The 144,179-nt window shown below is 35.0% G+C and overlaps 1 protein-coding gene across 1 annotated transcript; it reads right to left on the reverse strand.

Moving 5' to 3' along the window:
• Nucleotides 1-50,388: 50,388 nt before the first annotated feature.
• Nucleotides 50,389-113,654, reverse strand: LOC149545483 (disease resistance protein RML1A-like). The gene is made up of 7 exons (XM_089793776.1): nt 113,520-113,654; nt 109,901-110,173; nt 53,492-53,940; nt 52,287-53,349; nt 51,901-52,161; nt 51,088-51,789; nt 50,389-50,949 (listed from the first exon to the last, which is right to left on the reverse strand). The coding sequence occupies exons 1-7, from the start codon at nt 113,652-113,654 to the stop codon at nt 50,422-50,424; spliced, it is 3,411 nt and encodes a 1,136-aa protein (XP_089649902.1). The 3' UTR covers nt 50,389-50,421.
• Nucleotides 113,655-144,179: the final 30,525 nt, after the last annotated feature.

Here is a 144,179-nt window from a genome sequence, read left to right on the forward strand (position 1 = left end):
ATGTTAAGGAAGTGGGCTCTTCTTGTACACATATGTATATGATCTACCAACTCCTAATAGGGTTGAAGCCACTCCTAATAGGGTTGAGGCTTCTAACAAGGCCTAGTCTCCTAAAAGGGACTTGAGACACTATACATTCTTCATTGACTCCTAATAGGGTCAATATCCTTAACCATATTCTTTATATAGTAAATCATCTTGTGGGTTCCATCCCCACCAGGGTTTTCCCTTGGCTAGGGTTGCCCTAGTTAACAAAATATGGTGTTATGAGTTTTCTTCTTGTATGGTTGTTTATTTCTTTTAGCACTGTTGGTTCACTTTCTTATGCATGTGAAAAAGTAATTAATAAAATTCAGTTTTGTTTAAAAAGATCAAAAATATTGATTCACACCCCCCCCTTGCCCCTCTTAGTATTATCTATCTCTAACAATTGGTATCAGAGCCTACTTATTCAAAAGAGGCTTAACAGGTTGAATAATATCCCTATGGATATGGAACACTTGAAGAAGAACCTTGAAGAATCTCTTGAACAAATTTATCTCCTTACCAATGAAAGAGATGGGCTTAAAGACAGATACAAAGATGCAAAAGCTTACATTGGTGAACTAAAGGACAAGATAGATGATTTGAAGCAAAATTGACCTTGTGAGAAAACCAGTGATGATGATATTGAAGATCTAGAGAAAGAAAATGAGATCCTAAAACATGAGTTAAAGATAGTTGAACTCAAGTTAAGTCTTAAGAAAAATGGAGGAAAGAATGACTCTGACATAAAAGCTAAAAATGTAGATCTAAGATCCCAGTTAAGCAAGGTAACATCTAAATTGGAATCTATCAAGTTGGAAGATGTAGAATTAGAAAAATAAAACACTATTATGAAAGGTAAGTTGGTGCAAATGAAATAGAAACTTGAGAAATTATATACCAATAGTGAAAAAATTGAAGAACAAATATTTGTATAGAGATCTAGTTATGACAAGACTAGACTTGAATTCTTCCTTGGACAATCCACCAAGAAATCTAGTGAGAGAAAAGAACCTAATACCCTTAAAGTCAAAAAGGATCTAAGCATAAGCAAAACATATGATACATCTAAAGACAAAGAAAATTTTACTCACTTTGAGAAATCTAACAAATTTGATTAAAATAAGGATAACAGAAGAAAGGAATCTCAAGCCTAGTGTGATGAACTTGAACATACTGGAGACAATTGCAAAGATAAGTCTTTTAAACCTATTTCAAAGTTTTATTGTCATAATTGTCATAGATATGGACATTATGTAGTAGATTGTAAGAAACCTAAAATTGATAGTGATAATGCAAATAGTAGAATGTCTAGGAACACTAATTGTGTAGGCAATAAAAGAAGATCTCACAACAATGAGAGTGGAGAAAGAAAACAAATTGTTTGTTATAGATGCAACAATCTTGGACACATTACAAGAAATTGCAAAGCACCTAACGACCAACAAAATGAGCAAAGAAGAAATGTACCTATATGTCAATTATGTAATAACTTTGGACATGCTACAAGGTTCTATAGAATGGATAAGAGAAACCTAAATAGGAATCAGAATTATAGAAGGACCACCAGAAGAAATGATGAGAGTTTGAAGGAAGAAAAGAAAGAGCTAATAGAAGAATTTAAGGAAATATTTGTAAAAGAAAGAGAAGCTGGAAGCTCTCACATAGTTCAGGAGGAAGCTCATCATAATGTATCTAGAAAGATAGTTAAATCACTTATTGTTTATGACTACTCATACTAGAATTAAGCATTCTCAATGAAGCAAAGCATCAATTATTGATAACTAATGTTAGAAAGAATATCATAGGTTGTGCAATTAATAATATGTACTCAACATTGAGAAAAGTCTATAGCTAAGAGCATAATATGATTAGGATAAGGATATATAAAAATAATAAACTCTTTGTTATATAGAGATAGTATATAGAACTAGTGGTAGGTATGTATTTAATGCAAAGTATAGATTGCAAAAGATTTAAAGTACACGAATTCATTTGAAAACATCATTTGTGTGTGCAAAATCTTGAATGTGAGATCAAGCCAAGATTTGAAGTGCTAAAGAGGTCTACAAACATGCATATTTGCTAGAAACCCTAATACATGAAGTTAAGGTATTTTCCAAACTTTTTGAGTATATATTTTTAAAATGGCAAGACAAGAAGTTTATAATGTCAACAATAGACCTAGATACAATTTCAAGAAACACCCATTTGTCTCTTTGCTTGATGACACCATTGGAGCATTTTTACAAGTTCCAAAAAAGGTTCTTCATGTCGAAGATATAAGAGGTTATATTCATTGAAAAATTGAAAGCATAGGTGATACAAAAATTGATAAGGAATTGGAGAAAATGTGAAAAAATGATTTTTCACTAAAACTAGAACATGGATACCTAGAACAACTTATCCTAGTTAAGCATATGTTCTACACAAACTTCAATAATCATGAATGGACAAGGATAATTCTGAGCAGAGTACATGATGATTTTCTATGGCTAGGAGATTCTATCATATGTATTTATAATGACCTAATTCACAAGGTCAAATGATTAAACAATGAAGGGTGAAATCCAATGAACATTTTCTTCATGCAACTTACCTAGTAGTAAAAGGTGAAGAGGTTAATCTATGTGAAATTATCCAAACATAGTTGTTGGATAATATATCAAGAATCAAGAAGTCTAGGAACATAGTCTTTAGTTTTGAATCCCTATTGATTCACATATTCTTTTACACAACTAAGAAGTTTCCTAGTATCATACATTGGGATGGAAGTGAGTGTGCAATGCAAACAATCACTCATGCATATAGAGCTAGACCTGAAACAGTCAGAGATAGTTATATTAATAGTGTAATGAAATCTTTCCAAGCTGAAATGAAGCAAAGGTATAGGATACCTCTTGTTCTAGTAGAAAATAATAAGGATGAATTATGCTTCATTTTAGAAATAGATTTCACTTGTATGGAGGCTATAGTTCCTTGAGTTAAGTTTATAGAGCCTATGGGTTATGGGTTGAGTGAGGAATTAATTGAAGGATATGTGTAGATAATCCTAAACTTAGAAGTTAATTTTGAATGTCCTAGATGGGGGACATATATTGAAAAGATGAGAGAAGTTAAGACAAGTCAGATAATAAAGGACTCCAAGAAGAAGGTGGAAAAAGTGATTGATTCTATTTTGAAGGAATTAGGATTGACAAAAAAAGAATTTGATGAGGTGAAAGGGATAGCCATGGAAATGAAGGCCAATGGTCAATCTAAGATATTGATCCCTACACCTATTGCAATGGCCAGACCTACTAAAGAGGGTACAATTGCCCAATTAAGTGTGCAAGAAACTACTATGCCATATGCAGCAGTTGCAAAGCAGCAACTTCCAAAGAATCCAACAAAGATTGAGGAAGCACCAGAACCAAGGAAATCCACAAGGCCTGAAAAGACCAAAACCCCTCCTAAGAAGAGATTCAAGTAGACTACAAGTGGTCCAAGCAAGAAGAGAAGAACCTTGCAGATTAGCTCTTTTAAATCTAAAGAAGAAACTAGTGAAAGACCAATAGAGCCAGTTGATCAGGAAGTAAAGACATCAGTAGGAAGAAAGGCATGAAATACCAATATAGAGAATCTTAACATGCAAATCATTGATGACAAGAATTTTGTGCAATTAAATAAATTATATGATTTGTACAATAATATGGATAGAAGACAGCTAGAGAATGTTGTAGTTAGGAATATGATTCTTAAAGATAAAAGGTTTGATAGTATAAGAGGTTAGACACCTAAAGACTTGTACAATAAACAAAGAAATAAAAAAAGAAGAGTGATAGAGGAAGACAAGAAAATAAGAATTACTATGGTGAAAAAGTTATCTACTATAAATAATGAGGAAGAGTTTACAAATTTTTTGAAAGGAATAACACCACTATTAAGGAATAAAAAGAGATCCATTCCCCTCATGGGAGGAAATTATGAAGAAGTAAATGAAGAAACTCAAAAGGCTATAGTCACATACATGTCTACTATGCCAAAGAAGAGTGTGCAGCTAGTAAAGGTAAGCCCTATGTCAAAAAAGAGTGTGCAGCCAAAGAAGGGAAGCCCTATAAAGTCTGAGTGTGTCCAAACAAAGGAAGCAAGTCCTACTACATGTAGTCCACCTCATAGTTTTGAGCAACCAAATGGAACACCAATTTTAGTGATTCACTAGATATCACCATTGGTAGTGAACCTATGCAAGTGGATAACACCAATGTGATAGTTGATAGAACTAAAGACCCATTTAAGGATTTTGGTTCCAACATTTTTGGCAATATTATGGATTATAGTAGCTCATCTAATGAAGAAGAAGTTCAGGAGTGAAAGGAAGAAGATGCACCCTCTACGAAGAAAATTGAATCTACCATTGAAGTAGCTACTTTAAGTGTACCCTTAGCAACTGCAATAAAAACACCCTCTACACCACCTACTCAAGCAGCAGTGGTCACAACATCAGCAGTTTAGTTAGATGAAGAAGACAAAGCACAAAATCTCATATCTTTCTTGAGTAAATTTCTTGAGAAGAAGAAATCAGTTAAGCCCATTGAAAATACTTCAAATTTAGTTCTTAAAAAAATGTTAAAGACAGTAAGCCCTATTAACACACCTATAGATATTCAATAGTGCACAACAATTTTGTGTAAAGATTTTTATAATGAGTTTACAACACTTACTAATGTGGCTACAATTCAAGCACAAATAGAGCATGATGGTAAACTCCTTAATACCATGTGATCAAATATAAGGAATGATATAAAAACTTTGCATATATGCATTAAGGCATTAAGGTAGAGTATAGGAGAAGGAAATAGGCTTATGCTAAGTGCAACTTGGCATACATCCATCTTCAAAGTTTTGATGATCAAATCAAAGAAAAGGTAACTGAGCTTCAGATGCTCACTAAAAACTTTTTGAAATAGAATCAGAAGTTAGATACTATTGAGCATACAATGTAGACACTTCATGATAGCATAAGGGAAACTCAAGTAGAGAAAGAGAAAGTTCTAAAGAGATTCACTCTTTTGAGAGATCACTTATCCCCAAAGGTAACACTGCTAGAAAATTAGTTGGAAGAATGCTTGGCAAAAAAGTCCTCATATGACAAATTCATGGCTACAAATTTGAACACAATAGAGTTAGCCGCATATACCTTATGTGCACTAATCAGTGTATCTAATGCACTAAAAGATAGTTGGAAGAAACATCTTGCTCAGTTGAGAAATGATTTTAGTGATTTTTTTTCCAAGTTTTGATGTAGCTACTAGATTTTGATAGATTTTCCTTTTCTCTTTTTTTTCTTGGCACCTTTGTCATTGATTTCAAATGGGGAGAAATGTGGCAAATTGTAATTGTAAGGGGGAGGAATAAGGAAAATTGTAATTGATAGTTATATTTTGAAGTATATTAGTAAGTTTTGCTTCAAGCTAACTTTTTAATTAGAGTTATAAGGGATGTAATCCTTTCTATACATGAATACAATGTATTTACTATGTTACAGTTATTTATTTTGATTGGTATGACAACATGTTTGGGACTTAGCCAACTTTCCCAAAATGTTTACATCAATTCCAAAGAGGGATATTTTGGAAATATGACCAATCAATCAGATAATGTAAGTTATATGCTTGTCATTTATGGCAACATATTTGTTTTGCAGACTAGTCATGATTATTTGTGAAGGAAAATTGTATAAGTATTAGATAATGTTATAGCAACATGACAAGATTTGATGATAGCAAAATATTCCCTTGGAATATTCTCTTGTAAAATAAACTAGATATGCATGACATCATCCTAATGATGCATACCAGTGTGCATGTCTATACGATCAACTGAGTTCAAGTTATTAACGAATTAGTGTTGTTGTGATGTTACAATGTAGAACAGAGCATGTCAGCAAGATGAGCTAAACAACTTGAATAATCATTTTAATTACTAATTCTTAATGAGCTAACTCTAAGGATGATATGTGAGCCAACTAAGGAATAATTATTGATATGTTTGGTAGAACTAAACAACTTCATTTGTGACGTTAGTGTGTAACAAGAATGATGAAAAAATACCATGAGAAGTAATGATATGTGATGCGAGATATGATGCTATTTGATATATGCGCAGTTACCCTTTGCCTAAAGAATTGACAATCAAAAGAATTTAAAATTATAGCAAATAATCTAGTTATGCATAGTTATTGACATTCAAAAGATTTGTGAAGTACAAGTGATCTAGTTTGTATGTATATCTATTCTCTTGAAGAACTTATTTGTATAGTTGTGTGTTAAGGAAGTGGGCTCTTCTTGCACACATTTGTATATGATCTACCAACTCCTAATAGGGTTGAGGCTTCTAACAAGACCTAGTCTCCTAATAGGGACTCGAGACACTATACATTCTTCATAGACTCCTAACAGGGTCAATATCCTTAATCAGATTCTTTATATAGTGAATCATCTTGTGGATTCCATTCCCACCAAGGTTTTCCATTGGCTAGGGTTTCCCTAGTTAACAAAATATGGTGTTATGAATTCTCTTCTTGTATGTTTGTTTATTTTGTTTAGCACTATTGGTTCTCTTTCTTATGCATGTGGAAAAGTAATTAATAGAATTCTGTTGTGGGTAAAAATATTGAAAATATAGATTCACCACCACACCCCCCCCAAGTATTATCTATTTCTAATAGTTTAAGATGATGGAAAGTTAAAGATGGAGAACATAGATACAAATGGCATTCCAAAAAATATGTTTACAAAGGTAGTGATAAGGGAGAAGCTAAATTCCTCTTCAGCTTCAATTGGTCTTCTTGACTAAATAGAATAAACAAATAATAGAGTCCAAGGTTTAGTAGTGATATTATCAGTCTCCAAGTGGGAGGTTATTGTTGTGGAGCCTGATTAGTCTCTAAGTGGGAGATTGTTGTGATGTGGAGCCTAATCAGACTCAGACATTTATTCAGTGTGGTTTTTTCCTCATATTATTTCTATGGAGGTTTGGGGGTAGTGCCCCTGCAGGATCCTGGAGTAGTGCCCCAACTACACTCCCTATTGTAGTACAGGGTGGGTTTGAGGGGCAATGCCCCTGTGGAGGTTTTCAAAGGCAGAGCCCCCAAAACCAAAAAATGCCCTTATATTGTAAAAGGTGTTGACTACTATTTTTCCTATTGGATGACTTATTCTAGCCTAATTTTGTAAGTGAAAAAGTCTTGTATAAAAAAGGCTTAGGGTTAGGGATTTTCATGATGTGTGATGCAAAAATTAGTTCTTGTGGTGGTATTGATTTGTAAGGGATTATAGATTGTAATCAGGTTATAATCACTAAATCATAATAATATTGGACTTTCTATTGGTGGACATAGCCCAGGTATTGGGTAGACCACATTAAATCTTAGTGTTCTATGTTCTCTTTTATGTGATCTACTATTTTTTGGTATTGGTTATATTTGCATGTAACTATTATTTCTGTCTAAAGTTAATCCTAACACTCTATAGGAGTTGGACAATCCCATCATTAAGATGTTTGCCCATCAACTCCATATACAAGATGTGATACAAATTGGCAATCTTAGCAAATGAGCATTCCTCCTGCCTTGTTGAATTTGACTTGCACCTCTTTATACATCTTCGTGGATGTTGAAAGGTGTCTTTATCCAAATATTAATTAGAAATTGAATGAACAATTTAGAATTAAAGATCCATATTATTTATTTAGAGACAAGAATTAATTAAAATATATGACTTAATATAATATGCCAATTTGATTCTAATCATTTACCTTCTCATTGCAAGGTTTCTAGGTAACCAAATTATTTGTGTAATGTGTTGACTTAATTGATGGTATGAATGTGATGTATGGTTACTTATTTCAGTTTACATGTTCAGTTATGAGCTAGATGTATGGTGAATTATTTTAGAGGTAAGAGTTTTAAGTGTTGATTCACCCCCTCATAGAACTTAATTTCCCATTTATATTTCCAACAGTTTCACCCTCTAATAGTAGCTATGGTGGGTCCACTCTTTGAGTTGGTTCATGGTGGATATCATGTGACTTACTACATAATGTTGTGATTATGTTATGAAAGGTGATGATATTTCATGAATGTATATATATTTAGAGGGGATGTATTGAAAGGTGAAAATCTTGTCAATAGCTAGACCTGTTATCATAATAGACTACATTAAATTATTGTCCTGGAGTGCTAGAAGTAATGATACCAAATAGAAGGTAATTATTATAAAGTGATGATCTTATCAATAGTTGACATATCTCCTAACACCAAAATGTGTTGGAGCAAGTGTTATATTGGTTCTTCGAGATGGATTTTGTTGGATACCTTTATAACCAACTTATCATGGTTCTTCACGAAGGATTTTTCTAGGCACCTTTATAATCATCTCATCACAGTTCTTCGAGCCAAATTTTTTTGGACACCATGAAAACCAATTTGTTATGGTTAACACCATAACTTAAATCTATCATAGACCATACTTAATGTAGTATTCAAATCTTGTATTATAGTTGTTGAAATCTTCCCTAGCTAAGAGGGAGTGTTAAAGCTGTAGCTTCAATCAGATATATTCAATCAGAGATATATTTTTATTATTGGTAAATCATTCTATATATGTGTATTCAAGTAATAATAATATATTATTATATAAAGTATATAATATACATATTATAATATATCGTATATATATATATATATATATATATATATATATATATATAGTATTACATATGTATATACATAGTATTACATATGTATATACATAGATATATATTATACTAATTATTATTATGAAATATATGTATTAATTAAATGATGATTAAACCTTGGAGACATGTCCCTTCAAGAGACATGTTTCCTCCTCTAGTATTTATATGAGATCCAAATCCGCATTTGGAACATATCTATAACAATGGCAATATAATTACATTTGTAGAAATGATCCATGTTATTCAAAATTCTATATCAACTACCAAAAGTACTTAATGACTTTGGTCATCATAGATCTCCCTCATATAGGAAGCATCAACATTTAGTCCAAATAAACATTAGTTCTTTGTACCACTATAATAAGGCATTCTCTACATCATCTATTTAGAAGTAGGATGGTGCATAACCCCAAGCATTCATCACGAATAATCAAATGTATCTTTAGGCAAAGAATTCATAAAGATATCTACAATCTACAGTTTGGTAGTTACATATTCTAATCTAATTTCTTTGTTTTGAAACTTTCTCTCTCAAGATACTTAATGGATATATGCTTAGTCTTAGAATGCAATAAATAATTCTTAGATATATTATTGTACTTCTATTATCATAATGTATGAAAACAAGTTTTCAAAACTCTATCCCAATGTCCTTCAACATCTACTTCATCCACATGATCTAATTACAATTGTTTGCTGCCACTACACACTCTTCTCTTATTTTGCTCTGTGATATACAGTCTTGTTTCTTGCTTAGCCAAGAACTTGATCTATTGGTCTCAAATTGGTTTTGACAATCGAGTGTCAACACACTTAAGAAATTTCTAAGTTGATGCCAAGTATAATATAGATTCTGAGCTATAGTATGTGGCACACCATAAATTCAATAGGCGTTGAGTTATTCAAGTGCCGAGCAAGTTTCAAGTGTCAAGTGACAACTGATGATGAGCCAGTATATGTGTTGAGTAAAGTATAGGAGCCAAGAAAGATAGAGTTACTATAGGAGCTGAGAAAGAAAAATTCATATATGTGCCAAGCATTAGCAATCAATAAGTGTTGTGTAACACAAAATCAACATAAGTGTTTGTGCCTTCACAAACTCATATGTAAACCATTTTCGAGCTGACTCAAGATGAATCTCGAAGGATCTAAAAGATAAGATCGAATCTATTACATTACCTATGCAATCAACATGTAACCAATCAAAAAAATGGAGAAAGCATGCAACCAATCAAGAAAAATGCAAAGAATTGAGCAAGAAAGATGGATGAGTCTCGATTGTAGATTCAAACTTAACCCCAAATGTCAAAACTTTTTTAAAGGAGGTCAAAACCCAATAATTCAATGTCATGTGGATTGTATGGAATGCATGAGAGAATGCTAGTGAAGTTTTGAAGGAAGTAAAAGGGGTGAGAAGACTTAGAGGAAGAACAACATTGTAGAATTAGGTTATTAGAACAGAGTATCAACACTACAAATAGAGTTATATCAGATCAAGAAGGATCAAATCAGATTGGATAGAACAAGGATTTGGAATCAAAAATTGAAGATTGTAATTCATCAAATCAATACATTCTAGCCATTGTATTAGGAGAATGAAAATCCTATGATGATAGATTGGTATAACAACCATTTTGTAGAACGTTTAACAAGGTGTTAAATCCTTTAACAGGGTGACATTCCAAGTGAGTGTTTGTAAATCCTTCAAATAGGTCACTTTCAACAAGGTGTAAAGCCTGTAGTAGGGTAGGCCTTTCACAAGGTAGACTATTGATGATGGTCAAAATTTGTAACCTTAACCAGTTACACATTGTTGCAATGATAAGTTGTGGGTGTCATCCCCACCCCAGTTTTACCTTCTCATTTCTAAGGGTTTATGGGTGATCAAATCTTGTGTTATCTATTTTCATGCATGTCTTTACTTTTATGTTAAATAGATGTGTTAGATGCATGTGATTCATTTTAATTTTAGAGGTTAAAGTTTGTTACTTCTGATTCACCCCCCCCCCCCCCCCCCCCCCCCAGAAGTAAATCTTCTCACCTATAAATTACAACAATTGGTATCAAAGCGTAGTTCTCACAAGAAGAAGCCTTACATCTTGGAGAAAAAGATCTAGAAATGGAAGTTACAAATTTGGGAAGATCATAGAGAACTAGGAGATTCAGAAACATCTCATTCTACACTCTTTGGAAGAAGCTAGGGAAGAATTGAGGAAATCCTTAAAGAGAAGAAGAGAGATTGCCATAGCTAAGAATGATACACAGTACAAGGAGATTGACACCTCAAAAGAATTTGCAAATGGAGATTCCAAGGAGTTTGATGCAAAATAGAAAATTTGATGGATAAGAATAGAGATCAAGCAAAAGAAATCATAACTCTCAAGATTGAACAAGAATCTCAAGCCATGATGCTTTGTGAAATGACAGAAAAAAAGAAAAGAGTCATTGAAGATAAAGCTATGATAGAAGATGACAAGAGAAACCTTGCCAATAGATTGGGGGGAAAGTCAATTGAGGTTGCAAGAATTTCCAACGTGCAGCTAGACACCTTAAGCCAGATGATGAATACACATCATGAGTTGAATGTCAAAGACATTAAGATTTCCACACTAAATATCCAAAATGAACAATTGCAAAATGACTTGAAAAGAGAGAAGGAGATTGTAGAAAGATTCAACAAACCTAATGAAGCCATCAAGTACTTTGAGTAGCTACTGAAATCACCAAGGTCTAGTAATGACACTTCAGGATTAGGATACACCAGTACTAGAAAACAAGAGTCATCTAAGACTGTAGAAGAAAGAAATTAAAAAGGTAAGAACACAAAACCTACTTATCAGTTTTGTAGTAAAAAGGGAAATACATCTAAGCTATGTAGGAGAAAGAATGCCAATCTGCATGACAAACCTAAAAACATGGGTCACTATCACAAGTACAACAAGCAAGGACATCATGCACATGACTGTAGGACAAGAACCATCAAGACACCCAAATTTTAAGGTCACTGCTACTATTGCAAAAAGTATGGACACAAAGATTTTGAATGCAAATCAAAGCCTATGTGGACATCTAATCAACTAGAAAAGACCAAAAGTCATGGACATCACTACAATTAGGAATACAAGACTAGGCAGAGCTATCACTATTGTCTAGATTATGGACTCATCCTTGAAAATTGCATAAGAACACATTTTAGTGGAAACTACAATAGATGGTTGAGCAAAACCACATGCTTTACTTGTTTGAAGACTAGACACATCAGCAGAAATTGCCCAACAAGGTCACAGGCACCCAACTTAGAGTTCAACAAAGGAAAAGGATGTTGAACACATCAGAGGAGAAATGAATAAAACATGGAAGAAGAAAGATGGAAGTAGCACATCCAATGAAGGGATCACTTCACCCAACAGGTCAAGTGGTCACACTTCATCCAACTAAGAAAAAGAAGGTATGTGGGAGACATTATGACAAATGGGAGACAATTTTGAGAATATTATGACCAATTATTTTTAAGATTTCAAGAAACTAATGAAACATAGACGTAGGATTCCAGTCTCACTTGTGAAGTAACATATAAATGATATTTGTTTTCTTGTTGATATTGATTATACCTACATCCAAGTAGCCATACCAGGGGTAAGATGGCTTAGGCCACTTGGTTATGAAATAAATATTGATGAGGCATCTGTAGCAATTACAACATTGTTAGTAGAAGAAGTGGATAAAAGTGCCCAATACTTTGGCACTTATGATGTAGTAAGATCTAAAGTGGATATAGAATTAAAGACTACTTTTACACTGAAGAAAAAGGAAAAATTAGTGAAGAAGCTCAAGGCTAAATTTGGTGAGGGCTCAATTGAAACAAAAGAGGAAGAAGAAGATGATGAAGAGGAATAGGGGCAAGGGCCACTTGCACTAACCCAAGGAATGGGTGAAGATGCTAAAGAGCAAGAAGGTGTTGAGCAAGGAGAGGAAGCACCTAAGGCAGAGCTCAAGAAGAGGAAAGCATAGAAACAATATGCTGATCAACCTAAAGGAAAAAAATAAAGCAAAGCCAAGCCCTACAAAACCTACCACTAGAGTAGATACAAGGGCTAAAACAAAGGTGGCCAAAGAACAACAAAAGAAGAAAGCCACAAAGTAGGGAGGACTACCAGAAAAGAAGCAAAAGAGAAAGTATGTGGCACCTCTAGAGTTAGATGAGGAGAGGACAAAGTCTGATGAAAATGGACAGTTTAGAGTGGCAAGTCACACCACTAAATCTGATTTGGAAAACATTTGTGACAACATTAGGAACAATGTAGACTTGTCAGGGCTTAAAGGCATTAATTTCAATAAATTGACAAGAGAGGAGAAAACCATGGTGGAAGAATCAATATATAGCATGATGGCAAAGTTCAATAATACTCCACTTGAACTAGATAATACTATGCCTAAGGAGTTATACTTTATTGTAGAAAATAAATGGCATTATTGCCTAAATATGGAGAAGGAAATAAGAGAATTAACATTGGCTCATGTGATGCCTAAACTCACAAAAGGCCAAATAAGAAAGGCTAATAAGAAGCATGGAAGAATATTTACACCCAAGTATAGAGCATTTAGTATTTTGCAAAATAAAATTGAAGATGTTGTGAAGAAGTCCACTCTAATGTAGAAAGTAATCTATGGCCTCACAATAGTAAAGGAAAGATGAGAGGATCCCTTTGAGGGAAGGAACAATGATGAAGACGAAGAAGACAATGATAAGGAGGAGGAAATAGAAAAAGACAAAGAAGATGTTACAATTGAGAAGGAAACACAAAGGGGTGATATGACAACTGCTAAGGAGCAGCAATCGGAATAGAGTGTGCAAGACACACAAATGCCACCACTGAGTCCTCCACATGTAACACCCACACCTATAGAGACAATAATTATGAAGGACATTCTTGACACCTCTGGTTAGAACATCAGCCCATTGACTATAGAGGATCTTAGAAAGATCCTTCACCAGACTACTTTACAATCATAGCTTTATACTAATATAGTCTTAGTGAGTGTGGAGGAACTTCAAAAGGTAGTAGTAGATGCATCTGCTAGGGTTGACACCACAATCATAGTGCCTTCAACTGACGAGGAGCCAAAAAAGGAGTAAACAAGATAGAAGGATACCTCTATCATCACAACATAAGGATATGGTGCACCTCCTCAAATCATAATCATTGATCAAGGTAGAACTAAAGAAGACAAGGAAGAGACCCTAAGGAAAAGGAACAAGAGGCAATTCAAACATTGAAAAATTTTCCTACTATAGGGACTCCCACTAGAACAACATAGCAGCTGAGCATTGATTTATTACTACTACAAAAATCAGCACCAAGCTTGAGCTCTACCAAGGTAGCAAGGGTACTTCACTATGGAGACCTTGCACTTGATGAGGAGATAGTCATTCCAACATATGACTACAAAAATATGAATATTGATTAGATTAATGAAGTGCAAGAGGCACTAGAGAAAAACAAGAAATAAGAGATACTCAGGAATGAGTTTAAGCAAAGGTAAGCATTGATAGAAATTAAGGACATCTTTCTAGATGCATTCAACTTGCAAGTACCTAATGAGACAAAGCCTATAATGGAGCAATTATCCAACATAGTAGACTATGTATAGAATGAAGACCTAGACACCAATGCAAAATTGCTTGAATGGTCTGAAAAGAAATTCCAGATGAAGGTAAATGAGAAAATATCTGGTGAGATAGTACTTTCTCAAGTAGAGCTGGCAAAGAAGATAGAGAAGGTAAAAATAGTACTTGAGAATATATTCTCACTATACCCCAAACTATGTGATTCCTCATACTTCACACAAGAGACTAGCCAGAGGATATTGAGCTTGGAGAGGAAGCTTAAAAGTATCTAGCATGCAACTACCTGAGGATCCAACTCAAAGTGAGAAGCATTTTTCTACAATACTTCACACACAAAAGGAATTAGTTGTACTCACACCAGATGAGGCAAACACCAAGAACAAGCCAATTAAAATTTAGTCTATTATAACCCCTCACATGGAAGTTTTGCACAAAGAAATGGTCCATGCAAAGAATGTCTTGAAGAAAGGTCCCAATCTTTCTACATTGGAAGGCCTAGTACACCTTGCAGCAGAGATAGCCATCCAGCTTAAAGCACTGGAAATTGTATTAAACAATTGGGATGTTTCTCTAAGGATCATAATCGAGGTAAAAAAATCCTTTTTGGCTAAGTATTCAATTAATCAATAGAAACTTTTGACATAAGTGTCAAAAAGGGGGAGATAATAAAGGAGATACCCAATAGGGGAAAATAGCCAAAGGGGGAGATAATGAAATTTTGATTTTTTGAGAAGATAGAACTAAGGGAGAAATAAGGAGATAAAGCCAAAAGGATACAAAAAATACAAGGGAAGATGTGTGAAAGGGGGAGCAAAAACATAATAGATAGAAATAGGGCAAACACGAGAAGCAATAACAAGACAGAGATAAAGAGTATCAAAATAATTAGCATGAAATAAATCCAGCATAAGGATTTTTGGATATGGAAAATGGCACATCGACTTAGGGGGAGTTGCAAGTTTTGAGGTATATAGTCTTCTAAAAAATTTTGAACAAGTTTTTTGAAGTTTTGTACATATGCCAAACAAGATGCATATTATACTCATAGAGATCAGATTCATAACTTAAGTATTTTTGACACTTTTGTCAAAGGGGGAGATTGTTGGTCTCAGATTGGTTTTGACAATCGAGTGTCAACACACTTAAGAAATTTCTAAGTTGATGTCGAGTATAATATAGATGTTGAGCTACAATATGTGTTGAGCTAGAAATTCAACAAGTGTTGAGTTATTCAAATGCTAAGAAAGTTTCAAGTGCCAAGTGAAAATTGATGTCGAGCCAATATTGTGCTAAGTAAAGTATAGGAGCCAAGCAAGATAGAGTTACAATAGGAGTTGAGCAAGATAGAGTTACTGTAGGAGTTGAGCAAGATAGAATACCTATGTGTCGAGCATCAGTAATCAATAAGTGTCGAGTAACACAGAATCAACATAAGTGTTTGTACCTTCAAAAACTTAGATGTATACTTTTTTTGAGCCGACTCAAGATGAATCTTGAAGGATCTAAAAGATAAGATCATATCTATTACATTCCCTATGCAATCAGCATGCAACCAATTAGAAAAAAGGAGAAAGCATGCAACTAATCAAGAAAAATGTAAAGAATTGAGTGGGAAAGATGGATGAATCTCAATCGTAGATTCATACCTAACCCTAAGTCTTGAAACATTTTTAACGGAGGTCAAAACCCCATGATTCAATGCCATGTGGATTGTATGGAATGCATGAGAGAATGCTAGCAAAGTTTTGAAGGAAGTAAAAGGGGTGAGAAGACTTAGAGGAAGAACAACATTGCAGAATCAGGTTATCAGATTAGAGTATCAGCACTATGAATATAGTTATATCAGATCAAGAAGGATCTGATCAGATTGAATAGAACAAGGAGCTGGAATCAACAATTGAAGATTATAAGTCATCAGATCAATACATTCTATAATACTTTCTAGTCATTGTATTAGGAGAATGAAAATCCTATGATGATAGGTTAGTTCAGCAACCATTTTGTAGAACCTTCAACAAGGTGTTGAATCCTTTAATAGGGTGACATTCCAAGTGAATGTTTGTAAATCCTTTAAACAAATCACTTTTAACAGGGTGTAAAGCCTTCAAAAGGGCAGGCCTTTCATAGGGAAAACTATTGATGATGGTCAAACTTTGTAACCTTATCTAGTTACATATTGCTATAGTGATAAGTTGTGGGTGTCATCCCCACCTTAGTTTTACCTTCTCATTTTTTAGGGTTTCTGGGTGATCAAATCTTGTGTTATATATTTTCATGCACATCTTTACTTTTATGTTAATTAGATGTGTTAGATGCATGTGATTGATTTCAGTTTTAGAGGTTAAAGTTTGTTACTTCTAATTCACCTCCCTCCCCCAAGAAGTAAATCTTCCCACCTATAAATTACGACATGACCTTCCTCCAAGAAAAAATGCTCCATTACTGGTGCTCATTTTACCGTCTATATTGCTTTCTCAATCCACATTAGTATATGCACATAAACAAAAATCACTTGATCTATCATATCACAAACCAAAATCAAGTGTTCTGTTCAAATATCTAAATATTCTCTTTATTGCTACATAATGTTCTTCTGTAGGAGCTACTTGAAACCTTGCTACTATGTTAATTTCATTTTCTATATCTAGTCTAGTGTTAGCCAGACATTACAAACCTTCAATCCTATATATGTACTTTTTCTTCTCAAATGTAGGTGTCTCATCTTTGCTGGACAACTTGTGACTAGATATCATGTGTGTACCAATATGCTTACAACTTTCCAAGACAAATATTTTTTAACAATTTGTTTAGATACTTAGTCTATGATAAGAGAATACCGTCACTATTTTGCACATTCTATATACATAATAAGTATATTATCTAATCAATCATACTCATGTTAGATTCATTCTTCATTTCATTAGAATTTTTTTTCACTTGCTTCATCATTACCTTCAAAGATTATGCCATACACAAATATTACAATAAATGACAATTCATTCTCAATTTCTTTGAAATACAAATTGATATCTATTGTACCTTTAGTGAATTCCAACTTTTCCAAATATTTGTCCAACCTTTCATACTAGGTTCTAGGTGCTTTCTTTAGACCATACAATTTTTCTTCAACTTACATGTACAATATCATTTTCTTTTTTCAAAGGAAATCCTTTTGTCTACTTAATGTAGACTTCTTCTTCAAGTTATCCATTCAAAAATGCTAATTTTATATCCATCTAATATGCTTTGTGTTTCTTACTTACTACATAAGCTAAGAACATCCTTACTACTTCAATTCTTGCAATAAGGGAAATGTCTCTTCATAGTCTATACCTTCTTGCTATGAATATCCTTTTCACACCAATATTTCTTTATCCCTTACAACCTCACCTTATTCATTCATCTTATTTTTGAAAACCCATTTAGTTCCTATAACATTTTTGTCTTTAGGTCTAGGAACCAATTCCCATGTCTCGTTCTTTATAATTTTATCTATTTCTTCCTTCATTTCTTCAATCTAATGATAATTTGTGCATGCCTCATCTGAACTCTTTGGTTCAACTTGAGAAGTCAAACATAATTCTTCATCTACTCTGTTTATTCTCATAATTCCTTTTCTTCCAATAATCTAATTAGCAGGGTGATTCTTTGTCAAATTTTTGTTGGGTGCAAACATTACTATTTCAACTCTTACTTCTTCCATAGGTTCATATCTTGGTTCTTCTCTTTTTTCAACAATTTGAACATCATTCTACAAATCATTGTTAGTCTCAAAGAAAACTTCAACATTTTCTAGAACCAGTTTGGGATTATCTTCTTCTTCATTAGAATTATAATCCAACATTCTTTTCTTAACTCCAAACTTTTCCTCCACTTTTACATTTGTGCACTAAAAAATAGTCTTAGTTTTGTGGTCAAAACATCTATTAGATTTTTTTTTCAATGAGTAACCAAGGAACATACCTTCATCACTTCTTGCATCAAACTTACCAATACCATCATCTCTCTTTATGTAACATTTACTTCTAAAAATTTTGAAATACTTTACTAAGGGTGCAAATACAAACTATAATTCATGGAGAGTCTTGTGTGTCCCTTTCCTTATATACACTATGTTCATTGTCTATATTATTGTATTGAGTAGCTCTTTCTCCAAATTTTCTTGGATACATCATTCTCAAACATCATGGCTCTTGTTGGTTCTATTACAGGCATGTTTCTTCTTTTAGCAATCCCATTTTTTTAAGGAGGTGTTGATAGTTGTCTCTTGATGCCATTTACTTCAAGAAAGGTGTTAAAATCATTTTAGGTAAACTCTCCACCTCTCTCTAATCTTAAACATTTTATCTTTACTCTAGATTCATTCTCAACTCTATTCCTAAAAAACTTAAAATTTTCAAAGGCCTCGGACTTTTATTTAAGAATGATGTCCACTTCATTCTAGTGAAATAATCAACAAAAATCATGAAGTACCTTTCACCAAAGAATCCTCTTTTTCATATAGGACCACTCAAATCTATATCAACAATATCCAAATTTTTTGTGGTAGTGAACTTATTGCTAGAAAAAGAAAATTTCTTCCGCTTGGCCATAATATATTATTTGCACACACCATTAGTAGGATTCACAATTCTAGGTAAATCTCTGACAAAAAAAGTACTACTAGCCTTCACAATATTAGAAAAGTTTACATGAAAAAATATTCTATGATATTTCAAACTATTATCCACTTTGAAACCAAACATGCCATATGTATAGGGTTTAATTGAAAACAATTACCTCTAGAGATCTTGTACCAATTCCAATCAACTTACCATCTTTATCCTTGATAATGCATGTGTTCTTTGTGAATTGCAAGTGATAACCTTTACCAATCAACTTTCCAACACTCAATAGGTTATACTTTAGTCCATCAAAAAAATTGACATCATCAATGTTAGTCTTTCCATCATGAGTAATAGATCCTATTCTCTTGATATGACACGTTACAGTGTTACCAACTTTAAACTACCTCCATCATGATTACTAAACTTAAAAATATTATTTATGTCTCCAATCATATGATGTGAACATCCACTATCTATAATCTAATTCATTTTCTTTTCACTTCTAAAACTAGAGCTTTCTCTTCTTTAGCTTCTTTTTTAGGATTTTCTTCTTTTATAGATACAAAATCTAACTCATCATCACTTTCATTCAAGAATCTTTCCATACTTATTTTAAATTATTCATTATCATACAAAATAAAATTATTTATAGTCTTACTCTATTAGGAAATTTGAATGAAAAATGAGTTCCAATTCTTTACATTTCTAACAAACAAAAATTTTCATACCATGCAGCTCTCTTATCATAAGTAGAGCAATTCCTTCTTCAATCTTTTTGTCTTCTTTAGATCTGGATCTATCTACATTTGCACTTCTATTCTTTTGTATGAAAAAAAAATATTCTAGATTTGGAAACTCAATCTTTTGTTCTATACATAATTTTGATATCTCACCAAGGAACTCAATCTTTTGAATATCAAAATTAACTCCATCAGACTTGAGACTTTCTTTTCTGAAGTGACCTACCATTGATCTTCTTAATATGTTAAGTTTCTCCTTTAAGGACCTGATTCTCTAATGCCAATTGTTACAAAGTAAACTCGACCAAGATAACCAATAAGGGGTGGGGGGTGATACAATTAATCAATCATTAAAACATTTATTAACCTTATTAATCCTCAAACATGTGGACAATATAATCAACAACCATAATAAGATACACATACACAATAACACCATATATGCTAACTAGGGAAACCCTTTATTAGAGGTAAAACCTTGGTCAAGATGGTACCTACAAAATGATGTACTAATATCAAAGTTCCTTGTAAGAGGATAGACTTTGTTCTGATCCAATGAAATACATTCAGTACATATCACATCCTATTAGGAGATTCTAAATATGTTAGGAGTTGTGGAAGGTAGAAGAACCCACTATCCAAACAACTTTAGGGGTAAGATCACCAAACTCACTATCTAACTAACCTTTGTATTATTCCTTGCATAATAATAGAAGTGAATGATCTCAAACTCCTTGATCCTCTTGACTAGACCAATCCTCTTCTAATCTCAATATCAGATCACCAACTTTGTATCCAATAATCCCTTAGATTGCTTACTCATATTTACCAAGTACTTCACATATAATACTCTTACATACACATTTCACCAAAAGGAAAGTAACCTTCCTTTATATCATATACTTAAAATAATTCCTTGAGTTATCCTTGATGCTTTCCTAGTTATTTATAACAGGACCTCATTAAGATAATAAAATTATTTTATAATTACACAACACTCTCAAATCACACTCCTTACAACTTCTCACATGTTTGACCTCTAACCTTGCACATTTACTGATGTCATCATCAAGCTATCTATAATCACTATCTAACTTTTATCATGTTGCAAGAATATCCTATGCTTTCTTACAATCCTGCATGGTTGGTGGTATTTTGGCTAAGTATTGTGGAATTGGTCATTGAAGAGTTTGTTTTATGCCTAGGAGCTTGATATACACTAGGAGGTCAGCATACACTATGTTTCTTAGCATTCTCTATTGCTCAGTATATATTGGTTACTTGACATGTATTGGGTTCTCAAGATGTGTTGGTTGCTCGACGATGCTTGGGAGTTTGCTAACACTTGGTAGTATGTTGGTTCCAACTGAAGTTCTTGGAGAATTTAATGTATGTAGTGTATGATGTGACATGGATCAATATAGGAGTTTGTGTGGACCTATTTGGGACTTGGGTAATTAATTTTGAATGTATTTAATAAGTATTGTAAGACTGTAAAGGTATTTGGTATTTGATTTCTCTTGGGAGCTGACCTATGGCTCTTCAAGCAATTAATATAAGGGATATTTAATTTGTAGCTTACTGGACTGACTTGTGGCTTAGTTTGATATAAGTAGGGGTTTTGGTAAAGTATTTAGTCATTATTCATCCATCTTGGAGAAGAGGATGTGGATAAGGAGTGAATTTTGAGATGGGCTAGTAGCCAAGGGTTGGGAAACAAGGAGATTGCTTGGTGGGCTTGTGAGCACAATTTTAGATCTTCCTAGGATGTTTCTACTAGAGTGTCGATCTAGACTAGCTAGGGTTTAGATTAGATCTTAAGGGATCTTGGAGAACTATTACTTCCTTTATATTTGGTCATAACTAGGAATGCCTTATAGCCTAACACATTTCATGTAATCAATTATTTAATGAGAAAACAATTGCACTTGGTATCAGATTGTGTATCTTTTGTTGTGTTTCCACTATGTGGTTATTTTTTGGGGGCTAGGATAGCTTCTTTGGGGATTCTTCGGCCTTGCACTACATCATATCATCATTATTTTATCCTTGTTCAGAGATACAATTAAAAAATTAGAAACCACACTAACATTTGAAATCTTTGAATAACTCTCCCTTGTCTTTGGCTCTCTGCTCAAGCACTTCATCAGGAAACAATGTAGTATATGTTCTCAATTGCACATGACCAAATCATCAATATACAATCTGTACGACCTTGTTCTCTATCTTCTACTCTAGTAGTCTTCATAGAAACAATATTATGTGGACATCAATGATAAACACAATCATGAATGAAACATGTCAATCATGCAAGCAATCTCCCCAAGTGTTCTATAAATTCTTAGTATACTCATCCAAAGGAATACCATTATAATTCATGCTAACAATAGCCTTGTATGGCATAACCAAACATCTTCACATTGTTCAAATAGAAAAGTATCTTTGGGTAGTTCTAGATAGAACAAGTTATGTCTTACATTCTCTCCTCTTCCAACTAGTTCACCATCATCATCATAGATGTTTGCCTACTTGTTTTGGAAATCAAATTTGTAGCCTAAACTTATCAACTATGCTACACTCAACAAGTTCTATTTTAAACCATCAACCCAATATGCAGTGTCACACTTGATCTTTTCATTCGATATAATTAATCCTTTTCTTTTCACAAAACATGGTGCATCATTACCAAACTTAAGACTCCTTCCATTATAATGTTCTATCTTATCAAACTTACTTATCAATAATCATATGATGTGAGAAACCACTATCAATTATCAATCTACAATTCTTACTCACATGTGAGATCAATTTAATTTTCTCATCTCCATCACAATCATCTTTTATTGCAATAGAAATAGATTCTTCATCATGATCATTAGAATTACTATCATAACCATCTTCTTTGGCAATATAGAAAGATTTGTTAGCTTTCTCTTTGTAGTCTCTTTTATCTCTATTGCTTCTATCATCTCTTCTTCCTTTCTACTTGGAATCTTTCCTTTCCTATTCAACATCTCTTTTAGGGCATCTAGCTATAATATGAGCCACTTTTTTATATGTAAAACAAATTTTAGGAAGTTTTCCTTTGTATTTTCCTTCTTCCCTAGGAAGTCTTGTTGCCAACAATGCTTCAAGTTCATCAAGGTCATCATTAGATCCACTGCCACTTTCTACATGCTTTCTTTTCTTCTTTTTCTTAGATCAATCAATGGTTAATTAGGATTTGAATATAGATTCAACACTAGTAGGGGATTAATTATGAAAATTTGATAATTCAAATGCAATAAGTCTACTAAGAAAACTATCTCTCATTTGTCGAATTATAGATATTTTGATTGCATAGATAGGAAGTGAAGTCCTTAATGCCTTACTTATCATAGTTCATCAATTATATGTATCCCAACTCCTTTGATAAAATTCACCACTTCTTTGGTTTCACTATAATACTATGTAATATTTTCACCTTCCTACATCCTCATATCATCAAACATTCCTGTAGACACCAAAAATTGTCCAAAACCTATTCCTAGCAAATTAAATAAATATTCATTATTTATTTAATTCCCCTACCTTAATTAAATAAATTTTACATTTATTTAATTATGTTTGCCTTACCCTAATTTAAATAAACTAAGGTTTATTTAAATCCTTTGCCATTTTCTTGATTTAAACAAACTAAGGTTTATTTAAATCCTAACCCATCCCCTTTAATTAAGTACTTTGTTTACTTAATTAATCCTTGCCTAATCCCTCTTGGAATTAAATATTAAATTTAATCCTATTTGAGCACATGGCTCCTAACTTTAACCCTCACCTAACCTCACTTCCCTAACCTAACCCATCCTTCTAACCTAGGTCAATCCACTTTCTCATTAATTAAGCCTAGTTTCCCTCCTAATTACATCCTTAATCATTTGCACAATCCTAATCAAAGGATTAGCAAACCCTAGTCACATGTGACATGTGACATTTACATATCTTACAACCTTGTCCCCCTTCACATGTGAACCAAGGTGTCTCACACATGTGTGAGAAACCTTGAGCCTCCAACCCTCTTACACATGTCATTGACCCATCACTTTCAAAGGTGTCTCACACATGTGTGAGAAAACATGATCTTACACACCTCTTACACTTGTCATTGACATGTCACATCAAAGGTTGTTCACACATGTGTGAGCATATTTCCCCCTTTGAATGGTCAAAACCCTAATCCACATGGAGTCTACTTGGTCTCCACCTCATGGACACCTCATTGATCCTAAGAGATCCTAGCTATCCATCTTGCATTTAATCTTAGCCTTCCATTGCATCCATTTTCCTATAAAAGGAGAGCCCTCTCCTCATTTTAAGAAGCACCTTCTACCTCATTGTTATGCTATTGGATTTGTGAGCAACCACACCCCATGAGCAATGAAATTATCTACACTTGATGGTTTCATGAGATTTGCATAGTGCTATTTTGTTATTCATTTCCATGTCTTCTTTTATATGTTGAGGTTTTGCATGATAATGTAGGAAGATGCATTAGTTGCTTAGTGTTATTTCCTTAGTTACATTTTTATGCAACACATTTTGGCACGCCTGGTGGGACCCACTTCATGGGTTGAAACTAACCATCTAATGCGTTTTTGAGTGTTTTGTGAGTGTTCAAGCTTGTAGGTTGAAGAATTGCATTTGGAGGTCAAGTTTCATAAGGAGCATCTAATCAAGTCAAAGAGCCCATCAGTGCATTTGGAGGACCTAAGGGAAGTTTTTTGACATAAAACACTTTATATTTTGCTTAATTCTTTGTTTTCAAGTTTTAGGGGACATATGCATTAAATATTCATTATTAGGAAAAATTTAGAAAAAAAAAAAAAAAATATATATATATATATATATATATATATTCCTTCTTTGTTCGTAGATAAATAGTTTAAAAAGCAAAAAAAAGAAAAAAAAAAAAAGGTGAAGAGGCTTATTTAGTTTTATCTATATCTTTTTCTTTTATACATTTTAAACATATATATAAATTGTTTATATTTTTTTTAATTTTTTTTTTAAATTTAAAAGTCAAAATTCTAAAGAAAAAAAATAATAATAATATTAAAAAAAAAAAAACTATTTTTTTTTAACAACTGTTATTTTTATTTTACCGCGGCGGCCCCCGCTTCCCTTCCCTTTTCCCCCTTCTCCCGGCTGCTCAACCTCCTCCTACTCTGTCATCGCCCACCGCCTGTGAGTGTCACCGACCATTCCTGCCCCTGCTGCCTGCAGTTCCCGCCTCATGTGCCACAACTTTTCATCCATTGCAGCTGACACCATAACCCGCCACCATCCTCCACTTCATTGCTCTGTTTCCCAACAACCTCCGCTTCCGTCGCTCCTCCACTTTTCGCAGCCCGCTGTAACCCTTCACCACTCCCTCCTTCATCGCTCCTCCCCTTTCCGCCGCCCAGCAAACCCCTCCTTCTCTACCCGTCGGCGGTGCAAAAACCCCACCGCGGCACCTCTGCTCTCCCCCGCCGTTGTTCCTCGTGCGCTGCTACCTTCTCTCCTCCCCGCACGTGGCTGCTTCACCACCGTTGTCTTCAGCCGCCTCCACCGGCCTGCAACCCTAACTCCCTGCTCCTCCACCACCCACTCAAAACCCTTCCCTTCCCACGTTTCAATTTTAAAATATTTTAATACTATTATTTTTATTTTATTTTTCATTTTAACAACACAAACATTGCATTGTCATTTTACCTTTTCAACATAAAATTTATCTTTTTAATGAGCAATATTTCATTTTTTTTAATTTTATTTCGCAAAAATGTTCAAAAAGAAAAGAAAAAATTTGCTTGACTTTCTCCTAACTGTCAAATTTAACCTCGCAGGTCGCTAACATATGCAGTGCATCAGCAGTCCACATGCCTTTCTAAGCCATAAGGAGTAGTCTTTCATTTTTTGCTCATAACTTGAGCATACAAACTCCGTTTTTGCAAAACAAAATATCGGCGAAAAGCTGATTCTGAGCCTGTCATGATGATATTGGTTTTGATGAAATTTTGATGCAGTTTAGACCTCTATTTTTTCTATCAAAGTCCAAACTTTGTGCTAACCTTTTCATTACAGGGTTGTTTCACGTTTGCTCTACATTTTTGATGCACTAACTTATGTTTTTGTAGGGATATCTTATCACTAATCATATTTCTTGTAGATTTTTCCTTAATTTTATTTTGGGAATGAACTTGTATGCCTAAACACTCGTCTTTGAATGCATGGTTAAATGCTCAAACAATCAAATTAAATCTTGAATGCCTTAAGGGAATGGACATGTATGCTTAGGTTAGAAAACATTTGGAATTGGTGCTTAAAATGAAATCACACAATCTTGAATGCCTTAAGGGAAATTAATTTTAGTTTCAGCAATTTTGCTTATGCACAGGCTTGATTTACTTTCTTGTTGACGAATCTGCATTTCATTTACGTTGATGACAATTTCAAGTTGGAAAGAACATTGTATGTTATAAACACGTGTGTCTTCAAGTAGATTACAAAACCTAAAGTTTCATTGGGAACGAACGAGTGTCTTTTTGAACCCCAAGGCCACTTACATATTCTCTCCCCTCACACCTTCGGGTGATCTTGGGTGCACAAGAAATAAGTGGTCTTGTTTTTCTTTTTTAGGAGGCCTGCTTGGGGATTTCATCACCCCTTGGAATGACCTCAACTCCAGTGTTCTACCAAAGTATAAAAATTGGGAGGTGAATCGAAAGACACCTCTCTTGGAAGTAAAATATTGTCACTCTTGGCTAAGCCCCAAAGAACTTTATACCTTTAAGAAGTGAAGGAGGAGATTTGGGTTACCATCTCCCCTCGGCTATGTGGTAGTATTTTCTTTCATCTACAGATTTGGGCCTCACGTACCTTGCATATATCAAGGACACCCCCTAGTTGATCCTTGTACATCCTAGTCAAAACTTTATAGGATTGTTGGTGTGGTTGACGTTCTTGAGTGTTTGAAACACACTTGCCTTGTACATAATTCATTGTATATATTTTGCATCTTAAACCTAAAAACCCAAAAACAATCATAAAACATAAAAAACCCATAAAAATCATAAAACTTCAAAAAATTCCAAAAAAATCAAAACAATTTCAAAAACAACAAAAACAAGTCTTGGTTTAGGTCCTCTTAGTCAAGTTGTCCACATCCCTTCCACGTCACATCTTCTTCATCAAACTCATACATCTCTTGTCTTCATCATTCATAGAATTCCTCCATGTCTTCATCATCTCTATTCGTCCACATCATTCCTTATCATTCAATCTCATTCCTCATCTTCATCCTAGTCATGCTTCATCATCATCCAAATCCAATTTCCTCTGCCAATCTCATAATGCATTCTTAATTCATTCCTCCACATCATCATTCTTCTAATCCAATCCCTTGTCAAATTCAGTCATTTCTAATCAATTTCTAATTTAATCCATTTACATATTCCTCCACATCATCATCCTTCTAATCCAATCCCTTTTAAAATTCATTTTTCTCTAATCAATTCTCAATTCAATCCGTCTACATATTCCTCCATAATCAATCTTTCTAATCTCATTTCATTCAAGTCTGCATCACATCTTCTACTTTGGTCATAGGAACATTTTCACAAACATTGGACTTTAATTCAAATCCAACATTCACTTGTTTGCAATATCATAGGGTTTTTATCACATCAAATCAAACTCTAATCAAATCAAATCATATCCAACCAACATGAAATCAAAATCAAATCGAATCAATCTCAAGTCAAATCTATTCAAATCAAATCAACGCAAAGTCCAAAGCTCCTAGCCCTAAGTTTGTATCCCATCCATCCTCAAATCTTTCATCACTCTTCTTCCAACATCTATGGATTTGAATTTGCTTAATCAAATGGTTGACAATCTTCAACGACAATATGGAGTTATACCTCTCGTTCAACCTACATATCAAATCCATCCTTCACACTTCATATCCAAATCTAATCCATCTCATGTTCATTATTCTTCTACCGTTGACAAGGGAAATCCACCTCATTATCCGTCATCCACATATGTTTCCATTCATAGCCCACACACTTCCTCCAACACAAATGACCTTGCCATGGAAATGGAACAGTTAAAGAATTATCTCTTGGCAAGCCAACAGCAAGAGGCCACCTTCCATGCCATGTGTCCTCTTCCCCCATGTTTCGAAGATCCTAGTCCTCATGTCCCATCCAACCCCAACCCTCCATGCAATCCCCTCCCCATAGTTCCACCTTCACACGATCCTAATCCTCCAAAATCCACATCCTCCCCACCTCATAAGGGATTTTTCACATCACTCTTGGCTAAGTGTAAAGAACAAGATAAAGCGATCCAATCACCCAAAGTGATACCCCTAATTCCATCTCATGACCTTTCTCCAAAGCATGATATTATAGATGCTTCTTCTCCTCTAGATCCGAGCATTTTTCCATCCCATCCTTCCCCTATCCCTCAAGATCCATTTATCCCCCCTAGCCCATCTCATGATTCCATTCTTAACCAAGATCAAGACATTCCATGTACCACGCACATTATCGATTCCACTCCATCTCAAGAGTTAGCCTCCATAGCTCCTCTGCTTCATGTAGATTCTCCTTCCACAACATCCACTCATATTCCTCCATGTCAAGATCAAATCAATCCATCTCATGGTTTCGTTCCCTCCCCTCCATTATTTGATCCTATTCCATCTCATGATCCACTCATTCTGCTTCATGATCCCCTTCTAAGTCAAGATCAAAGCACCCCTTCATTTCCCTTTCATGATCCCACCCCATCTCAAGATACCATTAGCCCTCATAATCCTCCACATAATCCTATCACACATATCCCATCCACTCATGAACCCCATACACCTGGACTCACATCTTGTGTTGAAAATGCTAAGTATCCCATTAATAAAACAAATTTTCAAGATGTTGGTATGCCTTCCACTCCTTCCAAATCCAAAATTCCTCCATCCAAACCTAAAGCTTCCCATCATTCATCTTCCAAGTCCATTTTAGGACCTTATATCCATATCCCTATTCCTTCCTCACTTCCATCCATTCTAGGTCCTTATATTCCCCCACCAAACCCTTCATCCCTTCCTTCCATTTTCGGCCCTTACATACATCCATCCACCATATCCATGTTTTCCCCTTCATCCACTCTTGCTCCTAAAGATCAAAAAAGGCACACATCCTTGACTTCCTTCCAATGTTCACCATCCATACGCTCTCCATCCCACTTGCCTTCATGCACCCATACCATAGCCAATGGAAGCAAATTGGATGCTAAAGAAAAAGTGAATGATGCCAAAAATCCACAAAAATCCAAGGATCAACATGTCCTCTCTAAACGACATGTTCAAGAAAATACAAATATGATCCAAAGCAAAATAAAAAAGCCACAAAGGCTGAAAATCAAAAACACAAAAATTTTGTGGATACCAAAGCTACTTAATGTAGCAAGGAATCTCCAAGAAAGATTCACATTGACATCCAATTCTGCTAATCCAAAGGCTTCCCACATTCATAACCCATCCAATTTGGCTAATCCAAAGGCTTCCACATCCATTCTAGGTCCTTATGCCCCAAAATCCACCATCCCCAATCCATTGTCGCCTTCTTCCATTTTGGGTCCTACTATCCCAAAATCCAAACTTTCTCCTACATATCCTCCACAATTTCCTCCTTTCCATCACCCTTCAAGGTGTGTGCCAATGATGATCTTTCCACCTCCTTCATCCCTTCCTTCAAAAGTCTTCCAACCTAGCATCCATCAACCATGTCTTCCTCCCACCCATTCATAAGTCATTTTCCTCCATTCACTACCCTCCCAACAACTAGGAGAAAATTGTAAAAATTCCTTGAAAATTAAAAAATATATATATCAAGGGATACCATCCATATATCATATATGCTTGAGTCCTCCCTTCATTCTCCTATCATGTATCCATTGTCTTCCAATTCCACTTATCCATCCATTCAATTTTCCTCTTCCACTTGCACTCTACACTGGGGGCAAGTTCCATCCATACCACTCTTCCTTACATATCTTCCATACTTCCATCTACCATTAATCATCCTGTTTCCATCTTTGATCTTGACTTTCACTTTCCATTCATCCATCCATATGTGCTTTCCATGTCCCTTTCTCCTTATCCATACATTATCCTACATATTTCCATCCACTTTCACATCTTTGATCTTGACATGTTATCCATATCTTGCATCCCATCATCCTTGTCATTTTTCTATTTTCCATCCATATCCCTAAGTATTTCCATCCCCCTTCCATATGTCCTTGATCTTGGTTATCCCCTCCATTTCATCCACTTCATATCGCACATTTCATCCATACCCTTCATATCATTATCCCTTTTTCACTCCCTCCCTCACATTTTCCTTATTCATTGCGCTTTCATATCCATGCTCATGCTCAATACTAGAGGCACAATATCAAAATGTTCATACATGCTTTGGAAGAGCACATGCCTTCTCTTCCTCCATACACTAGCCTTTGTACCATCTTTCCATTTTCATGCATCCTTTCCCACCGCATTTTCTTCCATTGTCCCATCTTTCGTATGGGGCATTTGGACTCCTTCGAAACATGATCCTTGCCCCACATTTTTTTTTTCACCACCATATCATTTGTCCCCTCATATCCTTTCACTATTCCCTGCATCCACCAACATCATGTTTCTTTTTCCTCCATTTACCATACCTTGACCCTCCCTTGTCATTGGTTCCATTCTATTCATTCTATCTCACATTCATTCAATCCATTCATTTTATCCATTCTCTACAACATTCCTCTAATAAATTCATTTCTATCCATTCTATTCGTTCATATCACATTCAATCCAATTCTTCCGATCACTTCAATCAAATTCATTCATTCTTCAATCAATTTTCAATTCTTCTAATTCTTTCACATCAAATCTATTCTACTTTCATCACTCTTCATCCTATCAACATCATTCTTCCAATCTAATCCACGTTCATTCTTCTATCCATCATAAAATCAAAAAATCAAAAAAATCTCAATCACTATGCAATCAATACTAATCCAATCAATCTAATCTTGCAATCTTGTACATCAATCCTTAATCAATTCATCCATTTGATCCAATCAGCTGATAATCCATTAACCATATTCAAACATCATTATCATGGGATGAATCCTTCCCAATCCTTGGATGTGCATTACGCTTAGCATTAGCTTTGCCATCCTTAATCAATCATCATCAATCAATCCATTAATGCATTTTCAGCTTCAGTAGGGACAAAATGGTGGTTTGCTTTTGGTCTTTTTGCATGGTTGCTTGATTACTTGTATGCATTAGCATTTTTTTCATGTATCATGGTCTTTGCATCCTATTGTCCCAGTAATCATGATCTTCCATATCATGGTTTCATAAGGCATATGGTTGTATTAGACCCCTGTTTTCACGTACTTAACACATTGTTATCTTGGTTCCTTATACCTTGGTGCATAGTGTTGACTACAATATCAAACTTAGGTTGTTCAAACCATTGCAGCATAGCTTTATCACTCTTTTCATTTTCCCCTCCATTCCATTTCGAGAGAACATCTGTGTTCTCCTAACCTACATGTCCTCTCGAGGGGGCATACCCTTCCATCCTCGTCATCCTTCCATGATTGGGGCATCATGCTACTAGTCTTATCCTCCTAGCCACTATATTTTATTCTTCTTTGATATAACATTACTAATGCTATATCAAAGAGGGGCAAAATGTAGACACCAAAAATTGTCCAAAACCCATTCCTAGCCAATTAAATAAATATTCATTATTTATTTAATTCCCCTACCTTAATTAAATAAATTTTACATTTATTTAATTATGTTTGCCTTACCCTAATTTAAATAAACTAAGGTTTATTTAAATCCTTTTCCATTTTCTTGATTTAAACAAACTAAGGTTTATTTAAATCCTAACCCATCCCCTTTAATTAAGTACTTTGTTTACTTAATTAATCCTTGCCTAATCTCTCTTGGAATTAAATATTAAATTTAATCCTATTTGAGCACATGGCTCCTAACTTTAACCCTCACCTAACCTCACTTCCCTAACCTAACCCATCCTTCTAACCTAGGTCAATCCACTTTCTCATTAATTAATCGTAGTTTCCCTCCTAATCACATCCTTAATCATTTGCACAATCCTAATCAAAGGATTAGCAAACCCTAGTCACATGTGACATGTGACTTTTACATCTCTTACAACCTTGTCCCCCTTCACATGTGAACCAAGGTGTCTCACACATGTGTGAGAAACCTTGAGCCTCCAACCCTCTTACACATGTCATTGACCCATCACTTTCAAAGGTGTCTCACACATGTGTGAGGAAACATGATCTTACACACCTCTTACACCTATCATTGACATGTCACATCAAAGGTTGCTCACACATGTGTGAGCATCTTTCCCCCTTTGAATGGTCAAAACCCTAATCCACATGGAGTCTACTTGGTCTCCACCTCATGGACACCTCATTGATCCTAAGAGATCCTAGCTATCCATCTTGCATTTAATCTTAGCCTTCCATTGCATCCATTTTCCTATAAAAGGAGAGCCCTCTCCTCATTTTAAGAAGCACCTTCTACCTCATTGTTATGCTATTGGATTTGTGAGCAACCACACCCCATGAGCAATGAAATCATCTACACTTGATGGTTTCATGAGGTTTGCATAGTGCTATTTTGTTGTTCATTTCCATGTCTTCTTTCATATTTTGAGGTTTTGCATGATAATGTAGGAAGATGCATTAGTTGCTTAGTGTTATTTCCTTAGTTACATTTTTATGCAACACAATTCCTCTTAAGATTTATGCATTATCTATTAACACATTCTAGTTTGCACCATGGATTCTTTCTAGTTTGTCACACATTTTCTTAGCAATAGTGCATTCTTTCACATAATCAATATGTGCATAACCGAGGGTTGCTAAAATTTTAATCATCATTTAGTTCTGATATTGCTTATCTTTCATTTTTTCAACAATTATAGGTCTAGCCACATAAATGTAGTCATTGTCTAATTAGTAAGATGTAGAATCTCCAATTCCATATAAGTGCAATCTCATCAACCTTTTTCATGTTGGTAAATTCTCTTTTTTCATCTTAGGTAGCTCTCTCTTGTACATCTTGATCGTTGGCTTGAGTCCCTTCAAATTTTCCTAAGAAGTGCCAAAGCTCTAATACCAATTATTATAATAATTTAGAATAACTAAGAGAGGGGTGAACTAGTTATCCTTAGGTCTAGATGCACCAATTCAACTTTTAAACACTTCAAAAAAATTAATCAATTACTAATACCCATTTAGAATCTGTAGAATATCATCAGCAATAAAACATTCCATGCATTTTCTTAGCTCATTGTCTATATATATGTTGACTACCAGTAAATAAACTACTATAAAATATAGCATTCAAAAAAATTACATCCACACATGAAAATAAAACTATTGGCATTAGGATCTAACATGGAAACCCAATTTGGAAAAAACTACCAAGTAACATGCTACCAATATTTCACTTTTCTAAAGTGAGCTGAGTTAAGATCCAACCCCATTAAAGTATATACAACACAATGTTGAATGTGACCTTGTTAAAGGATTTAATCACCCTCTTAGGATTAGACTTGTTAGATGAGTTTAGAACATTTCATTAGAATGTCACCTTGATTAAAGGATTTACAAAATGACTATTAGCTCAACCTTGATTAAAGGATTTTGGTCTGATGCAATGATTAGAATGTAATAGTAGACTTGATCTATAAAGTGCAACTCACTTTGTGAATTCATATCTCCATTCACTCATATGTTGGTCCATTAACTTTCCTCCATTAAAATATCTATCACTAGTCTACTTGGCATATCCTCAAGAAATCACACTTCACCTCTATCATTTCCCTCTTCATAACTTCTCCTTAAGATCACCAATAAAAAATGAATCAACCTAAAAATTATTGCTTATGCCTACTTAAATAAGTAATTTCGATCTTTTTTCCCTTCAACATCATTATTATTGTTAGGGTTAGTTCAAATTCATGAAATCCTTCCATGTTTTGGGTAGCCTTCTTCTTACAAAAACTTATAACCTAATCCTTATGTTTGATCATGTAAAAAAATATCCTCGTGTATTACAAATTCAAACTCATCAATCCTTATCTTTCACTTGCTTTGACTAATTCAAAATTCCAACTGTGTCAGGCTTAGAATAAAATCTTTCTCAAACTATAACTTTTTTCATCACTAAATAATCATTATATTCTTCAATTCAATCAACAATATGTAGCTCAAAAATTACTATACTTTTCTCACTTGGCATCAACATGTTCACTTGACCATTACTATGCTCGGTCACTACTATACTTCTTCATATATTTTCTCTTGATAATAACTATCACTCAGCTTGAACCATTTCATTCGATTTCTACTTAAATTCCTTAATCTTCTACTTCAACTCCTTCATTGACCATGTAATATTGATACTCAGTCAAGCTTATCCTCATGATGTATTTCAACTCTTAGCTTTATCCAACTATCTTCTACACTTCATGTATTGATTGAACAACACATTATCTTGTCAAGGACTAACTTATCAAGTGCATGTTGTATTTTCATGATACTTAACACATCTCTACTCTCAACCTTTCACTAGATCATCTCATGGTCTCCTCTTTTTAAATCATCTTCATCAATCAAATGATATGGAACTCTATATTATTTTTGAATGTCTCTCTAGTAGGTTTGGCACTCTATATTATCAATAGGTTTGACATCAATGACAACATAAGAATTGTTTCAATTGTAGTTTCTAATAGGGGAATTGTATTGGAGTAATAAGGACATAGTTACCAAGCTATAGGCATGGAGAACACCATTAGAGGAAACTAATATATTTTTTATTTATGATATTTTGTCATGATAAGTGTTTTTTTCCACTAATACCAAAGGGGGGGATTATTGTAACTCAAGGAAATCTTGGTATTTTCTATTACTGCAAAAAAAAAAAAATTATACAAGGCATAGTCGATCAATAAACATTGCATTTGAGCCACACTGAAGGACAAGATACATAGAGAAATAATGCATAGGTTCAATATGTGTCAAGTATATAGCAGCTACCAAGCATATAACAATTGTTGAGATATCCAGAGGGTAACACATGATGTAATCCAAGCATAGTATATGTCGAGGATTAGAACGAAGAACCAAATGTGATGGAGCATTAGAAGTTATATGTGTCAAGTTATGTAGTTTGTGTATATGAGTTTGGAATGGAACAAAACCTTATGATAATACATTTCATCAAGAATGTAACATGTTTCTATGATCAGGGAGGAGGTCAAGGAGGTGATTACACACATGTAATCTAGCATCACTAATTCCTATGAAGTATAATGAACTAATCAAAAAATAGGGAAGCTTAAGCAACAAAAATGATGAAAGATAACCATTGATTATGATCTAGAATATTCTTAAGATGGCTATATAAGAATGAATTCAAGATTAAATATGTGAATTGTGACTTGAAGGAACACATGTATATGAAGCTAAAGGAGAATCAATGAGTATCAAGTTTTGAAGGACTAAAGGTTACTGAGTAGTGAAGTGAGCACATATTGCAAAATAATTACATTAAGGTGATCAGATATTGGAAAGAGAAGATTAGTTATATAAAAATTAGTGTAGACCAAAGGTACATGGTATTGTTACATTCTAATCAGTGTATCAGGTGTATCTCTTAAAAGAGTATTCCTAACATACCTATTGTAAATATCCTAAAAAATTACTGACTTAGCTATGAAGTTAAATCCTTTTGTAAAGATAAACTTAATAGTCTTACATGCTTTTAACAAAGAAGACCCCTCATAGGGTAGACCATCAAAAGTGATCAAATTGTAGCCTTCATAGGTACTTTATAACTACAATAATGAAGAGTTTGTGTGTGTCATCCCCAACATAGTTTTACCTTCACCTTGGAGGGTTTCTATGAGACCAAATCCTGTGTGATGCACTGCTTACTTACTTATGCATTTTGTTCATTTTAGTAGATGTTAAATTTGTTATTACAAACTATTGCATGATTGATTACATACAAGGTTAATATTAATGAGGTGTATGGTTAATTATGGTTAATGTGTGAAGTGGTAAAAGTTTTTGAGAGATTCTAAATCACCCCAATGTCCCCCCTTAGCATTTCACTTTCCCACTAGAACTCCAACATAAAATATGGTCTTTACTATATGACTATTATTCTAATATTTGAATTTTTTCCTTTCATTTTTTAAGTATTAACTTTATGATTAATGTAATTATTAAAGTACCTCCTTTAAATAAAAAAAATTTGAACATAATTTTTATTTTTATTTCTTAATACCAAAGTCACATTTCTAACATCTATTCTTTGAACAAACCTACCTACCAATTATGCAGCCTTGTTAAAAATAAAGACAAAACATTTGGAAAACTATATAAAATTTAATTCAAAATATATTATAAATTAAATGTTATATTTATATATAATATAATAAATTTCTGAAATAAATATAAAAAGAAATTTTAAATTATTTCTCAAATTTTTAAGAGTCCTATGAGAGGACTTTAATTGCCATGCAACTTGTTATTATAGGAATGTTCTTGAACATATGTATTTGGTAATGTACATAGATTTTTTTCCCAAAGAAAAGTGGAATAGTCATTTACCTCTATGTTTCCTCATAGTAACAATGATTGAAATAATTTTTTATTATCAATTTTAAAAAATTATACAAGAATTAAACCCAAGATTACCAAACAAAATTAATATAATAATGAATAATAATTTGATACATACTTTCTAATATAAAATTATAAATTTAAATTATTTAAAAATAAAAATAAAAATCAGTAATAGGCCAAAGCCAAGAATAATTATTATGTATTATTATTAATTATTATTTTATTAAACTCAGGTAGATTCGAACCCAAGACCTCTTCAATAAGAGGCTCACAATTTACCATTGTGTTGTAGGCTCTTGCCTAAAAAAAAAATTGATATAGAAACTTAGACACAATTATTTTTATGGTTATAATCTTTAAAATATAAAAATACTTGCCACCAATTTTAAAGATTTCATGCAAGAATGATTAATTAAGAAAACCTTACAAACAAGGACTCTGCAGAGCTTGAATCCCTTCCTTGTGTTAGGAAGAGAAATAAAAAGCATTAAAAGAAAATATACAAACAATTTATTATAAAAGAAAAAAAATTTAATGATAAATAAATTGTTATAGAAACTTAGACACAAATATTTTTATGGTTATAATCTTTAAAATATAAAAATACTTGCCAACAATTTTAAAGATTTCGTGCAAGAATGATTAATTAAGAATACCTTACAAACAAGGACTTTGTAGAGCTTGAATCCCTTCCTTGTGTTAGAAAGAGAAATAAAAAGCATTGAAAGAAAATATACAAACAATTTATGATAAAAGAAACAAAATTTAATGATAAATAAATTGTCCAAATATACAATGATCCATAAGAAAAAGTTCTCAAGATTTAAAATAAATCCAATTAGTAATGCCTAAATTTGAAGTAATATGTATCAATGACATTTGTTAAAAACATAAGACAAAACATTTGGAAAACTATATAAAATTTAATTCAAAATATATTATAAATTAAATTTTATATTTATATATAATATGATAAATTTCTGAAATAAATATAAAAAATAAATTTTAAATTATTTCTCAAATTTTTAAGAGTCCTATGAGAGGACTTTAATTGCCATGCAACTTGTTATTATAGGAATGTTCTTGAACATATGTATTTGGTAATGTACATAGATTTTTTTCCCAAAGAAAAGTGGAATAGTCATTTACCTTTACGTTTCCTCATAGTAACAATGATTGAAATAATTTTTTATTATCAATTTTAAAAAATTATACAAGAATTAAACCCAAGATTACCAAACAAAATTAATATAATAATGAATAATAATTTGATACATACTTTATAATATAAAATTATAAATTTAAAAAAAAAAAAAAAAAAAATCAGTAATAGGCCAAAGCCAAAAATAATTATTATGTATTATTATTAATTATTATTTTATTAAACTCAGGTAGATTCGAACCCAAGACCTCTTCGATAAGAGGCTCACGATTTACCATTGTGTTGTAGGCTCTTGCCTAAAAAAAAAATTTGATATAGAAACTTAGACACAATTATTTTTATGGTTATAATCTTTAAAATATAAAAATACTTGCCACCAATTTTAAAGATTTCGTGCAAGAATGATTAATTAAGAAAACCTTACAAACAAGGACTCTGCAGAGCTTGAATCCCTTCCTTGTGTTAGGAAGAGAAATAAAAAGCATTGAAAGAAAATATACAAACAATTTAGTATAAAAGAAACAAAATTTAATGATAAATAAATTTTTATAGAAACTTAGACACAATTATTTTTATGGTTATAATCTTTAAAATATAAAAATACTTGCCAACAATTTTAAAGATTTTGTGCAAGAATGATTAATTAAGAATACCTTACAAATAAGGACTTTGCAGAGCTTGAATCCCTTCCTTGTGTTAGAAAGAGAAATAAAAAGCATTGAAAGAAAATATACAAACAATTTATTATAAAAGAAACAAAATTTTAATAATAAATAAATTGTCCAAATATACAATGATCCATAAGAAAATGTTCTCAAGATTTAAAATAAATCCTATTAGTAATTCCTAAATTTTAAGTAATATGTATCAATGACATTTGTTAAAAACATACAACTTATTAAAAGTATAACATGTATTTTTATGATAAAATATTAATATTGAATTATAGTTTATTTTTTAACAAATTCAAAATCAATATTACTACTTATATTTATATTATTAGTAACTTATGAACATAAAAGTTATATAAACATGTATTTGTGATAGAAATGCCTACCTAAAATCGTTTATCATCCAATGTTATCCCTAATTGTATAAAGCTAACTATTTTTTAAATAATTAAATTTTAAATATAATAATTTTTATTCAATACCAAATATATTTTATGTTAACTCTTTGATTGATAAATTAATATATAAAATTTATAAATGATATTAAATATCTCATTATTAATAAACTGTTTCAATTTAATAGAGATATGTCTAATTTTAAAATCACAACCATTATAATTTATAAATACTACAATATTTAATGAAAGATCCTTAAATTAACAAGCCTAATAATAACATTCTATTATTATGAACTGCAGTCATAATTACTCAGTAGGTTTATTGTGTGGATAACTATGTTACAAGACATAAGTAGGACATCACAAGACATGATTTGATGTCAATAAAAAGGGCTTGTATATTTTGGGGGCATTAGATTGGATACATGTGCTAGTGAAAGAGATAAAGGACTAAAGATAGAAAGTAGGGAAAGTGAATGTATATTTGGCTAGAAAGTTTCTTGACAAACCCATTTTGTTGGTGCACTATAATCATTGAAGTCCACAAAACCAAGTACATTTTAGACACTTGATCAAATAATGTGATGTAGTGCAAGGTAGGAGAATCCCCAAACGAGATGTCGTAGCCTCCAGCAAATAACCACACAATGGATAGTTATAGCCAAATACAAAGCAAGTAATAGCTCTACAAGATCCCTCAAGATAAAATCCAAACACTAGCTAGTCCAGATCCATACTCTAGTAGAAACCTCCAAGGAAGATCCAACTAGTACTCGCAAGCCCACCAAGCAATCTCCTTGTTTCCCAAGCCTCAGCTACTAGCTTTTCTCAAAATTCACTCCTCTACCACCTCCTCTTCTCCAAGATGGATGAATAATGCCTAGAGACTCCACCACAACCCCTAATTATACAAATGTAAACCATAAGTTGGCCTAGAATGCTAAAAACTAAATAAACCTAACATTAAATACTTGAAGAGCCACAAGTTAGCCTCCAATAGAAATTAAATGTCAAATGCTTTTAAAGGCTTACAATACATTAAATACATAAAAATTAATTACCCAAGACACAAATAGGTCCACTCAACCCTGATAAAATATAGCCAAATACCCCAAGATGCTCCTACATTAGACTCCCTAGGTGCAAAAAAGATGTTCTCAGTAACTGGAAGAACATCTTCTGGGATCCAACACATAAATCTCAAACTGGTTCTTCACATACATGTCCTCAAAGTCTTCAACTTGTACACTCGTTCCCTTGCTCTTCTTCTACTTCTTCAACTCCATTCTCAGTGTTCCACAGGCTTTCTGTCCACATTAATTGCTAACCCTTTTAGAATCTACCAAATCAACTCAACTATCAATACTTAGCTTCCTTCTACCGATCTCTTCATTCTGCAAAGGAATAAGGGAATGCTTCCTGCCTCCTTTCTCAATTGTAAATACATTCTTGACACAATCATGCACAACCTTACAATCGTACTACTAATGTCTACCAAGCAACACATGACAACTATTCATGTCAACAATATCACACATCACTTGATCCTTATACTACCCAATCTGGAAATCAACAAGACATTGCTCCCTCACTTCTAAATTATGCTCACCTTGCAACTAACCAATCCTATAAGGATAAGGATGTCTCACTCTCTTCAAACCAAGTTTCTCAACCATCTCCTCAACAACAAGGTTATCAGTACTACCACTATCCATGATCACATTTTAGACTCACCTATACCTCTCCTTCTCTTGTGATCAATAGGTTTTGGTTCATCTTCTACACTTAGTTTAGCCTTTGGCAAGTAGTCCTACTTCTCCTTCCCTCGAGACCTACCTTGATTCATCCTTTTTAGCTTCTCCTATACTGATAAGTATCCCCGATCGAAGAAATATTCAGCATACCAACCTCATCTTGAATATTGAATCTCAAACCATTAATGTACCACGCTACCTTCTTCTTTGACAATTCTCTATGCCCAAATTGAATAGTCAACTTATAAAACTCCTTAATGTAATCTTTCACAATCATATCCTTTTGCTTTAGATTCTGTAACATGTTAAATAACTCAAGTTTATGATCAATAGGATGAACTTAGCCTTTAACTTAGTCACCATCAATTTCCGTCTAGTGATCTTCACTTCACCTTCCTCTTCTTTGTCCCTTTGCAGTTCCTTCCACCAAAGAGTAGCATGTCCCTTTAGCTTAGTTTCTACCAACCTTACTCTGAGTGGATCCTCAATATCCTCAAGCTCAAATTAGTCTTCCATTTCACCAATCCAATCAATCAAATCTTTAGGATTTAAAGTACCTGAGAAATTAGAAACCTCCATCTTATGCATCAACTTCAACTAAGATCTAAGTCTGGCAAATTAGCCAACCCTATTTCTCATAGGTCTCTCCACATGATCATCTTTAGCATCACCACTTGATCCAATGACTTCAAAGTCTTCAACAACTTCCTCATAGCTTAGATTTTAATATCCACATATCGAGGTACACCACCTAAAGCACTCGCAACTTCAACAATCATTTCACTCTTCATCAATGCCATCTGAGATCTGAAACTAGCTTTAACCTCCTCTATTTTAGATCTAAAATCTTCTTTAACCTTCTCTAAGATCCTTTTTTCCACAACATCATTAAGATCATCAATCACCCTAGGGTGCAATCTTCTCAGAGGCATCTTTGAAGACTTTTGCAAACCCTAATGAATCCACTTCACAAAACCTTGGTGCAAATTGCCTCAACTTTGACACTTGATCTACACACTCATGAACAACCTTTTCTTTGACACCACTTGATGTAGTGCAAGGTAGGAGAATCCCCAAAGGATATTTCCTTGGTTCCAACAAATAAGCACACAATGGAAGATAAACAACAATGCAAGATTTGAAGCCAAGTCACAATAATTTATTCATAGATATAACTGATTACATGCAATGTGTTAGGTTGTAAGGCCTTCTTAGTTATGACGAAATTAAAAGTAAGTAATAGTTCTGCAAGATCCCTCAAGATCCAATCCAAACCCCAGCTAGTGTAGATCCAAACTCTAGTAGAAACCTCCAAGGAAGATCCAACTAGTACTTGCAAGCCCACCAAGAAATCTCCTTGTTTCCCAATCCTCAACTACTAGCCTTTCTCAAAATTCAATCCTCTACCACCCCTCTTCTCCAAGATGGATGAATAATACCTAAAAACTCCACCACAACCCCTACTTATACAAATCTAAGCCACAAGTTGGCCCATAATGCTAAAAAATAGATAAACCTAACATTAAATACTTGAAGAGCCACAAGTCAGCCTCTAATAGAAATTAAATATCAAATGCCTTTAAAGGCTTACAATACTTATTAAATACATTAAAATTAATTACCCAAGAGCCAAATAGGTCCATTCAACCCTACTAAAATCCCTTAATCATGTAGGCTAGCCAACTACCCCAGGATGCTCCTGTATCATAATGTATTTGCCTCTTCTATGCTTCTACGTTCTTCATGTACATATCTAACAAATCACTTGCAACTACAATGAATGAAAAGTTGCATTCAGTTATGGTTGGATGGATTATGCTCTTCTAAATATTATTTTACACAAATTGGGATGAAATTGCCAAACATTGTATAGTTCAAATTTGCACCTTCAAATTGCATAGGTTTTAAAACTCTTGAAGCCTTTTAAAAAATCACATTTTTTTGTATATGCAACCATAACACTCTGTGGCATTGTATCATACTGAGGAAATTTGACAAAGAGATTGCATGCCTTTGTTTCAACATTCATGTCTGATATTTTGGTTTTTTTTATGTCATTATTAATAATTTTATATCATATATTTGTTCTTAAAATATATGTTAATCTTTTTTTGATGAATAGTCCTTTTCTATTTGTAAATTTAATATATGTTACAATTCACAAAAAATGGTCGGGGGATACAAGATCACCCCATGAGAGTTCACATGGTCATAGCCAAAATCAATAACTATTCATCAAAAAAAAATAGTAAACAACCCCTTAAGCTACCAAAGTAGTGCCAATAGAGGGGGGAGGATCATCATGATCATGAAAACCCCAGTCATCCCTAGGATTGGCAAACAAGCCAAAAATAGTCCATCCATCAACAATATCTTAAGGGGCCTGGTCAACATCTTTAGTGTTAGCGCAAGGGGTTGTAATAGCAAACTCCAAGCAAAAAGGCCATTTACCAAAAATAATAGGAGGAGCACCAGGAGGGGGAGCCACTGGGGCTAGGGACTAGTCTGAGCCACGACAAGGTGGAGTAGATGACCAATGTCACCAACCACCACTAGCACTGCTAGGAGAGTGGTGATAGTGGCAAGAAGCCTATGAGCAAGGCATGTGTGAGTGGCAGGTAGAAGAGTTGTGCCCTGTACAGTGGCCCCTTGGTAGCATGTGGTCAACCAAGGCATTAAGAGACATTCTGGAAACCATACAAGGAGCATTCCCCTAATGATTGAGTAGCTCCTGAAGGTGTGCCACCTCCAGGGATACCTTATTTTCTTGGACTTGAATCTGCATCATTACGTTGTTACAAATGCAAGCTTTAGTGTACATAGCAACATTTATGTCAAGAAAATTGTGAGTGAAAAGAAAAACATTCTTATCTTTCCAAAAAGTAAACAAAATCTCCATCCTGAAGGTATGCTAGATCTGGGTAAACTGCCTAGGAATGTTGGGGGAGTCATCCAATAGAACCATATGCTAGGAAAAGGATTCTAGCTGAAAAGGCTTAAAGAAATCATGAATCTAATGCCAATAGTTTTAGGCACATCTACAAAAATAAAAAATATGTAGAAAAAAGACTCTAGCTACCCACAAAAAGGACACCAAGGATCTAGAACCCCAATATGCTTGAGTCGAGGCCCAAGGGGAAGACCTTGAAACACTATGCACCAAAAAAAATGGGAAATCTTAGGCTCAGTAATTGCACTCCAAATAGTGTCGAAATGCTTTCTCCAATGAGAAAGGGAAGACTATAGATGCCAATGCTAGTTGAGGGTATCTAGCATCAATAGATGGGGAGAAAGCCAGTGATACCGTAGACATGGTTTGTAGTTGGTGAAGGGAGTGGTACAATACCACTTGCGGTCTATCCACCAAGGTCAATCAGACTAGATACTCACCTTGTGAATTAAGTGGTCTAGAATTGTAGAAAGCAATAGATCAAAAGTTTGCCTATCTAAGAAGGAAAGCTAGAACTAGCCTTGCATGTCTTCCCAAGATATAAGAATCATAGAGACCCAGGAAAAGAGGTCCTTAGGTGTTCAAATCCCACATTTGAAGAAACATAGAGCACTAGCACTTTGTGTCTTGGTTAGAGGAACCCCCTAGATGGTAAATAGTGGAGATCGCCAAATGTTATGTTCATTGAAAGAGAGCCCATAACAAAACTCGTCACCATACCAATGAAGCCAAGGCTTGATGGCTTCCTAAGCTTTCCATATGCTCTTGATAACAAAAGAGCCTCGAATGTGCATAGGTTCCCACATGATGAGAAAGGTTTGAAAGCCAATCCCCTTCTACAAAGGCCTATTAATAGGAAATCTAGAAGCAATGTAGTGGAAAACCAAAACTTTTCAAGCTTCATCTCCAATAATGAAATGAATAACCCACTTGGCACAAAGTGCAAGGCTTTGCTTCTATGTGGAAAGAAGGCCAAGGCTACCAAATTCTTTGGGAAGACAAAAAAAATCCTAGGCCACTCTGTGAAAACCATGATGATCCAAACTACAAGCCCAAATATTGTCACTGAGAAAATAGTCTAGTTTCAAATAAGAAGCTTTGGAAGAAGCCCAACAAGAAGAATAATACACACGTGTAGCCGCTAGGGCCTTTGAACAAATCTAGAATTTTCTTGCAAGAGAAAGGGGTTTAGTAAGCTAATAGTCAGGCTTCTTTTCAATTTTTACAAGCACAATATTCCACAAGTCCATTGGAAAATCTTGAAAGGAAAAAGGAATGCCTAAAACAGTGCAAAATCTCCCCATGCGTGACCCATTTCCATTTGAATTGGTCAAGCCATGGTGGAGCTAGAGGAAAGGATTTCATGTAATAGAGCATTTTTTGTCGTTGAATACTTGAGCCAAAGGCTTGACAAAAGGTATCCAGACATTGCAAGGCATTATTGAGAGTCACCTCATCCTCCAAAAGAGTGAGAAAGGAATCATCAGAAAAATGCCCATTGACCAACTAAGATGAAGAATTTGGCAAGGAGATGCCTCAAACCAAACCAAAGAAAACAATGTGGGATAGTAAATAACCAAACCCTTTAGCAACAAGAACATATAAAGGTAGAGCTTGATGGCAACCCTGTCGGATAGAGCAAAAGAGCCTAAAGGCTTTAGATTCAGAGCTATTGATAGTAATACAAGCATTAGCATCTCAATACATGAAAGAAAATTGGGACCAAAATCCAAAGCTTGAAGCATAGCCAAAATTAAGGGCCATTCAATTTGATCATAAGCTTTAGCAAACTCAATTTTCAAAAACATAGCCTACTAGTTGGATTTGTGAACCCATTCCATGCCTTCCTTGTCAACAATGATGTTATCAAGAATATACCTAGACTTAATAAGCCAATTTTCTTTGGCCTGACAATTAAAGGCAGGAGATGGCAAATTTTAAGAGATATTACCATAGCAATAATCTTATAGGACACATTAAGCAAGGTGATGGGCTATCATTTACTAATATCTTGAGGATTGTCAGCTTTAGGTATGAATTTGATGTTTCCTTTGTTGATAATAGCTCCTAGACTCATAGCATAATAGGCTTCAAGATCAACTTTGTGCAAGTCGGGACCAATAGACTCCTAGAGCTACTTGTAAATTCATAGGGAAACTCATCACACCTAGGAGATTTGTCATCAGCCATGGAGAAGACAGCCTCCTTGAGGTGTCAGATGGTGAGAAGTTGCTCACAGAAAGAATGTTGCTCGATCAATAGGCAATTTGGAGTAACAAAAATACATTTTTAGGGAGCTTCCTCGTGAGAAATCAAATTTCCCTACAAAGCAAAAACATTTTCATAGTAATGAAAAAAAGCTTGCAAAATGTCAAGGAGACTAGAAAGAATAGAATTTCCCTATTTAATTTTTTTAATCCCAAAATTGATATGACGAGCTCTAAGAATATGGAAGAACTCTTTAGAAGCCTTATCGCTAATTTCCAACCAATGTAGGCAAGCTTGGATTTGGCCCCCTCGAGTAGCATAATTATCTGTAATCTACTTCTCATGAAAGAGTTTGGAAGGCTGGATTTTTAAATCAACATCAAAAGGGTTAAGAGGGAGAGCTTCAGAAGCCTTCTTGAGAGCCCTGGTGGTGGAGTCATAAGATTGTTGTTTGAAAACTGCCAACTGTTGTCCATAGATGTGCAAATACTAGTAGTTTCAGTAACAACATTGTTTCACCATTGAATCCAACCTATCTAAGAATGTAGATGTTGTTCCAAATTCTAAAAATGTAGGATGTGAGCAATAGTGGAAGCATGTGACAACACTAACATATTTAGGAAAATTTGTGTCTAGACAACTCGTTGGATAGCTGTATGATAATAAATGGTAAAATAAATGGGATAGTGGCTAGATAACATCACATCTAGCAAAGGAATGCCAAGTAAATCTCGATCCTCAAAAAAGGAGAAAAAAATTGCACAGTAATCATGACACAATTGAGACATTTTAAAATGTGGTCAGAGCTAGCTCAAAAATTAGAACAAATGTGCTAGGCTCCACTATGCTGGTGGTGGTTAGTATTGGGATCATAAAGGCCCAATTTATAATGCATGTAGTACCAGGCTTCCCTCTCCCTAGCTATCTAGTGAAAAGGCATAATTTTAGCTTTGTTAGAGGCCAACTCAACCATATTCAAATCACAACACATAGCCCAAGTAACTGGAGGCTAGTTGTCAGCCATCCAACACTACAATTGAGATCTTTCCCCAACATTATTAGAAGCATAAACATTAACTATGGAAAAAGAAGGATTTTTGATAGAAAGAAAAATCCAAATTATTTTGTGCATGGGGTCAAAACCATGCGAAATAATAATAGAATGAAGATAAGGTGACAGAAGAATAACTACACCACCTCTACCAGTTTTGTGCTGAGACGAAAACATAACACCATCTGGCCAAATGATGCGACATGCAGAAGAAAGCATGAAACCATAAATTTTAACCTCTTGCATGCAAAGGATATCTAAAGTACCAAGTCTATGATGGGTATCCCAGACATAGTACTTTCTAGAAAGATCTGTAAGACCTCACACATTCCATGATGAAAAATTCATGAAAATTCTTCCATATCTTCTTCATCCTCGAGAGAGGATTAAGTATTTTTCAAGAAAGTAGAAACTTGATTGAAGCCAGAAGGAAAATCCTTTGGACTAATAGCCTGTCATTTCTCCTCGAGTTTCTCAGCATGTCGGGGAGGACTATGAGAATGTCGCACATTTTGAGTCACAATGGATGATGCAACAAACGGAGTGTGTATCACAATAGAAGTGATAGCCCTTGTGGCATCCTTGATCCCTTGTGAACTACCAAGGTTTGAAACCTGAGAAATAATAGAATTTGACTCTAGAAAAAGTATCGTCAACCCTACAATGGTTGAGGTTTGCACTCCTATTGGAATAGGAGGATTTGAAATGGCAACAACATAAGATTGTTTAGGAGTTGAGGAAGCCTTTTCCTTGTGCCCAACAATAGTTCATTCCTCCTTTAGTTTTCCTTCTGTTGGCTTTAAAGGGTCCCCCATAGGCAAGGATTTAACCATGGGCACTACCAAAGGGAAATCTTGAATCTTTTATTCTATTGACTGTCACTTATAACAAGTGTTGGGCAGGTTCAAATAGAGAACCTTCTAAGCGAAGGTTTGGGAATGAATTTGTATCTCTTAAGAATCCTTGAGATCTTTGGAAAGATCAACCTCAATGCAAACACGTTTCTGAGGATGAACATTAAAAAAAAAATTATGCTCCTTAGTAACAACTTTTTGAAAAGTATTGGCAATGGACTCAATAAAAGGCCAACACGACAAGTGTAAACCTGGGAACTCAACCCACACAAGAACACTAAGCTTTTTGTCATTAGAGATAGTAAAGTCTCGTGATCATCTTTGATACACTAGCAAGGAGGAACACACTGACCAAAGGCCATTGTTAAAAATCATATCTGTGTGAGACGGGTTGGAAAAATGGGAAAAAAAAAAAAAAAAAAAAAACCTTTGGTAAAGTTTTTCACAGTGTCAAAGACTTTGTGAGGAGTCCAACTCTTGTTAACCCATTCTCAGAGCATAGCTTCAAGAGGAGTCCTACCCACAAAATATCCTATCAAGGTATGTTTTCTAACCATTCACAAGCAACATCAAATTCTTGCAAAGGAAGGATAATATCAGGATTACCTCATGGAAGACCTTCGGGATGAATTTCTGAGGAAGTTTGTTCAGAGGAACTGCCATGGATTTTTGAAGTAGCAGCGTGAACACTAGTATCAACAACTGGTTCACCATTGGCTAGGGTCATTATAAACTAGTCCTAAGAACTCTTGCACTAAATTTGGTTTGATAGGTGGTGATCATAGAAGGAAAGCTCAAACAGAGATTCGTACACAAGGAAAGTGAAAAACACATAAAACCCTAGTAGAGTGAAAACCCCCAATTAGAATGGACAATTTTTGAGAGAGAACATCATCTATGTTAATTATGAAAATATAAGTTAAAATGAATAATAATCGGACAATACACACTACATTCTCTCAACAAAACAAGTCACAAAGATTCATATATGAATGGTTGGTTGCATTCTATGCTAATAATAACTATATATTGACATTTCTTAGTCTAAAACAGACTATTGTAACGCCTCTTGGCCTATCATGGCAATATCATATGATAGTTGTAGAAGGTGTGTTACCCATGGCTGGTTGTACATAGTCACCTGCCAACATGGCTAGCTACCCTTTCCTGCACTACCATATACGATTTGCTCATCGGCTCAAATCCAACTTTGTTTTAATAGCTAACACAAGGTGGATCAGTTGATGTTTAAAATTTTGACATGTTTGTATCCAAAAGCATTAAATAAATAATTGGGTGATACTGCATAGTTGTTCCATGCTAAAATAAAATATAAAAGAATAGTTTGGGGGACTGTGGTGTGGGTAGTGATGGGGAGTGCAGCTACTAGTCCAACAGTCAAATGCTCAGTTCAAGTGCTCTTCCATTTATTGGGATGGCTCATGTTTCTTATTTCATATATAACTGGGAAAATGATACTATATTTGGGCACAAGAGAAGCCTACCAAACACTGTCTCAGAAATTGCATTTTTTAAGTATGGGGATTTCGTGAATGCTGACTTTTCCCATGGGTATTGTTATCTAGAACAAATGTCTACTCTCTTCAATCCAAGAAATGATTTTTGGAGTTCTATTGCTTACCTCAAAATTCAGCCGACATGCAAAGGAAAAAATAAATGCTTAATTGTAATACTCCTCCTGGCATGGCCATGTAGCAAAGAAAATCAAAATGAAAAAGACTTTCTATAGATAGAGGGCACTTCATCAAATATTTTTGCAAACTGCTATGGATAATTTTAAAACAAAGTTGGGAAATGAAGGATTAGGCTCTATGTACAAAGGGGTTTTATCTAAGGGCACAAATATAGCAATAAAATGGCTTGATGAATTAGGGTACCGAACAAGTGAATTCTCGACAAAATTAGAAAAATGCAAGCATAGAGCAGTCTAATAAATTCACAAACTCTAGTCCGCCTTTTCAACTATTGTACCTTCCTAAGGAATTCCTCTTGCTGGGTGGGAGGGTTCTGTGAACAATTTGCAGGAAGCACAACATTATAAACAAAACTTTAGAAAGTCTTTAATTTTTTTAAATTTTTACAGAAGATAGACATTTTACCTATTGTGCTTCTCCATTTTTATTGAAGCATTTCAAAACTATGTGTGGCTAATGAATACCTCACTTGAGTTCATAAAATGAGAAGTTATGTTGAGCATGTTGGTAGGTATGTGTCAGTGGAGCAATCTTCCACAACAGAGAAATAGACAACAAAGACATCCAGTTGTCAAAGCATACCGTACACTAGGTGGAGTGTTTGAGATTTTTTTTTAATATTGAATGGAAAATGAAAAAGACCACCTTGAAAAATGTCACTAGCCAATAGGAAAAAAGTAACACCAACTTTAACATCAATTTAATTCATATATTTGTAGAAGACTATAGAAGTTGGTAAGGTTTTTGTGTGTGACATGAATTCCCAAGAGAAAACTAATAGTTGGAAAGCTATTGAAAGCGTTACTCTCTTGCCTTAAGGTAGGGACTTACAAAGAGGTAAATTATATACTTAGAAATATTGGAAATCCTTGACTGCAATAAGACAAAGATGATGGATTTTATGACAACAAATGGTCAAAACAAGTTGACCATACTTCTCAATACTTTTGGGACACCGCTATTCTCCCTACAAACTGTAAGTTGATCAATTTTCAAATAATCGAAAACATTATGGCTTTTTCTGAAAATTTTGGCATTTGCCCTTCATGATCTGCATAGTTTGTAGTCGAAATTTGAAAAAAATTTGAAAAAAAATCACTACATTTTCGTGAATCTGAAAAAAAACAAAAATTGACTTTATTGTCTTTAGTACATTTTGTTAGAAATTAGACTTTCCCATACCTTCTGCCTCTTCTTCTGCTTTACCACATCATTTCCCACCGAATTTGGTACCGTACGTTGTGGGTACAGTCGGTCAGCAATTCTCTGTAATACAGTTAAAGCTTTCCCTTCTTCTCCAACTTTCAATGTGATCTGAACTCCCTTCTCTATTCTCACATTGCTTAGGCTACCTTCAATATCATGTTGGGTGAGTACAACTGTGATTAAGCTATTCCTTTCAGGTTCAAGCATATAGCCGCCATCAGATTGAAATGTTAGAAGACCCCAATCATTAGAATTAGGCGATGATGTTGTTAAGAGCAAAGCATATATAGTGATTGCACTCGATGTGCTGCTCATCTGCAATATATCAAACTCTTCTATCTCAACCTCACTGACTTCGTGGGCATCAACTACCTCAGAAAACATATTTTCATTCAATTTGGATGATACTTCACCCATTTCGTCCTCCTGTTCGAAAACAATTTGCATGATTTTCTTTACCGGAAGCTTCTGAAACATTTTAAATATTAGTGTAAAAGGAGCGAATAATAAAACATTATTCTGAAAATATTAAAGATAAAACACATCTTTAAAAGACCGAATAAACTTGTTTTCCACTCAAAATAAATTGATGGAAAGCAGTACTACCTTCAATCCACAAATGTAATTCCGTATGCACGATGCACATCCACCATCAGGAATTCCAATAACAAGACTTGTCAATCCTGGCAACTCTTCTGCCCCTTCTACGCTCTCTAGCTCACGACATCGTACAATACTGATTTTCTCCAGACGACGTAGATGAGCAAGGGTAGGCACCCATTTCAACCCATCGCAGTTTTCTAGTCTCAACGTTTGAAGCCCTATTAGAGTAGACAAATCTGACATTGCTTCCAACTGAGGACAGTCATACACATGAAGAGTGCTCAGTCTCTCTAGCTTCTTTAACTCCATTTCTTGTAGATTACCCATATACCTAACTGTCAGTAATCGAAGTCTGGGGCACATCTCTTCACTAATTACCAATTTGGATATATTTTTAAGATGGACAAATTGTATAGCTTCAAGGTTATCCATGCGGCTGCTTGTAGAAGAATCTGAATTGTTTGAACCTCTACCTTTGCTCAGATCAAAATTCCCTCTGAAGAAGCCACCCTTCGTACTCCTAAAGTCTAATGATCTAAGATTACTAAGTTGTTTAATTGATTGCGCCAAGGACGTTGCGTCTGTCTTCTCTAGTGAATCATTTATATATAGTTCTTCCAAATGACTGAACATTTTTATTAGATCTGGAAGCTTTTGCAAAGAGGGAGAGTTCAAAATCCTCAGCTTTCTCAACTCGAAGCTGGCCTGGCATTGACGGTTGCATTAACAAATGAATTGCTTCTCAGTAGTTAACGATCTTCTTGAAACAAATATGATGAAAGGAGACTTAATTTCCATGAAAGGATAACGAAATACCTGAGGATTGATCTGCAACTGTTGCTGAAAAGTGCTCCACAATTCTTCCATTCTCGAAATTACCAAAATGTGCAATATATGTAGAGGAATCCATGAAAGAATGCTCGTTGATAATTTTTCATTCTCACTATAAATTTCAAGCCACAGTAGGCCAGTCTCAGATATAAAATAAACAATTCTGCTTCCGATAGTCAAATCCTTCAAACGACGGAAACACCTGCCGTTTGCTTCTGCCAATATTTGCTTAAATCCTTTTGCTTCCTTCAGATAAAGATAAGGGTTAAGTGTTATTGGCGAGAAAAACTTTTCAAAGACGCATAAATTAAAAGATTTTGACAAAATCTTTTTATAGTTTTTAATTTAAAAAATATAAAGAAGAAACACACCATAGATCGCAGGAGTTCTGATCGCCATAGCCGAGGAGGGCCAAACTCATCTGCCATTTGTCTTCCCAGATCGCGAAGGTGATCGTGCATTTCAAATGCTTCATTAACCACTTCAACCAGGCACTTATCTTGCAGCGTTTGAAGGGCATACTCAGCACTCCAACCAGACGCATTCCAGATTGTTATAGCATTACTTATCAAATCAATGGAACGGTTTTCATTGAACAGGCAAGCTATATCTATAAATATCTGTTTCTCCTCTCTGTCTAGACCGTCAAAACTAATTCTGAGCCTCTGCATTATATCTTTAGGCTGGATTTTCTTCACTTTTTCCAATACCTGCTCCCAATATTTCTCATCCCCACGATAAACATGTGCGCCCAAAACTATGAGTGAAAGCGGAAGACCTCCGCAGTAATCGACGAAGCTTTCAACCAATTTCTCATATGCAGCGGGTGTATCACCTCCATGGAAAGCATGGCTACAGAAGAGCTCCTTAGCACGATACTCATCCATACCCTTCATCTTATACCGCAAATCTGCACCCCTTAGCACACTCTGGTCACGGTTTGTAACAATTAGCAGGTCACCAGAGCCCAGCATGCCTTGAGGTAATAGGGCGTCTAACTGGTTCTCATGGTCGATATCATCTAAGATTATAAGGAAATGCAAATGTCTTGCCCGTCCCAGATGACCCATCAGCTTTCCAATTCCATGGTCTACACTCCTCGCCTCTTGATTTCCACCTAAAAGATCTTGTAAGAGCTGCCTTTGTAAGCAGTGCAATTTACCTCTGGCATGTGATTCTCTCACATCAGAGAGAAAGCACGATGCATTGTAGCCTGAACGCTTCCTGTTAAACAACTCCTTTGCCAGGGTAGTCTTTCCAGAGCCCCCAAGTCCGAAGATTCCCACCATCCCCGCTATCTTTGAAAAACATTTCTCAAAATCTTTGACGACCTCGTCAAGTCCAACTGGATATTTGGCAACATGCAAGTGTGTACTCTTTCTCTTTTCTTGAATTACTTGTACCACACGAGATACAATCTTTTCACACAAATTGCTGAAACCCGAAACCCAAAACCCAGAATGTCATTAGAAGCGGAATCTATTAAGCTAAAAATGAATGTCGTGTACTGGAGGAAAACTTAAAGTAAAGCATGATGAATCGTAGTCAAATACAAAGCGTATGATTGCTATCTTACTCTTGATGATGGCTGAGTTCGTAACCAGATATATTTGAAGCAGATACGAGGGCCCCTTTCCATTCATCCAACTTTTCAAGATTTCTGCCTTTCTGTTGATACCCAGAAAATGCCGCCGCATACTGAGACTTGTTGTCGATGTGGCGCAGCTCCCAGGGCTGGACATCGTAAAAGACAGGAATAAAGAGGTCGTCGGTTTGTTTTAACATAAGAAGCAGCTCATCCAAACACCAAGAGGACTGTGCATATCCTTTGGAAAAGATGGCTATCTGGACTCGAGATGAAAGTATGCCATTTGCAATAGCAAAAGGAATAGAGTCTCCCCCTTCAATTTCTTCACGATCTAGAAAGGCTTTGCATTCTCTTGCCTTGAGAAGGTCATAGAGTTGTCTGGCAAGGGTATCTTTGACGTCAGGACCCCGATGACTGATGAAAGAGTGTGTCTGCCACTAGACAAAAAGATAAGAGGAATCAGTCCAAAATATCCCACCCGCTGGGGACCAAGATTGTGTCTGCCACTAATAAAAATATCGGTGGAATGGTATTACACTGGTGGGGGCCGCCAATGACGGTCGTGTGGAAGGGGAAGCGTCTAATTGGAGTAGACCAATTTTTTTCTATTTAATAATTAGTTTTAAAATTATTTAACAATGATTTCTGAATTTTAATTTATTAAAAAAATGATAACAAAGGAGATTCCGTAGCCACTCGCAGTGGGAAGGTGTGCTCTATTTTTTCTTATTTACTCTTTTGGTTTCTAAATACTGGCGAAATGGTATTTTTATGTAATCTAACTAGCAATTGTACCGTATTAAGATAGGAATACATATTGACGGTCAATTAGAGAAATAAGGTAGGTGTATTTTGATAATACAATATCATAATCTAAATTGTAAACACATAACTAATTCTAATCATGAAGAAAATCCACACCATTATCCCAACTCTAACTATAATAAAAGCATCTAACTTCACTCATAAGTGTAGCTTCAATCTTAGCTTAATAATAACCCTAATGAAAAGTACTCCAATGAAAAGTGTAACCCTAAGTATCATACAAACCATGATGTAAGTCCTTATCTTAACGATAATTGTAACTCTAAATCTTATTGACAAATCTAATGTCAACCTCTATTCTAACCCTACCATAACACAAATATTAAATATAAATCCTACAGAAGATTATAATGCAAACTTTAAACCTCATTCTAACTCTAATCATGACATTAAAACTAGTATAAAATGTTTAAACTATATGACGTTTGAAATAATATTTTTTTAAAAAAAATTTAAATAGAAAAAACATTGATATAAGATAATTCATTGTTAAATAAATTGGTCCATATAAATAAATGTCAACATTCTTTTTATTTATTGAATATTATCAATGTTTATCATTTTTAATATATCGATAAGATTGTTAGATTCTTATAGATAAGTAAAATATAAAAATAGTTATTAGATATAAAAATATTGTAACACATTTTAGTCTATTGTCATATTTATTAAAATCTAGAATATGAAAAATAAAAATAAAAATAGAAATATTAAATATAAAAAAAATAAAAAATAAAAATTAGAAATATAAAATATATTTAAAAAATGAAACTGAAATTAAATATGTATTAAAAAGATTTAAAAAAACAAATATTAAAGAAAATTCAACTCAAAATAAATAAATCAACTTTTTTAATCATTATCTTTCAAAAGTTTGGGGATAGTGATATGATTAGTTGGAGTAAATGGGCTATCTCTCTAAAGTATGATTTTTTTAAATTCTTAATCCTTGAGACAAAATGTGAAACATTTGAATCACTAAAATGTAAAAAGTCCTTTGAGTTTAATTTTTAAAAATAGATTAAGTGCCAACATCAGAATTGAGATAACAAACCTTCATAAAGTGAAATTGACAATCTAAACTTAATCAATTGAAATAAAGGTAAGATTGAATTTCAAATAAATAATTGATAACTTTTGATACAATCATCAAGATAGGAATTATAACAAATATATTCAACAAAGGCAATATAAAACCAACATTAACCAATGCTAACTCCTAAGATGGGCTTTGAAGATCGACCATTAGAATTTTGATGGTACACATGAAGAGAACCAAAATCCTTGTATACATTCAAGATTAACATAAATATAATGAACATTCCTTTGACAACAAATATTTGCAACTACATTGAAATGACATCAAGCCATTATCGTGTGCAACTATATAGATTTATTACAACAAATTTGTAAACAATTTTGATAGTTTTAGATCCATAGAATTTTCCCCATATTATCAAAATTCAAGTACAATTTATACTTTTCATTTTACAAATTAAAGTTAGTTTTGATAAATATGTAAAATTATATAGTATTTATAACAAAATTATAATATTTATGAAAAATATTATAAATAAATGGAAGGATGTAAAATCCAATGTTAAAAGGTGAGAAGAATTGATTTGAAAATGGAATATGGTAATAGAAGAGTGACATATGTATAGCTCTTGACATTACTTATTATTATTAAAAATAAAAATTCTATTATGTTTTCAAATTATTTAATAAATAATTTTAAATGTACATTTTAAAAATTTAAATAAATAAGAAAAATGATTTAAAAACTTTAATAAATTATTCATATAGTATTTTAAATTACAATTCTATTTATATATCCAAAATTCAAGTACAATAAATAATTTTCTTTTTACAAATTAAAGTTAGTTTTGATATATATGTAAAAGTCTATATTACTTATAAAAGAATCATAATATTTATGGAAAACTATAATTGGGTGGGTCATGTAAAATCAAATGTTGAAAGGTCATAGGAATTGAGTTTAAAATAGAATATGATAATAAAAAGAAAGATATATATGTATGTGATGTGTGTGTGTGTGTGTATATATATATATATATATATATATATATATATATATATATATATATATATATATATATATATATATATATAGTTGGAAACTACAATTAAAATAATTGTTATGTTGTCATTGATGTCAAACCTTATTGGTGAGATAGTTTTCTATTTGATTTGAGTGTCATATATATATGATTGATGAAGAGGATTTGAGAAGTTGGTCATAATAAAAGTACCCAAATGAAAAGTTGAGTTATGAGAAGAAACTACAATTGACACTTGATTAGTTAGACTTTGACAAGATAAAGTGATTGTTTGAATTATGTTGCAAGTGAAGAAGATAGTTGTACTGAAGCCTTGATGAAGCGATCAAAGATTGACCAAATGCATAGGCTTGACCAAGCAATAGCAACAAAAATTAAGGAACTTGAAGTTCATGCCAAGTGATGCTAGTGTAAACCAAGCCATAGTACGAGCTGACTAGAAATATTGTTAACCAAGCACCAATATTGATGGAGTGTCATTATATGTGTCAAACAAAAATTTAGTAGTGATCAAATAACCTAGTGATGACTAAATGTCAGAACATAGTGTTGGCTGAGTGACAATATTTTGATAGTTTATGAAAACATTGTAAATTCCAGACAACAAAGTTGATTTCTTGGAATATGTTTAAAGTGTCATGCGTTAGAATCTAAAAAGATTAATAACCCAGAAAACTAGTGCAAAGAGTAAATATCTAAACTATGAATGCAAATGATACAAAATCAAAATAGCATCATAGAGTTAGTCTCCAAGAGAGTAATGCAAATGCTGGAAGCAAAATAGCATTAAGAGGATGCAAAAACAAGAGATGCAAATACAAGCCAGGTAGCATGCTTATATAGGCTAGGAAGAGGGAGGAGGTGGCAACACCAACCAATGAGGAGCAACCATCTATTGGACTAAAGATAGAAAAGTATCTTCCCAAGATAGCTAATGGATGCTCACATGTAGGAAGGTGACACCTCACAACCATTCACCTAATAAGACATGCTTTATTAACCTAAGCGAGATTATTAAAAGATGTAGGAAAAACCTAGCAAAGTAGGAAAAATAAAAAACTACACTAACACCCCCCCATAAGCGAAGCTTAGGTGGATGTAGAAATGGGTCCTGACAAGTCAAGCCTGATGAGGTACCCATGTACATAAGATTTCTCAAAAGAGAGAGAAAAGAGACCCCCCCACAAAAAGTCAGGACTCCAAGTGAGAGGAAGAGGCCCCCCCCAAAAGATGAAGCATCCCGCACCCCCAGCAAAGCTCGCAAATGAAGGAACTTTCTCTCAGTGAAGGGTTTGGTGAAGGTATCAGCAACTTGTTTGGAAGTCAGACAATAGTGAAGGTCAATGACATGACCATTGATGAGCTCCCGGATGTAGTGGATGTGGACCTCTATGTGTTTGGTCCGTTGATGATGAACTGGATTTCGTGAGATCTGAATGGCACTCTAGTTGTCACATAATATGACTGATTGCCATTTGATCTGGATACCAAACTCAGTGAGAAGATGTTGAATCCAAATGGCCTCAGTGGCGGCATTTACAACCCCCCGATACTCAGCCTCAGGAGAAGATAGAGCAATAGCAGACTTCTTTTTGCTCGACCAACAAACAGGCCCTGACCCAAGTGAGAAGCTATACCCTGAAGTAGACTTGTGATCCTCAAAATCACCTACCCAATCTGAATCTATGTAGCCCACCAAATCAAGCTCAATACCTGCTGCGTAGTGAATCCCACAACTATGAGAACCCTGAATGTAGTGAAGGATCCGCTTGGCTGCTTTCCAGTGTAACTCATGGGGCTCCTGCATGAATCGAGAGACCATGCCTATAGAATAGGAGATGTTAGGTCTCGTATGAGTCAGATAAATGAGACTCCCAACAAGTTGGTGGTACAAAGTGCCATCAACAAGTGGAGAAGAACATTGAGCCTCAAGTTTGACTCCAGAAAGGAAGGGAGTCGGAGCAAGCTTACAGTCAGCCATATGAAACCTCAAGAGTAAATCTAGAGCATACTTGGATTGTGTGATGGTGATCCCAGAAGGAGACTGAAGGATCTCAATCCCGAGAAAGTAATGCAACAAGCCCAAGTCAGTCATCAAAAAATTGTCCTGAAGGGCCACTTTGACAGCCTTAATGGTGGGTGAAGAACTTCCTGTGATCAACAAGTCATCAACATACAAAACCAAAAATAGAAGTGAATCACCCTGTTGCAAAATGTACACATTAGGATTAGAATGGCACCGAGTGAATCCAACCGATAGAAGGAAGGAGTCCATCTTGGCATACCAGGCCCGAGGAGCTTGTTTGAGGCCATAGAGAGACTTTCGAAGATGACACACAAGTGAAGAATCCTAAAGGAAGCCCTGTGGCTGCTCCATGTAGATCTCCTCATGAAGGTCACCATGAAGAAAAGCACTCTTCACATCCATCTGATGTACTTCCCAATGATTAGCTGCAACAATGGCAAGAACAATTCGAATGTAATTCATTCGGGCAACTGGTGCAAAAGTCTCAGAGTAGTCAATCCCAGGAACCTGGGAGAATCCTTTGGCGATCAAGCGAGCCTTGTGTTTGTCAACCGACCCATCTGCTGCAAATTTTGTTCGATAGATCCACTTACATCGAACAAGTTTTCTTCCTTTAGGAAGAGGGACAAGATCCCAAGTGTGGTTCCTCATCAAGGAACTGTACTCTTCCTGCATAGCTGTATCCCACTCAAAAATACCAGAAGCCTCATGAAAGGACTGTGGATCTGAGGCAGTAGCAATGAAGACATGTGGAGCATCCTGGAATTGTGAACGAGTTTGCCTGGTGTCTGATGGATCCCCAACCCAATCACCTGCATACTGTAAGGTCTGTCTAGCCCAAAGTGGGCAAGAAGATGGAGAATCTAGAGGGGAATCATTAACCTCTGAATGATGACTAGGGGAGGAAGGACATGAGTTCTTTGAATCACTTTCTGCATCAAAAGTAGAGGTAGAAGACTGTTCAGGTGAATCTGACTCATCAGAAGATCTGTCATGTATCCCAAGTGACTTTAATGTCAAGGTAGAAGGAGTTGGAGAAATGATAGAAAGTGAGCTTGAACATCCCTCCTCAAACTGAACACTCCTCTCAATGAATAACTCATGTTTAGTAGGGTGGAGCAACCGATAACCCTTCACACCATTAGGATAACCTACAAATATGCAAGGTCTGCTTTGCGGATCCAAGGCCTTACATTTCTCTGTAGGAATGTGGGCCCATGCAGGTGAGCCAAAAACTTGAAAGTGCTTAACTGATGGTTTTCATCTGCTCCAAGCTTCAAAAGGAGTATCTACCTTCAAGGCTCGGTGAGGAACACAGTTCTGGATATAACAAGCACAGTTAATGGCTTCTGCCCAATACTGTGGTGCAAGAGATCTAGAGTGAATCATACAGTTTGCCATTTCCTTCAAGGATCTATTCTTCTATTTTGCAACACCATTTTGCTGAGGATTATATGGAACTGAATGCTGTAAATCAATCCCCTCTGAAGTGCAAAATCTTTCAAATCAATGGTTGACATACTCACCACCATTGTCTGTGCGCAAAACCTTGATGGCTTTCCTAGATTGCTTTTCTACAAAATTTTTGAAGTCTTGAAAATGATCAAATACCTCTGACATCTGTTTGAGAAAGTACACCCATGTATATCGAGAAAGGTCATCAATGAATGTGAGGACATATCAGGCCCTGCTGAAAGAAGGATGTTGAAATGGACCAGCCAAATCACTATGAACTAACTCTAGTATCTGTGAAGCTCTCCATGCCTTACTTTTGTCAAACTTTTCCTTAGGATGCTTACCAAGAATGCAACCTTGGCAAACACCTCCTGAGAATTGAACCAAAGGTAACCCTGTGACCATGCTCTACTGGTTGAGCTGATGCAAATAGCGAAAGTTAAGATGGCCAAACCGCTCATCCCATAAGTTACTCACATCATTAGAGTGAGTGAGCAAAACAGATGAAGGAGGATCAGGAACAAAGTGAGAAAACAGATAGAGCTGTGACTGATGATCTGCTCTCCCAACTGCAACTACAGAATCACTATGCAACTCACGTATCTCCACTGAATCAGGAGTGAACTCAACCCGCTTGCCTAAACCTGTGTGAGTGATTTGGTATATTGATAGGAGATTAGTTGATAATGAGGGTACACAAAGAACATCATGGAATGTGCCATCCTCCACATCAATAGACCCTCTCCCACACACCTCAATAGGAGTGTCATCACCCATCAAAATAGAAGGCATAGTACATGGCTCCAAGGATGCAAGTTCTTCCTTAGATGAAGCCATGTGGTGCGAAGCACCCGAATCAAGAACCCAAGTGGATGGTGAGGAAGCAACTGCAAAAAGAGCTTTGCCCTTTCCTTTCCCCTTGTTGTTTTCTTTTGCCTTGTTAGATTCTTCATTAGAACTTTGTTTGATAGACTCGGGAACACTTATATTATTCTTCTCAAGAATGTATGTCAAGTGATCAATTTGTTTCTTCAAACATTTATGTTCATCATGATCGGGTCTTTTACAATAGGCACATTTAACCTTTTCTTTCTTAGGCTTATCGCTCTTAGAGGATGAGGTATCAATAGTTGCTTTTGAAGCAATTGGTATCTGATCCTTCTTTTCCTCACTATTATTTTGTTTCTCATCCTTACTATTGTTGTTACTACTTTGTCCTTTTTGTTCTTTTGTGCCTTGGTTGGTTGCTAAGGCATGTGACTTAGAGGACTTAAGAGTGCCCATCTGGATTAGCTTGTCCTGTTCTCGAGTGAGATTGAAAGCAAAATCATCTAGAGATGGCATGGTGAATTGAGTATCAAGTGCACCCTTAGTAGCATAGAAGGTAGAGACAAACATAGAATATTCTAAACTTAGCTTATAGAGAATACTGAGAATCAGTTGTTCATCGTTCTTTTCAATTCCACATTGTTTTAACTGCAGCCTTAGTGATTTCAATTTGGTGAAGAAATCTTGGATTGTGTTGAAATTGCCTGGACTCAAACTAATTAATTCATTTTCTAACATATGACCCCTCATTGAATCTTGTGTGCCAAATAATGTTTCTAACTTTGTCCATACTTCATTTGGTGTATCCAAAGACTCAATGTGAAATAGCAAGTCAGGAGAAACAGACAAACACAATGTTCCATATGCCTCATCACATTTGTTAAACCACTTAGGCTTGTCTTCATCTTTAGCAGGTTCAGTTTCAAGTCCCATAGTTATCTTATTTAATCCAGCTTTCCTTAAGTGAATTATCATGCGTGATTTTCACTCAAAGTAATTGTATGGAGTTAGGATGGGCATATTTGTTTGATCCATGATGAAGAAATGCAAAGAAATGCTAAAAAGAAGAGAACCCAGCCACGAAAATGCCCCCCCCTTTTTACTCAATCAAAGAACCCCCCCCCCCCCCCCCCCAAGAAATATGATTTGGCACTTTATTTTAGTGCATTTACAATTACCACTAGAAAGAGATACTTAGTGGTCTTGATTTCAATGCATTACAAACCCTCATGAAGTGCATATGCTAAAAGTGAAACTTGGGCGCAATAATCAAGGAAACAAATAGCACCACTATGATCTACTCAAAAAATCATGCACTTTCAAAAAAAGAATCGCCTCGATATGAGGTTGTATGAGAAAGTTATGATCCTCCAAAGTTTCCAAAATGAGAACTGTGCACAGTCACGGCTGAGAATCTGCAATTTCTGAAGAATTCATGCATGAAAATCAAAAAACAACTCCACTAGTGGATAGAGCACACAAAAATAGCCAAGTTTATAACAAGAATCATCAAAATCGAAGTCCGTATGAGCAAGAACGAGACATTTGAAAACTGCATTCAATTCTGCGACTGCCAACGGAGAGGGGTATGGCTGTAGCTTTGCATGCTCGATTCTGAAAAATATACAGCTTGTATGCAAAATTTAAAAGATACCCAGATGGTTTTTCGGGGCTGCAAAAAAAACTAGAAAGTGTTTTTCTTGCTAGTGTATAGAAGATGTTGTAGTATAAATCAGACGCCTTTAACAGTAGAAAATGGCTCCAAAAATAAAAAAATGACCCCAGCAACCAAAATATGACATGCAAATGCTGGATCAGCTTCTTAAGTCCATCAATGGCATGCTGGAACCTGCAAAACTGATTGAAAACTCCAAATATGCAAGTTGGTTGTCAGATTTGAGATTGAAACCCCAGAGAAAAACTGTTTTTGTCAAAGCTTTTCTGATTCTCAGGATCATCCAAAGATGCAAGAGAAGAGCATACTTCATTTTTCAAAAAACTACAATAAAGTTTATTTGCCCCCGCCCCCCCCCCCCCCCCCCCCGAATCTCTCAAATAAGGAAACTAAAATCTTCCCTTGCACATAGAAAAGCTCTGATACCATGTTAGAATCTGAAAAGATTAATAACCTAGAAAACTAGTGCAAAGAGTAAATATCTAAATTATGAATGCAAATGATACAAAATCAAAATAGCATCATAGAGTTAGTCTCCAAGAGAGTAATGCAAATGCTGAAAGCAAAATAGCATTAAGAGGATGCAAAAATAAGAGATGCAAATACAAGCCAGGTAGCATGCTTATATAGGCTAGGAAGAGGGAGGAGGTGGCAACACCAACCAATGAGGAGCAACCATCTATCAGGCTAAAGATAGCAAAGTATCTTCCCAAGATAGCTAATGGATGCTCACATGTAGGAAGGTGACACCTCACAACCATTCACCTAATAAGACATGCTTTATTAACCTAAGCGAGATTATTAAAAGATGTAGGAAAAACCTAGCAAAATAGGAAAAATAAAAAACTACACTAAAATCTTGAAGATAAGGATAAATGATCTAATGAATATTTTAATCAATGGAAACCATGTTTGTGCATTTCTATGCAAGGATTCAAGGAGAAGTTTAGAAAAGTTTCTAGAACAAAAAAGAAGAGATAAATTGGTGGAAGGATTTGATGAATCTTACCACACCCTAAGATCAATGGTGGTGTTTAAGCAACAAAACCTTAGAATTACCTATTTAAGGAGGTATAAAAGCTAACCTAATAAGGTTGGAGCAATTTTTGATGCTATTGATTGGTGAGCTTAAGAATAAGGTTGAGAAGCGTTGAAAGGAGGTGAAGAGAATTGCTTGAAGGGGTGCCAAGTGAATCAAAGACCAAGATTACAATGAAGGCCAGTCAATTGATCAATATTTGAGCTAAACTAAGATCTTTGTTTGCAAAGTTAGTTTAATTTTCCTAATAAACCTAATGTTACTTTCTAACCATTGTAATAGTATTGAAATCCTTTAATCAAGGTTGACCTAACAATCATATGTAAAGCCTTTAATCAAGGTGGCATTCTAATGGAATGTTCTAAAGTCCTCTAACTAGGCCACTCCTAACAAAGTGATTAAATCCTTTAACCAGGTCACATTTAATAGTGCACTTTGTAAGCATTAACAAGGTTTTCTCCTAACATAGCTCACTTCAAAAGAGTGAAAGATTGGTGACATGATGTTGGTGGTTTATCCCAAATTGAGTTTCCACGTTAAATCATAGTGTCAAACTTGTATGGGTGATATTTGTGATGAGTTACTCTTAATGTTTAGATTCTATGACTCTTCTATATTTAAGACAATGGACTACTAGTTTATGTTACTGGAAGTTTACTATGGAGGCCAAGCTAATGGATGTTAAGATTTGAAGTTGTTTAGGTGTTTGTTTGTTTAATTGGGACATCTAGAGCTTAGATAAAAAATTCACCCTGCCACCTCTCAATTATTCTAAGCATTCTAATAATATATGTGTATACAAGTCTACACACACACACACACACACAAACACAAATTATTGATCTCAGGTTGGTTTTTACAAGTGAGTGTCAACACACTTAAGCCATTTACTTAGTTCATGCCGAGCACAACATGTAAGTATTAGACCATGCTGAGTTGCAATGAGTGCCAAGCAAATAGACCATGCTGAGTGATTTAGATGATGAGTAAATAGTGGATGTTGAGCAGTACAGGTGCTGAGTTAGAAGAAGAAATAAAATGTATGCTAAGCATCAAAGACTTCATATGCCGAGTGATACAATTTGAACATATTTGTTTGAAATGGAAGAAACAACTATGTAAACTATTTGTGAGCCAAATTAAGGATAGATTACAATCTTCTAGAGATAATGATAAATCTATATGTGGATTCCTTATGTAATAACATGCAACCAATTAGAAAATGGGAAGATTTAAGTGGAAAAAAGGATGAATCTTAGCCATAGATTCATACCTAACCCTAAGCCACCTAAGTCTTCTTAATGAGGATGAAACCCCAAATTCTTAACAAGTGTACAAGGGGTGAATGATCGAATTGGAAGAGAAAGCAAGACAATTTATATAGCATTCAAGGTGACTTAGAAGTAAGAGTGTATTTCAAAATCAATTAGAGAATGCATCAAATCATGAAGGATCAATCAAACATTGTGCAGAGGTGATCTATTATCAGGAAAGCAAGTGTCAACCACAAGATCTATGTTGAGAAATTTCAACAGGTGATTTCAGTTAAATCTCTTAATAGAGTAGTCCTAATAGGTTGTATGAAATACTTTAACAGGGTGCTTACTTAATTGTGAGTTGAAGTCCTCTAACCAAACACACTTCTAATAGGGTTTTGAAATTCTCTAACAAAGTGGGACTTAACAGTCTTTGTAAGCCTTTCATAGGGCAAGCCTTTCATAGGGCAAACCAAGATTCATGATCAAACGATTGTAACATTAATTAGATACACTTTATTGCTGCAGTAGTGAATATTTGTGGGTGTCATCCCCACCCCAGTTTTACATTTTCACATGTAGGTTTTTTAGGTAATCACATCTGGTGTTATGTGTGTGTTTAATTACATGTTTACATGATTGATGCATGTGTTTTACATGTTATTTCAATATATTAATGCATGTAATGTATGAATTGTGAAAGTTTATGGGTCCCAATTTAAACTCCTGATTCACATCCCCCCCCCCCCCACCCCACCCCAAGAAGTTTACTCTCTTCCCACTTGTAATTCCAACAATTGATATCAGAGCCAAGTTCTATAAAAGAGAAGCTTTGCAGCTTAGAGGAAAGATTTTGAAATGGAAATCTACAAGCCGGGAAAGACTATTGAGAACTAGGAGATTGAAATAATTCTCATACTACATCAATTGAATGAGGCAAGAGAGGAACTAAAGAAATCCTTGAAGAGAAGCAAAGAGATTGCTATTGTAGAAAATGACATAGTATACAAAGAGATAGACACCACCAAGCTATTTGCAGATGGTAAGTCTAATGAATTTAGTGCAACAATTGCAAATCTAATGAAAAGAATAGAATCCAAGCTGAGGAAATAAGAATTCTCAAGCTAGAGCAAGAATCACAAGCTATACTACTATGTGAGCTGACTGAAAAGAAGAAGAAATCCATGGAAGAAAAATCCATGATTGAAGAAGACAAAATATTTTTGGCAAACAGATTGGAAGAGAAGTCAACAGAGTTAACCAAGATCTCCAACATGCAATTAGATACTCTAAGTCAAATGATGAATGACAACTATGAATTGAATGTCAAGGATGAAGTTGCAAAATGAAAAATTGTAGAATGACCTGAAAAGAGAAAAGGAATTTGTTGAAAGCCTCAACAAGCCAAATGAAGCCATCAAATACTTTGAGCAATTATTGAGATCCCCTAGATCCAACAAAGATACATCAAGATTGGGCTACACAAGCACTAAAGAAGGAGAGTCATCCAAAATTGTTGAAGAAAGGAACATCAAAGATAAGAACTTCAAACCTACTTGTCATAGTCATGGTAAGAAATGAAATTATGCTAATGTGTGCAGGGGCAAGAATGCAAATCAGAATGTCAAGCCTAAAAACATGACTCATTGTCATAAGTCCAACAAACAAGGTCATCAAGAAAATGAATGCATAACTAAGACTATGCATAAACAAAGATTTGAAGGATATTGCTATAACTATCAAAAGTATGGACATAGAGCCTTTGAATGCATAGCCAAATCCATGTGGTCATCAAACAAGCCAACAAAGGCCAAAAGCTATGGAAACTTTTATAATTGGGATTATAATACAACATATAGCTATCACTATTGTCAAGAATATGGACATGTCCCTAAGAATTGTATTAGGACACACTTCAGTGGTAACTACAAAAGGTGGTTGAGTCAAACTATATGTTTTAGTTGTTTGAAGATTGGTCACATCAATAATCATTTCCCAACTAGGTCAAAGGCACCAAGTTGTGAATTGAATAAAGGCAAAGGCAAGGAAGATGTTGAATGCATCAGAGATGAGATGAACAAGACATGGAAAAAGAAGAATGATTGCAGCACATCAAATGGAGAAGGGGACACATCACCCAATGGGTCAAGTGATCACACCTCATCAAACTAAACAATCAAGAGGTATGTGGGACTAATATATAAGTGTTATATCATACATCAATTCCAAAAGAGATAGTATTGAAAAGACTACATTGGCATGAATAAAGATGCAAGTTGTTGTTGAAAATTCAAGTTAAATTTTTTAAGTTCTTCATGATGTTGCCAAGTATGCAAAGTTTTCTATGTATGTTGAGTGGAATGCTAGTAGATGTTGAGCTACTAAACTATCTAGTGGATGTCAAGTTCATAGTAGCTATCGAGTGATGGTAATATCAATGGATGTTGAATGATTTTGAAATTGGTTGATACCGAGCTTAGAACTGTACAAGTACTAAGTATTAAACGCAAGGTTTTCAAAGGATATATGATCATTTTTTGCTCATTATTCATCTTTCAAATTTGAGCAAGAGCGAGCATAGCGAAAGGAAACTCAGAAACTTGTTCAAGGCATTTGTAAAGAATCCAACAAAGATCTCACATCAGTTCTTTGAATTTCACAAGGTATTTAGCACAAGCCGAGCTACAAGTTTTATTTTACATAAACCCTAGTTTGATAGAATGGTGTCTAGCTCAAAAAATCTAGAAGGGAAAGAGGTTTTGAAAGTTTATCTTGTTAGTAATGAAGTCAAATAACCTGTATTTAATGCCATTCCTAACATAGCTTACAAACAAGATCCTTTTGGCACTTTATCCATGATCTTGCCAAATTTAATAATGGTGCAAGATATAAGGAGATGTTATAATTGTAAAATTGGTAGCAATGGGGACTTAGAAATTAGAGAAGCATATGATACGTTATGTGAAAATAGTGTTCTGAATGAAGAATATAAAATCATTACGAAGAAGGGTTTAATTTATGCCCTAGATTCTCCTAGTGTATTTAAAACTGAATAAATTAGAATTGTGTTGATCCAAATACATAATGGATCTGTATGGCTAGAGCGTGGGCCAATTAAGATTACTAAAAGAATAATTCATAGGGTTACTAGCTACCCAACCCTAGATCAGCCCAAGACTCTAAGGAGTGATTCCAAGGAAGTAATAGAGAAATACATTGGAGAAAAATAGAATAAGAGAGGCATGACAATAGATACCATTGTTGATCCATTGTTGAACTTTGTTATAAGGGTCATTTCTCAAAAATTCTATCAATCAAGTAGATCGAATAGTGCACCCTATATCACTATGGATGTTGGTTATAAGATTGTGAAGAAAGATCATACCTATGATTTGGTTGAGCTTCAACTACAAAAACTAATGGAAAATCTTGGAGCTATTAGAAAGACCAAGAGTTCTCAATGTAAATTTGGTTCAATTCTATTCTACATATTCTTTTATGTGTAGAATGCATTTCCCTCTTTTGGTACTATAAGTTGGAAAACAAACAGGTCAATTGTTGTATAGATCAATGAGTTTCTTGAACAAATGGAAGGAAACTTTGAGACATTAATGACAAGTTATTTTAAAGATTTTAAGAAATCAATGAATGAAAGAATGAGGATACCTATTTCAATTACTGAGCAACATTATAATGATATATGCTTTCTAGTTGATGTTGATTACACCTTCGTGCAAGCTGCCACACTAAGGGTTAGATGGTTAAGGCCACTTGGGTATGAAATTAATGTTGATGAATCTTAAGTAGCCATCACAACACCCTTAGTAAAAGAAATTGATACAAGTTTAAAGATATTTGGCAACTATGAAATGGTAAAGTCAAAAATTACCATGGAGTTGAAAACTACCTCCACACTCAAGAAGAAAGATAAGTTGGTCAAGAAGCTAAAGGCCAAATTTGGAGGTGTAGATGAAGAGGATGAAGAGGAAGAACAAGCACAAGAACAAGAACCTCTTGCATTGACTCAAGGCATGGGAGAGGATAAGGAAGAAGAGGAAATAGAAGGTGTTGAGGGAGAAGAAGTGGACGAAGCACCCACTCATGATGAGCCAAAGAAGAGAAAGGCTAAGACATAGCTAGTGGAAAAGGAAAAGAAAATTGTTCAACCAAGCCCAACCGAGCCAATAGCACCTACCACCAGAGCCAACACACGAGCAACAACTCAGAAGGCCAAAGAGAAATCCAAGCAAATAGAGCAAGGTAGCCAAGTGCAAAAGAAACAAAGAAGAAAATATGTTGCACATTTGGATTCATATGAAGAAAGGATTGAATCAAATGATATAAGCCAATTCAAAGTGGTAAGTCACAAACCAATCTCTGATCTTGAAAATTTGTGTGAAAATGTCAAGAATAATGCAAATTTATCTATTGTTAGAAATGTAAATTTTGATTATTTGAGCAAAGAGGAGAAAAAGCTAGTGGAAGAAGCCCTATATGCAATGATGTCAAAATTTAAGACAACACCATTAGAATTTTCCAACACAATACCCAAGAAACTATATGATTTAGTTGAACAAAAATGACATTATTGTTTAAATTTGGAAATAAGGGAAACCACTTTAGCCCAAGTAATGCTAGAACTGACAAAAGGGCAGATTGCTAAGGCAAATAAGAAATATGGAGTTAGGTTGACACCTAAATATAGAGCCTTCAACATTCTTCAAAATAATATTGAAGACGTGGTCAAGAAATCAACCCAAATATGAAAACTTATCTATGGGTTGACCACTATGAAATAAGGAGAATATGACTCTTTTGAGGGTAAAGATGATGATAAGGATGAAGATGACAAAGATCATGACAAAGAAAATGATGATAAGAAAGATGATATAGTTGAGGAGGAAACTGAAAAGAAAACTGATGAAAAGGCAACAGCTGAACAACAACAAGATGAATAGAGTGTGCAAGACATGCAAGTGTCAAGTGTTAGTCCTCCCCATTACACAATCAAGTCTACTTAAACTATCATTTTTTAGGATGTCTCCAACCTTTCAGCTTAGACCATCAATCCCCTAACTGTAGAAGACTTGAAGAAGATATTGGACCAATCTTCACTACAAGCTAAGCTATGTGATAATCCAATTTTGGTCAGTATAGATGAGCTACAAAAGGTAGTAACTGATGTCACAAGGGACAAGGTGAATCCAAAAGAACCACCTTCTATCATCCCTTTAGTTACAAGTGTACAACCTTTGACTCAAACAATAGTAGATACATCTACTAAGGTTGACACAAGTGATAAAGTTGTTACTATTGAGAAGAAGTAGGCAGAATAGAAAGATAAAATAGGACAGATAGATACATCTGTACCTAAAGCACAAGAACAAGGTGCTATTGAAGTCATACTAATGGATTAGGGAAAGCCTAAAGAACACGAAAAAACACCTACGGTAAAGGAGAAGGAAGCCATCCAAGCATTGGTAACTCTACCAACATCTAGCACTCCACCTACACAAGTTCTTCAAAAGTTGAGCATAGAAGCTATACCATTGCAAATCTCAGTACTAGGCTCTAGCACTTCAAATGTTGAAAATCTAATTCACTATGGAGATATCACTCTTGATGAAGAGATTGTTATACCTAAGTTTGATTATGATACAATGACATTAGATCAAATAAGAATTCTGCAACAAGCCTTACATAAGAAAAAGCATCAAGAAATGCTTAGGAGAGAACACAAGTAGAAGCAAGAACTTCAAGACATTAAGGACATCTTTTTGGATGCATTTAGTCTACCAAATCCTGAAGAAACCAAGCCACTACTAGAACAACTATCAGATCTAGTGGAAAAGGTCAATAATGAAGACATTGATACTAATGCTAAATTTTTAAAATGGTTTGAAAAGAAATTGTAGAGCAAGGTAAATGAAAAGATATCTGGTGATATAGCACTCACTCAAGTTGCATTGGCTATAAAGGTTACGGATGTGAAGAAGGTACTTGAGAATATATTCTCATTATACACCAAATTATGTGAACCTACACTTGTCACCCAAGAGACCAAGCATCATATTCTAAGCTTGGAGAGAAATCTCAACATATTAGGTACAAGATTACCTCAAAACCCTACTTAGAGTGAGAAGCATTTTATAGATTACTTCAGACACAAAGTCAATTAGTTGTGTTAATAGAAGAAGAGGCTAGCATAAGAGCCAAGTTGGCATGTATATAGGCATCCCTTACTCCACATATGGAGATACTATACAAGGAACTAGGTTATGTCAAGACTCTACTGAAGAAAGACCCCAATATTTCTACTCTAGATGGCCTAGTATGCACATCTTGTGTTGGCATGTAGGTCCATATAAACAATGGGTGAATGCCAATCCATGGGAACATGAGTAGCATAACGATTGACTTTCATTGGAGGTTTGGAATGATAGTGTCGTAGTGGGAATTTCTTTTTTTTTTTCACAATTTTCCATCCATCTTTGAAGCATTGAGGTCCTAGCCCAATGGATAGATACCTTACTACTGAGCTTGCAATCTAAAGAAGGTCATTGGATGTTGCATGTGACAACTGGGATGTAGCTCTTAAAATAATAATGGAAGTCCATAAATTTTTTTGGACAAACACATTATACGTGTATAGCCCATTTGACATAAGTGTCAAAAAGGGGGAGATAAAGTGAGGGAGAAAAATACCATGGGGGAGTATGGAAAAAGGGGGAGTAGAGAATAAAAGAAAGGAAGAAATAACAAAGGGGGAGCCTAGTAGTACAGTTATATCATTGAGGAGATATACATTTTTTAGGAAAGTAGTAAACTAATATAGATATTAGCTATGACAAATCATATCAGATGAAAGAGTATCATATACAATGCATTGAAGTTAGAGAGGAGCATAGATTTCAAATACAAAATAGACACATTAACTTAGGGGGAGTTATCTATTTTGAGGTTTATAAGTTATTGCAAAATTTTGAAATTTTGAAGTTTTGTATTTAAGCCGATTCATGGATGTGTTATGCTCGAGAAGATGAGATTGATTATGTATATTTAAATGTTTTTGACACTCATGTCAAAGGGGGAGATTTTTGATCATAGATTGGTTTTGACAAGTGAGTGTCAACACACTTAAGCTATTTACTTAGTTCATGCCAAACTAGTAATACATGCCAACCACAACATGTAAATATTAGACCATGTTGAGTTGCAATGAGAGTTGATTCACTCTAGTGCTAAGTAGATAGGCCACGTTGAGTGATTCAGATGCCAAGTAAATAGTGGATGTCAAGCAATACAGATGCCGAGTTAGAAGAAAAAATATAGTGTATGCTAAGAATCAGAGACTTCATATGTCTAGTGATACATTTTGGAAATATTTGTTTTAAATGGCACAAACAACTATGTAAATAATTTGTGAGTCAACTTAAGGATAGATTACAATCTTTTGGAGATAAGGAAAAATCTATATGTGGATTCCCTATGTAATAACATGAAACCAATCAATAATGGGAAGGTTTAAGTGAAAAAAATGGATGAATCATAGTCGTAGATTCATACCTAACCCTAAGCCACCCAAGTCTTCTTAAGGAGGATGAAACCCTAAATTCTTAATGAGTGTACAAGAGGTGAATGTTTGAATTGGAAGAGCAAACAAGAAAATTTGTAGAGCATTCAAGCTAACTTAGAAGTAAGAGTGTATTGCAGAATTAGTTAGAGAAGAACAGAGGATAGAGAAGAATGTAACATTGATACATCAGATCATGAAGGATCAATCAGAAATTGTGCAAAGATGATCTATTATCAAGCAAGCAAGTGCCAACTGTAGGATCTATGCCAAGACATTTTAACAGGTGATTTTAGTTAAATCTCTTAATAGAGTAATACTAATAGCCTGTATGAAATACTTTAAGAGGGTGCTTACTTAATTGTGAGTTGAAGTCCTCTAACCAGGCACACTTCTAACAGAGTTTTGAAATCTTCTAATAAGGTGGGACTTAACAGTCTTTGTAAGCCTTTAACAAAGCATGCCTTTCACAATGCAGACCATGATTCATGGTCAAACCATTGTAACCTTAATTGGATACACTTTATTGCTGTAGTAGTGAAGATTTGTGGGTGTCATCCCCACCTCAGTTTTACCTTCTCAGTTGGAGGGTTTCTAGATGATCATATCTAGTGTTATGTGTGTGTTTGATTACATGTTTACATGATTGATCATATGCTTTACTTGTTATTTTAGTATATTAGTGCATGTGATGTATGAATGGTGAAAGTTTTATGAGTCCAAGTTTAAACTCCTAATTCACCCCCCCACCCCCCCCCTAGAAGTTTACTCTCTTCCCACTTGTAATTCCAACACAAATATATGTGTGTGTCTACGCGCGTGCGCGCACACACACACACACACGCACACGCACACGCACACGCACATGCACACGCACATGCACACGCACACGCACACACACACGCACACACACAAATATATATCCCATAAAGAATTTTTCAAAATTGTTCCCAGTATGTTTAACAAAGTTTCTATGAAGGATTGAATTATTTCTGAGTCTAGATATGCAAATGTGAAAGAAAATAGAAGTCAAAGTTCATTTTTCTGCCATGCAGAAGCACTTTTAAAATTTTCCATAATGGAGTAGTCAACTTGGGATTTTCCACCAAAAGAAAAAAAAAAATGTAGTGGAAAAATCTGTTAGAATCTGATAAGATTAATAACCCAGAAAACTAGTGCAAAGAGTAAATATCTAAACTATGAATGCAAATGATACAAAATCAAAATAGCATCATAGAGTTAGTCTCCAAGAGAGTAATGCAAATGCTAGAAGAAAAATAGCATTAAGAGGATGCAAAAATAAGAGATACGAATACAAGCCAGGTAGCATGCTTAAATAGGCTAGGAAGAGGGAGGAGGTGGCAACACCAACCAATGAGGAGCAACCATCTATCGAACTAAAGATAGCAAAGTATCTTCCCAAGATAGCTAATGGATGCTCACATGTAGGAAGGTGACACTTCACAACCATTCACCTAATAAGACATGCTTTATTAACCTAAGCGAGATTATTAAAAGTGTAAAAAAAACCTAGCAAAATAGGAAAAATAAAAAACTACACTAACACCTCCCCATAAGTCAAGCTTAGGTGGATGCCAACCTAGCAAAGCTATGAAAGTAGGAAAATGGGTCCCGACAACAAGGCCTGATCAGGTACCCAATACAAGAAAAAGAACTAGATGAAGGAAACTAAGCCTCCAATCTAGGAAATGTCCCAAAGAGAGGAACAAAAAAGAGCATGAAGCATCTTCGAAGCATGAAGCTGCAAACACTATTAGAAGAAACTGTTGGAACCCCCACTGAAATAGTGCATGACCAAGTAGAGAAGACAAATTTTCAAGAGCTGGTCAATCGAAGAGGTGACCTCCAAAGGTAGGAATGAATGAGTGTCTATATAGTAGATGAACCATCTCACTGAAATGCATAGGTGCCTAGCCACTGCATCCGCTTAGTACATAGGAACAAAAACTGAATACGTAGATCACTCAACTGAACCAAAGAAGAAAAAGAGCCAATAGGTGAACCCCACCATAATGCTGAATAGGGAGAGGGGTGACAGGAACACTGAAATGCAATGCCAAAAACATCTGCAAGAAGAAGAATTAGGAACACCAATAGTGCAATAGAAGTACAAGCATAGGATAAAGGGTGGTGTCACTGACACACTCCATGGGCTAATGTCATGGAAGAAAAATTCACTTGACAAAGGTGGATGAGCACAAAATGGCAAAACATCATGACCCCCCATGGCACTTTATAACTGAGTGCGAGTACAAACAAACACAAGGTGTACAAGATCCTAGATATGCAAAAGCAGGCACTTTATCTTAGTGCATTTACAGAAAAAGGAATGCAATAGAATAGAAGCATACAATGCTCAGAAGTTAGAAAGAAGAGTGAGCCAAAAGAACAGAAGAAGAGATTCCAGGACTTGTAGAATCCAAGTAATCTGTCAGAGTGCAAAACTAAAAAACTTGAAGGAGCAAGAACCTAGAGCAAAATTTGGATAAAAAAACCTTTGCAACTGAATAACTCACAGAACCAGCTTTCCAACGATATCTGGCGAGCCCAGAAAAGAGTCCGAATGAGCGAGATATGGCTCCCCAAAGGCAAAATAGAACATCTAGCTTTGACTGCCAAAATAAGCAACCAGACTGTAGTAAAAATCAAAAACACCTATACCATCATCTCCATCTCAGAACCAGCCTTTTGATGCATTTTTTGGATCGAAAAAATATGTTCGTATGCTCAAGTTACGGAAGAAAAACCGACAGGGCCTCCTCATGAAGAGCATATGCTAAAAGTGAAACTTGGGCACAATAATCAAGGAAAAAAATAGCACCATTGCGATCTACTTGAAAAATCATGCACTTTCAAAAAAAGAATCACCTCAATATGAGGTCATATGAGAAAGTTATGATCCTCCAAAGTTTTCAAAACGAGAACTGTGCATAGTCACGACTGAGAATCTACAATTTCTGAAGAATTTATGCATGAAAATCAAAAAACAACTCCACTACTGGATAGAGCACAAAAAAATAGCGAAGTTCATAACAAGAATTATCAAAATCGGACTCCGTATGAGCAAGAATGAGACATTTGAAAACTGCGTTCAAATCTGCGACTGCCAACGGACAAGGGTATGGTTGTAGCTTTGCATGCTCGATTCTGCAAAATATACAGTTTGCATGCAAAATCTAAAAGATACCCAGATGGTTTTTTGAGGCTGCAAACAAAATCCAGAAAGCATTTTTCTTGTTGATGTACAATAGATGCTGCTGTAGTGTAAATTAGATGCCTTTAATAGTAAAAAATGGCTCCAAAAATCAAAAACCGACCCCAGCAACCAAAATATGACATGCAAATGCTGGATCAACTTCCTAAGTCCATCAATGGCATGCTGAAACCTGCAATACTGATTGAAAACTCCAAATATGCAAGTTAGTTGTCAGATTTGAGATTGAAACCCCAGAGAAAACCCATTTTTGTCAAAACTTTTCTGATTCTCAAGATCATCCAAAGATGCAAGAGAAGAGCATACTTCATTTTTCAAAAAACTACAATAAAGTTTATTACCCCCCCCCCCCCCCCCCCCCCCCCCCCCCCACCAGAATCTCTCAAATAAGGAAACTAAAATCTACTCTTGCACATAGAAAAGCTCTGATAACATGTTAGAATCTGATAAGATTAATAACCCAAAAAACTAGTGCAAAGAGTAAATATCTAAACTATGAATGCAAATGATACAAAATCAAAATAGCATCATAGAGTTAGTCTCCAAGAGAGTAATGCAAATGCTGGAAGCAAAATAGCATTAAAAGGATGCAAAAACAAGAGATACGAATACAAGCTAGGTAGCATGCTTATATAGGCTAGGAAGAGGCAGGAGGTGGCAACACCAACCAATGAGGAGCGACCATCTATCGGACTAAAGATAGCAAAGTATCTTCCCAAGATAGCTAATGGATGCTCACATGTAGGAAGGTGACATCTTACAACCATTCACCTAATAAGACATGCTTTATTAACCTAAGCGAGATTATTAAAAGTGTAGGAAAAACCTAGCAAAATAGGAAAAATAAAAAACTACACTATCAAACTCATTTTCCACTGCACCTTTCGCAGTCATTTTCAAATTTTCCATGGGAGAAGCAAATATTTCATTTTCTAGCAAAAGGATAAATGCATAGCAGAAAATTCATTTTCCACTACGACTTTCACAGGCAAAGTCCAATTTTCCACATGAGGAGAGAAAAGGCAAATCTCAATCCACAATGAAGGTATATGGGGTCTAGCATCAAGAACACTCCAAAAAACTAATTTGTGAATCAATCTACATCAAAATTGTGTCCACATAGAAATGGAAAATTGAACATTGGGTGCGCTTTTTGCACTCAAAAATGGAATTTCCACCAAGAATCAAATCCAAAATAGAGAGATGGAAAAGAGCTTTTAGTTGATTAAACAAGTAATGATAATCTCACAATGATTTATTGCTTGAAGATTTGAACATAAATGTGGCATTAAATGTGAAAAGGAAAATTCATTTTCTACTATGCCTTTCGCAGTCAAAGTTCAATTTTCCACAAAATGGAGAAGACAAAAATCAGATTTCCACTATAAGCATTTCAAAGAATTAACATCATAAGCATGGAAGATAACATTCTTATAGATTGAAGACATATGGATTATACAACATTGAAAGAAGAGTGGTTGGAAAATTTATTTTATCAATTCTGATTTTGCAACAGTCATATAGACCAGCATGTAGTAGCTCATATCTTTTGACTCAATGATTATTTTTATGATCGCTTTTTTTAGAATGCAAAAAACTAAGTTTGGAAGAACATATCCAGGAATGAGCTTGATCCAACAATGGACTAAAAAGATATGCCCCTCGGAAAATGACCATTTTTACCTAGCAGGAGTATTTATTTTGTTGTCCGCTCAACAAAGGAAAGATTTTGGATATTGATTTAACATATTTAAATTTCAATTGTTAAAATATAATTTAAATATGTTAATATATATCATTATTAACTTTAAAAGTTAATAAGCATATCAATTTTCAAAAGGAAAGAATGAGAAGTCAAAGAGACAAGATCAGTTACAAAATTGAAAAGTCACCGAAAGAAACCAAACGATTGCTAGAGAATGTATTTATTGTAAAACCTTTTGATTTGCAAAGGGTTCTTCTTTTCTGCAAGAGATAGAGAGCTGGAGTAGGGGAAGGAACTTAGTTTAGTTTTTTGCATTTTCATTATGCATGTTAAGAGTTCGAGTTTTTGTAATAGATTTACCATAAGTTGTGAGCAAATAAAATCTAAGTATTCTTATTTGTGATGTTCAAGGCAACAGGGGTTTTATTCTGAATCAGAGCATTTAGTTAGTTTTCTTTTGATCATAATCAATTAGAGTATTATTATTTTCATTTTTGGGCATCATCTTGCATCTTGTGTTGAATAATGAATGGGTTGTAGATTAGAGTATTTGCAAACATTCCTATTACAAGAATTGGGATTATTTAACAAATTGTTTCCACTGCATTTGCATACATAGCATTCACATTGCATTACGAATGTCAAGGAGTCATAGGAAGTGTCAATTCTTGGGGTTGGATAGGTGTAGAATTGAATTCTTTGCCTGAGTTAGTTCTGTCTAGGGCTGGCTTGGTTTTCCTCTTCCATTCTCAAGTTAAGAACGTACCCAATTAGTTTAGAAACAAACAAAATCATTGAATATCATTGATAAGGGAGTTGTACCTTTCAATTCAAAGGAAATCTATCAACCTCATGATAGATTATCCAACTATTGGTATCAAATTGTTTCTCACTGGTTCGGGCATGTAAGAGTTACATTGGAAAGAACAATCTGTTTACTAACACTATGTATTGAAACTAAAAATTCTATTTAATATAAATTATTTAATAAATAATGATGAATGCACATTTTGAAAATTTGAATAAATAATTAAAAACTTCAAGAATTATTCATATACTATTTAAAATTTTATTGTTATTTGTATATATTTATTTAAATTTAAATATAAACCTTTTTGTATTTTAATTATATTTTGAATTTTGAATTTGAGAAAATTACAATTGATTAACTTTTCCATTACCTATAATATTAGGTTGTACTTTTTTTTATCTCATTATTTTAAAATTAAATCATACTAGAAAATTGTATCATTACCTTTTATATTTCATAAACTTTCTATCATAGTGATTATAGATCATATAATGTCTCTCTCTATATGTATGTATGTATGTATGTCTGTATGTATGTATGTATAGATATGTATATATGTATATGTATATGTATATATATATATCATATATATACACACATATATTTACATACATATACATATATATACATACACACACACACACATATATAAGTATATATGTATATATGTCTGTATATATACTGTTAATCTCATATTGGTTTTGACATATGAGTGACAATACACTTAAGTCATTTACTAGTTCAAGTTCATGTCGAACAAGTAATGTATGTTGAACATAAGTTGTTAGATAGTGTATGCCGAGTGAGTAAATAGTAAGGGTAGAGTCACTCAAGTGCCAAGCAGCCAGTTGATGCTAAGCGATTTAGATGTCATGTGATCAATAGATGTTGAGTACTTCAGAGGCCGAGTTACAACAATGAAGATATAGTAGATGTCGAGCATTAGAGACTTCAAGTGTTGAGTAAAATAATTTTGAAAGTAGTTGTTTGTAATGGCACAAACTTTTATGTAAACTATTTTTGAGCCAACATAAGGATATTTTTGTGATTCTAGATATTAAGAATGAATCTATGTTGAGGATCCTTATATAGTACATGCAACCAATTAGTTAAAGGGATGGATTAAGTAGGAAAATTGAAAATTCCCTAGATCTTCTTAAGGAAGGAAAACCTTAAAACATTGTATGTGTGAAGAGAGAAGTTTGCATGCACAAATAGAGGATTCATGGTGACTAAGTAGTTGTCATAATCATCAAGTTATGAATTGTAGAATCAGTTAGAGGAGAACATAGGAAATAAGTTTTAGGATAGAAGTCATACATCTGATAAGAGAAGATCAAAGATACATGCAAAGAGGTGATATGTTATCTAGTAGCAGAGTGCTAACCAGAGGATCATTTTTGAGATATTCAATAGGTGAATCAGTTAAATCTCTTAACAAAGTAGTCCTAATAGGATATTGTAAATCCTTTAACAAGGTTCTTACTTCATTATAAGTTTGAGTCCTTTAATTAGACACACTTCTAATAGGGTGTTGAAATCTTTTAATAAGTTAAGATCTAACAATCTTGTAAGCCTTTAATAGGGCAGAGATTTCATAGGGTAGATCATAGTTTGTGATCAGATATTTAAATCTTCATTAGATACACTTTACAATAGCAATAGTGAAGATTTGTGGGGGTCATCCCCACCCCAGGTTTACCTTATCATTGGAGTGTTTCTAGGTATGTTGACAACATAGTTATTCACACTCCTAATTTAGCAGATGTTGTCTACACCATTGATTTGCATGCTACACCATTGTAGGCTTATCCTCACATCATCACACTTAATCTCGCGATCAATGGAGGATAATCCATATTTGGTGGACATGTGTCTGGTTGTATGACATATCATGATGCTAACTTCTATGCATTCTAGAAGCTCTCCTGAGGCCTTTATATACAGGTACTCCTAGTCTACTCTCAACCAGTTATTGAATGAATATCGTAATTTTGATCATACTCTGTCTATTTTTGTCTACTGTGTGCTTGTGTTGAGTTCTTTAGTTCTTGGGTGAATTTTAGCCTAAGCCAAATTCTTACATGGTATTAGAGCTGAGGGAGATTCTCATCACATAGTCGTTTGAGACCATTCATGCTTTAGCACCTCGACACAAATCCAGAGGATCTACAAAAATTGAGAGTGTTTAGAGCTAGATCTAACCTCACCATTGCATTCAGAGCATTGATTCGATGAAGATTGACTATAAATTTACCTATCTTTGGTGAAAGTTGATCTTGGGGAAAAAAAATTTTGCAAATTGCACCTGAAAGCACCGATTTGTAGATCGGGTATGGTCAATTAATTGATCTGATTAATTTTTTTCAGATTTGCATTTATTTTTATCTCTTTAATTTTCAAATTTTATTCAAAATTATTGTACAGTAGGAAAAAAAAATTCTGAACTAGGCAGTGACACCCCATCCTTTCTCTATGTATTTTTGGCGGATTATTATCACAGGGTGTATATTTATTTATTTGGCATGCAGAGCATATTCTCACAACGCAGGCTATACTAAGCACTCTGCCAAATTCGGCCAAGACTTCAAGTTGTGACCTCCATACAAAATATGTCCACATCAACTAATGAAAACTACAATTTCCATCACCCCTAAATTTGGCGACAATAATACATCCACCAACAATACATAACATTCTGGTGGATCTTGTTTGGTCTCCTATCACGGCAATTTTTTTTTAAAACTTGCTTTGTCCTCCACTCCCACGCATGTGGGACTAAGCACCAATAACCCGATAGGTCTGAGGAATCTTGGAAGTGACATCAACAATCTCTGGCACTCGCAGAAAGTTTCAGCCACTGCACAATGCACAAAATCCACCACAAGGTCTACGATAAAATTCTAACATGCGGCCTTCGCTCATTCGCCTGCACTGCCTAGTCAATGCAAGTACCACATAGATAGACCCAAATTGAGACACATCAATAGCTATAGGCCATGTCATCATCCTAGTCAAGAACACATGGCAGGACACGTTGGACTTTTCCCTACCATTCGTACCGTACGGTCAGACAACTCACCACCACGTTAACAAAGGCACAGTTCTTCTACTGATGTCATCATTTTAGTGGTTTAAAATTGATGCTAGTTTGGACATGAAATTAGGGAAAATTATAACTGTTGCGATGGTCATATGACTATCAAATTTAACCTCATGATTCACTGATGCAACCCCTCTACAAATTCATTTTGGTTTTTGCAGTTCGACTTCAAGGGGCCATAACTCGCACATCCAGACTCCAAATCAGGTGCAATTTTTTTTGAAATTGGGTAAAAAAATTTAAATTTTTTAGTGGTGCAGCTATTTTTTGGTTTTGGTGCAAGGATTGTTCAGATATTGCATTTTTTGGTGACTATGCCTGCATAATCCTGCATTTTGCAACTTCAAATGCTCTGTATGGGCAAATCTGGAGTCGAAAACAGGTTTCATTTTTTTTGAAAGTGCATTTTTTTTGTCTACTTTTTAGATTTGGCATTAGATTGTAGTTTTGTGTGGACAAAATTATCACTTTCAGCAATAGGGCCTTTCTTTGCTTTGTAATGCTTTAGAATTGTAGCACATTGTAAAGTTTCAGATTTGTACTCCATTTAGAGGTTGTAACAATCAAAATCAAAAGTCCACGAAGCCCAAAATTGGCAAGTGGCCCATTGTAATCGCACTACTGATAAAGTGCCCAAAGCATCTATTTTGGGGGGAAATCTTAATTTAGTGAAAGGGGGGGGGGTGGTTGTTCTTGGTGTTGTGTTCTCTCTTTTCTGCACTTTTCTTTCATTTTCTACATTACGGGAAACTTTAAGTTTCCTAAATTAACTCCTCATAACTATGCTTCGTGGTCAATCAAAATGTTGTATCACTTAATGCATAATGGAGTTTCATAATATGTAGGTGGTACTCTTCCTAAACCAACAGGTGATAATGTTTTTGCAACTGATATTTCAAATTGGGTAGCAATGGATAGGAAAGCCCTAGGTGATATATGTTTGGGGGTAGATGATAATATTATGTATCAAATAAAGAAATGTACTACATCCAAGGAAGCTTGGGATACCCTTGAAGGTCTTTATGGGAAAGTGTCTGAAGAGGATGTATTTAAAATTGAAGATGAGCTTGTATCCTTAGATCCTAAGTCGTATGACTCAATCTAGGATTTTATCATTAAGGTGAATGAACTAAGGATGAAGCTTACTGATTGTGGGAGTTCTATCAAAGATGGCAAACTGATCTATCTCATCCATAACAAGTTGCCATCAAAGTATTCCACATTTGTATCTTCTTTCAACACCTCAAAGACTACATTAGGGTCTGCCCACAAGAAAGTCACCTTTGATGAATATGCTAAACTATTAGATGATGAAGAAAAAAAGTTGAAGTCAATGGAGATTCTCAAAACACCTTAGTCCAAAGCATTGGTGGCCAACAATGAGGGTTCTCAAAATTCAGCTAGACAATCTTCAAATAAAGGAAAGGGTAAGAAGAAATGGAAGACAGACAAATTCGAGGATGCAGAAAAGACAACACCACAATCCAATCAACAAGGAAAGTCCTCAAATTCCAACAAGAAGGGGGACACCAATAATAAGGAGAAGAAGAAGTGTGCTTATTGCAAGAAATCAGGTCATGAAGAGCATGAGTGTTATCTCTAAAAGATTGATGAGTTGACTCACATCATGAAGAAACATAATGTTCCATTGCCTAATGCTTATAAGGATAAAGGGTCATCTTCAAATTCCAAGGGCAAAGGGCAAGCACTCATGGCTAATTCAAACTCTTCAAAGGAATGGATATTTGACTCAAGTGCCTCATATCATATGGGTTCTTCAAAGGAGGATTTTTCTTCATTGAATCACTCAAAGGTACCGCACATCTTCATGGGGAATGATAGAAAAATGGAAGTTGAAGGAAAAGGAAATGTGGAAATGGAAGATGGAGAGTTTCAAGAGGTTCTCTATGTTCCAAACCTAAGTTCAAATCTCTTATCAATCTACCAAATCACTCACCTTGGAGATGGACATAGAGTTGAGTTCCTTCCAGACTCAGTAAAGGTGCACAGTCTTAAAGATAATTCCTTGGTTGCAGTGGGGAAAGTGAATGATAACAAAAGGTTGTACTTTTTCACTCATTTTGTACCCAAGTCTCCTTCAAAGGCCTTGTTATCTCGATCAAATTCAAACATGCAATTATGGCATAAGCGGTATGGTCATCTTGACTACTGCTATCTTCAGCAATTTTTCACATACCAAATGGTGAAAGGTCTACCAAAAATCAACTTTTCTAAGGGTGGATGTTCAACAGATTCTATGGATATGCATCTAGAGGGGAAGTTACAAGGAGGGAAGTCTTCAAGAGCAACTAGTGTTCTTTAGGTGGTTCACATGGTATTAGCAAGTCCTTTTACATTCAACCAGGGTCACTACATACTCACCATAGTTGATGAATTTTCAAGGTTCACTTGGGTCTACTTTCTGCATAACAAGAATGAAGTTTTGGACACATTTATAGCCTTCAAGACTCATGTAGAACGGAAATCTAGGAAAGCCATCAAAGTACTCCACATGGACAATGGAAACATGGATGTGAACTGAAGACTTATGGAATTTTCTAGACATGAGGGCATTGATCTTCAGACTCCTTCAGCATACAATTTGCATAAGACAGATGTTGTAGCTTTGAGGATCTACACTCTTAAGTCTATGGCAAGTTGCATGATTCATGCCAAGTCTCTAGATCCATCATTAGAAGTCATAGCAATCTCCAGTGCCACTCACATACTTAATCATTCTCCTCATCCAACCTTAGATGGAAAAACTCCTTTTGAGGCATGTTGTGGCAAAAAACCTATTGTGACACACTTTAGAGTCTTCGGTTTTCCTACATGGGCAAAGAGATCTTCCAAGGGATGCAAGGCACAGTCACCTTGGCCTTGTACCTTAATTGGTTATGAAGACGGTGTGAAGGCATATAGACTTCTAGATCTTAAGACACATCAGATATTTGTGGAAAAGGATGTACATTTTGAGGAAAGTTCTCCTAGCCTATCCTCTACTCCTCTTCGCACATCATACAGTGTGGAAACTTATAATGATTTCAGCGATAGTGCTTCAATATCTTCAAACAAGTGGGGTTCTATCGACAGTTGTAGTGAGAGGTCACTTCATCAGTTTAGTCCACATGCATACATCGCCACAGTGATAGGTCCATAACAGCACGGTACATCCAATCTTCCAGATACAGGTTCAATGACAAATTTGGGGGACAATATTCATGATCTATCTCTTCTTCTTGATGCAAAATTACCTTTTTTTAGTTTTCATGAGGGTTCCATCAGACTCTCTTGTTCATTCTCTACATGATCCATCCTCATAGGTTGAAGTGATTGTGGATACTTATGATTAGCAGTTGTAGAAGGGTTCTTCATCAGTTGTAGAGACAAACAATTCTTTGGGACATGTTCTTTAGCCAGATGAGCAAGTTTCAAAGACATCACTTATCCAAGGGATTCTTTCCACACATAGCAGAAGTGTCTCATTTTTACCCTTGGCATTGTTTCTTCCTAAGGGGAGGAACACCATTTTGCAATCTTGGATTAGCTTCTTCATCAGAGCAGTCACTGTTTGGCATTCTTCTTTGGGATGGGGGGGAGCCCATCCTATCTCTCTACCTCTTCTCATCATTCTCTTATGTATATACTAGATGTATGTCATAATGGGGGAGTCTTGATTACTCCATCCATCCATGCATCCCCTTTATCTCTCTTTTTGGGGAAGGGTTTTTCCCATGAGGTTTTCCCTCTTTCCCCACTTTATGGGAGATTGCATATCATTAAGTACATGGGTACCTAAAATGGCCTAGTTGCTTGGACCCATTTTGCATATCATCCTAAATTTCATAAGCTTAAGGGCATTCCCCTAAGTTGCACTTAAGGGGAGGTGTTGTGTAAATAAGTATTTACTTATTAAACTTACTTAAGTTTACTTAGGTTAATACATTATTTAATTATTTTTCATTATTTTATTATTATTTTAGGTGAAACACTTAGGAGTTTGTGAACTCTCATTGAGTTATGCAAGTCTAATTATGCACATGGTGTCTACAACACAGGAGTATGAATCATTCACTAATATTGTGATGTTGACAACACAGTTATTCACACTTCTAATTTAGCACATGTTGTCTACACCACTAATTTGTGTGCTACACAAATGTAGGCCTATCCTCACATCATCACACTTAATCACGTGCTCAATGGAGGATAATCCATATCTGGTGGACATGTGCCTATTTGTATGACATATCATGATGCTAACTTCTATGCATTCTAGAAGCTCTCCTGAGGCCTTTATATACAAGCACTCTTAGTGTAATCTCAACTAGTTATTGAATGAATATCATCATTCTGATCATACTTTGTCTATTTTGGTCTATTGTGTGCTTGTGTTGAGTTCTTTAGTTCTTGGGTGAATTCTGGCCTAAGCCAAATTCTTACAATTCTTAGTGGACCCAGAGTCTACTATCACTCTGCAAATCTTTCCATGTGACCTACAAGTTGTCTTGACCAAGATTTTCCTCTTAGGTGGCTCTACTATATTAGGTACCTTCAGCAAAGTCCTTCTCAACATTAAATTCTCACCATTCACTACTAGTCCTTCTTTGGAAATAGGTGATGTGACAATTTAAATGTCATCTTCTTGCACTAATTGTGTTCTCCTTTCTTCCATGGATGAGGAGGAAGCATTCTCAAGACATCTCCCCATAGTGTGGCCCACTTGATTATAGTTATAACATCTGCTAGTAAAAATAGTATTGCCTCTGCCTTGGGACTGGAAGCTACCTCTAGGTGGCCCTCTTCCTCTATATCCCCCTCTTTGGAATGTGTTCTTTTTTTGATTACCCCCATAGTTGTCATTGATTTGAGTCTCTTCTGCCCTACTTGGTCCCGGTCCTTTGCCAAAGCTACCCATCCCTCTAAAACCTTAGTTAGCTCTACCTCTTTGATGTGAATCATATCTTCTCTTTGCCTTCTCTTCTTCCCTTAAGGCTAACTGGAAACATTTATGCATACTATTAGGATTCATCTTGTATCCCTTGTCTCAACCCATTAAGGTACATTGCCACTCTTTCAAATTTTTCTCATCTTCTTGCTCTTAGGCTTATCTTATTGAACTCTTCAATATAAGCACTCACTATGAGGTCCCTTTGCCTTGGGTTCTGCAGCATCTGATATATTTGAATCTCATAGTTTGTGGGTAGGAATTGTGCCCTCAATATGATTTTCATCCTATCCTAGGACATTATCTTCTCCTTCCCTACTGCTAGTCTATTATCTTGCATCATGTTCCACCATACTAGTGTTTGTTCCTTGAGTCTATCCTTGGCATAGTTGACTCTCTTCTCTTCTTGTACTTCCTTGTAACCAAATTGATTGCCTATGGCTTCCAACCAATCTAGCAATTCTTCACCATTTAAGGTTCCACTGTAATAAGGTATATGCTCCATTGTATCTTTTTTAAGAGAATTAAAGGCATCCAAAAAAACCTTTTTGTCCTTATCCACCTCAAGATTCTTGCCGTTGTCATATGTTTCCACTATTAAACTTTCATCTTCTTCCTCACTCTCATCTCCCCATTCAATGATTTTCTTCTTACTCTTTGTGTCTGCCTGATTGGATTTTGGATAATAGATCCTTGGCAAAATCCACTATAACACCCTTTCTCCTTGCCTTGGGTGGTATTATGTCTACCTCTTGGTTTTCTACATCTGACATATACCAAACCGAAAGTAAGCTCTGATACCACTATAATGTAGAGGGTCTAGGGTTCTATCCAATAACCAACTCTAGTTAAGGTTCCAAACCTAGAATCATCCAATGATTCTTATTTCTTAATATTTTCACCAATCTAAGCCTCCAAGACTCTTCTCCAACTTGCCTTCTAGGTATAATTGGCATGGTATAGACTTAATCTTCCTTTTAAGGCACTAGTCCTACTAGCCCTTCTTTCCCTTGGAACTGTAACCCTCACTTAGGATCTTATTCTTCCGTTTCCTTATAGTTTACTAATTTTTTAGATAACCTCCATAAACTTCCTAAACTCATTCAATATTTCTGGTCACAACAACATCCAAATAAAACTCAAATTCTACACATAGGGCTAATTCAACCTATTAGCTTCTAGGTCTAGTAACCCTATTTTGCACCAATACTCCAAAATACTCCAAACATTCCCATGAAAAACCTTAGGAATCTGAATGCTATCACCTAGCACTCCAAGATTCCAAAATTTTAGAGCTTCAAAACACCCATAACCCTATTCACCCTTAAGCCCTCGTTTCTAGCCTATGTTTTAGGCCTCCAATCCAGTCGACACTAAAAAACTCATAGAACTCTTGAAACCTCAAATAAACCTTCTATTCCACTTGAAAATTCAAGCTAACATCCAAGGTATTCTAGGCACTCCATTGGATTAACCCAACCTCATCATGGGTGTGCTCTGCAACAACTTTTCAAAATTGTCCTGGCTCACAACTTACTCCCAACAGTCAGCCTAGGGCATCAAACCATGGTAAGGTAACCAAAAAAAAAATGAAAAAGAAAAAAAAAACACTATTTACAATGTCTAACCTATCATCCCACAAGGTTTCATCCATTTTCCATTGTGGATGATCAAAGGTTAGAGCCATTTTTGAAGAATCAACCCTGTGAAGGAAGTTCTTAGACTAGTCAATAGGAAAATGTTACAACTTGCTCATCTAGAAACTCCAATCCAAATATGACTATGAAAAAGAACAAGGAAACACTAATATACAATAAACATAATTCATATCTCTTGTGCCAATCTATATACAGCTGTATTAAGGCATTAAAAACTGTCAAAAATAATGCAAAGCCCATAAATTTGTTCGTACAACAAGTCCACACATGTATAAACTAAATGGAAAACCTTCCAACCCTTTACAAAATGATCCTCCATGCTCATATACTTGACCATGGGTAGTTACAACCTCCAAAACCACTAATTACAATTTCTTGCAAAAATTGTAAAAGATGCACAAGCAACTTTTTGAGTAACTTTGCAACTTTTGAGCATTTTTTGCTCTTTACCACTTTTGGTCAAATGGGTCCACCTAGAACCTTTTTAGGACCCTAGATAAGATAACTATGACCTATTTAGGTAATCAAACACCTTAGTTTCTCACTCCTAATCATATTTGACCTATTGAGAAACTTTTGGCTCATTAAGCAACTTTGTAGCAACCTAGGATCTAATGAGCAAATTGGCTCTTACATTTGGACTAGTTGTACTCCAAGGACTCTTGGAACTTATTAAACACACACGCGCATGCACGCGCATGCGCGCACACACACACACACACACACCTAATTAAGCCCTAACAACTCCAAAACCCAAAATTATTGAGGTTCCCTACACCACATCCTAAGGCTTTTCTTCTGTGTCCTTTTCAAGTTTTCCCTGCTCCACTTCTCCTAATACCTCCATGTGGGATTCTTGTTGTTTCATTGCATTAAGGTCTTAGGTGATATAGGATTGGGTAGGTTGTTTTCTGAGCATCTTACCAATGAGGAGAATGTCCTTTTTTCTATAAAATTTTCCCCACCTCAAGTAAGAATGCTTCCTACAGATTCTAACCCATTCCACTAGTTCTTCATCTTTGGAAAACTTCATTAACCAAGAGTCTAAAGAACATAACAATAATGACATTTGCAAACATACATCCAATTGATCCATGATGAAAAGACCAAGAGAAGAAAATATATAAAGCTAAGAAACTCTTAGATCGAAGATCTGATGCCAAAATTTAGTTTTGTGCAGAGAAATAGAACTCCATGTTTTCAGATACTCAACCTCTGGAAGCAAACAACTTCTAGTATGTTTCTAAAGATTAAGATCATATTCTGATCATTGATGCTATCTCATATCAAAGGTTGTGATTTAAAAATGAATAAGCTATGTTATAAAGAAGTCAATCTAAGCCCTTATTATGCATTACTAAATGATGAATCTGCGGTCAACAATTAATGTCAAATATATAGAAGGAAAACTAGCCAAGGCAAAGGAAAATGTTTCTAAGTGCTTCTCTCTTCAGAAAAAGAAGGTCTTAATGGTTCTTTTTCATCTAATGGAAACATTCAAAGTTTCCTTTTAGAAGGACAAGGAGGAAAACAATTCTAAAAAAAACTATATGCAAGTATATTCTGCGGAGATACCATAAAGATGTTGTTGATGGAATTGGTGGTAAAGTAATAGTCCAATACAAATCAATTGTTCAAGTGATCGAGGTGGAGAATCCATTCCGCAACTTCCCCAAATCAAGTTGTGAAATAAAGGAAGAAAGCCTTGTGCAGAAAAGAAGAAAATAAAGTTCCCAAGGTGTCAAAGGAGTATTTCCTATGTTGCGATCTTGAATCAAATAAAAGGCAAGCTCGTGGAAAGATAAGTCTATGTTTCCTCCCCTACACATAAGAGGTTGTGGTATAAAGCCTTGTTCTAGATTTCAAAGTACAGAGGGGAGTTTCCATTAACCCAAATTCAATTGATTTGGTAAGTGGCTAATCTTGCTACTAATATGATTTAAGTGAATGATATGATCATCAAATTTATGAAAAGTTTTACATAGTCATTGAACCATCAAATTTATTACAAATCCTTCTAATATGGCCGTTAGTTGTGATTTATTTCATTTGTGTGGTGTCTGTTGGAAATGATTGAAAAAGATCATGATGGAGATTTTTGGAAATGACTGAAGAGATTATACATAAAAAGTAATGGAACTGGTAAAGAATGTTCTCAATCATTGTTTTGTCATCGATGTCAAACTTGCTACTTGTAGGAATGACAATTGCTTTAGTGATCCAAATACTATCAATTGGTTGATTGAAAAGGAGGCAATCAATAAGATGTAACTAGAAAGGTAGAAGTTATGATGTTGTAATGAAATACAAGGATCAACTAAGCCATTGATGAAAAAGTGTATTGATGATATACTCTAAGACACAAAGAGTGGGTACACTGAAACATATCAAAGATGTAAGGTTTTAGCTAAGTCATTTGTAAAGTCTAACTAAGTTCATTAGAGAGAGAGAGCCGAGCAAGCAAGTTAGTGCCAAAAAAATTCTTAGTTGAAGCCGAGAAAGTTCACTTTTAGAGTGTGCCAAGTAAATATCAAGTGTCGAGCAAAAAACAAGTGCCGAGTAAATATCAAGTGTCGAGCAGAAAACAAGTGCTGAGTAAATATCAAGTGCCAAGCAGAAAATAGGTGCCGAGTAAAGATATAGATGTCGATCAAGATATAGGTGCCGAGTAAAGATATAGATGCTGAGCAAGATATAAGTCTCAAGTAACATAGAACAAGCCGAGTATCAGTAAACCAATAATGTCAAGCTGCTGCATTATTTTGAAATCAAAGATTCGTTAGATCTGAGCTCACAAGGTTGTTACCTAGAAGTTTGTAAACTAGATAGAAGATAAGAGTGAAGAGTCGGTGGCACAAAACACCATGTAAAAAGGTTTTTAGTGAATACAACTAGATTGTAGACAAGGTTTCTAGATAAAGAAGAAATATGGGGTAGATACATTGTATCCTACCTAATCCATTGAAACCCTAAAATTGGAGAGGGAGAATTGAGCAGGAAAGATATTTCAGATTTCTATTTAAGAAGTCATAAGGTCACGAAGCAGAAGTGTGGTGGTGAGAAAGTATGAAATCATGAGCTGCTGAAGAAAAGTGCTAAGGAGTAAGAGAACAAAGAATACTCTGTTTCACTGGATGACCACGGATATGATTGCATTGGTTTGATGAGTAAAGAAGACTCAAAGAAACAAAGCTTGAGAGGAAGACACGCTAACATAACTAAAGTGATTAAAAAGCCCAACAAAGGATTGAACTAAAGTGTGATCTATAATCTGCAAGTTATGTTGTAAGTTGAATCAGATCAAAGGCATTGTTGCTACTTTCTAGCAATTGTAACAGTTAAGATAAAACCTATGGACTTAGGTTGGTTTAATAGCCATGTTGTAAATCCTTTAATAGGGTGACATTCCAAATGAATGTTCCAAAGTCCTTTAACCAGGCCCATTCCTAACAATTTGGTGAAATCCTCCAAAAAAGGTCACATTTAGCAATGTGTTGTAGCCTTTAACAGGGCAAGCTTTTCACAGGGTAGACCATCAAAAGTGGTTAAAATCAATTGCATAGTATTTTGTGGGTATCATCCCCACCCCAATTTTACCTTCTTATTCTTGGAGGGTTTCTGGGTTATCAAATTCTTAGTGTTATGGTGTGATGCATGTTTACTTTTCTTAGTTCTATATGATCGAATCTATCCAAAACATAGTTCTTCATTATTTTAATGATTATTTATCAAGCATTTGTTCCCTTTTCAAAAGTATAAGCTAATGGCAATTAGAGAATCATGGTATGGTCATCTAATTGGTTTGCAAAGTGAATTGAAGAACCTTTTAGATACCTCATTCAAATTTTATAATTAGGTGATCTGCACAAAAGGCTCAACTCTCAGCCTATCCACCCAATAACCCAAAAATTGAAGGAAAGTAGATTAGTTGAAGTTTTCAGGTTCCCTATGGTCATGCAAGTGCCAAAGCTAGTAAAGGAATGTATCAAAAGACACAACCTAGAGACAAAGAAAATATTGCTACCTGATCAATCCACTCTCCTTTCTATAAACAAAATGTTGATGTAATCTAAATTTGGCATCCCAATGAAAGAAGAATATTGTGACATTGACTTCTCATCTTCTACACCAATGGTCAATGAAAAGAAGACTCTAAGAAGAGAGGACATGTAGAGAACTTGGTTCCAAAAACTCATTCCAAAAAGAGTAAAATGTCAAGGACTCTTTTTGGAACTAATTTCAAGAGAGAGATTGTGGACATCTTGGCATTATTGCTAAGATTGAAAGGGAGTAGATCTTAAATTTCATCAAATATCACTTCTATTTGGTACATGTCATATGTGTAGAGGGACTATAGATTGATTGGGCTCAAATTAAATGTGAAGAGCTTACTTCTTGTCTAAATTGAGCTAAGGCATTTAGGCAATTCTATATGTCTTCATTAATGATGACAATGAGGTTGTGTTAGGAATTGCAAGGTTGTTTTGAGTAAAGGTTTTCACCTAAGGCTATATCAATTTTAGGCCAATTTATATGATGTATCATCCAATTCTTATCTTTCTCCTATCTGAGGATTGGTGCATTTTATGGTTTCCCCAAAAGGCTCTTTAGCTATCCCAAGGACAAGGTTTTTCATATTGAACTATGTAGAATAATATTGGAGGTAAACACTTTGTGTTCCAATGTGAAGAAGATAATCATGATTTCCTTCCCAATAGTGGTAAGACCTTACTCCTATGCTACTAGATATGATGCCTAGAATCTAGTTAAAATCTTTGAGAGAAAGATTAAACTGATTGATTATGAGGTAATAAGGCCTTAGTATGACCTAGTGAACTTTTTGAAAGATCAATCGAAGCTTGGATACACTCACAGACATATTTCAATTATTGAAGACTATTGGGCTAGACGTTATGATGAAAACTATACCAAGTACAGGTGTTGGTCCAAGCTATCAATAGAAGAAATTAAATTATATAATGATATTGTTGATGTTTTTGACCTTGCAAATGATGGCTCCTACATGCATCCCTCAACCTATGAGCAAGTCAAGAAGACCTCCATTGTGTCAACTCCACCTGAAGGTCCTATTGTTGACACAATGGAAGTCTTGATACATGGAATCATCACAAGGATAGATAGGTGGGTGAAATGGACTAGAGCAATGAAGAAAAGAATTGGAGGTACAAACTCTATTGCTGGAATAGCTCAATCAACTGATGCTACATCCATTATTGTTGCTACTTCAACATTAGCTGGTCCAATATAGTCTATTGGTGGAGGAGACCAACCTCTTGAAAAGAATGTCCAAATTACTCCAACCTATGGAGGAGGATCTCTGCCAGAGATGGGAAAGGTTAGGAATGATGAGAAAAACAAAGAGAAGGAGCAAGAGAAGTCAATGGTTAAGCCCTCCTCCCCTGTGCAAGTCATTAATCTAGATGGTGACTATAATCCCCTAGATGGTCAAGAACAAGAGGCATCTCAACAAGGTGACACTCTAGCCTTCTTAGTCACCAAGGTAACTGATTTTCCTACTACCACCCAGAGAAATGAGACACCCCTAGTGGTGAGGAAGCTCTTTGATCCTACAGCCCTACAATAAACACTTAATGTCCTTTTAACTGAGTCTTGGTCAGAAGAGACCATTGATAGAAAGAAAAGGAGATGTGAAGAAATTCCTCCATCTAAAGACCTCATTGTGCAAGCAACTCATCCCTAGCCCATGTCAAAGAAAGCAAAGAAGCAATAGACCATTGTAGTGTTGGCAACAAACTCAACTTCCAGACACTTGCTTATGGAGATTGCAAAAGCCTAGAAAGAGGGAAAGTTTCACAAATTGACTCCTATGCTTTCCATATTAGAATTGTTGACATAGGCATTCTAGTACATGATTCTATGGTCAACGTGTGGAAATCAATAAATGAGAAGATCAAGAATAGATTTGAAGAATTGAGGCTAGAAAAGAGGTACTGAAGGCCTCAAACAGAGAATTGATGGATTGCATTAGAGCTACATGTAGAAGCATACCTCCAAGTATATTTGATCCAAGTGCAGAGGAGAACAAGAACTTATTGCTTAAGCTACAACAAGAGTGGCAATTTGGTCAAATTGGTCATGCCTAGATAGATGAACTAAAGGCCCAAGGCCCTCCCATGATAGAGAATTTTTGAAATCTATTGTTAGACACAGATAGATTAAGAGAATCAGTGTCAAAGCACTAGGACTCAATGAAGAAGGAAACATAAAGCTTAATAGAGCAATTGGGCTTGTTACAAGAGGTGAGTGATATAAAGACCAACGTGGTTGTGAATCACAAGATACTTAAATTCTACAAAGAGTCATTGCTACATTGGAAGAAATCTTTGGAATTCAAATATGAGAGTTCAATGAAGTTTGAGAATGAATTGAAGTGTGTCTGTGATTTGGTAAAGAAGGAAATAGATAATATATTTGAATACTTAAAGGTCCTACATACTGAATCTTATGCCACCAATAACCATCAGCTAGTGGATGTGGAGTGAATGAAGACTAAGTTTTTGGCAGTCATTGAAGAAACTTCTGATCTAACAAATTTCCAAGTGGCAGAGCTTCTGGAACACACAACAATGGACTATGTTCTGAAATGTGTTGCAGAGAAGCTCCAATTGAAGATTTCCAAAGTGAAACATGTGATATAAATGCATGACTATTGGATGGTCAGAGCTAATAACATCCTTATCCTGAGTGTCATGGAGTTGAAGAGTGTAATTGAAGTAATGAAGGCCTACAGAGCTGAATCCATAATTCTAAAGAAGAAATAATGCTTTATTAGAAGTGTTAAATCCATCTTCTCTACAATATGATAAGTGTTATCCCTTATCTCTCTCTCTCATTTGATAGTGTACCCATATTTGGAATTCTTCTCATAGGCTTGGACTTTGTAAGGAATGTTAATTTGGTTAGTCCTATTTTTAGCATTCATCTATTCAGATATGCTCTACAATGTAATCATCAAATGTAATTAATCATTCCTGTGAGGGCCTATAAATGTAACTTTTTGAAGAGTAAATTGAATCGACAAATTACTATGTGGGAAAACCCCTTTAGCTGGGACTACAATGTGAGACTTTACATCTGCATTTTAATCTTGTATTGTGCTTGGAGTGAAATATGTTGTTAATGAAAACTATAAGATTGAAAATAAACTAGGTTTTTTTTCCATTTTTTCAGTTATTGTAAGCTTTACTTTCCTCATTTACATATTCTTGCAATTCCTTTGTTATGTGCAAGTTAGTTCATATACATTTCGGTGTTGTGTGAGAAGTTTGGAATTTGGTTAATGAAAGGGACTAAATAAGAAGCAATTTAAGTATTGCCAACTCTCAGTAACTAGGGCAATCTAGGTATTGTCTAAGTTGACCATCCATTCTCTTCTTATACAGTATGTATTGGTAGATAGTTTTGTACTGTTACATCTTTCATTCAAAGGTTGAATAGACTACATTTTAGGTGTTAGATGAGCTTAACAATGACTTACACACATTCATATTTGTGGAGGTTGCTAGTCATAATCTAAAATTGGCATAGAATGCTTAAAGTGTTGGTCAATCTGGTTATACATCTTCTGCTCTCTAGTTACATAATCACAAGTTGCCATAGCAATTGCAGTCTACTTATAGCAACTGTACGCTGCTTGGCAACTGTTGCATGACAGATAGAATGAGAAGGAGAAAGTGGGGTTGGGGGGCGGGGGGGGGTTGTGGCCCCTGCCTACCATAAAATTATTTTATATATTTATTTTAAAAACATAAAACCCCCATCAAAAATGAAAAACCAAAATTTCAATTTGGTAAATTTTGAAATCACTAACATACATACATACATACATACATACATACATACATACATACATACATACATATATATATATATATATATATATACATACATATATATATATATATATATATATATATATATATATATATATATATATATATATATATATGTATGTATATATATATATATATATATATGTATGTATATATATATATATATATATATGTATGTATATATATATATATATATGTATATGTATATATATATATATATATATGTATATGTATATATATATATATGTATATATATATATATAAAATTATTAGAGTAATTTTATTTACTATGGTATTATATATACATATAATTTACATACCAGTTCTAGTAGGAAAAATACAAACAACCATTCAAACTTTGTATATTAAATTTTTATTTCTTTTCCAAACCCTACTCGTATTGAAATCAACCAAAGACATGGATCTTTAAAATTTACAAGATAAGGGTTTTAGATTTTTAATTCATTTATAGATGTCTCTCAATCAAAGAATGATAAATTCACATACAAGGGTTTCAATCTTCATTTGTTTACAAACATTTTAGAAATGAAAACAATAGATTCACAACATGAGTTTTAGATTAAATCACAAACAATACAATAACAGAAATAAATTTCTTCTCAAACAAGGGTTTCAACCCAAATGAAGAGCTTTTCCTCAAAATTTAGGCTTTGATTGTGCAATCACGTGAAACCCTTTTTCCTTGATTACTTTATTATTTTAATTTCATGCTCAAACTTTTTGCAATTAATTAAAATAATCTTTATTAAATTAATTCCTTTTTCTCTTTTACTAAATCACAAGACATTTTAATCAAAAATTTATTAATTTGACTAATAATAATATTTAGAGCTTATTATAAAAATAAAACTCATAAATATATATTATTACTAAATTAAATAAATATGATTACACAAAAACTAGAACTTTAAATATATCTTTAAATTTAATTATTTAATTTAATTAATTTCTCAATTAATCAAATATAATTAAATATTGAACTTTTAAAATAAAATTTCTATTAAATTATCTTTTAATTTGATTTAATCATAACTGAAAATCACAATAGACCCACAAAATCAAGTACAAAAACTCAACCACAAGACAAAGCATAAATTCAGCTCTAGGATCAAAATCATGAATTCATGTCACTTGATGAATTTAAATGAGTAAACAACTCAGATATTTGTCCTACTTTCTAGGACAATTGGCTTAGGGTTAGGATTCATACTCAAGAATTATCTCCCCTCTTTTACCATTGAGATATTATGATAGGGCACACTCATCTTGGCAATTCAAGGAAGTTGATGCCCGATACCTACAATTTGCATAAAATCCACACATGTACATGCACATAAAATCTAAACTAAATAAGAAATGGTGAGGAGTGGTGCGTCATGTAGATCCCAACTAGTAGGTGACTATGACTCCCTCCCTTAACCACATTACAAATTTCAAACATAAAGTAAAACATACAAGTGCACCACACACATACAAGTATGGGGAAAGTAACTATAGAACTCACACATAAATTACACATCTAACTATCATCATGAGAACTGAAAAGCACTAAATGAACATACATATATCATCATCGAAAATGTAATCATGAACACATGAAATAACTAACTCATCACATAAATCAAATAAGTATGAAATAACATCTAATCAAATTTAGTAACCAAGTACTGCTAATCATAAAACTGGCCTAAAAGAATTCATAAATAAAATGTGAAAAGTAATTTGGGGTAGGCATTACATCTACTTGCCCTAGACTTAGGCTTACTCCTAGAAGCCTACAAGAAAGATAAAATCAAAGAACTCACTGTGCAAGTCCCACAAGACCCTTTCCCCCTATAGGAGGACAAAACTCCACTAAAAACACCCTCTACGATCTACCTATATATCCAACTGTGGGTTTTGAAACCGTAGGTCTCTAATCTAAGAACTATGATTTCCATTGAGGACAATAGGATGACTTATGTGCATGTTGTCTTGCATGAAAAACATCCTCCATAAAAACTCCTCTGCACTCTAAGTGCACTAGACTACTGAAAATTACCTCCACTAGCATAAGAATAAGTACTCTAAGATAGTTGGTCATACTGGTTACACTTATTGCACTGGGAGTATTGAGAATCCCTAGAGTGTGAACCATTGACACCACTCTATGCTAAATGATAGGATCCTCCCTGATGTTGTTGCTAATTGCCTCCTGAAGAAGTAGGCTTCCTATTGCTACCCGATCCCTGATTACCATTGGACCCTAATATTGCAGATGCTCCCACAAAACCACCTTGTCCCAAGGTGATGCTCTTCTCTACAAGGATAGCTTGGTGTACCACATCCTTGAGGGTTTTAGGTTGGAAAACTTTTACACCCCCAATAAGATGGTTGTTCAAACCTTGAATGAAGTGTTGAACCATCAACGGTGAACTCTCACTAGTCTCAGCATAAGGCATGAGCTCGTAGAATTTCCATTCTTAATTGACCATAGACATAGCATACTATCTCAGATTGTGAAACTCATTAGCCTCTACTAGTATCATTCTCTGGTAGGAAACACTCATGAAAGTTCTCCAGAAATAACTCCCATGTGATAGCATTCATTTTTACACCCAACTTCTTTTCCTCAATGTTCCACCTTGTAGCTCCAAAGAGTTATAGGTGGGTGATGGAAAACCTTGCTTTGACATTAGAGTCAAATTCCTACATCGCAAAGCATCTATATAAGGTAGTTAGCCATTGCTCTACCACATATCCTATACCTAACCCATTGAAGGGTTTGATCTTGGACCTCTGAAGGACCTTCATTTGTGTAGCCTTGACTAACCTCTATTTGTCATTGTGAAAGTCTCTCTGAGGACTCCTAGACCTTCGGTTCTCCTCATTCCTAGCATGATGCAATCCCTCCTAATCAACGCCCCTAGGAGGAGGTAGGTGCTCCATAATATTCCTCACCATTTGTCTCAAATCAGTTCTCTTTGAGTCAACCTGGTCTTCTATATGGTTCTCTTCCCTATTTTCCTCCTGAATAGGACTCTCTGCATGAGTCAGAGGAGGACTATCATGTCCATCTCTTCCATGACCTCTACCTCTACCTACACTATGACCTCTAACAATTGATCTAGTCTCAAACATCATCTCCCTACAACACCCAAGTAAGGACAATAAAATGCTCACTAGGTCAACCAAGGCATATGATGTAGTGCAAGGTAGGAGAATCCCCAAAGGAGATGTCCTAGCACCCAACAAATAACCACACAATGGAAACACAATAAAAGATACACAATATAATACCAAATGCAAGTCTTTATTCATAAAATAATTGATTACATGTAATGTGCCATGCTATAAGGCCTTCCCAGTTACGGCCAAATACAATACCAATTACAATAACAGTTCTGCAAGATCCCTCAAGATCTAACCCAAACACTAGCTAGTATAGATCCACACTCTAGTAGAAACCTCCAAGGAATATCTAAACTTGTGCTCACAAGCCCACCAAGAAATCTCCATATTTCCCAAACCTCAACTACTAGCCCTTCTCTTATCCAAGGTCCAAGTGTAATCTACCTCACATTCGGCGCTTTGTCCATACACTCTGGAAAACTTCGCTCCTCTTCTTCCTCCTTCTCTACACCTTAAATCTTGATTACAAAGGCTCATATGCCTTTCTTAAATAGGCACTTACTATCCAAGATGTTAGAAACACAACCAATGTGAGATAAAAGGTAATTACAAATACAAGTTACAACAAATATTTATTTCCCATGTAACGCCCTGCCATGTGACCCAAAAGAAGTTAACCTAAAGTTTTACTAAGTTTGTCAATATTTTTTTTTAATTTAAATATAATAACTTAACAAAAATAGTTATAACATAGTGGAAGCAATTAACATTCACATAAACACATACCATAAAACATATTACAACTCTTAAGGGTCCCATGACATTGAATCACATTTAAGTTTAGTTAATAATAAGTCTAATATATAATAAATCCACATTAAATAATAATATACCAATATGAATCCATTTAAATAATATACAATTATATATGATGCCACTTGGCAATAAATAGAAAGAACAATCATTCCTTGTACAGATCACAGGGCATGAAAGGCTAAAATAATATATATCACGAAATAAATTACATCATCTCTTAAGATCTTATTAAATCAAATACAATACAATAGTACAATCATCCATCACAAAAATACAAGAATAGATAGAAAGGAACATCTACACAAACACATCCAACAACAACATCCAATGGTCAGATCCCAATGGTATAAGAAAAAGCACTACCACCCAACCTTTTGGAACCCTAAAAGGTCCACTCCCATTGCGTTGAGGAGATAGTCTCAAGTGCCAAATAGGATAACAAACTCAATAATCAAATCTAACATCTAGGTTCAAGGAATGACCTGAAAGAAATCTAACTCAAAGGTACCAAGACACAAGTATCAACTAATCCTGGCGGCAACATAGACACATAGGAAATCTACTATGCAAGTGGGAAAGTGTAATTGTACTAATCAATGCTAGAGTTACCTTGGAAGTCTAACTTGGCCCTGACCCCCCTAGTGACTCTATGCAACACTAATATCCTTTCATACTGACAAGGCATACTAACGATGCATGGTTGCAACCAAGCCTCCTCTCTACTCCCATCCTTGTCTATACTAGCACTTGAGGTATGAGCAAGGAAATAAAAAGACTCTTATTAGGTTCATTTTATTCCCATTTAGTATAATGTTTTCACTTATTAAACAACTTACAATGGGTTATCCTGGCAGCTACTTTGGGCCCTTACCTCCATTGTAAGCCACTTCCCAACATGACATACATATAACCTACCCTAAGCTCAGTAAAATTAAAAGATCAAAAAAGACCACATATCATACATTAGTTCTTAAAAAAGTAACTGACAAGTATCAAAAATCACTGATCATAATCACGGATTCCATTAATATGATCATCCTAATAGTTGTGAACCCAAAATCAAGTATATATAAACCAATCCATGTCATAACATAAGATCACTAAGAATAAATCATAAAAACACCCTAGTCCTATAAAAGTGATTGGAAAGCAATCCAAGAATAACTATTTGAAAACTCAAAGGTTATATCAGATGGGTCACACCATTCACCTTAGTTTCACACAAGAACAATGGAAAGCAATAACAATCAATGCATCAAAACATCGCATAGAGCATACCAGACACATTACTATGGTTGAGTATAAAAGATCAAGATCAAAAAATCATCATGACACCACAAAATAAAACTCCTAAGCCTTTGGTAAACATTCTGATTGGCCAAAGCTAAGTCAAACCCAAAAACCCCAACACCAGTAAATCACACATTACATAAAGTGCATAGAAAAGTGAATTTCATAATGCATTAGGTTTTGAAAACCCTAAAGTTCAATATTTACTAAAATTTTTTAGATTAAATGATAGACAATTCTATAATGGTAATCAATTTCCTCAAATAAGAGTTTTAACCCAAAGAACTTCTAAACATAGAAACACAACAGACACGAAGAAGATAAGAATTGGAAGAATGAGAAAATACTGCACAAACCCACAATATCCTACCTTGATCTGATGCTAAAACAATGAACACACAAACACACAAGAAACCTCCTTTTCCTTCAAAAACCCTCTTTTCAAAAATTAGCTCCTCCAAACCTATGTATCTAGAAATGAACTCTGATTTACTTAATAAAGAGTTATTCCCCCCAGATCAAGGCTTTGATCATGCAATCATGTGAAAACTCTTTGTCTTTAATTACTATATTTTAATTTTCATGCACACACTTTATACAATTAATTAAAATAAACTTTATTAAATTAAAGCTTTCTCTTCCTTATTAAAAATCATGCGACGCTTTTAATTTATTATTTATTAATTTAACTAATAATATTATTTAGAGTTTATTAAAAATAAAACTACTAAATAAATTATTATTAAATTAAATAAATATAAATACACTTAAATTATAACCTTAATCAAATCTTTCAAATTTAATTCTTTCATGGACATTTAAAGAACTTTTTAATTAAAATATTCTTTTATATTTTCTTTACCTCCATTTTACTAATTAGTGTAAGCATTATTTAAAGCATAGTTTATTGTTTAAATTAATAAGAATAACTAAAGCTCATTATTTAATTGCAACTCTAATTTAATAATTATTAATTAAATAATCATAATAAAACAATATTAAATCTTTAATCTTTTAATATTTTAATTCTATTTTTATCCAACTTCTTAAATTAGACTTTTAAAATAAATATATTAAATGAAGTACATATTTAATTAATTTTCAATTAACTAAATAACATCATATTCTAATCTTTCTTTAACCAATTTTCTAAATTTAGACTTTTTATTTAAAGCATAAATTTAATTAGTTTTTAATGAATCAAATATTCACATATTTCAATATTTTCTTTTTAATCAAATAATATTTATTACTCATCTAATAATATTATTTAGAGTTTATTATTAAAATAAAACTCTTAAATAATTATTATAAAATAAAATAAATATAAATATGCTAAAATTAGAACTTTAATCTAATCTTTTAAATTTAATTCTTTTATTTAATTAAATTTTCAATTAATTAAATATAATTAATTATTAAATTTTCTATATACAAATTTCATGCAACAACTTTATGCAATTTAAATTAAAATATCTTTATTATATTAATTTTCTTTTTCACTTTAATTAATCATGAGACATTTTTAATATCATATTTATTAATTTAACTAATAATATTATTTGGATTTTATTAATTAAAACAAAACTCCTAAATAAAATATCATTAAATTAAAAAAATATAAATATGTCAAAATTAGAACTATAACTTTATCTTTAAATTTTATTAATTTATTTAAGTAATTCACAAGACATTTTTAATAATATATTTATTAACTTAATTTTAAAAAAAAGGGTAAACGGCCAAGGCCTTGAGTATTTTATTAAATCAAAGGATTAGAGTACATAGCATTTCTCCATTCAAACGGGCACTGGTAGGAAAGAACGAAGAAGAAAACCTCCAGTCTTACCTAGGACATTCATCCTATATTATTACATGTTCAAAGGGGCATACCCCAGTGCAAACATTATAAGACAAATTTAAATACAAATCTATATGGGCATGCCATATTAATATCCTTGAAAATGTAAATCATTGCTAATACTCGATTTGGTGTATCAACTTCAGATCCTGAGTCCAAAATGTACCTGTCTAATATACTATTCAAATGCATCTTAAAACACTTACCATGTTAGATAGTCCCTTGTTAGAAAATAAAAATCACTAAATCAAAGCTAATTTATCTCATTAAAACTGTCATCCTAAAAATCTCCTAGACCAAACTATCACTCAAGATCAATCCTCTAAAACCAAAATTAATCAAGATTTCAATGAGATCTACTTTAAACCTAATATCGTAAGATCAACTAAAGGTTTTAAGTTACCATTATTCTAAACCATGAAGAAAAAATATATACATCCCTTAAATTAATATTGCCTATAAAATGCTGAATACATTCTTGGATCTAATTAGAACACAATAAATTTGCTAATTACCCCTTCAAATTGATATTCCATGTAGTCTTAAAGCAGGAACCATGTTTAACCTTTTACCATAGGGAGCACGTTCATACAGTTAAACCTAATCGCACTGCGAAGAACATAAACTAAGGTCTTCCATAAGTATCCCTGATTACAAAAAAAGTCTATGAAACCATAACAGTCCAAATAACCCTATCCAAGGTAAAATTAACATTAAATCTTTGAAATCAAAGCATATATTTGAGCCAAACATACCATTGTATAAGAAAAAATAGAGAAAAGCTTCAAACTAAGTCTAATATAAACAATAAAGAGCATTGCCAGATCAATGAACAATCATTTCTATAAACTAATCTGATCCAAATCACAAAAAAGGATTACCCAAAAGAACACCAAGAGACTATATTGATATGACTATTATTTTAAAAGATCAGATATTACTATCTTTAGTAACTTTTAGAGAAGCTACCAGAAAACCCATACCACCATTATACTACAATACAAATAGATCTAACTCAAAAAGTTGTGTCTTACCTAATTTAAATTTAAATTTTGAAAAAAACTGAGCCCTAAAGGAAGGAATTGTTCAAACTTCCAAGCAACTCATACCTATATTCCATAGGGGAACAAATTGAAATAAACTATTCTGCAAACCCTGGATATCAAATATACATCATTAGGTCATAGAGATACCATCAAAAATAATCGACCATTTGTGTTGTATCTAAGAGAATAGGAATAAAACACACAATGATAGAGTCACAAACAATAATATACACCAGATAACTTCACCTTCCTTTATACTGAATTATGCAGAGTTCCAAAATGGGTTACCAAGAAAAGCTCCACATCACACCAATCATATACAATATCCATATTAAAAATTAGATAAAAGGTCTATAATTACATTTGAAGGAGCTTTCCCAAAATTGCAAAATCTCTAGAATATCTTAGTACATATGAAATGCTAATTTGAAACACCCTATATTTGCATACTTTAACCCTATAACCTAGACATATTATAACTAGCCCTATCCTCACCAAGAACAACCCATTTGAAACTTACTTCTTCCATGTGACCATGATCACCTTAAGAATTTCATCTTAATCATCCTTGATGAAATTGGTGAAAAGTTCAAACTTGACTTTTTCCCTACTCGTTTTCTCTGAGTTTAGGATGCTGACTTCTAGGGCATTGAGATCCTCAAATGTGACTCTCGATTGAACATATGCATTAAACATCATGAGGAAGTTCAGAAACCTATTCTTGTTCTCTTCCATTTCGATATTTCACCATCGAAGAAGGATGTTGACACACGATTCCATGCGCAACCACTCCTTGTAGAAGGCTAGACTTTCCCTAATGATGAGGGATTTCCTGCGAGGAGTTGTTTCCAGGACTGTTGTGCCCAGGTGAAGAGTCATATATTTCTCAAGTTGGGGATTTAAAACTTCTCATCAATACTATACACCGCCTTAGCTAACCCTTTTTTCTAGACAGGATTGAAGATATCAGAGCACAGTTTAACAATGTCCTCGTGCTCTATCTTAGCCCTCACCATAATGCTAATAAATGAACCAATAATGGTACTATTGGTCCTCCAAGTGGCTTTGTAATAAAAAACCTCTTCTCCTATAGCTTTACTCACAGCAAATCAGTTTGGATCATCCTCTAGTTTTAGGAGATGACTCCACCTCTCTAGTTTGACCTTTCCTAGGAATACCATGGTTCTGTTCTCTATCTTATGAAACACATGGATGTTCGACTCCATCTATATAGGGATATTACTCAGCTAGGGAATTGCAAATGACACACCTCTAGAGCTATTTTTGCAATTAAGCCCCCAACACATCTCCAGCTATAAATGCTCTAGCTTGGAGTATGCAGACTTAACTAGCTATGAATGCCATTTCTATGGGTTTTTAAAAAATAATCATGGAAACTAGCATTGACACTCAGCTTGTTGGATATCACTACTTAAAAGTACTAATGCACATAAAGTTGTGTATTCATGATACAATTTATATCACAAGGAATCCCACTATAGTTGCCACACTTAGGATCACTCAAATATCTAATGGATACTATATGCAAGTATGATGACAGATGGGAAACCTTCCCCAATATTCGCAGAGCATACCAAATAATATGGGAGAGAGATAGAATTACCATAATAATAATAATAATAACTCTTTAATCAAGTTAATCTAAACCTTAAACTCCTAAATATCAATCCCTACAATGGTTACTATGAATTTGTCAAATGCAACTATTTTATGAGCCTTTAGAAAACTCATTGATTATTATAAATTAGTATCAATTCGTCATTAATGCCTTAATTAGCTAGCTTATCCACTTTTTGATTCCCCTCTCAAAATATATGACCAATTTGTATATCTTCAAAAAGATCTATCCGTACAAGAACTTCTTTAAGTTTTTAATTTAGGACCCAATTAGGAGTCTCTTGCTTCCTAACTACATTTAGCATGATCTAAGAATCTCCCTCAATAATAACCTTAGATAAACCTAGATTGTTGCAAAGTTGTAAACCTCTGTCTAGAGCTTCTAATTCTACCATATTACTAGAAGTAGGAGATAAAGGTGAGGCTAGTTTAGCTATCCACTTGCCAGAATCGTCATTGAGTATGCAGCCAATACTAGCCACCCCTGGATTTCCTCTAGCAACACCATCAAAATTTAGTTTGTACCATCTACATGGGGGGGGGAGCCCACTTGTAGTTAGCCCTAGCCTCCTTATTACTTGATTTGTAAACTAAGGGTGGGTTGATGAGGTTGGACCAGTTCTTTTTCATCTATCCATCCTAGAAGGAGAAAGAACCCTCTTCTTTGAAAGATTTCCTAAGATGAGAATTTAGCACTTCCACTATGGAAGCTTCTAAATTAAAAAGCAACCTATCCACACTCATTTCTTTATCCTGGAAAATGCGACGATTCCTTTCCTTCCACAACTCCCACATGATGATAGAGGGACTAATATTCCAAATCTTATTGTAAACCCCACGAACCAAGTTTATGTGCCATGATGATAAAAGGACCGTGACAGAATTTGGTAGAGGGATGGACCACTCAAGCTGAGTCCTCAACCATTCCCAATATGATAGTGCAAAAGGACAATTATAGAATAAGTGATCTACATCTTCATTATCTTGTTTGCAAATAACACACCAAGAAGGGCCAAGGATAACATATTTAGCTAGTTTGTTAGTAGTCAAAACTCTTTTTTGTAGAACAAGCCACAAAAAGAATCTAGCCTTTGGGAGACAAGTTGCATCGTAACACAATTTCAATGGCATCTCGATAAGATTCCAACCCTAAGAATGTACAATAGCCTTATATCCTTGTTTCACATTGTATGGACCATCCTTAGAGCCAACCCAAATGAGATTCTTTGACCTTTTAGACTACATGATGTTTTTGTCAAAAATTATTTTCTCAAAAACCTTAGCTGAGTTGGGATCTAGACCTAAGTTCTCTATCAAATGCAACCTCCATTTAGGAACCCCATCAAAGAAAACCTTACATTTATAATCTTTAACCTTATTACCCCACATAGATTTTAGTTTAAATTTGAGGGATTCATGGCAAGAGGGAAGTTGGATCGGGGGATTCCCATCCCAGGAGTCTTCCTAGAATAGAGCTTTGTCTCCCAAGCCCACATCCTAAGATAAAAATTTACTTATCAAATTTTGGCATTTAGGCATAAAGTTCCAGCATTTTGATCCTTTAGGTAATCTTTTCATCTTGAAAAGTGATGTCGGGTCTGTCGAGTCAACATATTTATTGTAAAAAATCTTGGCCCATTTGTGATCATGTTCCTTATATAACCTCCATATAAGTTTTGTGCCCAATGCTTCATTTTTCCACTGAAGCTTCTTAATCCCTAAGCCTCCAAACTCTTTAGGTTTGCATAAATTATCCCATTTGATGAGAGCTACTCTCTTATCATCTTCCTTATCTTTCCACAAAAAGTTCCTAAGTTTTGATTCGAATTTTATAGATGCCCAATTTGAGATGGGTAGACAAGCAATGGGAAAGATAGGAATAGCTAAAAGAACTGACCTAATCTTAGGAATCTTGCTAGCCTTAGTAAGCTACTTATCTTTCCAACTTCCTATCCACTTTTCTAGCTTCTCAATTGTGTCCATCCAAACTTTACTGTACCTTGAACCCTTTTCCAAGGAGATTCCTAAGTATTTGCAAGGGAAGAGCCCCTTTTTAAAACCCATAATGCTACAAATTTGATTTTCTAGTTTTGGGTTGGTATTCAAAAAGAAAATATCAAATTTGTTGTTATTGACTTTTTGACCTGATGCATCCATATAGGCTTGTAAAATCTTTTAAAAGCCCAAGGCCTCATGAACAGAGCTCTTGCCAGGTGAGATAGTATCATCTGCATATTGTTGATGAGTTATGTTAGGAATATTTCTAGTAACAATAATGCCCGAGATCTTCTTATACAAATATGCATTTGAAACTATTTTACCAAATGCTTCTGCCATAATAATAAAAAGGGAAGGAGATAATGGGTCTCCTTGTCTAATGCCCCTTGAAACTTCAAAAAAAAATCTTTAGGCATCTCATTAATAAGGATAGAGATCTTTGGAGTAGAAATAAACTTGAAGATAAGATTAATCCATTGATGGGAGAAGTTGAATGCCTCAAGGACCTTCCAGAGAAAATGCCAGTCTACCATATAATAAGCATTTTGTATATCTAGCTTCATAAACATACATGCTTCTTTGTCTTTGGAAGCTAAGTGGATAGTTTCTTGGATTGTAAGAATACCATCCAAAATAGATCTTCCTAGAACAAATCCTATTTTCTCCTCAGAGATCAATTTAGGCAAGAGATCTTTAAGCTTGTTAGCTAAGATTTTGGAAAAAAAATTTATATCGTATTGCATAAGGCAAAAGGAAGAAATTCGTTAAGGTGTTCTGGCCCATTCCTTTTAGGAATCAGAGTAATAAAGGAATAATTGATCTCAGCCAACAAGGACCCTCCATTTCTTGAAGCTTCAATAGCTTTCCAAAGATCTTCACCCAAAATGTCCCAACATTTTTGAAAGAAGAAGGCCTGAAACCCATCAAGCCCTGGAGATTTTTCGAGGTTCATACTAAAAACTATGGACTGAACCTCATCTAAAGTAATTGGTCTATTCAAAATTTTATTATCTTCCAACTTAATCAGTTTAGAGATTACTTTTAGCATGCTAGATTTGGCCTCCCTATTTGATTCTTTGCAATTATTTAATAAACCCTTAAAATGGGAGACAAATGTATCTGCTATTTCTTGTTGGTTCTCTATGCGGTCACCCATAGAGTTAGTGATAATAGAGATTTTATTTAAGGATCTATTATAAATGGTTGAGTTATGAATTTTTTTTGTATTACACTCTCCTTCATCCAGCCATTTCTCCCTCGATTTCTACCTCCAAAAAGTTCCTTCTTTGGAGAGAATGTCTTCCTATTTCGTAAGAAGCTCTTTTTCTAACCTATAGCTTTCCTTATTCATACCATACTTTATAGTGTGTTGGTTCAGATTCTTTAATTTTTCTTCAATTTCTAGCTTTTCTTTAAAGATATTATTAAAATGTTCTTTGTTCCATCTAGGAATATTTTCTTTTAATAGTTTTAGTTTAGATATGAAGGTGAACATTTTAGATCCTATGAAGCTTTCTTGCATCCACAAAATCCTAATTAGTTCTAGAAATTTCGAGTCTTGGCACCACATCTTTTCACATTTAAATGGATTTCTAATAGGTTTAGATGGTTCAAACAATTCAGTGCATATCGGGAAATGGTTTGATCGTGCATAAGGCAGTATGAAAGAGTGATAATTTTTATTATGCTTCAATATGTTTCCTAAAATAAAGAACCTATCTAACTTTTTTTGCAATGTAGGTGTCATCCTTTCTTCTATTATTCCATGTGAAAGATCCATTGTTTAAAGGGATATCTATCATACCATGTTTATCTATCCATGCTTCAAATTCTAGTGATGAAAGAGTTAAATGTTGCATCCCACCTACTTTTTCATTCAAGCAAACAATGGTGTTAAAGTCTCCTCCCATTATAATTGGGTACTATTTATAATCAAGAAAGACCGAACCTAATTTGCTCCAAAAAACTTTTTTTCCTAAGGGACTATTTGGAACATAAATTTTGATTAAAATAAATTTCAAATCTGATTTAAGGCTTTGTGCCTTGACACACATCCAATTACTACTATTCTTAAGGTGATATAAATCTACTTTCTTTGGATTCCAAATAATACCTAAACCACCAAATGCTCCATTGGCCTCTAGGAATAGAGAATCCCATATACCTAACATCTTATTTAGTTTAAGACTATCTGACTGATTTAATTTTGTTTTTTGAATTAAAATTACCTCTGAATTACATTTTTTTAGATAATGTTTGATTAACCTTTTTTTTCTAGGGGCATTTAGGCCCCTAGAATTCCATGTGGTAATCCTCATGTTGCCTTGGGAAGGCACTTCCCTTTCCCAATATTCAGTAATTCATCTATTTTGATCTATTCTCTGCAGAGTCCATTAGCTTCTCTTAACTCCTTCAATGATTTCCTTCCCCTTTTCCCTTTTAATTTGCCATAAATTGGGGAGCTCGGTCCTTCCTGATTCATGTGTAGACCTAAATCTTGCTAATAATCAATTAGACTATGTACTGAAGGGGGCCTGATATCCCTTGATTTGCCAAATTCTTCCATTTCTGTTTCATTATAGACCTTGCTTCCAATGTCATCCTTATCAAAATTTTCTTGATGAAATTCTGTCATATCAATAATATCTATCCTGCTCTCATCCTTGTCAGCTTTATATTTCTCATACTGATCTAGTGATTTGTCGTCCATCTCAATCTTTAGTATATCTCTCCTGAGATCCTCAGCTATGTAGTCTTTACCCCCTAATCTTATAATTCTTTGTATCAATTTCTCCTTCTGAGAGGTAGTACTATTGTTAATGCTGTCAAAGCTGAAAACCTAAATTAGTTCTTATGATAACTATTCTAACTCATTGTCATCTACTACTAGAGTCTTTTCCTCAAGAAAGTAATCCACTTCTTTGTTTAAAAAATTTTGAACATTTGTAACAATCAAATTCTCAATATTATTTCCTTCCTTCATCTTTCCTAACTACATATTCTCTGGAGTACAAGGAGAAGTAGTATGAACATCCAGAGTTTGCCAAAATTTAGAAGATGATTTGATTTTCTTATTGCTGGGAGTGACTACCTCAACATCCCCACCTTCATCTTGGGCTTGTCATGGAAAAACCTGTCTTATCTTTGGTGATATGTTATCCTTATCTACTTCTTCTGATAGAGAAAAAAGTAAATTTTTTTCTACCTCAACTAAATCCATTTTCTCTGCATCTTCTAATGTCTTGCCTTGGTCTCTCCCTATATCAACTACAACTATAACCACCTCTAGTGGAGTGGACTGTATTTCTCTGTTGTGATCTACATTTCGTGTTTGCTCCATATTTTTTGGATGAGCTATCATAGCTCCCTTGTTTTTGTATGCCAAAGTAATTTCATTTTCCAAATCCCCTTTGATAAATGTTTCCTCTCTCTCCTCTACCTCAAACGTGTGTGACAAAGCTTTGGATGGATACTTATTTTTCTTAGTTTTTCTCTTTTTCAATTTTCCTTTCTCTTGGCATGGCACTGAAACATTTTCATTGACTATGATTGATTTCATTTTGTCGCTTTGATCAATTACATCATTATCCTTTTGCTGAACCCCATCCTTTGAAGACCTCATATTTGGCTGAGCCCTATTTCTATCTTCAGGTTGAGAACATGATTCAAAATTTGCAAATTGTAACCCCAACTTATTTCTCAAATATTGGAAGATTGTTGGAAAAGTAGTTTGAAAAGCTGAAGTGAGAGGTAGGTTTTGAAGACTCATGCCATTATGAGCTTCTATTTTGATAATCTTTGAAATGTCATCTTTATATTAATGTAGATTAAGGTAATATTCTTCCCTTTTAGTTTCAACCTTTTTATGAATTATGGATTCTTGATTAAATTTGGTGTTTATAAGAAGTTTAACATTGTTATCAGACTCATACGAAGCATCAATTCCAATAAATTCTCCTAATGTTGCCCCTATCAGTTTGAGAATTTCAATTTGATTTAATTCTGGAGGTAGGGATTGCATCATGAACCAGATAGGGCACTTAAAATTTTCTTATGATAATTTAAAGTTTGGTGACCATTCAATAAATTTAACAAAATGACCATCAAACAAAAATTCAGAGACCTTTATTAACTCATCTCTAACTAACTTGTCAAAACAATTTAGATATAATACATTATCACCAGAGTAAGAGATACTTACCTAACCTTGACAGTTTTCTTCCAGCCAATTGGACATGAAAAATATTTATTTTCTAGATCAAGTCCAAATTACAAAAATGCCAAGGTTTTTGCATTCCATCCATGCTTCCTCACTTTCCTTGCTTTGAATTAGAATTGTATCTGCTGGATCTACATTATGGTTCAAGAGTTTTGAGGATTTTTCTAAACTCTCTTTATTTTTCTTAGTCAATCTTCGAAATGGGGGAACATATGGTCTCAGTGTTGCAATCATAAGCATGTCCAAATTTTCAAGTGGAGTTTTTGAAACCCTAGTTCTTTCCTTTGAAGATGAAGCAGGGATGTTATAGCTTGCAACAACATATTTGGTCATGTTAAAAAACCTAATCTGTTGATTTAAGCTTTCTATTGTGAATATTGTGTTCATGTGAAACATTTATGGGTTGTTTTGGCTGATCCCCTCTTTCAAAACTGTCCTGATGAACCCATTGATCTATGCATCTTGATTCCAGTCCTTTTGATTGTCTGATTCGACAAGGATGGAGAAAGCATTGTTGGTTTCCAAAGAAAATTGCGCCTTATTGCAACTATTCACAAAGTGTTGGGAATGAGGTTTCCATGGGCTATTTGAAAAATTGTTCTTAGGATTTTCCCTTTTTCTATTCCTCGTGCATCTACTTGGATGTGTGGAAATGCCTTTACCATCTGCTCCGAAGTAATTCGGATGTCTACTCTTATTTGTGTGACTACTATTTTTTGCCATAATCTTTTTAATGTTTCTGTAAAATTATTTAGTAATATATTTATTAACTTTATTAATAAAATTATTTATAATTATTATTAAAATAAAATTCCTTAATAATTATCATTAAATTAAATAAATATAAATACATGAAAAATAGAACTTTAATAAATTCTTTAAATTTAATTCTTTTCTTTAATTAATTAAATATAATTAAATATCAAATTTCTTTATAAAATTTCCATTAAATTATCTTTTAATTTGATTTAATTATAACAGAGAATCATGGTATACCCACAAAACCAAAAATGATAACTCAGTTGAAGGCAAAGAACATAATCAAACTCTAGGGTCAAAATCACAAATTCACGTTAGTTGAAAAATTTGGATGGGTAAACTAACTTAGAACTTGTCCTATTTTCTAGGACAATTGGCTTAGGTTTTAGGATTTGGACTCAAGACTTATCTCCGCACTTATACCATTGAAACAATGCGATAGGATACACTCATTCTAGCAATTCAGGGAAGTCGATACTTGGTACCTACAATTTGCATAAAATCTATGCATGTGCAAACATAATATTCTAAACTAAATAGGCAATGGCAGGAAGTGGTTCATCGTGTAGATCCTGACTAGCTAGTGACTACGACTCCCTTCCTCAACCTCATCAGAAATGTCAAACATAAAGAAAACATACATGCACACCATACACATGCAAGTATGAAGTAAGTATCAGTTGTAGTGTCTAGAACACATGCTCCATTCCTCACTAGAAATGGGGACCCCCTACTTTTTTTGACTCCTTGACTCACAGTTCGAGAGTCAGGAGAAGAAAATTTTATTAGAGTTGAAGTATGAGTTGTCAAAATTGAAAAAATACAAAAAAAATTGGAAAATAAAAAAATACAAAAAACATTAGAAAATTTGAAAAAACAAAAAAAATCAAAAAATTGGAAAAAATCAAAAAATCAAAAAATTAAAATTTTGAATTGAAAAGGTCACACACATAAATGTGCATGCGCAGAGTGTGTGACATGTGCACCGATGTGCACTCTGAGGTGCATTGAACACCTTGCGAGCATGGTGGGGGTTATAAAACCCCCACACCTCCACCTCATTCAAACACTTTTTTTTTTTATATCTTCGAAGAGTTTTGTGAGCATTGTAAGGTAGACATCCACATCCACACCATGTTTATGTTGTGCGATGCATTAACCCTACCTGTGGTGGTAACTTTGGCTTGCAATAGCACGAAGCGCCCATGTTGAGCACGATGCTTGTGCGGAACACCTCACACGACTCTTGCGGAGTGCACCCCATGCAATGCCCATGCGGCACACCATGTTCAACACCCATGGTGCCTTCAAACCCTACTCTCTAGCACTGCTTCCACATGTGCCCTCCGGTGTCACTTTCATGCACATCCTTCGGTGCCGCTCCCATGCGTGCCCTAAAGCACTGCAAACCCTCAAATTGCGTGCATTTAATTTAATTTAATTTTAAAAAATAAATATAAGATAAAAATATAAAAATATAAAAATAAAATTTTGCAAAAAAAAGGTATTTAAAATATATATATATATATATATATATATATATATATATATATATATATATATATATATATATATAATTCTAATAAAAATACATATATATATTTTAAAAGGGATAAAATGAAAAAATAAATGAAAATAAATAAAATTCCCAAATGGGGCATTTTTTTCTCTTTTTCTTTATGTTTATTTTAATTCATAGTTTCATGTTTTATCCTTGGACTAATAACATTTTTTTCTTTTTCTCACAATGTGCAGGTAATTAAATGGCATCCACATCCAGAGTAGCACGCAAACCTATCATTTTCAAGTTCCAAGGTGTAGCTTCAAAGTCAAGATTAGATAATGACCACATAGAGATTTGAGATATTGACCTGGACACACAGACTTAGGAGAATTCCTAAGAATTTGTAACAAGCCAACAAAGAGGTCAACCATGATGTCTACATTGATTCATTCTAGATTGGTAAATGCAATGTCACATCCTGTTTCAAACAATCAACAAAACTAATCATGGCCCTATCACAACACTTTGTGCCTGATGAAAGGGTAGTCAAAAGCATCACCGGAGAAGTGGTTTTGGATCTACAACCCCATAACATTGAGAGGATCTTTCATCTTCTTAGAGCAGACTAGTTCATCAGACTTTCCTATGAACTAGTTGAGAGATGGTATAGGGAACACCAACAGGAGGCCATAAACATCATACAATCTTCTTCTCTTGTTGAGAAGCCTTCGAGGGGAAAGATAATAAGCAAAGTGGATATGATCCAAGGATACATGAAGGAGAAAATTAGGTACTCTATTATTCTCCTAAGCAGAGTCATGGGCTTACCTATGGCATGTCACCTCAGTACCCTCATGGTCAACTTCATTGAGACCATTAGATAGGAAAAGATATCATTAGATTGGCCGACCACACTAAGTGAAAACTTGTGTGAATAGTTGAGGATGGTGAAGGACAAGAAGAAGTTTTACATGAAGTCTTACGTGGTGTACCTACTTGCAACAAGGCAAAAAAACTATCTCAATTTGTACAAAAAAGGCAGTATGCAGGACCCCAATGCTTGGCCATACATAGTCTATCCTTAGCTAGTGAAGAAGAAACTATCAAGGTAGAGCAAAGAATATAGAATTGTGAATGATGTGTTCATCTTTACAATCATTCAATTCATTGAAAGAGACTATATGAAGAGGTTATCTAATGAAGCCAAAGCACAAGTCACAACTCTTGGAGCCTACTTCATCCAGTTCAAGACATTCACGTATCTACAGGTAGCTGGTGCATCCATCAATCCTAAGAAGCTCCCAAGATACCTAAGTGACAAACTGGTATTGTTGGAGATATCCTAGCAAATTGAGTTGTCCTATGAGAAGATAAAGAGATAAAAAAGACCTTGTTGGGCATGGCCATTGGTCATTGGACATTACTAGGTGAAGAGGAAATAGGATATTCTATCCTTCGAGTCGGAGTGGGAGAACTATCCTCTTGAAGAATACAACTCTCCCTGGCCATATTTTGATAATGTCGAGAAAGTGGAATCGGTAGGAAGAGACTTCCATCATGAGGATGTTGTTGAAGATCACTGGATGAATGTCACAAATGACTATAATGTCTGCATTAGGGACTATTGTAGGATGACTTTATATCTAGCAAAAAAGGCTCTCCAGTTGAACATCTTGGAGGAAATAAAGCAATAGGATTAAATAAGGAGTTACTGGATCCCCTATTCAATGTAGATAAAATTGGTGAAGGACCCATTATTAATGTCAAGGTTGATAGGGAGGAGCCTGATGATATTAATCATAGAGTGAGGCATGTTATCAGAATGATAAAGGATTGGATCAAGAAACCTTTTCCACTTGATCCAATTCTTGATATTGTAATCTTCCATGCACATGCTCACCCAAAAAGAGGTAAAGGAAGGAAAGTAACAATTCCTACCTTTGCAGCTCAGTCTCCTATCAGGTCAGAAATAGTGTACCATCTTGATAACCCAAATGGATATTATCACCCTCCTAAAAGGAAGGGAAAGAACAAAAAAAAGAGGACCTTTCCTCAGAGGATTTAGACAGAGCAAATTGCAGAACGACCATCTCCCCAACAACAAGAATAGAGCCTACAAGGGTCCTAAGATACTGGAGCTACCCAAGTCCAAGATGAACCACGGTTGCCTCCTATTGTGTCTAGCCAACCAAAAGAGGGGGAGATTCCACAAGTCTCCATCCCTCTTGTTCAAGAAGAGCCATCTTCTCCTTCTACCTCCAAGAAATAGAAGAAAAGCTATGATCAAATCATTCAGGATTTTTGACCTTGTTCTACTCTAGGATAAGGCAAAGGAAAATTTGGGCAGCCATACCAAGTTTCAATGCTTGTGGATAAGCCCTTATCAAATTGTAAAAATTTTGGGAGAAAACACTTTTAGGCTCAGTTCCTTGTAGAGGGAATTTCTTCCCTTGCCCATAAATGGGCAGTTTCTAAAGCATTATTTTGAAGCCTAAAAGACACAAAAAAAAAAAAAAACTAGTTAGATTTTATTTCTACATTTAGCTTAGATTTGCATTCTAGCAAGTGTGTTTATTTCTGCAAATGTGTTTGTTTTTATATTGTGTGTTTAATTTTAGTCATGTGTTTCCTTTCAAAGTTATGTCAGTCCTGGGGGTAAGGTGTACTTGAGATTTTCTCTTAAGATTTCACTAGCCACTCTTTGGTTCTAAATTTAGGAAGAGGTATTTCTTTGTCAAAATATTTGGATGATTGTGTGTCTTATACCAACCAAGCAACCAACATTTCTTAGGGAAATAGGGGATTTTTAGTATGGAAATCAAAAACCTAGACCAAAAAGTTCTCAACACTTTGCAAATTTAAGAATTGATTATTTTGGATGTTGTTGAATTGAAGTCAAAGATTTCAAGGGGTGATCCAAATTTCAATTGTTTCAAGTAGGGGGCTCTCCTCAAAAGGTTACTAAGGTCATTATTGTTAGGATTAAATCATAGACATAAATAACAATTACATGCAAATATAACCAATAACAAAAAATAATATATCACGCAGAAAAGAACACAAGGCACCAAGATTTAATGTGGTTCACCCAATCCCTGGGCTATGTCCACCAAACAACAAGTCAGATATTATTATGATCTAGTGATTACAACTTGATTACAATCCATAATCCTTTACAGCTCAGTATCACCGCAAGAACCAATTTCACATCACAACTTAATAAAAATACCTAACCCTAAGCCCTTTTATACAAGCATTTTATGGCATTTTAGAGTTACAATTTGTCAGCCATATGTTGGCTACAACATATAGTACTTTCCTGATCAATCACCACAATCTAATAGTTGTTTAGCATGAGAGTTTCTAAAAAGGTTCTAAAAGAGGAACCCAACAGGTGTTCATAAGAGATCCAATCCAAGAAATGACACCAATGTTCTGACTACACAGTCCAAGCGTAGTCAGGATACAAAAAAAAATTTAAAAGAGAGAGAGAAATACAATGTTAAGACTAAAGGATTATAAAGATCTGAAATGACAAAAGATACGTTTTCAAAAAAAGGTATGTTGTATTCAAAATATTGCTTCATCAAAAGTAACATTCTGAATGACATGGAGCAATTATTCAAATGGCCAAAAAATCAAAAGAACTTGGCATCCCACCAAGAGCCCTCAAACTGATTCTTTCATCTAGTCAACCAATTGATTGATGAAAAGCCTTCGTGGAGATTTTGAATGAATGAGCCAAGAGGAGTGGAAGATTGTGTCAAGTTGTCAGGAAACTCTAATAGACAGCATCTTGAGGTGTCAAAAAGAATGAATACACAACACACACACTAAGTTTGGAGGTTTCAAATTCTGAGATTTTGATTGTAAAGTTGTCCGAAAGATGCTCAAAATGTTCAAAGTCTGGTTGGTATTTGACACATGCTGGAAGAATGTTTATTGATGAAGAAATGCCTTGGTCATTTCTTCCTTTTTTCAAGGCTATTTGTGGTGGTGTCCACAATACATGTTCCATTCTTCACTAGGAATGGGAACCACCTACTTTCTTCAACTCCCAAACTCAATTCGAGAGTCGGGAGAAGAAAATTTTATTAGAGTTGAAGTATGAGTCATCAAATTGAAAAAATACAAAAAAAATTAGAAAATGAAAAAATGCAAAAAAATTAGAAAATTTGAAAAAACACAAAAAATTAATAAATTGGAAAAATTTAACAAATTAAAAAACAATTGAATTGAAAAGGTCACGTGCATAAATGTGTGCATACGGAGTACGTGTGTGCACTAGCATGCTCCAAGGCACGTCACACACTTCGTGAGTGTGGTGGGGGTTATAAAACCCCCACACCTCCACCTCATTCAAACACTTTTTTTTTTTGGATATCTTCGGAGGGTTTTGTGAGCATTACAAGGTAGACATCCATGCCCACACCATGTTTATGTTGTGTGATGCATTAACTCCATACCGCATGACACCTTAACCCTACCCATGGTGGTGACTTTGGCTTGCGGTGGCACGAGGTGCCCACACCAAGTGTGATGCCCGCATGGTGCTCACGCAATGCACCCTGTGTGATGTCCGTGTGGCACACCACATTCGACACCCGTGGTGCATTCAAACTCTACTCTTCGATGCCACTTCCATGTGTGCCCTCTAGTGCCTCTTCCATGCACACCCTTCAACATTGCTTTCATGCATGCCCTTTAGTGCCGCTCCCATGCATGCCCTCAAGTGCGGCATACCCTCCACTTGTGCACATTTTATTTTATTTTATTTTTAAAAATATAGAATTAAAAAAAAAGGTATAATTTTTTTTTTTAAATAAATATAAAACTCTAATTATTATTATTATTTTTTTGGAAAAGGGTTAAAATGAAAATAAAATGAAAAAAAAAAATGCCCAAATGGGAAGTTTTTTTTTTCTTTTTCTTTATGTTTATTTTAATTCATAGTTTGACATTTTATCCTTGGACTAATAACATTTTTTTCCTTTTTCTCACAATGTGCAGGTAATCAAATGGCATTGACATCCAAAGTAGCACCCAAACCTATCATTTTCAAGTTCCAAGGTGTACCTTCAAAGTCAAGATTCCACAATGATCACATAGAAATTTGAGATACCGACCTAGGGCACACAAACTTAGGAAAATTCTTGAGAATTTCCAATAGGCCAATAGAGATGTCAGCCATGATATCTACATTGATTTGTTCTAGATTGGTAAATGCAGTGTCACATCTTGTGTCAGTACAATCAACAAAACTAATCATGGCCTTGTCACAATACTTTGTTCCTAATGAAAGGGTAGTCAAAAGCATTAGATCTATGACTTGATAACATTGAGAGGGTCTTTCATCTTCCTAGAGTAGTCCAATTCATTAGACTTTCCTATGAACCAACTAAGAGATGGTACAGAGAACACCAATAGGAGGCCATAGACATCATACAATCTTCTTATCTCATTGAGAACCCTCTAAGGGGAAAGATAACAAAAAAAGTGGATATGACTCGAGGATACATGAAGGAGGATATTGGGTACTCTATTATTCTCCTAAGAAGAGTCATGGGCTTACATGTAGCAAGTCACCTCAGTACCTTCATGTTCAACTTTATTGAGACCATCAGATAGGTAAAGATACCACTAGACTGGCTCACCACACTAAGTGAAAACTTGTGTGAATAGTTGAATATGGTGAAGGAAAAGAAGAAGTTTTACATGACTTCTTACATGGTGTACCTACTTCCAGCAAGGGCAACAAACTATCCCATATTGTACAGCAGAGGCAGTATGCAGGACCCCAATGCCTAACCATACATAATCTATCCTCAGTTAGTGAAGAAGAAGCTATTAGGGCAGAGTAAAGAATATAGAATTATGAATGATGCATTCATCTTTGTGATCATTTGATTCATTAAAGGAGACTATGGGAAGAGGTTATCTAATGAAGCCAAAGCACAAGTCACAACCCTTGGAGCCTACTTCATCTAGTTCAATACGTTCACCTATTTACAGGTAGCTAATGCATCCATCAATCTTAAGAAACTCTTGAGATACTCAAGTGACAAACTGGTATTGTTGGAGATATCTCGACAAATTGAGTTGGCCTATGAGAAGATAAAGAGACAATGAAGACCTTGTTGGGCATGGCCATTGGTCATTAGATGTTATCAAGTGAAGAAGAAATAGGATATCATGTCCTTCGAGTGGGAGTGGGAGAACTATCCTCTTGAAGAATACAACTCTTCCTGACCATATTTTGACAATGTGGAGAAAGTGGAGAGTATGGCAGGAAGAGACTTCCATCATGAGGATGTTGTTGAAGATCACTGGATGAATGCCACAAATGACTATGATTTCCACATTAGTGACTATTGTAGGATAACTTTGTATCTACCAGAAAAGGCTCTCCAGTTGAACATCATAAAGCAATAGGATTCTAAGGAGTTATTGGACCCCCTGTTCAACGTAGATAAAGTTGGTGAAATACCCATTATGAATGCCGAGGTTGATAGAGAGGAGCCCAATGATATTAATCATAGAGTGATGCATGTTATCAGAATGACAAAGGATTGGATCAAGAAACCTTTATCACTTGATCCAATTCCTGATACTATAATCTTCCATGAAGATGCTCGCCTAGAAAGAGGTAGAGGAAGGAAAGTAACAATTCTTACCTTTGCAACTTAGTCTCCTATCAGGCCATAAACATTATACTAGCTTGACTCCCCAGTTGGATATTATCACCCTCCTGAAAGGAAGGAAAATAAAAAAAGAAAGAGGACCTCTCCTCAGAGGATTTAGACAAAGAAAATTGCAAAAGAAGTGTCTCCCCAATAGAAAGAATAGGGCCCACAAGGGTTTGAAGATACTAGAGCTATCCAAGTCTAGGATGAACCGCAGTTGTCTCCTGTTGTGTTTAGCCAAAAAGAAGAGGGGGAGATTCCACAAATCTCAATTCCTCCTGTACAAGAAGAGCCAGCTTCTCCTTCTACCTCCAAGAAACAGAATAAAATAATTAAGATTCAGATGAAGAAAAGGAAAAGGATTAGTAGAAGATTAGTGTTTAATCCATCTATCCGCGAAACTATTTTGGATGGAGATGAAGAAGAAGAAGAAATAGTATCAGAGGAAGAAGAGGAACAAGTGCCCTTGTAGATGATTAAAATCGTCCTTAAAGACTATTAATTTATTTAATATTGCTTGTGACATTGTAATTAATTATTAATTAATTAATTATATTCATCACATTCTTCTACTTATTTAATTAAATTAATTAATCAAATAAGTTCATTCTCCTAAGTATTTAAATTTAATTTAAATACTCCCAGCCCTAATATGTTAAATTAATTTAACACATGATCCTCCATGTTTCCCCTTTTAAAATAAATTTTATTTATTTAAATCCTCACATTCCATTAATTCTTCTAAACCTATGATTAAATTAAATCCTATTTAATTTAATCTTAAACCTAACCTATACCCATCATTTTCATCCTCTTAAGCTTACTTCTTCTCTAATCCCACTTAATCATCCTAATCTCTTTCTTAATCCCCCTCATTAGCCTAAGTGTGTGCTCACACATGTGTGAGAAGGCATGCCTACACACTCCCTTTTGCACTCTTATCTCCCACTCTTCTTCTCAAGTGTGCTCACACGTGTGAGCAAACTTTGAATTTTTGACTACTTACATGGCTTGGATGTCACCTTATGTGGCACCTATGTCAGTGCCACCTCACCAAGCCCTCCCTCAAGCCTATAAATAGAGGTCTTTTCTCAAGCATTTGCATCTCTCATATTGCATTGTTATCATGTTGGTTTGAGATTTGAGCATTTCATTGTAGTTTGAGTTTTCATAGTAGAGTTCTCATAGTGATTCCTAAGTGCATACTAACTATTTGGCAGCTAGTTTAGTTTTTATTTGGATTATTAGTCTAGTTTATTTATGTATTTGCATCTCTATTTCATCTACATTTTAGTATAGATTGCATATCTAGTTAGTTTTTTTTATTGCATTTTATACTTTCACTTTGAATGCCTTCAAGTATGGCTTTCTCCATAGCCATTTCTTGAGGTGTTCTTCATCTCATGTAACTTAGGTTCATATTTCATCATCACTCACATTTGCACATCTACATTCAAGAGATTCACTACTTTGCTGTCTTTGGGAGAGCACACCAAATATACCCCACATCCTAACACACCAACAAGGCCTCTCATGGGTGCCTTTGTTGAGCTATACAGGTTACTTGAGGGCTTGATTTGTTGGCTACTTTGAGTTGCAAAACTCAAGCAACCATTAGTTTGTTTTGTAAGCATTTGATGCATGCGTTTTAAATAATGTTTGTTTATTTATTCATGCTCCCAATAGGTCATTTCTTCTAGCACACATTTTTCCACATTTGGTGGGACCTATATCTCTAATTTCATCTCAAAAATTCACAAACAAAACCTTGTTCAGCCATAAAGATCCTCACACTGTCATCTTTGTGAGCTGTAGCATCGTCTACAATAGTCATTTGCATAGATCAACATCTACACGGACCAGCATCTTCACTTACTAGCATCTCTGTCATAGCTTAAACCACTCAACTTTGCCACATGAAACCTTATTTTAGTGTCTGTATAGGAAAACATTCTGTCTAGGTTTCTACATTGTCGTCTACAAAGTTTTCTTTGTCATTTGCAAATACCAGTTTGTCATCTGCATATTGTACGGGCCCTAGTTTTTTGTTTGCATCTAAGTAGTGTCATATCACCACAAAACCTATTGAATTTTCCTCTATCATCTTTGAGGTTTGTCGTCTTCAAATTCCAATGTCTCCATATTTTTTCATCTACGAGTTTCAATGTGTTCACCTACAGTTTGTTGTCTACACCTGTAGACAGAATTGCCCAAGTTTTTAAATTATTTTTGCTAATTAGTAACTTGCAGATTTTTACTAATGGTTTTTCATGCAAAGAGTTAACCTTGAAAACTTAAAAAATAAAATTAATAGTGATTTTCATCATTAAAAAAATTTGAAGTGATTTTTATCACTTAGACTCAAAAGTTAATGAACTTTTATGACTTAATCACTTTCATTTGAATGGATGAATGTTAGCATAGCAAATATTTAGACTTGGTGCTTTAAATTGACATGAATGTTAGGGTAGTTAACATTTGAACTTGGTACTTAAAATTGACATGAATTCTTAGGGTAGAAACAACATTTGGATTTGGTGTATAAAAAGAATTCACACTATCTTGAATGCATTAAGGGATAATGGACATGTATGCCTAGGCTAGAGAACATTTGAAATTGATGCTTAAAATTGACATGTATGCCTAGCCTAGAACACATTTGAATTTAGTGCTTAAAATGAAGTCACACACTCTTAAATTCCATAAAGGAAATTGATTTTATTTTCAACATTCCATTTACGCATGCTCGATTCACTTTCTTGTTGATGAATTTGTGCTTTTATTTACATTGGTGACATTTCAAGTTGGAAAGAACCTTACATGTTTTAATCATAAGTGTCTTCAAGTAGATAGAAAGCTTAAAGCTTCATTGGAAAAGAAAAAGTGTCTTTTAAACCCCAAGGCCACTTACATATTCTCTCCCCTTATGCCTTCGGGTGATCTTGAGTACACAAGAAATAAGTGGTCTTGTTTTTCTTTTTTAGGAGGCCTACTTGGGGATTTCATCACCCATTGGGATGATCTCAAATCTAGTGTTCTAGTGGAGTATAAATAGTGGGAGGTGAATCGAAAGATACCTCTTTTTGAAGCAAAATATTGTCACTCTTGGCTAAGCCCTAAAGAACTTTATACCTTTGGGAAGTGAAGGAGAAGATTTGGGTTACTGTCTCCCCCAGCTATGTGGTAGTATTTTCTTTCATATATAGATTTGGGCCTCACGTACCTTGCATATATTGAGGATTCCCCTTAGATAACCTTATTCATCCTAGTGGTAGCCTTATTAGGATTGTTGGCATGTTCAGTGTGCTTGTTCAAACATTCAAAACTAAGCCAAACATCAAACAAGTTCTAAAACAATTGAAATTGTGAAGTAACTATTGTCACCTAAATTTGTACCCTATCAAATTATAAGAGAAATTTGATAATTTAGGCCAACATTGGAACAACCAAAGGCTATGGGTAACCTATAAATGGTTGAACCTCCAGATTCTAGGCCAACTCTTTATGGGATATCACCTGATTGATTCTTCTAACACTACTTTCTTGTTGAGAAAAGGGTTAAGAAAGATTACAAAATGAAAAAAATAAAATAAACTACTTCCTAAAAGGTGATGAACCAAATATGTTTAAAGAAAGGTTTCAACGAATAACAACCATTTCACCATCAATATACAGGAAAAACACTAATAAGCACTCAAACTTTATATTGGCCTACAACAATGTTTCACATTAAGGTTTTGATTCTCACTCATTAAGAAAAATAGAAATTTTTAACTTAATAGGATGAAAATTAAACAAACACAAAAGATGACCTGCAGACAAAATACACTCCAGTGATAGGGTAAAAACTGAGACAGATTTAGCAAGGAACCCTTGGATTCACAAACTAACCTATCAAATCAGAAGAACTACACAGTACCACAAAAAAAGATTGAGTCTAGAAATCTTTTTCAAAATGAACATGTAAAATGCTTGTCATATATTCAACTTTTCTTCAAAATAGTTACAGAAAAACACATAACAATATTCAGGATAAAATATCACTCAATACTGTTTTTGCATAACTCAGAACTGCCTTTTCATGAGTTCTAAAACTCATTAAGTACAAAACCCAACCTCTTGGGTCGTATGCAGAAAAATAGCCTCCAACACAGGGCTTAGAAGCTTCTAAAATGAAGTTCCATAATGTCTAAAACTCCACTCACTCATAATTGCCCCCTATGACTCATAAAAACCACCCAAAAAATGCTCTAACAAGTCATAAAGAGCCACAATCCAATAGGGCAAAGTCAAATCCAACCCTCTATATTCACTCCATATGTTTCCCAATTGACTTGTAACTAAAGACCATTATGGAAAAAAGATGACTCATATCATGCATTAAAGGTATAAGGGAAAATATTAATGATTTATAATTATATCATTAAATATTCCCTTTTTTACATTAAAGAGTGACAATACAAAAGAAACAATGAGCCTCTCATATTTTTGCATTCTCACTAAGAAATAATATTAAATGATGATAACACATCATTATAATATTACTTCTTTAGAAAAAAGAAAATAATGCAAAAATATAAGATATTTATAACTTCCCCCTATGACTTCAAAGTGAAAATAATTGAAGGGTTTAAAATCCCAAAATGAAGCCCATGGATTTCAAAGAATTATGTAACTTTGAATAGGCGTAACAAGCCTTTAACCCTAAAGAGCTTTCATTTTTCATATACATTTTTCTCTAAAACATTTGGAAAGCTTGAGGGTTTAAAGAAAAATGGAGTCTTCTGTCTGAGGAATTCGATTGCAGGGTTTGATTGAACACCACCACACAAAAAAAATGTTCAGCTTGTTGATATCTGAACCACCATAAGATGTATCTTGAAACATTTTTACTCCTTGCTGTGATAAAATTATGGTCTATATTCACAAAAGTTGTATTGTTCAATTGTTTAAAACTATTACGGGTGCATCTTGTTTGGCGATAATAGCATTTAGAGCCATTTTTGTCTCTGCATGCTTATGGCTCTAATATCATTATCTTTTGAAAGTTGGGATTTTCAATCAATGAAGATTTAGGATCAGAATTTGGCTCCAAGTTTCCTTTCTATTTTGTGTCAAGCTGCTCTTGCCAACTAGGTGGAATCTGCAAATGTTCTCTTCTTTCTATCTTGTCTATGAAATATAATGTCTTCATTGTTAAACCCGAGTAGCCCTTTTTCTATTTGTTTCAAAGCATCATCTCGCTATTCGTATGCTCTTCTCTTTGATTCAGTAACTTCTGTTGCTCGAGTAATCTATTTTTGCTATTTTGCAATTTTATTTATTTTTCTAATCAAGCAGACTCTATCTTTGAAGGGAAAACTCTACCTCAAGGGCATCACATTCAGACTTGAAGGATTGACATTCTTTTCTAAAAGCATTTTCAATAGATTCCATCTCCTGCAGTTTCCTTTCTGTCTCTGCATTCTTGCAGCTTGCTTCAGCCTGCAAAGCTTCAGCTGCATGCAATCTTGATTTCGCTTTAAGGGCTTTCTTCAGCTTCAATTAAAGAGAGTTTCATTTGTTCATACTGAGTTAGATCAACACTAGAATGTAGCTTCTTATCTCTTAATTCTGTCTTAGAATGTGCCAAATCAGTTTTTACTGAACTATAGGGAATAGTTATTAGCTGAGACTCTTCAATACCATAAATGGCATGTCCATAGATATAGCCTATCTGGCGAAGCTTCATCACTAGAATGAGATAATATGACTCCAAAAACTTAATATATCCTGCATAGCAAGGAAGTTCCTCATCTAAATAAAGCTTTAATCTTTCTGAGAACTATTTTACTGAATGAAGAATGTGATCTCTATGCCTCATTAAGAGGTGCTGATTAACACCATCAATGTTACCTAGCCTAGTTTTAGTTGATGGTCGAAGCTTCACCATTTTTTGCATTATTTATTTGTGCAACAATTCTGATCTGATCCCCTTGAAATCCAACTTCATTTTTTATGCTTCTTTTGTTATGTTTCATTATTGGATTTGCATATTTTCAATCATGAATATGCTGTAATAGCATTTTACGTGCAAAAATTTCCATCTCTGAAAATTGTTGCTTAAATTTTTAGTAGCAAAGTTAACCTCATTGCTTGTTTGCATAAACAACTAAATATTGTGGCATGTATAGAATCCACATTAGTATTATTGACCTTTGGAATAGATGTCTATCAGTTCCTTTGCAAAGGTAATCTTGAACCGCATGGATATTATAAATGCACTTAACATGCTCATTCTCTGAAGGATCCAAGGTTATATACTTTACTCGAATAGCAAAACTCCCCAAATATTAATCCTTTTTGGTATAATTGACGAATGTTTTCTGATGAGTCCCATCACAAGATTCAAGCTCAAATGTGTTCTCTTTACTACAGTAGACTACCTTCTTCCTTCCCAGGCAACAATTAATCTGCACTTCTGGATTTAAAAAATTTTGATTGACTTATAGGGTTCGAGCACGGGCTCATGACTCCTATAAACAACTTCATCAGTAGTTGAACTTGTTACTATTTATATTTTTTGCACATGACACAAACATGTTAGCTATAAAATCACTTGTATCCATGGTTTTGATTTTCAGATTCTGATATTGCTATTTTGTGATTAATTGAATTCACTATTCCTATTCAAATTAGGATCATGGGTAAATGGTACAAGTGTACATGTATATTTTTTGTGGAATCAGACATTGCTTAGATCCATATGGATCTAACCTATACCTTTCTTTCTCTTTTTTTGTAGGAGTTGGATGCTTGGGGAATCAGGAAATACTCAGTTTCATCAAGGCAATCTTAGGAATGCAGGCTTAGACCAGCCATATACCCCCAAGCAATGGCTAGTTCTCTTTCTTATACTCTTTCATGTTCATTTGTATCATTTATTCTATTTTCTACATGTTCCTTATTTGCACAAGAATAATGAACAAGTTACTCTCACGGCCTTGTGTGAGAGATTTTGATCACTTTTTCATCCAATACATGTTCTTTAATTATTTAATGTATAAACTCCAAATTGAAAATTGTCATTGTTTAATACAAATAAAGATTTTTCTCATTTTATCAATGCAATGTACTTTTTCCATTTCTATGAACATTGGCAAATGAATGCAATTGATAAATAGTAGACTCATGTTAAAACAAAATTTCGTAGGTAATGAAATTTTGATAACAATAACCTTTCATTAAGTGAAACAATGGTAAGTGAGGTCTTCTTGACACAGTTATTTTTAGCATTCTTACATTGAAATTGGTTGAGTCTAGTTAAGTCTTGTTGCAAAGTTTTTGGGTGCTTGAAATTTGGGTCTTGTTTTATTCTTGCCATGACTGATAAAATCAACCAAGTCAAGCATAAGAAAGTGAAATTGTCTAAACTACTTTTCTACAAGGAAAAGAAGAACCTAGCACACAGTGACAAACAATTTTGATACGCTATCAAAGACATCCAAAAGGAAGAAACTAGACAAGACCGTTATGATAGAATTAAATACAATGGAAAACTTCAAAATTGGTTTGCCTTCCCAGGACTGAACCCAAGGTTTTTATTTCTAGTGAATGAGGATTGAGTTAACTGCATAAGTGACCATAATATCTTCCATTTTCTATATCTACCCCCATTTTCCAAACTCCTAGGTTTCCATTTTCAAATTTTTTTTCTAGTTAGCCTGAATCTTTAAAATATCTTTTGAAACTGTGATGCTAGACCTTTCATCCATAAGCAAACATTTATCCTAATTATACTTACTTATTTGGGATCACAAGTCCATCTCCAAATAGTAAGTAATCAATTTGGTGTACTATTTTTCCTAAAGATCACTTGACTATCTTTGGTAGGATAAAGATACTATTATCCTCTAATCAAACTTCGTTTGCTAAACCAAGGTCCTTTGTCCACACTTAGGTAGCTGACCCTTTAATCAATAAGGTTAATAGCTCTCATCCTCATTTTCTTTTTCTTCCATAATCTTTCACCCATTAGTTGGTCACTATTGCATGGTACACACATGATCAAGAAGGTTCACATTTAATCCCATGTCATGTTTGTGGGAATGATTGAGGTAGTGAGAGATGAAGAATCCATTTCCTCTACACACAACTTCATTAAGGAGCACAATTCTTTCTAGTTCAAACCTTGGTATGCCTAACTCAACATCCATGCAGGAACTAGAAGATCCCTTCTGTAACACAACTTTGGGGGGTAATGAAGAAGAAGTATACCAAGATGAAGATCCTATTGACCCCAACAATGTACCTAGTAATGTTAGGACATTCCTTGTAGATCCCTAGAATTTGGAAATGATGGAGAAATTCATTAGGGCCAACAAGACCGAGATATTCCTAAGTTGGGTCAAAGATGGTGTTAATGTTCCCATGAACTTTGATGAGAGCACCTTGTTTAGACAAATTACAAAGGTTGGTGCTCCCATATTGCCCACTTCAAATGTACCTCCAACTTCTAGCAAAGGGAAGGAAACCATGGTAACAACTAGTGCTATGCCTACATCTAGCACTTCAACACAAGCAACATTTCAATCGAGTGCAAAACATATTCAAGAAATCATTAGTTTTATGCCCAATGTTGCCTCACATGCTAGTATTTCACAATCTACCTTGACAGGTCCCACTATGGGATGCTTAAACATTGGGCAAGTGCCTTCATAACCAATGATAATCCCAACACAACCAATGCACTCATCTTATTTGAAAATTCCAACAAGTATGGTAAAGACATCCGTACCAATTCCAACAACTGCATATCAATACATTGGCCAAAGTGGAGTACTTCCACCCCCTCACACTACATTTGGTACTCTTTATAGTTTAGGAGGTGGATTTATGAACTCCCAAAAATCACAATTGCAACCAAATCAAGATTTGGCCCAAAAATTTCAAGAGTTGTGAAATTTGGTCCTTAACATGAACAACAAAGGGGCGAAGGACTTCTCTTTTGAGAAAATTTGTCCTTTTCCATTTGATAAATCCATCAATATAGTACCATTTCCACTTGGTTTCAAAATTTCTAAATTTGACAAGTATACGGGAGAGACATGCCCCATTACACATCTCAAGAAATTTTCCATTTTGTGTCAAGAGGTAGCCTATAGTGATGATTATCTTAAGAGGCTCTTTGCACGAAGTCTTGGAGGCCCCACACTAGAATGGTTAATGAATTTACCTAAGGGCTCCTTTACTTCCTTCAATGATTTGACAAGTAAGTTTATAGCACAATATTCTTACAACATTGAACATCATGCCTCATTGAGTGATTTGTACAACACAAAGCAACGAAATGGTAAAATGTTTGCTGACTTTCTACAATAGTAGAAGCATCTTGCTAACCGCATGCCCTAAAAAATTGAGTATTCCCATCTTGTGGATATATTTATTAAGAACTTGATACCTGAAATTTCTTTCCACATGAAGATGGCTAGCCCTGAAGACTTTGCCACTTTAGTCAAGAAGGACAAGAATATTGAAAATGGACTTTTGGAAAAAGCTACCATTAAACATTATAATTCATCATCCTCATACAATGAGGCAAACAACAATAACAAACCCAAATTTTGGTCTAAGAACAAAGATGTCACACATGATGGTTCTACTGATGTCAAAAACCTTCAAGAAGGGAACAACAACAACTATCATAATTGAAACAACAACAGTTCAAACAATGACAATCAACAATCTCGTAATCAAACACAATTTTTCTCCTGCAACAACAACAATTACAACCATGACTATGACTGCAATAGAAATTTCACTAACTTTCGTGAACCTTTGGAGGCCATATTTCAAAAATTAGTGGATCATAATTTGATGGTATTTCCTAACACACGACCCTTTGATGAGAACCAACCCAAATCAAAATGGTATAGGGAAAATGAATATTGCAAATATCATCGCATTAAAGGACATGACACAAACAAGTGTATAAAACTCAATGTCTTCATCCAAAATCTTGTCGATGATGGGGAAATTGAGGTAGAAGGAGGACCATCCTCTAAAAATGCTAAGTTGAAGATATTTCAAAAACTATTTCCTAATCACAACAATGACAATAATAATATGGACAATACAAATTGAGCTTCCATATCAAATGGATTACCTTATGATTGTTCTACTAACCAAATATCAAGGTTTGACTCCTTGTGTGGTAAAATAGAAATCAATGATATATGTGGATTTAACTCCATGTGTGGTTGCATTGAAGAGGTAGACACTCATGTGAATACCCTTGTCCTACAAGAAACTGATTGTGATGCCACCACTCGATGAGGAAGACTTACTTTGCAAGCTACCACTCCTAATCACACTAATCTATCAGTGCCATAGGTGCCTACCATGTCATCCACTTCACAAAGGCCCACTTCTCGCTATGATGTGTTATCCTAGCTAGGTAAGACTCCTACACAAATATCCATTCTTGAGCTCCTAACCACATCACCCATCCACAAAGAAATCTTAGAGAAGGCTCTTTTAGAATCTCGTGTTCCTAAAAACATTAATGCCTCCCAATTCACCACCATGATTAGAAACCTTGCTGCCCAACAACAACTTGTCTTCATAGATAAAGATTTCCAAGGTCTTGATCCCCACAATAATTTGTTGCTCCACATTGAAGTCCTTATACAGTGACATAAGATTAAAAGAGTCTTTATAGATAAAGGATCTGATTTGAATCTATGTACATTGAAGGATGATTCATTTCTTGGGACTTTCAAAAGACCTCCTAGATACCAATAAAAGGATAACAATCAAAGCCTATGATGAAAGGGAAAGAGAATCAAAAGGAGTTATCATGTTACCTCTAAAGGTTGGACCAGCCATCATAAATACTGAATTCCATGTCTTAGACTTGGATTTTCCCTATAATATTTTTCTCGATCGACCCTGGATACATACACTAAAGGTTGTTCCATCTACCTATCATCAATGCTTGAAATTCCCCCATCAAGGAAGAGAGGTCACAATTCTAGGAGATCCCACACCTTTTTCCTTTTGTAAAATATTGGAAGGTGCACCAACAAATTTTTGTCCAATCAGTGAGTTTACCAAAGTTACATCTAAGCCTCTCACCATAATAGAACCACCTTCCACAACAATGCCAGAGTTAGCCAATGATGATTCCAATTCCCACAAAGGAAAAGAAAAGGTAGAAGATACTAAGGTCAATACTATAGGGAAGAAGGTTACTTTTACTAATTTAGGAATGGGAGAGTATAAGTTTGAAAATGCCTTGTGTGTTGGACAACTACCACTCTCCCCTTGTTCCTTCGAAAAACCTTCACAATTGCCACCTCCTGCCAACAAAGTGATTGTGCATATTAACAAGACAACATTTGAACATTGGGGTTCACTTAGTGATGAGCATATGGAATCTAATATTCTAGATTGGCTATACTATGATGGAAAAGATGAACCTATTGAGTTCCCTAAGGATAAGTATGTTAAGGCCCCTCCCATTATCAAAAACATGGGATATCATGGTACCAGCCTTGGACCTAAAGAAGATAGAATGAGACAACGCTTAGAAGCTAATAGCTATCCTAAAGGATGTGGTTTGGGCTCCATTAAACCTAAGGTATCTTTTGCTAACAACTATTGTATAGTTGAACCTAATTCTAAGACTGAAGAGGAGGAATTCTTCAAAGTGCCTTTCCAATACATTAAGGATGACCTAGATAACTATGTCCACACCATTACCATAGATGACCTTTCATCCACTGACCTACCTCTCACCAACCTCGACATGATAGACTGGGACCTTCAATATACACCACTAGCTCTCGATATCTGTAAGTTTCATGAAGTAGTGATGGCAATCTTTGGCCTTAAGAATCTCTAAGATTATGAACATGAGATCCAATATAATGAGGAAGCCTACTTTGGTAGCCAAGTCAACTCTCTTAGTCAAAAAAGTGAAAAAGAAAATAAAGATGGAAAAATAAAAGAAACACCTCTAGTGAAAACTCCTCTGGGGCACTTTTGGATGAAGAAAAAGATAAAATAAAGGACACATCTTATGGTGAAAACCTCTTAGAGGTGCCAGAAGAGGGAGAGATTGACTTGCCATTTAGATCTTTACCACTAGAAAAGTCATCTATTTTGAATGAAGACACAATTCTAGTCAATTTGGGAACAAAGGATAATCCACAAATCACCTACATTGCTGCTACCTTAAGTCTTGAAGAACAAAAAGTCATGACTGAATTCTTGAAAAAGGAAAAAATCAATTTTGCATGGACATACAAAGATATGCCAGGTTTAGACACAGATTTGGTTGTGCATCATTTTATTGTAGACCCCTAGATTAAACGAGTGAAGCAAAAATTGTGCAAGATGCATCCTAAGGTAGCACTTTTAGTCAAACCAGAGTTACAGAAAATGTTAGAAGCAAAGTTCATCTACCCTATTGATTATCTTGAGTGCATCTCTAACATTATTCCTATAGGGAAAGCATCTAGGGGCATCTGTGTTTGTTCATATTTTTGAGATTTAAATCTTGCATGTCCCAAGGATGATTTTGCACTTCCTAAAATAGGCATCATAGTGGATTTGACTGTTGGACATGAGATGTTGTCTTTGATGGTTAGTTTTTTCGGTTACAATCAAATCAAAATTGTAGAAGAAGATCAACATAAAATGACATTTACCACCCCATGGGGAATCTTTTGTTATCAAGTCATGCCTTTTGGCTTGGAAAATGCTGGTGCCACTTATCAATGTGCAATGACCACCATATTTCATGATTTTCTACATGTCATAATGGAGGACTATGTTGATGACATCCTAGGAAAATCAAAGACAGGTGAGTCCCACATTGATGTTCTCACCACCATTTTTGAAAGGTTGGAGAAATATAAAGTGCACCTTAATCCAAAGAAATGTGTATTTGGGGTCAAATTAGGAAAATTGTTAGGCTACATTGTGTCAAGAAGAGGTGTTGAGGTAGATCCTGCAAAAGTGAAAGCCATCAAGGATATGCCTCCACCTACAACATTGAAACAACTCCACAGTTTTCAAGGAAAGTTACAATACATTAGGAGATTTGTATCACAATTAGCAAATAAGATCCATCCACTTCAACATTTGCTTCGCAAGGGAAACAAGTTTCAATGGGATTGTCTATGTCACAAGGCATTTGAACAAATTAAGACATATTTGGCTAATCCTCTAGTTCTAGTCCATCTAGTTGTAGGATGACCATTGATTCTATACATTTTAGCTACTTTAGTTGCCCTAGGAGCAGTTTTGGCACAATTAGATGACAATGGGAATGAGCAAGCTATATATTACCTTAGTTGAAGACTAGTTGGCTATAAGTTGAACTGCACTACTATTGAGCGAGCATGTTTGGTTGTAGTCTTTTGCATGCAGAAGTTATACCATTATATGCTTAATCATACTACATAACTCATTGCCAAGATAGATCCACTCAAATATTTGCTATTGAAAGCTAGCTTCACTAGTCGAGCAACAAAATGGGTCTTGATTTTAAGTGAATTCAACATTGTTTATAAGGATCATAAGGCCACTAAAGGATAAGTAATTACAGATTAGCTTGTCGAAGCTCCTCTTCAAGGTGACCATCCCATTGTAGTAGATTTTAAAGATGACAAAATTATGACTATAGCCCCTAATACACCATGGAAACTATTTTTTGATGGATCCTTTACACAAAAGGAATGAGGGGTAGGAGTTTTGTTTGTGACACTGCAAGGAGATTTCATTCCTAAGTCTTATAAGATATCATTCCCTTGAACAAAAACTATAGCTGAGTATGAAGGATTAGTCACAGGGTTCTGTCAAGCTATCAAATGGAATATCAAAACCCTTCTTGTCTTTGGAGACTCACAATTGGTCATTAAACAAGTCATAGATGAATACCACACCAAGGATGAGAAGTTGTTGCCCTACCACAGGATAGTGGAGGATCTTAAACAACACTTTACATAGATTATTTTTTAGTAGATACCAAGGGCTAATAATAAAGTAGTAGATGCCATGGAAACTATTGCCTCCATGATTGCCATGCCAGAATATAGTCCTAAACGTGAGTTTCTTGTCGAGAATCTTTTTACTCTTTCTTATGAGAAAATTGATTTAGAAATAGTGTGTGAGATTGTCAGTCTTGAGTCTCAATGGTACACTTACATCTTTTCCTATTTACATCACAAAACCATTCCCATAACCCTCACCCCAAATTAGAGCAAAACCTTCATCTGTCATACAACCTGATACACCATCCTAGGTGACACTCTTTTCTGAAAACATTTCGATGGAACCCTCCTCTGATGTCTCAATTTAGAAGAAGATAGAATGGTGTTAGAAGAGTTCCACCAAGGGATTTGTGGTGCCCACTCTAGTGTTCTTATGTTATCAAAAAATCTTCTAAGGATAGGGTACTATTGGCCCACTATGGAAGCAGGTGCATATCATTTTGTGAAGAGATGTATTCCTTGTCAGCAACATGATGATTTGATACATGCTCCCACCCAAGACCTCCAACCCACCATCACTCCATGGCCCTTTCCCTACTGGGGATTCAATCTTGTTGGTCAAGTATACCCAAATTCCTCCAATGGCCACAAGTATATTATTGCAACCACTGAGTACTTCACAAAGTGGGTCAAGTCTATTCCATTAACTTACATCACTGGAAAATAGATTTTGAAGTCTATCTTGAACTACATTATCTGTCATTTCAGCTTACCTCAATATATCATGATTGATAATGGAACCCCTTTCAAAAATTAGTAAGCTACCACATTATGTCAAAAATTTGGAATCACCCAGCATTTTCCCACCAAATACTACCCCCAAGGTAATGCCCAAGCTAAAGCTACTAATAAAACCATTTTGAAAATCCTAAAGAAAATTGTTGATGTAGCTGGCTATGATTGGCACCTCCATCTTGCTCCTGCCCTTATCAAATTATTAAAAGTAATTAAATTATTACATTTGGAGCAGCATATAAGTTTGAGAAAATGTAGTATAAATATGATGGTTTACAATATTGTGGCTTCCACAAAAAATGTGGTTGCGAAAAATTGCAATCTTACTACTTGTGATATGTGAAAAATACCAAAGGAAGGTAATGAAAACAAGTCTACCACACCTCCATCTATACACCCATAGGAGCCATGCCATTTTCCCTTGTCAATTGTTTAGAGGCTATCTTACCAATCAAAATTGAGCTCCCTTCCCTCAGAATCTTTCTCAAGAATCTGATGTTTGAAGAAGAATATAGAGTTGCCCACTTGCAAGAGTTGCAACTCCTTGATGAGAGATGCCTTAATACTCTAAACCACCTTCGTGTGTATCAAAATCACCTTCAACTTCAGTATCATAATAAATTCAAGCCATGAGAGTTTGAAGTGGGTGACTTAGTTTTACAGTATAATATGAGGAACCTCTAGAACTGTGAAAAGAAAGGAAAGTTTGAGGCAAATTAGCTAGGTTTGTTTATCATTACAACCAAATATGGTTCTAGGGCATATTAGATTCCTACTCCAGAGGGAGATTTGCTCCCTCAGCCTATAAATATCTAGCATCTTAAGTAGTTCTATGCTTGAGCCTTTGTAGTTCCTGTACAGTGTTTATAGTCTTGCAAAAAATCAAAAAAAATAGAAAATCAAAAAAATCCAATTTTTTTTTCATAAAATGTTCTTGAAGAAAAACCTAAAAAGTAGAAAATGTTCCTGAAAAAGGCATTGTTGATCCATTGTCTATGAGGCTCATTTTGCTTCACCTCATCCCACCATTCCATTTCCCTTGTGCAAAGTCTTATCTAGCTTTTTGCTTTTCATGCATTCAATAAAAGACCTCTTTTCTGGGCGGCTTCACTTCACCTCCATCTTTTGAAAGACCTCTAGTCTACAAGGCATTTTTCATCGAGTGATTATCCAATCCTATCACACCGAGCCTTTTCACAATAGTGACCACACTTGGACTTACACAAAATCACCATTCAAGACTTAATGATTCAAGAAACTTGTTGGCTTCACAACCCTTTCTGGAAACACATGATTTTATGATCATTGATATTTCAATTTGACACATTTTTATAGGATGAATCCTTCCTATAAGTGACATTGCGACATTCACTTCTAGACCTAAGGTGCTTGGCAGGAACTATGGACTAAATGACTACTTTATCATGTGGTCTCTTTTTGGTTGATTTCATTTTGTGTGTTAGTGGAAGCCTTTTAGGATGCAGCTTGATCTTCCATATTTTGGTAGTACCTAAATGGCTCTCATTGACTACACATTTTTTTTGTGGTATGATCTTTTTTTGAGGTTTTATGTCATATGTGTTAGTTTTAGGTTATGTTAATGCGTTGCACAATGGGGGCAATGGGTTAGCACACTTTCCACCAAAGATCCCTAAAAATGCTTTGGGTGTGCCTAGACTTCTTAATAGCATATACGACATTTGATCCATCATGACTATACAAACTACACCTATAGTCCTAAAGTCTCTATGGTTTTGTGTGTCTAGTCCATGCAAAAGAGTCATGTCATTTATGCTTCTATAGCATATAATTCATAAACTCATTTGCAAAATCAACTTAAGGTGTGCTCTCCATATAAACACAATGAAATCTTTTGATATCATGTAGTTAGGTTTCATGTAGCTAGGGTTTTCATTTGAGTCATGCTTGAGAAAAGGGCCTATTTCTTTCCCCCCTCCTATGCTATGCTACTGGATTTCTATGAGTGAAAGTTTTGATAGATATTGATTTTCATTAGGTTGCATTCATTAGACATTTTTGTGCATTTTCACTTTTAGGTTTCATTCATTTTAGGCTGCATTTATTTTCATTACATTCATTTGTTCATTTTCCATTACATTACATTCATTAGTGTTCATTTGATTCATCCTTTAGTGTTCATTAGGCATTTATTAGTTCATTTCTATTATGTTGCATTCATTTTAGATTACATTTGTTAGAAATTTTGTTAGCGGCATATACATCATAATCACATCTCACATATATATCATGCATCCTTACATGTAAAATAAACCGATGCATACATCTCATAATCCCCAACAAACCTGCATCATCCACATGATAGGCATCATATACATATACATTATAAGAAACATCACATCACACACATCCTACATCACAAATGTTAGTATCCACATCATAGATATCATATGTATCACATAAATCCATACACATATAGAGCCATCAAATCATGTCATGTATAAATATCAAAAAATAGTGTCAGTACAGTCCATATACAAATCATGTAGAATCATATAGTACAAATGCATCATCAAAAACTCGGTGCATCTGCACATATCTATAAAAAAATGATCACTATACAAAATCAAGCTATTGGCTATGAGGGCCCAGCCTCCCTTGTATCCTCCCCTTGAGGAGGTCTCTACTATCCTATAGACTACTCTAATCTAGCTCTCCCCCCTGAGATCCATGAGCTAGCCCCCCTCTAAAAATTTGGTTGTCGCCAATCAACAAGCATGACCTCAATATAAATTGATCTATAATAGGTTGCCTCTTGTATGGCTTGTGGCTTTGGTTGGCTGACTATGATGGCCTCCTACATGACTGTGATAGCTATCCCAGGCTGTAGCATCTATCTCGCTATGTCCCTCTACCTGCGGTATCCATCCAATTACACTTGATGTGTAGCTCACTCGGCCCATAATGTGGCTACCTCTCCTCTAAGTCTTGCCAACTCCTCTAGCTCCTCTTCATTTGCATGGATCTCCATCCTTGCAAGCTCCTCGAAATCCACCCATGCTTGTAGGGCCACTAAGGGCTGTTGTGCATTGTTTCTTTTGGCCCTCTACACTTGCAGCTCTACTTGTATGGCCACCATGGCCTGCTCTAAGCTATCTGCTCGTGCTTGTTGCACCTATGTTACCCCCTATAATTGGGCTACCTCTACATAGAGGCTATCTTGCTCAACCCTCACCATATCTAGGTCCTTTATGGGCCCCTATCTCTATCCCTCTATTGGCACGTGTACCTATATTTGTACCTATACCTATGGCCCCTATCCTAGTGCCTGTGTTGGTGCCTGTGCTAGTACTTGTATTGGTACTAGCCTTGGCTCTCTCCTTGCTCAGGCTCTGTGCTCTCGCGGTCCCTCTTGTGCCACCTGTGCTGGTGGTGGCATCATAACTGCCTACCCACCATTCCCTACTCCATCTCCCTCCCATTGTGCCTTCTCTACTGGTGGTGGTGTCCCAGACACTATCAGTCCCACCATTGTGCATATGCCAGTGTCACACTTGTATCCCACCTATTGTGTCCATGTACCCATGGCACTACTAGCATAGATACCCATAATATATAGGCCAATCAAAGGTTGTTCTTGTTCCCCCATAGTTAACCATACTCCCCAAAAACTATAGGGTATAGGAATATGTCTGGTACCTCATCCTGTGTCCTCTCAAACTGCCATCACACTTGAGAAGGCATGTAACACATGATCACATGCATGGAATGACCAATGATCCAACAGTGTATGAGAGGTACATCTAATCTTCTGTGTCATCCTCTCTACCTACTACTAACCTACCCCAACTGCTCTACCCCATTATATGGAGTCCACTCGAACATAATGATCTCATCAATACATCAACACCAAAATCCCACTGACTCTATGGCTATATACTAGATCATAGGTTGGTATCTATAGGAGAATGGCTGGCTAGACTATCTAGTCTCTCACTAGGTGATGGGTTGTGTGACCTTGATGTGCTCCCATAACCACATGATCAGCAGTGTCAATCCTTGTCCCATAGTTCATAGCATACAATAGACACACATGTGCAAATCATGATATAACTCAGCTAGGATTGTCTATCCCTAGTAGTAAACCTCCCTGTCCTTTTGTAGAAGGGTGCTCAATACCCATGCCCAGCCGATAGCCCACCCATCTCTTGCATGATCAGGTAGCATCTACCATGTGAGGGAGGCCAGATATACTACCAGCCTCAGTAATATTTGCTCTAGAGCTCCCCTCAAGTATAGCCATGATCACTCGATTGGCAGTCTCTACCACCATCTGCCGAAGCACTCTCTTAGAAATGGGTTTTACCCCTCTAGTACATACTTTGGGTATGCCCCTCGGATGGGCACTCATAGGATTTGCCACAAGTCTAGAAATGTGATTGTAGCCTCCTCTATTGGTAGATGGAAGCTTCATTCGGATCTAACCATTCATGCATGTGCTCTAGTCTGCATAGCCGCACATGTCCTCAATATATGTTGGTTAGTCATTCATGTATCACCATGGTTGAAGGATAGTGCTCCCTTGACCTAAACACCATTGTGTCCTCCTATAGCATAAACATGTAGAGAGTTAGTCCTTTTAGCCTATGACATCCCTAGAATGAGGCATCTTCCCTTGTCTTTTGTCGATTTGTCCCAATTGGTGGAGTCACTAATTGGCGTAGACACCGATAAGAAAAGATGCTGATTGGAAAAAATGTTGATCTATACAGACACTGACTGACATTGACATCGATCAGCTTAGATGATAGATCTTTTGTCATCTGCAAAGACGACGACCTGTGGTCTATCATCTTTGCTTTCCCTATCCCTCCTTTTCTATCTGTAGAGATGACAAGATGAAACCTATCATCTACGCAGAGTCCCATCCCTTTTCTAGCATCTAGGAAAACAACAAGATTGATCCTATTGTCTCTATAGATGTTGTTGGTGCTTCTTTGTCATCTGCATAGATAACAGGGTGTAGACTATCATCTCTGCCCTGACAACATTTTTCCTCATTTATTGTGCAATAAATGACCCTAACCAAGCCTAGTCTACCAAAAACAAAAAGAGGATTAGATGAATTATCAGTGGGCCCATCTCCACTACTTGTTGGTACTCCCAAACATGCTCACTAAGCTGCAATCAATTAATGGGTTCCGTGCTTTCTCTAGATGCTCTACTCTCGAGGTGTGAAAATGACCCTCCTTGGGCCACTTGGAGGCTTATATAGGACCCTGGCGGACCCTATTTGAGCCCGTGTCTTCCCTGAGCCGTGTCTGTCCCCTCTTTACCACAAGTCATGCAAATGTTGTTGTTTATTTCCTTTTTTCTTTCTTTCTTTATCCTTTTCCTTCTTTTCCTAAGACCATTTTGCAGAAATTGCCCAAAATTTATTTTTTGCGCAAATTTCATGAGAGCGCACCCTCCTGTGTCATCGCCTGTAGGACTCCTACCTTCTCTAGGACAACCTATATTTTTTGTTCTTTGATATGATATCGTCCTAGCATCAAATCAAAGAGGGGCAAAATGTAGATGCTTAAAATCATCCCTCAAGACTATATTAATTTATTTAATATTGCCTATGACATTGTAATTAATTATTAATTAATTAATTATATTTGTCACATTCTCCTACTTATTTAATTTAATTAATGACTTAAATATGTTCATTCTCCTAAGTATTTAAATTTAATTTGAATACTCCTAGCCCTAATGTGTTAAATTAATTTAACATATGATCCTCCATGTTTCCCCTTTTTAAATAAATTTTATTTATTTAAATCCCCACATCCCATTAATTCTTCTAAACCTATGATTAAATTAAATCCTATTTAATTTAATCTTAAACTTAGCCTATACCCATCATTTTCATCATCTTAAGCCTACTTTTTCTCTAATCCCACTTAATCATCCTAATCTCTTTCCTAATCCCCCTCATTAGCCTAAGTGTGTGCTCACATATGTGTGAGAAGGCATGCCTACACACTCTCATTTGCACTCTTATCTCCCACTCTTCTTCTCAAGTTGTGTGAGTAAACTTTGAATTTTTGACTACTTACATGGCTTGCATGTCACCTTATGTGGCACCTACATGGATGCCACCTCACCAAACCCTCCCTCAAGCTTATAAATAGAAGCCTCATCTCAAGCTTTTGCATCTCTCATTATTGCATTGTTATCATGTTGGTTTGAGATTTGAGCTTTTCATTATAGTTTGAGTTTTCATAGTAGAGTTCTCATAGTGATTCCTAAGTGCATACTAACTATTTGGAAACTAATTTAGTTTTCATTTGCATTATTAGTCTAGTTTATTTATGGATTTGCATCTCTATTTCATCTACATTTTAGTATAGATTGCATAACTAGTTAGTTTCTTTGTTGCATTTCATACTTTCACTTTGAATGCCTTCAAGTATGGCTTTCTCCATAAACATTTCTTGAGGTGTTCTTCATCTCATGTAGCTTAGGTTCATATTTCATCATCACTTACATTTGCACATCCACATTCAAGAGATTCACTGCCTTTTGTGTTTGGGAGAGCACACCAAACATACGTCACATCCTAATACACCAACAAGGCCTCTCATGGGTGCCTTTGTTTTTTGTAGAGGTCACTTGAGGGCTTGATTTGTTGGCTGCTTTGAGTTGCAAAACTCAAGCAAGCGTTAGTTTATTTTGTAAGCATTTGATGCATGTGTTTTAACTAATGTTTGTTTGTTTATTCATGCTCCCAACAGGTCATTTCTTATAGCATATAGCCCCTACAAGGAAGAACTCGGTTAGCTAGAGCCACAGATTTGCAAAGGAGAAAGAGTACCACAGGTACCCTACCATCCACTAAACCAGAACCATTAGAGCTCTCTTCTTTGAAAGATGAAGTACATCAGTGGGTAGATGAGTAGAGTAAAGAGAGCAATGATGTTTTCTCAATGTTAGATTTTGATTTCATGCTCATAGGTATAAAGTTGGTTGGGGATAAGATCAGGGACACCCCTATAGGTGAACCTCAACAAAATATTGGATGCAAATGCCACCAGATACATAGGGTCCTAATCATATTCCTCCATCTCTACCATGAATTCTAGTGGTAGAACAAGGCTTGGTAACTCCTCCACCTCAGAGTTCCAAGGAAGAACAAGTTCAGAAGGAGACATTACCAAAGAAGTGAATTGAACCAATGGTGACTGATAAAGTGCCAAAAGGACAAATGGTGGAATATTCTCAACCACTTTCCCATGAAACTGAGGTTCAATCTACAATGTCTACTGAGACTAAGGCTAAAAAAGGAGAGCCCTCCCAATAGGATACAACTCATAGCAAGAGTGACAAAGGGAAGGAAGTTGTAGAATATACTCCTTCATCATCAAGAGCCAGGTCCTTAGTAGGATGCATCCCTAGATGGATTTGGAAGGAGATAATGAGGAGTACGAAGCCTCAATTTAGTGTTTTAGAGGAAGACATTTGTGACACTACAGAGATCTTGAAAAAACCTGAGTCTCCATCACATGAGGAAGCACTATTGGTGTTTGTCACCACCATACAGAACCAATATTTAACTACACAAGTGGCTCTCCCTCCTGAAGGTACAGATGCAAAAGGCCTTAGTCTCAAAGATTATGAGTTAAAGGATGTTATGTTGGGAAGGCCTACACAAGATTTAGCTTGACAAATGATGACTATGGGAGTCAAAGAGGTCCTCAAGTACATGGAACAAGAGGAGATTGAACTTCAAGCACTTCAAAGGCAAGTTGAGATCCTAAAAGGATATCTAGCTGAAGTCGTTGGTCCTCTTGATCCTGAACACCTTGAGCATACTTTGAACACTGTACTTAGAGAAGGGGGAGGTGTGGAACTTGACCCATTTTTGAAAGCTTTTTAGGGGTGGAGAGAAAGTTTTAAGGAGAAAGGTGTTACAATCATCATGGGGAATTTGAAGTTACTTCATGTTATGTAGGAGAATGTGAATGAGATCATAGCAAATTTCAAGTAAGACTTAAGTATTATGGATGAGGTATGAGCCTAGAGTAGGGATTTGTAGACTCTATAGGCCATAAAGGGCCAAAATATCAAGTTTTGATTGATGTATATATTGGAGAAGAATTAGACATAATTGATGATTGGATAGAGAAAATAGTAAATAGAAATAAAGTAGTGGAGACGTTAGATAAGGATATTCATTAGCTCAAGAACCAAGCTCGAGAGTGAATTTTGGAAGCAGAAAGACACCATAATGATGCATGCTTGGATATCTTTGAAGATGAGGAATGAGAGAAATTGTTACTTGTAGAGATAGTAGTGGAGAATTTTAGAAAGATTTTTGTGGAGGTTGCTAATGATGAGGACATTCGACAAGCCTTCAAGATAGAAGAAGCCCTGTTAGAATTAGATTCCAAACTTAGAGATTTTGCAGAGACTCGAATTGAGGTGGACAAACTATAGATAGAAGGTCAAGGATAAATATGAGGCTTTAGATCTTCTAGATGTGGCTAAGATTACTAATATGATTGAGAAATTCAAGGACAAACATCCAAACATAGCTTTGGGATGAAGAAGAACAAAACCCAGATGCCAGAATTTCAATTTTGACACTTAGTAAAATTTTGAGATTTTGACCTTTTCGAGCTCCGCAACCCAACAGATGCGTAGGTCTACAAGTATGTAGGTCTATAGCTTCACAATTTAGAGGTGAGCTAATAGTTAACTACTTGTTCCAAAAATAACGCTTTCCATGCATCAAAAATACATTCTGACGGTAGTTTAATTTTGACACATGCCTAGTAAAGGACTAGCTTCTATTTTAGGCACCTCCAAACACTCCTACTTTGACTGAAGACTTCTCC

This window comes from Cupressus sempervirens, chromosome 7, assembly GCF_028749045.1.
Source record: "Cupressus sempervirens isolate cs-2001-9-10 chromosome 7, ASM2874904v1, whole genome shotgun sequence".
In the NCBI taxonomy this organism is placed as follows: domain Eukaryota; kingdom Viridiplantae; phylum Streptophyta; class Pinopsida; order Cupressales; family Cupressaceae; genus Cupressus; species Cupressus sempervirens.

Excerpts from the sequence above, each read along its gene's own strand:
- LOC149545483 (XM_089793776.1), bottom strand. The coding sequence starts at position 113,654 with ATGGGTGTTGAACATGGTGTGCCGCATGGGCATTGCATGGGGTGCACT. Across the intron at positions 53,941-109,900 it reads GGGATATCAGGCCCCCTTCA|TGGCAGACACACTCTTTCAT; the intron begins GTACATAGTCTA and ends CTTTTTGTCTAG. Across the intron at positions 53,350-53,491 it reads GAACTCAGCCATCATCAAGA|CAATTTGTGTGAAAAGATTG; the intron begins GTAAGATAGCAA and ends TTCGGGTTTCAG.